This window comes from Odocoileus virginianus, chromosome 18 (assembly GCF_023699985.2).
Source record: "Odocoileus virginianus isolate 20LAN1187 ecotype Illinois chromosome 18, Ovbor_1.2, whole genome shotgun sequence".
Lineage (NCBI taxonomy): Eukaryota > Metazoa > Chordata > Mammalia > Artiodactyla > Cervidae > Odocoileus > Odocoileus virginianus.
The window spans coordinates 1,736,207-1,878,744 of NC_069691.1; the positions used below are offsets into that span (position 1 = coordinate 1,736,207).

The 142,538-nt window shown below is 46.5% G+C and overlaps 3 protein-coding genes, 2 long non-coding RNA genes and 1 other non-coding gene across 17 annotated transcripts; 3 read left to right on the forward strand and 3 right to left on the reverse strand.

Moving 5' to 3' along the window:
• Positions 1 to 7,272: 7,272 nt before the first annotated feature.
• POLR1E (RNA polymerase I subunit E) lies at positions 7,273 to 22,758 on the reverse strand. Its single transcript, XM_020884815.2, has 12 exons — positions 22,572 to 22,758; positions 21,882 to 21,985; positions 20,398 to 20,474; positions 19,016 to 19,101; positions 16,722 to 16,780; positions 15,762 to 15,906; positions 14,515 to 14,622; positions 13,799 to 13,895; positions 11,720 to 11,853; positions 9,760 to 9,841; positions 8,883 to 9,014; positions 7,273 to 7,746 (listed from the first exon to the last, which is right to left on the reverse strand). The coding sequence occupies exons 1-12, from the start codon at positions 22,645 to 22,647 to the stop codon at positions 7,587 to 7,589; spliced, it is 1,260 nt and encodes a 419-aa protein (XP_020740474.1). The 5' UTR covers positions 22,648 to 22,758; the 3' UTR covers positions 7,273 to 7,586.
• A 14,251-nt stretch (positions 22,759 to 37,009) lies between these two features.
• Positions 37,010 to 70,600, forward strand: ZBTB5 (zinc finger and BTB domain containing 5). 9 transcript variants are annotated; one of them, XR_011492732.1, is made up of 4 exons: positions 37,010 to 37,239; positions 66,191 to 68,350; positions 68,795 to 68,859; positions 69,137 to 70,600. XR_011492732.1 is itself a non-coding variant. In XM_020884799.2 (2 exons), the coding sequence occupies exon 2, from the start codon at positions 66,195 to 66,197 to the stop codon at positions 68,223 to 68,225; it is 2,031 nt and encodes a 676-aa protein (XP_020740458.1). In that variant the 5' UTR covers positions 37,010 to 37,239; positions 66,191 to 66,194; the 3' UTR covers positions 68,226 to 68,540. The 9 variants fall into 9 exon arrangements, 3 of the variants coding, with proteins under 3 accessions (XP_020740458.1, XP_070336348.1, XP_020740457.1); XR_011492734.1 differs by having other exon boundaries at positions 66,191 to 68,320; XR_011492730.1 differs by having other exon boundaries at positions 68,795 to 70,600.
• On the reverse strand, positions 50,881 to 50,984 carry LOC139039563 (U6 spliceosomal RNA). Its single transcript, XR_011492904.1, has one exon. It is a non-coding gene; the product is annotated as a U6 spliceosomal RNA (small nuclear RNA).
• An 801-nt stretch (positions 70,601 to 71,401) lies between the features above and the next one.
• On the reverse strand, positions 71,402 to 80,368 carry GRHPR (glyoxylate and hydroxypyruvate reductase). 3 transcript variants are annotated; one of them, XM_020884807.2, is made up of 9 exons: positions 80,243 to 80,363; positions 78,235 to 78,365; positions 77,801 to 77,873; positions 77,136 to 77,252; positions 75,941 to 76,029; positions 74,819 to 74,923; positions 73,896 to 74,031; positions 73,243 to 73,373; positions 71,402 to 71,755 (listed from the first exon to the last, which is right to left on the reverse strand). In XM_020884807.2, the coding sequence occupies exons 1-9, from the start codon at positions 80,323 to 80,325 to the stop codon at positions 71,634 to 71,636; spliced, it is 987 nt and encodes a 328-aa protein (XP_020740466.2). In that variant the 5' UTR covers positions 80,326 to 80,363; the 3' UTR covers positions 71,402 to 71,633. The 3 variants fall into 3 exon arrangements, with proteins under 3 accessions (XP_020740466.2, XP_020740468.2, XP_020740469.2); XM_020884810.2 differs by lacking the exon at positions 71,402 to 71,755 and adding an exon at positions 73,662 to 73,771 and having other exon boundaries at positions 73,286 to 73,373; positions 80,243 to 80,368; XM_020884809.2 differs by lacking the exon at positions 71,402 to 71,755 and having other exon boundaries at positions 73,280 to 73,771; positions 80,243 to 80,368.
• A 63-nt stretch (positions 80,369 to 80,431) lies between these two features.
• Positions 80,432 to 84,851, forward strand: LOC139039471 (uncharacterized). Its single transcript, XR_011492736.1, has 3 exons — positions 80,432 to 80,573; positions 80,905 to 82,146; positions 82,260 to 84,851. It is a non-coding gene; the product is annotated as an uncharacterized lncRNA (long non-coding RNA).
• Positions 84,852 to 91,913: 7,062 nt separating this feature from the next.
• Positions 91,914 to 101,638, forward strand: LOC139039472 (uncharacterized). 2 transcript variants are annotated; one of them, XR_011492737.1, is made up of 2 exons: positions 91,914 to 92,151; positions 93,614 to 101,638. It is a non-coding gene; the product is annotated as an uncharacterized lncRNA (long non-coding RNA). The 2 variants fall into 2 exon arrangements; XR_011492738.1 differs by having other exon boundaries at positions 95,646 to 101,638.
• The last annotated feature ends 40,900 nt before the right edge of the window (positions 101,639 to 142,538 follow it).

Below are 142,538 nucleotides of genomic sequence, written 5' to 3' on the forward strand. Positions count from 1 at the left end.
AGGATAGTTTTAGAATTTTTCTCTTAAATATGTTTTTATTTTTTTATTTCTTAAATATTTTTAACTGAGGTATAGTGGATGTATGTTTCAGGTGTACAACATAGTGGTTCATAATTTTTAAAGGTTATACTTCACTTATAGAATTATCAGCTGTATTCCCTGTGCTCTACACGATCCTGTAGTTTATCCTCCTTGCAGCTTATTAACAGTAGTTGGCACCTCTTAAACTCCTACCCTTTACCTCTCCCACTTGTTCAGTCGCTCAGTCATGTCAGACTCTTTGTGACCCCATGGACTGCGGCACACCAGGCTTCCTTGTCCTTCACCACCTCCCACTGGTAACCCACCAATTTATTCTCTAGATCTAAGAGTATGTTTGCTGTTATACTCACTAGTTTACTTTTTAGGTTCCACATATAAGTGCTATCATACCTTTGTCTTTCTCTGACTTATTTCATTAATCATGGTATCCTCCAAATTCATCCTTGTTACAAATGGCAAAATTTCATTTTTTATGGCTGAGTTTATGTCCACGAGTCTGTTTCTGTTTTGTAGGTGGCTTCGGTTTCTCATAAGGTGCTTCCCTGGTGGCTCAGAGGGTAAAGAATCCACCTGCGATGCAGGAGACCCAGGTTCAGTCCCTGGGTCGGGAAGATCCCCTGGAGAAGGGAATGTCTAACCACTCCATTACTCTTGTCTGGAGAATTCCATGGACCCAGGAACCTGGTGGGCTACAGCCCGTGGGGTTGAAAAGAGTTGGATAAAACTGAGGGACCTACAGCCTTCGTTTGTCATATTTTAAATCCCACGTGTAAGTGATGTCTTAGGGTATTTGTCATTCTCTGACTTCACTTTATAATCTCAAGGTCCATTCATGTTGCTGCAAATGGCATCGTTTTGTTCTCTTTGATGGCTGAATAGTATTCCATTGTATATATGCACATCTTTACCCACTCATCTGTCACTGGACATTCAGGCTGTTTGCATGTCTTGGCTATCGTGAATCGTGCTGCTGTGAACAAAGGGGTGCGTGTATCTTTTTGGATTAGTTTTGTCTGGATATTTGCCCAGGAATGGGACTGCTGGGTCATATGGTAATTGTTTTTAAGTTTTATGAGGAATAGAATACTGACCAGTGTGAGGTAGTACCTCATAGCTTTAATCTATTTCCCTAGTAATTAGCAATGTTGAGCATCTTTTCACATGCCTATTGGCCATTTCTTCTTTGGAGAAATGTCTCCTGGAGCCCAGAAGGGCCAAAGTCAGCAGCTAGAGATGACTCCTGCATCCAAGGGGGCAGCAGCTTTCAAAGTTTGTGACAGATCCTGTTTTAGATGGTATCTTGCTGCCTGAGAGTTGATGCAGTGATAAAGGCTGTAACAGTGGGTTTCGCCCCTCCCCTCACGCACTGCCCACACAATGGTGCCTGCCCTCGAAGGTGGCCCAGGCGTCCTCCGAGTACGCCCTCAGGTGCAGTGCCACCAGACCCCAACCCCTTCAGGCCGTTTCCACGAAGTTCACCTCAGTCCTCTCGTGGAGTCTGATCTCCGAAGCCCAAGCTTCTGCACCCAGCCCCTGGGCTGTGGACATGCACGCCAGTGGACACCTGTCAGGCTGGGGGGTGCACAGCCATGGCACTGTCTGTCTGTACGGGTCTGTCGGTTCCAGCAGCTGCTGACTTATGGCTGTGGTCTCCTCCGAGGCCCTGAAGCTCCCTTATATCCTGGCTGATCTCTGCTGATGAAGGGCCTTCAGGGTGCGGGAACCTTTCCTCTCTCACAGCTTCCTTCCAAGAGCGCAGGTCCCATCTGGATTCCTTCCCCTCCCCCTTTTTTTCTTTCATCCTACCCAGTTATGTGGAGATTTTCTCACTCTTTCAGGGGTCTGAGGTCTTCTGCCAGGGCTCAATAGATGTTTGGTGAGAACCATCCCACATGTGGATATACTGTGATGTATTTGTGGGAGGAGGTGAGCTTCCCATCGTACTACTTCACCATCTTGATTGCTCTCCCCGGAGGGAACTGTGTTCTGAGTGGTGATGCCTGTTAAGGCTCAGTAGGTTCCCTACTTCCCTACCAAGTGTTAAGAGGCTGTATGCAGAAGAGGTGTGAGGAAGGCTGTTAACCTAGGGCTTCCATAACAGGAACAACCAGGACACACACACAGACAACGCCCATGTTCTGCCAAGTCATCTGGAGGCATAAGCGGAACACTGGCCACCCATCCTATCTTGGCTCTTCCGTGGCTGGGGAAGCGTCTGGAAGGAGACTGCTCCGAGTAGCTAGCATTGGTTAAGGGCATGGCTTGCTCTCCCACACAGGCCAGACCTGCCCGAGAACCCATTCTATCTGGGTATTTTTCCTTATATAAGCCAAAATCTATCACCCTGGCTAAATCCTACCCACACCCTTACTTCATCATCATTCCCTGACCCCTTCAAATGCTAGTTACACGCCTGATCTCCTAGTTACCTGCCCCTCCTCCAGGCTCTCCTACCCGCCCACGTTATCCCCATGGTAACACTGAATCCTCTGCATTCAAAGACTCTGCGGATATGTATGATTCCCCCTCTCAAGCTGTGTGGTCATGCCCTGCAACCCAACTCCAAGCAAACTCCCTAAGCGCTGGACACATAGATAGATGGACAAGGAAACAAGCCCGACCCCATTCCCAGTATCTTTACTTTTACCTTCTGGAGCACCCAAAGGGATCTCTCTTCCCTCTGTGGCGACTCTCGAGAGGTTTATGGACAGCATGTTTATCCCCCTCAGGTCCACTTTATCCTGCCCTCAGTTCATGCATGCCAGTTTGCAGGCTGTCTCCTCACCATCTGGTCATTTTTCTAGATCCACTCCAGTGGCCTGGGCGGGTCTTGGAAAGCTCAAGGAAGACACAGAGTTTAGCAGTCCTGTCTTTCACCTCAGGAGGTATGTCCCAGCTCTTATGTGCAGAAATCATGGGTCAGAAGGTAGGGCTCTCTAAGCAAGCTGAGCTTTCCTGGGGGTGCTTGCTTCTCTGCAGCAGCTAAGCCCCCTCCCGAGGGTGCCTTGCCACAGGTGAAGGTTAACCCTTGTGTGGACCTCACAGGTCTTGGCTGTTCCCCACCCAAGCAGCTTACACTGCGGCCTCCCTAGCCTTCCCTGCTGGCCAGTCAGGCCGAATACTGATGCCTGCTGATGGGAGTGTATAAGCACAAAAAAGACCAATATGGGGGGAGGGGGGAAATGAGGAATTTTGGAATAACAGATACACACTATGGCATATAAAATAAACAACAGGACCTACTGAACAGCACAGGAAACAGTATTCAATATCTTGAATAGCCTATAACAGAAGAATCAGAAAAACAGATAGCTAGATTTAGATATCTATGTATAACTCAATCACTCTGCTGTACACCTAAAACCCTGTAGATCAACTATACTTTAGAAAACCCAATACAGCTTCATCACCGAGGCCTCCCAGTCCTGTTGAGGCCACTGCCCCCTGTAGCCAGAGGCGGGCCTGGCTGTAGTGAATGGTGGGCATGCTGTGGCCAGACCAGACAAGAGCCAGAGTTGGGTCTTGGAGCAGCACATGAGCGGACACCTGTCCGGCAACATGCCCGGGCCCACCTTCTTCCCTCTCCTTCCTTCTCTTCCCTGGACAGTCCTCATGGTGGACTCACCTGGGGCCTGCTGGGCTTATTCCAAGCCTGAGTAGTCTCCCAGTAGGAACATCTTCATTCCGCTAGTTCTTTCTCCCGTCCTGTCCAGAACTTCACAGGGTGCAGTTATGGCCACTGCGCTGGGCCCATTCACTGTGATCACCCTTTTAAATGGAGTCGAGCCTAACATGACCTTCCAGTGCAGTCTGAGTGACTCACACCTGTCACCCCTGCTTAGAAACCAGTTCCTGCCTGGCTTCGGCCAGAGATGCTGTCTGTCTTGATTGTCAGAACAGTATTTCACTTCTTGGTCTGGGCCCATCAGTCACGTCATCCACCCAGGCTCCTTGGATAAAAGGCTGACTCCAGGGCCAGAGCAGGAAAGTACAAGGCGGCTAGAGTATCTTGTGCCAGAAATTAAGGAAGCATCCTTAAAAAGACAGGGATACAGGAGCTAGCTTGAAGGAACTCAGATTGGCCAAATGTGGTACAATCTGAGTATCAAAATAACTGATAACTATTCACAGGATAAGAATCTATGCATCCATACTAAATGAACAAAACATTTTAATGTAAGAGAAAAGAAAGCTCCTTAACAACAGAATGCCAACAGTAAATGTGTAGGAAGCTATCAGAGTGAGAAAATCACTCACCATTTCGTAGCCATCACAGTAATTGATTCAGCAAAAATGGTCAATCCAGGCTAAAACTCATGAGTAATAATTATACGGGGAATAGGATATTTTAGAGACTTAAAGTATTTCTCCAAAAATTAACTACAAAAATAAAAGTAGTAACTCCAAAGTGGAGAGATTATAACCTTAAAGACAAACCAGCATCACATGCTGCGACTGTGATGTGTATGGGGCAGAGCAACACTTCTGTGAATTCCCTGCCAAAAATGTGTATCCTGAATCTAATCATAAAGGAGATGCCAGACAAACCCAAGTTGAGGGATACTCTGCAAGATAGCTAATTTATTCTTCAAAATGTCAAGTTTAGGAAAAGCAAAGACTGAGGAATTGTTTCAGATGAAGTAAGACCAGTGAAGTGTGATGTACAAAATGTGAATATGAGCTGTGGGCCAGATCCTAGTATCACTGCTCTAGTTCCTGCTTTATAATGCGCTTATGGAAGAGAAAGTTCTCATTATTCTTAGGATATGCACACTGAAGTACTTAAGATAAAAAGGGTGCTTTTCTCAAATTGTCCCAAATGGTTCAAAAAGAAATATATGTGTATAAAGCAAGTAATAAATAGGATAATACATAAACCATTGGAGCACCTGGGTAAAGGATACACTACTATTCTTATTCTTGCAACTATTTTCTAAGTATGACATTATATCAAAATGAAGTTCTTAAAAGAAGATGCTTTAAAAAATTTTACCTAATTAGCTATTTCCAGGTTGAGTCCTCTGCAAGGATGTTAAATATTCCTTCTTTGATCTCATTACTGTTAACAGTGTCAGCAGGTCAGGGCCACAGAGACTTCCCTCCAGGGAACGGACTTCATTCTGTTAACATTCTATAAGTTATTCCACAAACAGCAAATCTTACTAAGGGTATAAGCCTCTAGCCCACACAGTCTGTTTTTCTTCAAAGAGATCATCAAGCGACATCATGACAAATAACTTGGTGAGATCAAGGATCCTCTGTGAACACACTAGTAAATAAATGGGGTTTTAGAGCCAGAAAAAACCTAGTACAATCCCGTTATTCTACAATAATGTGTGGACCGCCGGACAGATCTACCAAGGAAAGAAGGTACCACTCGTGGCCTCTGGCTCGCTCCAGACACTGCTGCTTACATACTGGGCACTGCTAGGCGCCCTCTCTCGAGACTTGTTGGAAAGGGCCCTCTTTTGAGCCTTCTGATCCACAAACCCCTTGATGTACAAAAACTTGCATCGCCTACACTTAGTAAAGTACACCTGTTGTCACCCAAGTATACAGCTGACCCCTGAACAATGCAACAGGTAGGGGCACCGACCCTCCACACAGCTGCAAAATCCACATGATTCAGGCCAGCCCCCTGTATCTGTGGTTCTGCATCTGTAGGTTCAACCGACCACTCATGTGGTGCTGCAGTGTTTACTACTGAGACAAGTCCATGTCTAAGTGGACCCAGGCAGTTCAAATCCATGTTTCCAAAGGTCAGCGGTATACTTACCATTCGAGGCCTTTCCCCATCCACACCGCCCCTCAGTGTGAGTGACGGAAGTGACTCCCACAGTGACTGCTTCCCCATGAGGACAGAGGCTGTTCAGAGGCCAGGTCACATGCCGTGATCTAATCACTGCTGGAAATTAAGCTTCAAGGTGTCAAAACCATTAGAGTCTAAAAGTATTCATGATGACACCCGCAAACACACTAGGGATTCTTTTCCCAGAGTCAGATCAGTATTATTATTTTTTCTGATGCAAAGTCACATACCTGATTTTTGCAACAGCTTAGATAAAGAAAAACAACAGGCATTTAGATTTCCTGCTCACACCTCTGCTGGAGGGAAGTGCCCGCTTCCCAGGATCAGACACAAACGGGGACAAACCAGACAAGGACATGGAAAATGGGCACTTCAGGCCTGGCCGTGCATTAGAAGTGGCTCTGACAACCGCACCCCGGTACTCGAAGAAATACAAGGATTACATGCCCTGGACGAATCATCCGAGGCCCATTTCTACCATGTCTTCCCTAACAGATGGCCTGGCTTCCTTTCTCATTTCCAGAGAGAGCTGGGCTCTCTCTTCCTTCTTCCACTGTCCCCGGCCCCCAGCACGAGCCCCACACACTGCACTGCTCCCGCTGCCTCAGGAGATCCTTGAAGGGCTGAGTCTGAGCATCAGCCATATACCCGAGTCTCTGCATCACAGTCCCGTTCCTCACAGCAACCCTCTGGACACCACTTCTCCAGTCCCCTGGCAGACAAGATGGGTGGCAGGAAGCAGCCCTTCCCATCTGCTTCTGGTATGGCTTCCTGTAACTAGAGGCTGGAGAGCTGAAACCTATTTCTAAGACACCCTCACTGCGAGGATCCCAGATGAAATGAGATCCCTACGTGTGTACTCACAGAGGAAGGAAGCAAGATGGAGGCCAGCCTCTTGATCTTTGGGCTGTCCATGCTAACAAGCCAGGAGGTGGAAGCCTGGATACTGAAAGCATGGGTGGCTGAACCAGCATTCCAGTGTCAAGTTACCAGCTTCATGAAATCAGGAAGCAGCTGAATTCAAGAAGCTTCTTCATGCCTGGCTGGCCACCCAAGCTGTGTTCTTGAACTCAGCAGTTCTAGCAGCAACTTCCTGATACCAGCTCCTGCAACTTTTTAATAATTTTGTACCATTAAACACCTTTCTCCTTAAGAACATCTGGACCATTTGTTTTCTGTACTGAGCTCTGACCAATTCACCGGCTTTCAGAGCTCACCCCTGCCCTGTGTCAAGCTGAACAACTGATTTAATCACTTCCTCTGACTTGGCTCTGCTCTGTTTCAGCAGCCCAGAACTAAATTAGCCTGTTTGGGCAACCCCATCACACTGGTGACCTGAAGCCTCCTCTCCCAGCCCTGCTGGGCTTTGTCCTCACCACGGACGCCACCAGCCCTCCTAGACCTAAGCACAGCATTTCACATTTCTCTTAATGTTAGCCTTTATCCATTAGATGCGGCCCACGGTTCAGCCTGTATGATCTTTTGCCTCCGACCCTCCCACATCCCACACATGAACCATCTGCCATTTATAGTCATGGTGACACCAAAGCAGAGAGGTGGAATCCAACAGGGTGTTGCTTTATGCTTCTGCTTCAGACCAGCACAACTGAGGGGCTGGCGTCTGGCTTCATACCCATGCCAAAGCAAGGCTTCTTCTTTAATCCTCTTTCTTTAAAAATAAAAATGCAAATGAATAGAAGGAATGGCCAAATTGTTGTGTCTGGAAAGCACACCTCTAGGTGATTTTCCTTCGCTTTGACTGACGGTCCAAGGTCTGGGCTGGAGGCAACGGGATGGACAGAGTGCCCAGTCTGTGCTCCTCCTCCCCGCCTGCTGCCAGGGAAACCTTTCTTTTGGAGATCTTCAGCCTCATGGCTTTAGCTATCTCCATCATCCTAAGGAACAAACACACAAAACAAGGGAGAGTCTCCTCAATGCGATGCTCCAGGAAGCTTGGCAGGCAGGAGCGGGAGCACATTTGTGCTCCATGCCTCAAAGACAGAATCCCAGAGGTGGACACAGGAGCAAAGCTCCCAGCAGAGGCCGACAAGATCGCTGAGAGCCATCAGACTCCCGTGTCAATGTGTAGCGGTTAGAAAATGCGTATACATGTGATAGAAAACCAGGTTATCTGGCTCCTATTGATAAACTGTTTACTTCCTATAACAAGGATCAAGCACTTAACAGAATTTTACAGGCTCCAAGAATCTATTTCTCTTGTATGGTCAACCTCACCATCCGTGAGAAGGCCATGTGTGGACTGCCCTTAGAATAATCCTGCTCCAGACTGCAGGAAGAGTCCAGATGAAGGTGTTTTTCTAGGTGCTCTTGGACCACCACCAGGGTCCTTGGATGTCAGATACTCCTTAATCACTGACAAAGGCCAACACACCCTGCGGTCCAGCACCCTGGAGGTCGTGCTCCCTACTCAGTCTGAATCCCTTCTACCAAGGCTAGAAAGGGCCTGAAAAGGCCGCCACTTCCGCCAACCTTCCCAGTTCGGTCAGAGAAGAGGGAACGTGGCAGCCCTGCCAAACTCCCGCCCTGCCTTGCCTAAGACACCTCCCCTGGCAGCTCCTTCCATCTGACTCTGAGAGTGCTTTCTGCTAAGCTGAAACTGGGGTTCTCTTATGCAACATCCACCCCCAGGTTACCCCATCAGAATCATACAGAATCCCTCTTTCCAGGGACAGCAACTTGGAGACTGGAGGCTGCTTAGTTACAAGGGAATGGAAGGCTCAGGTCTGAAGCCCAACTATTCCCCTTGACTGGGTGACCCTGGGAAAGTCACTGCTTTCTCTGAACCAAAGATTCTTCCACTGATTCTTAAGAGAAATCACTGGGAGATCATGGCAGATTTGACACTGTGCCTAGCATAGTGAAGACACAGTAATGCCTGGCTGCCCCTCCATTCAATCATTCATTCATCTAAAGATTGTCCCTGGGTCCCTTGACAGTGTCTCATGCTTTCTAGCAGTACCAGAAATACATCAAGGCTCCCTAGGAGAGCTTTTTCTTCTGTCCTGCTCACCTTCTCTCACTGAGCTTCAGGTCCCTCTGTAACATCGTCAGGTCAATCTGGAAGCCATTGATGTGCAAGGCCAGTACGATCACATAGGCGGTGACCTTTGCCTTCATAGAGTCTGAAATTAAGTTCCGCAAACTGCAAATCAGTGGTAGAAAAAGAGAGACAAAATTAAACTCCAAGACGATTTCTCCAAAAGGAAAGGAAAAACATCCAAGCCTATTCCCACATGCATTCAACTGTCTTCTCATCTCGGGGAGAGGAAGAGGAACCTGAGCAACATCCCTCGTCCTGTTGCTCTGCCCTAGCCTTCACACACAGTGGGGCCAATCCCAGTGTCCCTCCAGGGAGGACAGAAAGGTGGCATCTCCACCTTCCCCCGGCACAGCTGGAGCCTGCACTGGCACAGACCATCCCCATCCTCCCAGCCTGCTCAGCAGGGCTGCTGGGAAAACAGTCATTCCACACCTGGCTGCCCATGATTCTTCAAGCAGTCCAAGGAGGACACACGCTGCAAGCAAACAGCAGGAAGGAAGCCCAGGTGTGCTGCTTAGGGAGCTTTCCCCAAAGTCATCCCCCTGGCCTGCCCCTGCCTGCATCACCACCTCTCCATACAACACTGGTTCTGGGGACACTGGGAAGGCGTCCCTGGAAGAAGTGTCTGGGGTAGTCTTTCTTGCAGGACTTTCCAGAGCCTTAATGTGAACTTCTCCCAGAGGGACAGTCTGCACTACAGTGCTGCCTAACTCACTCACCCAACACCGCGCCAAGCAGCAGTGCCCACTTCAGCAGTGTCTCTGAACATGGACAGCAACCCAAGCCCCCCTCCCCCGCAATCCTGCTATCCTTTATAGGCAAAAGCCAAGAAGTCAAGCCCCCCGACCTGCCGTTGTTGTAGGTCAAGCAGGTGAATTGCTTTAGTAGTTTGGTGTTGATGATGTGGGGGACTCCAGGTCCCAGGGCACCTACAAGACAAAGTGGAGTTTGATCATTTTCTTTCAAAACTCTCAGGCCATGCCTCACCTATGAGCTGGGAGACAAGGATAACAGTGGGCCCCTAGACTAAACAGAGGCATGCAGGAAGACAAAAAGGGGCCCACGAAACAGAACAGCCACAAATCAACACAGGCTCAGGTGTGTTTCGCCTGCAGACCATGTGTGCGCAAGAGATATTCATGACGGGGCAGTGACAAGTAAGAAAACCAGACTCCAGTGAGGCCTAGAGACACATGATTCAAAGATGTTAGAAAGCGAAACAGACTGTGGAGGAAGCTCAGGGAGAGGGAAAGGAGGGGAGATTGGAATGTGAAACAAGAATTAAGCAGATCCTGAAAAACATGAGAACAGGCACAGCTCAGAGTTACTGCACGTTTGGTTCGAGAACACCACAATCAAGCAAGTCACATGAACTGCCTGGTTTTCCCAATGCCTGTAAGTTAGGTTTACAGTCCACTGGAGTCTCCTAAGTGTGCAGGCGTATCACGTTTTTTTAAAAAGTGTCCAATAATTAATTAAAAATTAAAAACCAATGTCCATACCTCAATTAAAAGATACCTCACTGCTAAAAAATTGCTAGCCATCATCTGAACCTTCAGTGGGTCGTAGCAGTGACATCCAAGATCACTGATCATAGACTATCACAATAAATATAACGTAAAAGTTGAAAATATTCATAGTGAGACATGACACATAGACACAAAGTAAGCAGACTGTTGGAAAAATGGTGCTGACTTGGGTCAACCCAGGGTTGCTGCAAACCTTCAATTTGTAAAGACTGTGGTATCTGTGAAGCACGAGGTGTTCCTGTATAGACCCCAGGTGCCCAGTCACAGTAACACGACTGGACACACTTTAGGCCTCAAATCACAGGTGTCTCTCTCTGGATTTCCAACTCTGGGTGGCTCTGAGTGTGCAGCAGACACCCAGGCCCCAGTGACAGGTGACATGGGTTACCAGCAGAAACTGACTTCCTTCCGAGCCAGAAGGAGCTGACCCAACAGCGTGGACAGGCCTTCACAAGCAAGGCCAACTTTTCTCCCCATACAACTATTTCTAACCATCCCCTGGAACATTCATTTGATCGGACTGGATGTTAGACTTTACCTAACACAGAACAGAAGCAGTGAATGTTAACTCTGAGCAATCGTATAATCCAACTCGACCCTACTTTCAGAGGAAAGAGCTTGGCGAGTTCCCTCAGCATATCAGCAGTACCCCACTGTTACAGTTATAAATGAAGGCCTGGAAAGATGTCCATTTCTTCTCTCATTAGCGCTAGTCTAATAATTACTGACAGATAATTGTAGCCCTACTTACAACAGCCAAGACACAGAGGCAACCTAAATGTCCATCAGCAGATGAATGGATAAAGATGTAGTATATATATTTCTCTGGAATATTACTCAGCCATGAAAAAGTATGAAATGATGCCCTTTGCAGCAACATGGATGGACCTAGAGATTATTATAATGAGTAAAGCCAGACAGAGAGAGACAAATATAACATCACTTTTATGTGGACTCTAAAGAAAATGATACAAATCAGACTCGACATAGAAAATAAACGTATGGTTACCAAAGGGGAAAAGCAAGGGAGGGAGAAATAAATTAGGAGTTTGGGACTAACAGATACACACTGCTATATATAAAATAACAAGGACCTACAGTATAGCACAAAGAATTATATACAGTATCCTGTAATAGTCTATAATGGAAAAAAATCTGGAAAAGAATATATTTATGTGTAAATACACATGTAACTGAATCACTTTGCTGCATACTTGAAACATACATATTGTAAAACGACTGTATTTCAATTAAAAAAACCGTCTATCACGGACTTACTTTTCCGCTTAATCACCTTCTGCGCTCGAAATCTGATGAGGGTGTCCAGGTACCAAACGCACCGTGCCTGGCGGTCTCGGCTCTCCTCATTTGAGGGCAGAGACTTCAGTGCTTCTATGACAGAGGGGCAGTGACTACAAGGAGACGAAAGGGGAGATGTGTCAGAGCAGCCAGCAGGCACCCCCACACCTGCTACACAGTCAACAGCTGCGGAAGGGCCATCCCGCCAGCCCCTTATAGTAGGAGGAGCATGAACTGAGTGCAGGGCTGTAAAGGTCTAGACAGCAAGTACGCATTCGTGAGCGGACGGTCACTGGCACTGCAGAGCAAAGGCAGCCGCTGATTAACACGTAAATGAATGACTGAAGCTAGGTTCCAATAAAACTTTATCCACAGGCAGCGTCCAAGACTCAGCACTCTGGCCACAGCTGCCCAATCCCGGGGTGGTGGTCTGGGGCACGGGCTCCCAACTGCCTGGGTCTGAGTCCCCTCTCTGCCATGCAGTGGCTTGGGGAAGCTTCTGAACATCTCCTCTAAAGTTTCTTTACCTCTAAATTAAGTACCCTCACCCTGTGGATTTTTGTGGAGTAAATGAGACAATACAATTAAAGTGGCGCCTGGTACAGGGAAGAGTCCCATCAGCGCTGGCTGTTATTTTTACATACTGTTGTTCTACCACTATCATGAGCATGGAATCGCAGCTATAAAAAGCTCTTCAAGGTCATCTCATGGCAGCCTCCTTGTACAGATGGGAAAACTAAGGCTCAGAGAGGGAAAGACCACATAGTCCATCAGGCAGATGGGGACTCAGTTCTCCAGACTCCCAGCCCAGAGTTCATTCCAGTACCTGGCCCTGAGCCACAATCACATTAAGATAACAAACAACCAGCAAAGAAGCTTTTTTTGGAAATGGATCTTTAGAGAGAGGGGGGAAAAATATATATTTTCTAAGACTCTGGATTTCACTGACCAGTAAAATTTCCAAACAAATATCTAGGGAATCAACCTAGGGTTGACAACATTTTTTCAAGAAAAAATTATTAAAAGAAAAACTCAAAAGCAAAAAAATTCCCCACTACCATCATAAAAGAAAAGCTGTTTTAAAAGCCAAAAAAAGGGGGAGGGGACTAGAGGCAATCACCTCTGAATTATTTAAAATACATTATATTTAAAGAACATAATTCAGGGCTTCCCTGATTGTCCACTGGTTAAGAATCCATCTTGCAGGACTTCCCTGGTGGTCCAGTGGCTAAGACTCCCTAATGCAGGGAGCTCAGGTTCAATCCCTGGTCAGGGAATGAGACCCCACATGCCATAGTGAAGACCCGGTGCAACAAAAAAATAAATAATTAAAAAAAAAAAAAAAGAGCAGGAAGAAATGGAAAAAAAAAAAATGCATCTTGCTATACAAGGGACACTGGTTTGATCCCTGGTCTGGGAAGATCCCCCATGCCCCGGGGCAACTAAGCCCGTGCATCACAGCTACCATGCAGCAACTTCTGAAGCCTGGGCGCCCTAGAGCCCTGCTCTGCACCAAGAGAAGTCACCGCAATTAGAAACCCGAGCACCGCAACTAGGTGAGCCCCTGCTCACCACGTCCAGAGAAAGCCTGCGCAGCAACGAAGAGCCAGCACAGCCAAAAATATAGACATTAAAAACCAGTAAATAAATAATGTATATAATTCAACTTTAGAAAAGCTCACTCAACACATCACCACAGATAAACTATCACTTCGGCAGGCACCTACTCCCAGGCCAGCCCCTGGACCTGGTGTAACGTTGTGGGGGGAATACAGGTCAGCCCCAGTGCTCAGCCCCAGCCTACAAGGCCTCACCACCCTCTGCCCAGCCACACGACCCCTGCACTCGGAGGCCAACGCTCTCCCTTGAATGCCACCCACAGCCTTGGGGCAATAGGCCTAGGAGCCCGAACACTGGAGGAAACACGAGCTCATTCATGTCCAAATGCTAAAGAGACATATGTCCTCACTGACACCCGAGGTCTCCTTCATGTCTGAGTACATGAAGTGTGTGTCCCAACACCACAACCCAGACTCTCCGTCCGCCCAAGCGGGGTACCTGTTCTCTTCAATCATCTTCAGTATTTCTTCTGAGGTGACATTCCTGAAAGCTTCAGATGGGCTCTGCAGAGCATCATACTCCACAGGGGAAAGAACTAGTTACAGGTCAAGAAAAGCCCAACCAAAGTGGAAACATCAACTAGCTAGATCATGTTGTAACAGCCTCATCTTAGAAACAGGAAAACAGGCTGAGAGGGGGTGATAACACAGTCTGCTTGGGCAGAGCTTTTGGGACTCAGTTCTCCCGACTCCCAGCCCAGAGCTCATGGTCTGCCTGGACTTTTCTGTCTTATCACAAAGCTGCTGCAGGCATCTTCCATCTGAGTAGAATCACAAGCATGGAAACTCTACATTCTAACCTTTCCTTTTACAAAATCAGCATGCCCTAGACTTTGGGCACTGGCCAACTTAAAAGTCATATTTTGCCTCTTTGTGGAGAGTAAGCCCCACCCACTGAGCCGAGCTGTGGGCACTTTGCTGAGGGATGGGTTTGATTCACAGGTGCTGAGAGGCCGGGGGTGCCGTATGTCCTCAGCTACTGGGGAAGCCTCGCTGACTTCCCAGCAACAGTGCTGGGGCAACAGCAAGCGTCTGGGGCGAGCTTTTGTGAGCATCACAGGACCACCAACATCCTCAGAGAGCCTGGCCATGGCACTGCTGTGCGCACATCCCTACTTGGGAAATGAAGTGGCGTTTCTGCTGCAAGAAGGATACGGTCTTCAAACTTATACACGTCTTCAGGCTTGGCTGCATCGGTGTGGCAGGGAGGAAGATAGATAGAGTCATCCTGCAAGTCATCGTGGAGGGCGTCACTGACCAGGGCTTTTCAATAAAGGAAGAGTAAGCGTCAGTGTCACCCTGCTCAGCTTTGGGTTCCCCAACGCTCTCTGCAACCTGGGCACTCGAGATTATCATCGGCCCAGAACCCCCTCATCTGAACCTCATGTGTTGTGAGTGAAAGAGAAAGGTCAAATCGTAAAACTGTAACTATCATAGAGGAACAACCACATCTGAATTAAGGATGCACACAGACAAGAAGAGAGAGGAAAACAGGAAAACTGTAACAGCTGGGCTTGAAGAACGATAGGAAAATGGGTGAATTTTTTTTCTTTTTAAATGTCTTCAGCTATTAAGTTTACTGTTAATAGCTGAGAATAAGCTGAATTAAAAAATTGGAAAATTTACTTAAGACATTAAACTGTATCTTTGACCATATGGAGACATATTTCTATGTTTCTAAATGGGAAAACATAGTATTATAAAGATGCTGATTTTCCCCATATTAATCCCAAATGGATTTTGAGGGAATTTGACAAAATAATTCTTAAGATCATCTGGAAGAAAAAGTATGCTACAACAGCATACATTTGTGAATAATAAGGATGAAGTTGCCCCATCAGACAATAAACTGGATGGTGAAGCTACTGGAATTAGAAGGACCGTTATGCTGCTACACGAATAGCCAGTCAGAATGCTGAAACAGAACCCAATTAAGAATGTGGTAAAATGATAAAGAAGACTTTTTAAATCATTTTTTACACAAGGAAAGGATGAAGTTGAGGACAACTCGCTAATCATTTGGAAAAGATAAAATGAGGTTTGTACCATAGACCCCAAAAAAAAGATCATTAAAATGTAAATGTAAAAAGTAAAACTGTGAAAGCAGTGAAAGAAAATATACGAAAATATTTATATAATCATAGGGTATGGAAAGGTTTTCTAAAATTTCCTAAAATTCCATTTTAATAGAAAAACTACTCGACTGAGCTCACAGAGGGCAGGCATTGTCAGCTGTTTCTCACAATTCCCAGAGTCTATTCCGAAGAACGCCTTCAGGGAGAAGCAGGAAGGAATACAGCCCTAACTCCCATCATGTTCATCTGTGAGGCAGGTAAAGGATCCCAAGAGAAGGGACAGCTGTCTCAAGGAGCAGCCTCTAACTCCAAGTTTCAGCTGCTTACCAGTCACACCCTTTGTATCAATTATATTCTCTGCGGCTTTAGACACTGCACGATTCAAAGATTCGCTGCCAACTTTGTTCATTCTCCTGGAGTTCAGAGCTCGCTTCTGTTTGGTGGTACCAAAGGCTTCAATGCAAGAGTCCATCTGTGCCAAAGACAAATCTGGTCACCGGAGACAGGCTGAGCACTGCTACTCCTACCTGTGTGACTACAGGGAAACTCTCAGCTTCTCTGAGCCCATCAATATCACACCTGTAAACTGGGCTGACTCATACCTAATTACCTCATAGGCTTGTTGTAAGAACCAAAAGATATTAAGAGATCTGAAGTGCTTGTTTTATAAACTATAATGAGCCATTTATAAATCAACAGTGTTTCCATCTGTAAAATGAAAAGACTTGACTAGAATTAGGGTCAGTAAATCTGGGGCACACGGCTCACCGTTTTTCAATCCTACAGCCACAGCAGACACTGCTAACAGATCACTCATTCCCCCTCTGAGCCTGCAGACAGCCTCACACCCTTCTCAATACAGTGCTGCAGGCAGTCCTGAAGATCTATCAGCCTGCATCCTAGGATGAGATGAGCCTGTAGGAAGTTACTACACTGACAATCCTAAAGTTTACTTTGTCTTGATGTGAAGTTTCCAGGCTACAACCAGTCTTTTCTGAAACTTGGATTAAATCCTGAGAATAAGTGCTACGCCACACCTGCAGTGACCGCCCAGCAGAGAACCAGTCCCAGAGGCTGGCACAGAGCCATGCACAGCTGCCCCAGATAGGGCATCTGCTCTCTGTGAGGCCACAGAGGCCCCTGCAGGTAGGAGTTGTCCAGAGAGCCACAGACTGAACGAACTGGGAGCACCCAGGGAGAACCGTGCGTTTTTATATTACTGGTGGAGAAATTCAAGGCCTGGAAGGAACTCACCTTAGCCTCACATCTTAGCTCCGTCACACTTACCTTTTCTCTGAACGATTTGGCTTGACTCTCCAGTGTTGATTCACTCTCAACTGATTCATCTACAAAACATAAAACAAAGAGAAAAAGCAAATTGTTAAGTTTGCCTGCAGACAGTAAGAGTGTTTAATATTTGGTTAACAGTTAATCTAAGAAAACCAGATTTCTCTATTACAGGACTTCCCAGAGCTTAACATGCATGTGTACTGTGAACATTCAATATTTCAGTATACAGATAAGAGGATCTGGAGAATAAACTATGGAATCAAGTGAAGGGATCCAAGGAAATATGAGGCCTCCAGGTGAAATGACTTGCCCGAGGCAATGCAGAGACGGGACTGGAAACAGTCCCGTGCTCTTTCCAGTATATAGTTTTGCCCTTCCTGTAAAAGAGATAAGGAGGAGGAATCAGGAAGGCCGAGGAGGAGGACAGGGGGCTCACCTCCTGCTGACAAATACATCAAAAATACATCTATATGTGGAACAGTTCTCATGGAAAACTAACTAGAAACTGGCAGAAGAACGATTTCCAGGTAACCAGGTAATAGGGTTGGGACCCCCACCACTGCCCCCCCACAAAGGGATGTGAAAGGAAAGGAAGGTTTGCATGGGCTCTCCACACCACAGCCTGGCACATGATCTGAGCCAACCAGCCCCCGGATGTGGGGGAGGTACAAATTAGGAGTACGGGATTAATAGATATAAACTCCTATACATAAAATAGGTAAGCAACATTTACTGGATAGCACAGAGAATTGTACCCAATAGCTTGTAATAATCTATATTGGAATGTCATCTGCCAAAAAAAAAAAAAAAATCATATGCCATACACCTGAAACTAACAAAATACTAGAAATCAACTATGCTTCAATAAAAAAAATTTTTTTAAATTTTAAGACCTAAAACCAGGCATAAACATGAGGTATGTATTATTTTACATGAAGCTCTCTGATCTCCCAGATTATTCACATAAGGATCAATAATCTATTGGATAGGAGCATAAGCTCTGAAGTGACCTTGCTTGCATTTAAATCCCAAGTCTCTTACATATAACAGCAGTATGTTCCTGCCAAAGTCATTTAACTTCTATCCCAGGTTCATCATTGATTTAAAAAAAAAAAAGTGAAGTAAGCGATATAATGCATTGAAAGTGCTTAGAACAGTGTCCAGAGCATAGTAAGGAGACCCAATAAATGTGTGTGTATTTTTGATATATACTGGTTGGAATTAATCAATATTTACAAATGTGTTTAAATAACAAATTAATGAACAATTTTCTTTGTTCATTGGAAGTTAGAAGAGCATTTGAAGGATAATTTATATGTTGTTTTATTTCTTTGCAAAGCAGGGAATTCTTTACCTAGAGACTATGGACCCCTAAGAAATTCACAGATGACCTTTGGGATGCAAGAGCCCTTTAAAATTACATGCAAAATCTCATATTTTTTGTATATTATGTATGTTTCTCAGAAGTACTTCTGGTTCTGTACAAGATTCTCAGAAAGGCTGAGATCACTGCTTTGCCAGAATGAAGTTATCAGAACTAATGCCTCTGAAGGTATCAAGCAGATTCACAATGATCCTAATAATCCTTATTTAATTCCCTCCCCAACCATGGTTCTCAGTATTTAAGACTTAGAAACAGGAGCCCCTTGAGTTTGACCATCTTATCTATCATTTTTAAAGATCCTACTCTAGCCCAATACATTCTAAAATGCCAGAGGAGAGAGGTACTGCAACTTCTCCCAGTGGGTTAGAGGAAAAATAGATCTCTTCCCAAATTACAAAGTGTAGGGAAAAAAAATTTTTTTTTAATTTAAAAATTCAAAAAAAAAAAAAAAGCATAGAGACTTTGCATCAACCTGAATGTTACTGTCCAACCTATAAGCAACTTCTCCAACCTACCAGAGATTCTAAAACCTCTACCCCAACTAGAACCATTAAGAATTAAGAAAGGCCCTCGATGAAAAAGAGTATCAGACATGCCCTCCATTACTCTGCTCTGATCATTGTTCAACTTGCTTAAACTAAGATTAGATTTTGATCTTCAGTCTGTAAACATTGTAGGGGCAGAATCTGTGTCTGTTTTGCTATATTCACAGCCCCTAACTTGTGCTTTGGGCACAGTAGGTCATCAATAAATATTTGCTGAGTAAAATCACTTTTAAAACTTTGTCAAATGAAAAAAAAAACACCTTTAAAAAACAGCTACAAAATGTAGTTTACAAGTCAAACTGATATATCCAGCAAACCTAAAATATTCAGCCTTTCCTTGAGCCTTCATAACTAGAACCTACCTGAAAATAGTGGCTGCATGTTGAACAACTCAGCATCATATACTTCCATCTGGCCAGAAGTCTTGTTCAAAATTCCCACAAAGTGCCTGAATAAAGAAGGAATATCAGTGACAATGGATCATTCAAAAGGTATTGTTTATACAATCTCCTTGTTTCTGCCTAAAAGGCACCACTTACTCATCAGTAACAATAATCCCCCACAGCAGATATTCTCTGCAAGCAGAGGGAAATGAGGGGAGAAAGGGGGAGGGTGGCAGCGAAGTCACCAGGTGATTCTTACAGCCAATCACATTTGGGGTCACTGATGTAGTGGTAAAACCTTTTGGGATATAACAATCTAGAACTACACTAGAATTTACCCCATGTGTAAATTCTATGGAGGCAAAGACAAAACTTTGATAATCACGAAAAGACCAGTTTAAACCAGAAAATCTTTGTAAAGAGATGATAAAAGTTTCAAGCACAGTCATTGGAGCTCTATCAGCTGCTGGGGCGGGGGACGGGGGAGATGACTCTGAAAGGGCCTTGGTTGTGGTTCATGGATGAATATCTTCACAGGGACACTGCATTATGCAACTCCTGACCGTGAGACTGTTTAGGCTAAACAATCTTCATTGTACCAAGAGGTAAACCAGAGGTCAGTAAACAGCGGAGTTACCCAAAGTCAGTAATCTTTCCAGAACTAGATAGAAATTCTGGAGCCCTGGACACTACCAAACCCTTTTCTTGTAGTTACTTCCAAGGCAGACTCCTGGAAAACTTTGGTGTGTTGATCACACATTCCAAAATAATGGTGACAGCTGCCTTTTAGGAACAAGATTATTATAAATAGAGAATATTTCAAGTTAATGATGTGGTCAAAACTAACGAAGGTCAAAAGGCACAAACTTCCAGTTATAAAATAAAGTAAGTCCTGGAGGTATAATGTTCAGCACAGTGACTATAATACTGCATTGTATATTTGAAAGATGTTAAGAAAGTAAGCCTCTAAAGTTCTCATCCCAGGAAAAAATATTTTAACTGTATGGATGTTAACCAGACACTGTTGTGACCATTTTGCAGCGTTACATACACTGAATCATTTTATCATACATCTGAAACTAATGCTATATGTCAATTACATCTCAACTTTTAAAAAAATTTAAAAATTACAAATGAATGAAGTTTTAGGAAATTAAATAAATGTAAGTCACTCTTCAATTTCAAGAATGACTACATGCTGATGTGAAGGTCCCTGAGTCTTGGAACACAGAAACCTGGTAAGCCTCTCTAGATTTCCCCCGCTGCAGCTAAAATAAAGTCAGAGAAGAGCAGTGCCAGGGCCGCTGCCGCCGCCGCCACCACCATCCCCACTTCCCACAATCACTGTCCCCTATCCCTACCTGCATAGAGTATTGCATTTGAGAGCTCCAGTACCAAAATTGTTTCCCACGTAGGAAAGTCTGTCTGTTTCAGCTGCCTGAAATGTAGAAGAAGGAAGGGCTCCATTACAACCAACGATGAAAGATAGTAAACATCTTGACGCCCTTTTCTGAGTTTGCAGAAGCTTTAGAATCCAAACTGCAGTGGATGAGACAAGAGAGCCTCTTTGAGATGATCCAGTTCCACTATCTCTAAGTGAGTCTGGGGTGTCCTGGTGGAAAGGCAAGAGGACTTTTGAAAAGTTCCAGGTAGTACTGGCTTCTAGCTAGTCTGAAAAGTTCTTGGTGGAGCTGTGCCTCAGGACTTGGGAGATGGGCCCTGGGCTTCCACAGTTTACAGGCATGCAACAAAATTATCCTGCAGGCAACACTAAAGCCCAAGCCTTTCTTGAACCTCTCTGCCCACCTCTATCACGACTGCTCCTTATTTGCTCTCAGGATCACTGCTACTGTTGTTTAGTCAGTAAGCTGTATCCGACTCTTCTGCAACCCCATGGACTGTAGCCCACTAGGCTCATCTGTCCATGGAATTTTCCAGGCAAGAATACTGGATTGGGTTGCCATTTCCTTCTCCAGATCTCCCTGACCCAGGGACTGAACCCAGGTCTCCAGCACTGGCAGGTGGGCTCTCTACCACTGCGCCAGTCACCGAGTAAACCCCTCAGGGCCATGGAGGTGGTGAGCTCAGCCCTCCATCAAGTCTCCCTGCCCTCTCCCCATGTTTGTCCCCTTCACCTGTAGTGCTAGCTTGAGCTGTTAAACCCTCCTCCATGCTTCAGGGTTCAGCTCCCATACACCCTCCCCCCAGAGGACATTCTGGCAAGCAGAGCCTGCACTGACTCAGCCCACTCTGCCCGCTGTGTACTCACTCCCCCTGGGGCCCTGAGCGTTGTTTACTTATGCATGGGCTCCTCACATCCAGTTCTCACCTCTCGAGAGCAGGGAATGCAGATACCTGAGAATTTCTGACATTCTGTTGGCCACAACTAGGAAGCGCTACTAGTGGGCAGAAGGCAGGGAAGCTATTAAATATCCAGTGATGCACAAGACAGCCCCCACAACAAAGAATGACATATCTGGGTCAGAATGTCAATAGTGCCGAGGCTGAGAAACACTGCTCTATGGTATGAGCTACCTCAGAGTGGGGCCAGGTCTGACTTAGCTACTTCCCTAGCAGCTTACAGTCCAGGGCCACACTGGGGACTCAGTAAATGCTTGTTGATTGAACAAATTAAAAAAAGCCATCACTTCACCACAAGTGTGCACTGACTGGGGCCTGTCTCCACACCCCAGCCTGCTGGGGTGCAACGTCAGGTGCAACGTTCTTCAAAGGTTCATCTGCTATTCCCCCTCTTTTCTCTTCTCACTCCTTCCTACATCAACACACACCCAAAAGGCCTCCTGAGGTCTGCAGAGTGGCGGTGACTGGCCACAGCAGCACTTACCAGGATCCGCTGATTCCTCTTTCTGGGGTTTGTGGAGTCGTTGCTTTTGTACAAGGTAAAGCGCATGTTGCCTGGATTCTGCAGCCTCCCATTGGAGAACTGGACTGTAAGATTACAGCATAAGAATGAGATGAGAGCAGAAAAATCCAGAGAGTACGGTGGGGAGGAAATGAATGTCAATGGGAGGAAATGACCGACCTCGGGAATGGGGATAGCAAGGAAGCCCGGGTCCTAACCCAAAGCTGTCCTGGTCCAGGTGGGAAGAGGGGCTGGGGAAGGGTTGGAGCCGTGACGGGCCTCCACGGGAAGGAATAACTAGGGGAGAGGGGCTGACTAAGGAGACCTCGGCCAAACCTAGAAAGGCTGAGGGAATTCCTGGCCAGCGGAGAGAAGGAAATGGAGCAGGTGTGAGACCTGGTGGGTGAGGGGTTGACGGGGTCCTCGATACATACAGCGCCAGCACTGGGGAGGACGTAACTGGCATGTCCTCATCCACCTGGGAGGTAGTAACAGACAGACAGGATGACAGGAGAGCCCTGGCCGAGCCCCAAGGAGTAATGGAGCCTATAAGGGGCCCTGGCCCAGCTGGGAATGCGGCTGGTCGGACGTTGGAAGTGGAGGGCTGTAGCGGTACCGGGACGGAAGGGGAGGAAGTTACAGGAACACCTGCTTCAGCTTCGCAGGATTTACCCAGCAGAGCGCTCTGGCTGTCGTCGGGCTCCCCACAGTACTGCCACCTCGCACTTGGAAACACCTCCGCCGCCATCTGACCTCGCCAGTCCCGAATCCCCGGAGTTGAAACAGCTGCAGCCAGCAGTTCCTTTAAGGCACACGCGGAGGAACCGCGGCGGGCCGGAAGAGGCGTGGTCTCTCCGGGCACCGCCCCGCGCACGCGAAGACGCGTGGCTCCGCCCCACAGGACGTCGCTCCCTAAGGGCCCTTTTCCTGAGCTCTTAGGCGCGCCTGCCCCGCCCACCCTCGCCCCACCCCCAAGGGGCGTGGCCTCCGTCCTCCCTTTGCCCTGCCGGCTTCTCCAAGACGCAGTACCTGACTGGCCCAGCACTCAGCAAGCGCGTTACATCTTGCGTGCTGGTAGGGGGCTCGCGTCTACAAGCCTTGCTTTGTGTGGGATGTCTTCCTCTGCACAATCTAGGTAGGGTATTGTCTATCTCTACTACTGTGTAAATATGTCTTATTAATACTAAGATCTGAAAGCCCGAGTTCAAATTTAGAATTCACTAATAGGCAATCCTTGAGCTCCAGCTAAATGTGGTGACTTGCGGAGAGTAGCATTTCTCCAAGTCCTCCATCCACACACCTGGACATCAGTCCTTAACCCCCTATGCTTGGTCCACAAGCCTGTAAACAGCTATGATCAGTTCTTGGGCCTAGGCGTGCATACACCTGTGGCTCAATCAACCCAGCAAGGATGGACCAGGGGAGAAGCCCAGAAAGCTCAAGGATTCTGGGGTGGACTGAAAGAAGGAAGCCAATCTTATGGGCATGTCCCTTTGTTCTTATGGATTCACCTCTCCCTCCATCCCTTATTTGGAGTTATTAGACCAAAATGAGAGTCAAAGTATGGCCTATGGAGCTTTAAGCATGACCCGGGCCAAGGCCCCTTTTGCCCAAAGGGAAATACTGTTGAAGGGAAAGAACCAGATTGTCTCTGTTCTCCAAATTGCCTTCTTCCCAGACTCATCCTCTTTTCCCCCGACACATACCTCCAAGATGATCCAAATCGCCTTTTAACACCCTAGCTTCCCTTTGCCTGAGCACATGTCACTCTTCTAATTACCCAATCACACTTTCTGAAGCACTACAGGCATAGTGCAAAGAATCTTATTTTTGCCCTGAGCTTTTCAGACTAAGTTATCAACCTGATGTCCATCACCCTGAAGACCATGTAATAGTTTCTATAGACCACAACAATCCCTAAGTAGCTACAATTGTTTAGTTGCTAAGTTACGTCTGACTCTTGCAACCCTTGCGGACTGTAGCCCAACAGCCTCCTCTGTTCACAGGATTTCCAAGGCAAGAATACTAGAACGGGTTGCCATTTCCTTTTCCAGGGGATCTTCCCAACCTAGGGACCAAACCCACATCACCTGCATGGGCAGGCAGGTTCTGAGTCACCAGAAATAACTACAACCCAGATGTCAAAATCAGGAAATTAACATTATTGCATTACTACCATATAATCATCATGCCCCATTTAAGTTCATTTACTGTCCCAGTAATGTTTTTATAGCAAAAGTTCTTACCCAGAACCACATGTTGCATTTAGCTATCATAGCTCTGTAGTTTCCTTCAGCCCAGAACAGTTCTTCACTCTTATTTTGACTTTGAATTTTAAATTTAAAAAGCCAGTTATAGGGCACTTATTTTGTAGACTGTCTCTCAGTCTGGGTTTGTCTAATGTTTCCAACTTATGAGTCTAAGTTTGTGCATCTTTGGCAGGAATATTACAGATATGATGCTATTCTCATTATATCATGTTAGCTGGTACATGACTTCAATTTATTCCATTACTGCTGATAGTAACTTTGATCACTTAACTGAAGTGGTATCAGTCAGGCTTCTCCACAATATTGTTTTCCATTGTAATTAATAGGTATTTTGCGGGCAGGTACATATAGACTAAGTAAATATCCTGTTTATCACACTTCCTATTTATTTAGTTACATCAGTGTGGACTTGTGGATTTGTATTTTATTCAATAGATTAGAATCTGATACTATCATCATTTAGTTTTTCTTTCAAATATTCCCAGATTTGAAAATGAACAGACTTGTTTGTTTTATTCACTGCTGAATCTTTAGCTTCTGGAGCAGTGCCTGGAACATAGCAGACCCTCAGTAAAGGTTGAATGAAATGAGTGACAAGCCAAGGAATAAGTCTGAATCATCACAAACCTAGGAGCCTAGCATAGGGACTGGAGCTTAAAAACACTAAAGTTGCTTAAATTTAACTGACATTCGGTGTACAGACAGCAGATTCTCTGTAAATGTGGGATGGTTGAATAAAACATAAAGACTTAAATCATAGTTAATGAGTAACAAAGACAGCAGTGGGTACAAGGAATCAATTATATTTCTTGAGAGAAGTGTCTTGCCCCTCCTCATATAGGGACATATTATATGACCTTGCTACTCAAAGTGTGTGATCTTTGGGCCAAGAGCATCAACACAACCTGGGAACTTGAATCTGCACTTTAACAGGATCACTAGGTAACTCATTTGCCCTTCGTTTGTGGAGCACTGTTGTACAAGAGTATTTTCCTTGTCTCTCCCACCCCCCCCCCCCCCAACTGCAAGGCATGTGGAATTTCCCCAACCAGGGATCCAGGGATCAAACCCATGACCCTCTGCAGTGGAAGTTGGGAGTCTTAACCATTGGACCACCAGGAAAGTCCAAGACTTTCCCTTTTAAGGTACATCTTTACCAGTCAAAGTCTGTGAAAGCCCTACGAATTGGCTGCTTTATAGCTGAGTGGAAGAGTGAAGAATATGCCACATTGATTGAGAACAGAGACTCACAGAATTCCCACAGGCAAGAGTTCAAAGTGACAGAGATTCTATCAAAAGGAAAATATTAATGGGAAGGGGACTGTAGTATACACCTATATTGTTTAATTATTTAACAATGATTCTAAACACACAGATCCTATATATATATATATATATATATATATATATATATATATATATATATACACACACACACATACATACACATGCATATGGAACCAGAATGGGGCAAGATGACCTACTCAGTTCAGTTCAGATGCTCAGTCATGTCCAACTCTTTGAGACCCATGGACTGCAGCACGCCAGTCCTCCCTGTCCATCATCAACTCCTGGAGCTTGTTCAAACTCATGTCCATCGAGTCAGTGATGCCATCCAACCATCTCATCCTCTGTCGTCCCCTTCTCCCACCTTCAATCTTTCCCAGCATCAGAGCCTTTTCAAATGAGTCATTTCTTCACATCAGGTGGCCAAAATATTGGAGTTTCAGCTTCAGCATCAGTCCTTCTGATGAATATTCAGGATTGATTTCCTTTAGGATGAACTGGTTGGATCTTCTTGCAGTCCAAGGGACTCTCAAGAGTCTTCTCCAACACCACAGTTCAAAAGCATCAATTCTTCAGTGCTCAACTTTCTTTACAGTCCAACTCTCACATCCATACATGACTACTGGAAAAACCATAGCTTTGACTAGACAGACCTTTGTTGGCAAAGTAATGTCTCTGCTTTTTAATATGCTGTCTAGGTTGGTCATAACTCTTCTTCCAAGGAGCAAACGTCTTTTAATTTCATGGCTGCAGTCACCATCTGCAGTGATTTTGGAGCCCCAAAGAATAAAGTCTGTCACTGTTTCCACTGTTTCTCCATCTATTTGCCATGAGGTGATGGAACCAGATGCCATGATCTTAGTTTTCTGAATGTTGAGTTTTCAGCCAACTTTTTTACTCTCCTCTTTTTCACCGACCTACTCAGTCAGTGACCAAAATGTCAAAAGCTATAGTGACCTCTTCTAAATTAGAGTCAGGGGAAATCACAGTCAGGATTTGCCACAAAATGTTTGTTTATAAATTTAGTTTGGAAATTCAGAGACTTCTGGGATTCTCTTAGCATTATTTTTCAGAAAAGGAAAAGCTGCTTCTTTCCAAGTAAGGAATTGGAGGATTGAGGGAGGAAGCAGGCAGAGACCTCCTTTCCTGGGGTAATATCTCCATCTGCTGGCGATTCAGGATATCACTAGCAAGATGTGAACGAGGCAGGTCAGATCATTTGTTGCAACTTGCGTTGAGCTCTCAAAACTGTATCTTCTGCCTCTCTGCCTTCCTTTTTGTGTTTGTATTCCTTTGTATTCTTTGTTTCATTTCCTTAATATTCCTGTTGCAGACTACTTGTATACCTACAGACATAGACGACTCATTTCTTATAAAGAAGACTCATCTGGGACAGATTTTTCCTTACGCAGAGCTGAATCTTCTGTAGCTTCTCCTGTAGTTCCAGTTTCTGCTCTCCAGGGCCACACAGAACATCACCAACTCCTCTGCCCTGAACTCTCCCAAAGCCTGAATACCCTGATCATGCTTTCTGCTTGTCTGTGCCTCTTCTTGTTGTTGCTGTTGTTCAGTTGCCCAGTTGCGTCCAACTCTTGTGACCCTGTGGACTGCAGCAAACCAGGCCTCCCTGTCCCTCACCATCCCTTGGAGTTTGCCCAAATTCATGTTCATTGCATCAGTGATGCCACTCTACTTCTCAGCAACTCCTTCCAGCCGCTCAGCCATTTCCCATACCAGAGTTTCTCTTCTCATCCTGGTCACCACTGCCTGACACACCAATATCTCGGTATCGATCACACTGTGGGGCCCCACACAGATGAATTCTTTAGCTCTGGGCTGGGTAACACTGAACAGAAAGGACCCATCACTTCCTTTGTGCTACTTACCATGCCTCTCCTAATGAAATCAATATGTGTTTTTCTTCAAAGCATCTGTACTATTCAGTTAACTTATGTAGGGTTAACAATAAACAAAAATTCTGGACTTTGCTTCTGCTAAGTCACATCATCCCTGCGATTATTTAAAAACAAAGATTCAGACCTTGAATGAAGGACTGTTAAATTTAATTGTGTTAAGATTCAGTCTGTTCATATATTTTTGTTGTTTAGTCACTAAGTCGTGTCCAACTCCTTGCCACCCCATGGACTGTAGCCCACCAGGCTCTGTCCATGGAATTTCCCAGGCAAGAATACTGCAGTGAGTTGCCATTTCTTTCTCCAGGGGACCTTCTTGACCCAGCGATTGAGCCTACATGTGCTTAGAAGGTGGATTCTTCACCACTGAGCCAGCCACCTGGGAAGTAATTTTCCCCAATAACATTTGTGAGATTTTAAAAAAATTATCAAACCAATACATATTTGATGTCCAGTGTTGAGGAAAACACAAAAAAATATAAAGAATACAATTATAGTGACCCCTGGTCCCTTGCCCACCTAGGGCAATATTGTTAGCTTTGTTTTATTTTTTTCTACATTTTCTCTGTGCATATATACATATATATTTATATAACTGATATAATATTGTATCCAATTTTGTATCCTCCTTTTAGAAAATGTAACATTATCTTGTAAGCATTTTCTCAAATCTTTCATGATACTACACTGAATGCTCTCACAGAGTTTATATATACAATCCTCTAGGTGAACACTTGGGCTGTTCCCAATTTTTCACTTTTTTAAAAAAAAACCTTGTTGGTCTTTGTTTGGCTACACTGGCTCCTCATTGCTGCGTGTGGGCTTTCTCTCGTTGCAGCGAGTGGGGGCTCCTTCTCCTTGCAGTGGGAGGGCCTCTCATTGCAGTGGCTTCTCTTGTTGCAGAGCCCAGGCTCTAGGCACAAAGGCTTCAGAAGTTGCGGCTATTAAGCTTTAGAGCACAGATTCAGTAGTTGTGGTGCATGGGCTTAGCTGCCCTTCAGCATGTGGGATCTTCCTGGAGCAGGGATCAAACCCATGTCCCCTGCACTGGCAGGTGGCTTTTTAACTGCTGGACCCCCAGGGAACCACCCCCCTCCCCTGTTTTTCACTCTTATGTAGAACATTTCAGGGAATTTTAAAGCATAAAACTCCTCTTTTGGATGGATTCCTTTGGATAGAGTTTTCAGACTTGCATTAATGACCGAAAGAACATGAACATTTAGAAAAAGATTTCTTGGGTTCAAAGCCAATTTGGAGACCCAGACATTCAGCTTACTGCTTAATTCAACATTAAATTCTATGATTGTTTTGCCCTATAAAAAATAAATAAAAAAGATTGTTAATACACAAATTTTTCTCTAAAAGATTTTTAGGTGTTTTAAAAATCCTGTCTCTTGAAACTGGAGCCCATTATACAGAGCGAAGTAAGCCAGAAAGATAAAGACCAATACAGTATACTAACACATATATATGGACTTTAGAAAGATGGTAACGATAACCCTATATGCAAAACAGAAAAAGAGACTCAGATGTATGGAACAGACTTGTGGACTCTGGGAGAAGGCGAGGGTGGGATGTTTCAGGAGAACAGCATTGAAACATGTATATTATCTAGGGTGAAACGGATAACCAGCTCAGGTTGGGTACATGAGACAAGTGCTCGGGCCTGGTGCACTGGGAAGACCCAGAGGGATTGGGTGGAGAGGGAGGTGGGAGGGGGGACTGGGATGGGGAATACATGTAAATCCATGGCTAATTCATTTCAATGTATAACAAAAACTACTGTAATGATGTAAAGTAATTAGCCTCCAACTAATAAAAATTAAAAAAAAATAAATAAAAAAAAAAAATAAAAATCCTGTCTCTGTCGTCTGACCCTACCCAAGGCACTTTGGAAGATGTAAGAATGAAAATATGCTATACCAGAATTTAACCTATCCTAGAAATTAACTTCCTAGAAGGAACACAAAAATGTAAAAAAGCAATCAAGGGTACTGTTAAGTCTCTAGAGTTTCTCTTTTCCCTTTGTCAGTTTGCTTCTCTTTCTTTTGAAGGTTTGTTACTAGGATCATGCTATTCAGGGTTGTCATCTCTTCTTGATGGATTAACTCTTTTATCATTAGAATTGTCCTCTATCTGTTATAATAGAACTTGTCGTGAAGCCCACCTTAGCTGATAGTCACTCTGGCTTTCTACTGGTTGGTGTTTGCATGATACATCCTTCTCTATTTATTATTGTTGTTCATTTGCTCAGTCGTGTCCAGCTCTTTGCGACCCGATGGACTTAGCACACAAGGCTCCCCTGTCCTTCACTATCTTCTGCAGTTTGCTCAAACTCATGTCCATTGAGTTGGTGATGCTATCCAACCATCTCATCCTCTGTCATCCCTTCTCTTCCACCTTCAATCTTTTCCAGCACCAGGGTCTTTTCCGAATGAGTCAGCTCTTTGAGTCAGGTAGCCAAAATATTGGAGCTACAGCTTCAGCATCAGGCCTTTCAGTGAATATTCAGGGTTGATTTCCTTTAGGATTAACTGGTTTGACTCCTTGCAGTCAAGGGACTCTCAAGAGTCTTCTCCAACACCACAGTTCGAAAGCATCAATTCTTCAGTGCTCAGTCTACTTTATGATCCAACTCTCACATCAATACATGACTACTAAAAAAAAAACATAGCTTTGACTATACAGACCGTTGTTGGCAAAGTGATGTCTCTGGCTTTTAATATGCTATTTAGGTTTGTCGCAGCTTTCCTTCCAAGAAGCATTTCACTCTTAACCTATTTGTGTCTTTATACTTAAATAGGTTTCTAATGGAGAGCCTGTCCTATGTTTTCTGCTTTTATAGTTTAGTTTTTAAAATATGTTATTTGATTTATTTTATAATACATTTGTGGTAAGAAGTTGGAAAGGTATTCAACATAATATTTTTCCCAAAAGACTTCCTAGTTTCACCATCTCTTAAAAAAAAAAAATTCTATTTCTTTCATTGATTTTAAATGACAGCTTCTTCATACTTTATAAATTCTCTTTTCTATTTAGGTCTATTCTGGACCCTCTTGTTTTGAACCACTGATTGGTCTGTCATTCAGTACCAAATAATTTTTTTTTATCATGGTAAAATACACATTATATAAAAATTTATCATTTAAACTGTTTTTAAGTGTACAGGTTCAGTGGCATTAAATACATTCACAATGTTGCGCAACCATCCCCACCATCCATCTCCGTAGTCCTTTTCATCTTATAAAACTGACACTCTGTACCCGTTAAATAATAACTCCACTCACACCTCACCCAAGCCTCGGCAACCACCATTCTGTTTTCTGTCTCAGATGAATTTGACCACTCTAAGCACCTCATACAGGTGGAATTATACAGTATTTGTCTTCTTGTGACTGGCTGATTTCACTTAGTATAATGTTTTTGAGGTTCATCCATGTTGTAACATATGTCAGAATTACCTTCCTTTTAAAGGCTGAATGATATTTCATTGTGCATATAACCACATTTTACTTAGCCATTCATCCACTGATAGACACTTGGGTCAATCATGTTTCAGCCATTATGCACAATGCTGCTATTGTTCATTGTACAAATCTCTCTTTGAGACACCACTTCAATCATTTTAGTATATATCCAGATGTGGACTTGCTGGATCATATGGTAATTCCATTTTTAATTTTTTCCAGAACCACTGTACTGTTTTTTCCATAGCAGCTGTACCATATTATATTACTACCAACAGTGTGCAAGCGTTTCAATTTCTCCATTTCTTGCCAACACTTGTTATGTTTAATTTTATTGACAAAAGCCATCCTAATGGGTGTGAAGTGGTATCTCAAAGTTTTGCTTTGCATTTTCCTAATGATCAGAGGTTTTGAGCATCTTTTTGGCAATTTGTATATCATCTTTGGAGGAATATTCATTCAGGTTCTTTGCCCACTGTTGAGTTATGTCTTTTGGTTTTTTGATTGTTGAGTTTTAGTTCTCTATATATTTTAGATATTAATCTTTTATCAGATATATGATTTGCAAATGTTTTCTCCCATCCTATGGGTTGACTTTTCACTCAGTTGATTTTGTCTTTAAAATTTTCAAGTCCAATTTGTCTATTTTTTCTTTTGCTATCTCTGCCTTTGGTGTCATAGCCAAAAAATAATTGCCAATTGTTACAAAGCTTTTGTCCTATGTTTTCTTCTAAAGTTTTATAGTTTTAGATCTCATATTCAAGTATTTGATCCATTTTGAGTTAATTTTTGTATGAGATGTTATATAAGGGTCCAGTTTCATTATTTTGCTTGTGGAAATCCAGTTTTCCCAGCACCAATTGTTGAATAGACTGTTCTTTTCCCATTGAATGGTCTTGGCACCCTTTTCAAAACTCATTGTATATGCAAAGGACCATGTATATACAAAGGTTTCTTTCTGGGCTCCCTGTTTCATCTCACTGGTCTATATGTTTATAGTACCAGTACTGTGGTACTAGTACCACAGTTTTGATTACTGTGGCTTTCTAGTAAATTTTGAAATCAGGCAATGTGAGTCCTGTAGCTTTGTTCTTTTTCAAGATAGTTTTGTCTGTTTGCGAAAGATTTCATATAAACTTGAGGACAGGTTTTTCTATTTTGGCAAAACACCATTGAGATTCTTCATAGTGATTGCATTTAATCTATAGATTGCTTTGGATAGCATTGACATCCTAATAAAATTAAGTCTTCCAATCCATGAACATGGAATATGCTTCCATGAATTCTTTCTTTCAGTAATATTTTATAATTTTCTTTGTATAAGTCTTTCACTTTTGGTTAATCCCAAAGTATTTTATTCTTTTAGATGCCACTGTAAATGGAATTTTCATAATTTCCTTTTGAGATTGTTTGCTGTTGGTATATAGAAATGTAACTGATTTTTGTGTGTGGACATACTTGTTCAGAATATTCTTGTGATTATTTTTATTTCTACAGAACTAGTAGTCCTCATTTTCATTTCTGATTTTAGTAATTTGCATCTTCTGGTTTTTTTCTTAGTCCATCTAGCTGATGGATGGTCAATTTTGTTTATCTTTTCAAAAAGCCAACTTTCAGTTTCATTAACTTTATTGTTTCTCTATTCTCTATTTTACCTGTATCTGCTCTTTTACTATTTTTTTCCTTCTGCAGCTTTGAGTCTAATTTGGTTTTTCCCTAGTATTTAAATTGTAAAGTTAGTCTGTTGATTTGAGATCTTTCTTATTTTTTAAGTAAGCATTTATAACTATAAATTTCCCCCGTATAACTGCTTTGCTGTGTCCCATAAATTTTGGTCTGCTGTGTTTTCATTTTCAATAATCTCTAAGTATTCTCTGATTTCCTCTGTAACTTGTAACTTGATCTGTTGGTGTTTTAAGGGCCTATTGTTTAATTTATACAACTTTGTGAATTTTCCACTTTTGTTTCTGTTACTGCTTTTTAACTTGTACAATATCTTTTAAAATCTGTTGAGACTTAATTTGTGGCCTAAGGTGTGGTCTGTCCTGGAAAATGTACCAGGTACACTTAAAAGTATATGCATACTGTTTTTATTTGATAGAGTGTTTTGTATATGTCTCTTAGGTCTAGTTGGTTGTGTTAAGTCCTCTATTTCCTTACTTTTCTTCTGTCTGGTTGTTCTAACCATTATTGAGAATGCAATATTGAAACCTCCAACTATGATTATAGAATTCTCTACTTCTTGCTTCATTTCTGTCAGTTTTTGCTTGAAAATCCCCAAAAGTCACTTCAGGTGGTGATGATGAGGGGAGTTTGAAACAATGGTGGATAAGGTGGATAATAGATGTCTACCTCTTCATCTGTACCTCTAAGATCAAAAGCAGCAATCAGTGAACCCTCATATTTGGAGGATGGGGTCCGTTTTGCCCATCCTGGCTCTATAAGCTGGTGCAGGTTCCTCCAGGCACCTGTGCACAGCTGCCTGCCAAACTACTGAGAGGCAGGGGATCAGCATCTCCTACTGAATGGAGAGCTGACTTGGCCAAAATCAACTGCAATTTGCCATCTAAGCCTTCCCCTCAAAGTCACAAACCTTCAATAGACTTCAGAGCTCCAAAATAGTTAAACCAAACAGATTCTGCCAGTGTAGTTATTATCTGGGTAGAAGGACAGATTCTTGGTGCTTTCTACTCTCCCGTCTTCCCAGAATCTCCACCTCCCATCTTTAAAAAAAATACATAATAAAGAATTATGAAATACACTTGTAACTGTGGGAATACCAGACCACCTTACCTGTCCCCTGAGAAACTTGTATGCAGGTCAAGAAGCAACTGTTAGAACCAGACATGGAACAACCAACTGGTTCAAAATTGGGAAAGGAGTATATTAAGGCTGTATATTGTCACCCTGTTTATTTAACTTATATGTAAACTACATCATGTGAAATGCTGGGCTTGATGAATCACAAGCTGGAATCAAGAGCTGGAATCAAGGTTGCTGGGAGAAATACCAACAACCTCAGATATGCTGATGATATACCACTTTAATGGCAGAAAGTGAAGAGGAACTAAAAAGCCTCTTGATGAGGGTGAAAAGGGAGAGTGAAAAAGCTGACTTAAAGCTCAACATTCAAAGAACTAAGATCATGACATCCAGTCCCATCACTTCATGGCAAATAGATGAGGCAAAACTGGAAAGAGTGGCATGCCTTATTTTTTGGACTCCAAAATCACTGTGGACAGTGACTGCAGCCACAAAATTAAAAGATACTTGCTCCTTGGAAGAAAAGCTACAACAAACCTAGATAGCTTATTAAAAAGCAGAGACATCACTTTGCTGACCACGGTCCGTATAGTCATAACTATGGTTTTTCCAGTAGTCATGTATGTATGTTAAAGTTAGACCATAAAGGCTGAGTGCCAAAGAATTAATGCTTCCGAACTGTGGTGCTGGAGAAGACTTCCAAAAGTCCGCTGGATAGCAAAGAGATCAAACCGGTCAATCCTAAAGGAAACCAACCCTGACTATTTATTGGAAAGATTGATGCTGAAGCTCCAATCCTTTGGCCACCTGATTCAACGAGCTGACTCATTGGAAAAGACCCTGATGCTGGGAAAGATTGAGGGCAGGAGAAGGGGAGACAGCAGGGGAGACAGAGAAGAAGGGGGAGACGGTGGTTGGATGGCATCACTGACTCAATGGACACGAGTTTGAGGAAACTCCGGGAGATAGTGAAGGACAGGGAAGCCTGGTGTGCTGCAGTCCATGGGGTTTCCATGAGTTGGACAGACTAAAGGACTAAACAACAACAATGGCTGCCTTGTTAATTTCCCCCAGATTTTTTTTTTGGCTATTCTTGTAGTATTAGCATCTCTTATGAATTTAGAATCAATGTCTAGCTTCCAAAAGTATCTTAATTATAATTTTCTTGGGAAATTTATAGCTTAATTTAGGAGTAATTTTGTCAATGAGTTGAAAACTCAATCTTAAATTCCTGGTTTTTGTAAGTACTATTAAAATAATAAAGGTCATTTAAAAATTAAATTGATACAGATGTATGCAAAGGCAAAAAATTAATAAGGCCTTCTTAAAATATTTCCTTATCACGTTCCCAACTTCATTTCATTACCTTGAGGTAATTTTTATGAACAGTTTGATGGTATTCTTTCATACTCATCCATACATTTACCAGCTTTTATGTGTACATCCACACACAGGTTTTTACTGGTTTTGTTTTGTATGTATATGAGGTCATTAGTGATAAAGGAGTCAGTTTACATATACAGTGCATATCCATGTATTATAATCCTCTATAGATGCACATTCACGTTTTCTTGTGTCTGCCACTAATAAAGCTGTGCTCAACAATCTCGTACATACTTTTCCACATTTGTTTATTTAAGGAGAATTTCTAGAAAGGAATTGCCAGCTAGAAGGGAGTGAACATACAATTTAAAATTTGAAGATAACATGTTATCTTCAGGAAGGAGCAATGATACTCCCAACTGCAATATAGGATGGGACTTTTTTGTCACACTCCTCTTAAAATTGAACATACAAATCTTTTAAATTTTTTGCCAGTCTGTAAGTTTGAAACAACATCTAGCTGATATGTCTCTAAGGATCACACATGTGAAAGGACTGCCTTATTGTCAGCATGCCCCTCCCCCCCTTTTCCCTGAAGCTGCCCAATCTGGCAGTAAAATACACGCAAGGGCTATAAAATGTCAGAGAATCTTAACGAATACAATTTACCATCAGATTTCATTTGAGGCCTCAAAAGAAACACACACACACACACACACACACACACACACACACACACACACACACACACCAAAAGCAACATTAAAAACGCATATGGTCTGAAGGGATGGATCAGATGTAATGATAACTGGATGTTAAGTGCTGAAGTGGAACGTTCCCTTTTAAAAATAATACACCCCCACTCTCCCCCCCACCCCCCACCCCCCCAAAAAAAAGAACGTTGTTCCCCAGCCTGCCTTTGTCTCGGGAGACACGGCGCGCTCCCGCGGAGGAAGAGTATTCTTCCTGCCCCAGGGCCCCGCACCTTCGGAAGCGCCCGGGCCCTCCATCAAGCCGCCCGGAGCTAGCTCTTTTCTGACAAAATCCCAGCGAAGTCCGCAACCCTTCCCCGTTTCCAATTCTGTTGTCCGGAGGCTTGGTTCTGGAGCCCGCAGGCTTATTTGACCTGCACAGTAAAGAATCTGCCTGTAATGCAGGAGACCCGGGTTCGATCCCTGGGTCGGGAAGATCCCCTTGAGAAGGAAATGGCAACCCACTCCAGTATTCTTGCCTTGAGAATCCCATGGACAGAGGAGCCTGGCAGGCTACAGTCCATGGGGTCGCAGAGTCAGACACGACTGAGCGACACACACAACACACGGAATGCGGCGCAAAGTGCCAGACTACTTAAGGCGCCAGCGCTTCGCGACGTCGCCACCGGGATTGCCTGTGGGACTGTGTCGGACTCAACTGCGGTCAGATGGATCCATCCCATTTTCAGTTCAACGTCTTTAGCCTGGATTTTGGCTTATTCAACCTAAACAGCTTCTTGGAACTTATTTTATTCCAAAATCTACGAGGTGGGATCTCAACCTCGGACCCGGTGACTGTGTGAGCCCCGCGAAGGGAATTCGCAGCAGAGAGGGAGCCCGGGATCACCAAAAAAGGAGCCGGGGGCCGTGAGGATGGAGGAATCCTTCGGGTCCAGGCAGCGGTGGGGGACCCACTACCTCGCGGGCTCTGCTCACACCTGGCTCAGATATCAGGCAGTAGTGGCTGTGATTGGTGGGATTCGGCGGAAAACCTGCTGGCCTCCACCACAACGGTTCTCGATTGGCTTCAGGCACACAGTCGCTTTTCTGTAGTCCAAACCTAGAGCCGCTTGGTGATAAATACCGCCTTAAAAGGCGTTTGATAACAGTTCTACGTGTTGTAAGGCAAACGGTTACTGGTCGCAGGGCTCACGGATTCGGTCTGTAGTAAACACAGCGAGGCTCCTGGGACCCGGGATTGGTCAGCGTTCCAGAGTAAATTCCTCCGGATTCGGAGCATCGACTGGCTGCACATCGGCCGCTGCCCCGCCCTCTCCCCTTCTGATTGGTTGCAGCTCGGGAGGAGAGGAGGAGGAAAGCCGCGGAGTAAGCGAGTCGTGTTGCGTCACTTCCGTTTGCTGTGGGCAGCCGCCGCGGCATTCTCAGAGTGCGGTGGCGAACGGGCAGAAGGAGCTGAGGGACTAGAGGCGGGGTGGGCGGAAAAGGGAGGAATCCCATCACGGAGGCGCCAGCCTGGACGTTTCCACCTCCTCCGACACTGTCGGGAGGGATCGGAGAAGGGTCACCGCCTCCTCCTTCGAGAAGGGGGGCGGAGCCCGGCTCAGGTGAGGCGACCCTGTCAACGCGAGCTGTGGTGGCGCGCGTGGGCGCGCTCACGTGGAGACGGTTGATCTCTAGGGCTGCTGGGTGGGCGGTGCGAGCGGGGTCTCGTCCAGGCGTCCAGACGCGCGCAGACGCGTACTGGTTGCCCTCCACACCCCACCCCCGCCCACCCTGTCTGTCTTTCTGAGGGAGTATTGTTAACCCTCGGAACGGAGGGGCCAGGCTAGTGGGAGGCGTGTTCTGCGCAGGCGTCCCCCGTGTCCCGACGCCAGGCTGTCTGTCCGCAGGGTGGGGCGGGGGTTCTTGCCCACTTGCATCTGCCGGCGGGCGACGTTGGTTACTGGGCTCGGGTGGGAACGGCTTGCGACCAACAGCCTGGCGAGGTGAATAGATCTGCGGGATGGGGTCGGGTGGCTCCCTTGCCCCCATCCTGGGTCTGTTTGAGCGACGAGGTTTCATTTCATCAGAGCAAGGCCAAGGCGGTCTGGAATCGGGAACCGGAGGCTGACCCTGCACGGGTGGAGTTAGTGTTTTGGAATGCCCCAACTTATCAGAGGACTAAAGTGTTTATAGGCATTTATTGGACGGCCTCTGCTTCCAGGCTTCGTGCTGGGAGTTGTGGGGAATTCAGTGGGAAGAACAGCCTTGCCCCCTCCTCCCCTCGTTTGGAGGACATAAAGATTTATACTACTTAGAGACTAACATTAGGCAGTAAATTAAAGGGTGGTCGAAGGTTAGGTTTTTTTCCTTCGAGAGAAAGTCCTTTGTCATTAAGTCAGTCTGCCTTCTGGCATCGTGGAGGGTACTGTGGAAGCTAGTTTCTGAATAGTACCCAAATTCTAAATAATTTGGAGGAAAAAAAAATATAGGTAAAGGCGCAGCAAAGTCTTGAGTACTAAGTAGTATGCTTGAGTTCTGGTTAATTTTAATGAATGGAAGTAAGAAACCCCTCACCTTCAAGAATTGAAGCAAAAATATTTCCAAAATATGTTCATATACCTTTCAGTTGTAGTAGGTAGAAGATATTACATACATTGGGATCTTTCTTTAGAGATTGAAGAGAATGCTGTGCCTTACACATCACTGATGATTTGTTATCCTTGTACTGTCTGTTGTGATTTAGATTAATTTAAAGAAGGTGGGTTAGGTGTCTCATTGTTTTCTGGAGAAACTGCATTCTGTTTTTGTGATTTCCGTGGTGAGCTTGGTAAGCTAAAAGATTAGCAGAGAGAGAGAGAGACCAGGTGGGGAGAGGAGAGAGAGAGGATTTTAGAAAAAAGCCCCTAAACCAAGGGAAGGTCGCCTCCTACTGCTTTAGTCTGGTTTGGAAATCCCAGGAAATTTGGGAAGACTGGCTTTGCCACCACTGTTGGCTTGGTGACCTGCCAGGTAAGACTTAACTGGTTGAGGGCTTGTTCTGGGCTCTTGTGTTTTGCTAAATAAAATGAACCAGGACTTTTAGAGTCCTGAAATCAACATGTTTTCTTGCTTTCCTTTTTCACTTCTAAAATTTGTGTCAAAACATGGTTAGCTGGGGATACTGGCAAGCTGTATTCTGGCTATTTAAGGTGTCTAACAAAATTCTGAAAGTGATCAGATTTGGAAGAAAAGCATTTTAGAGTGGGGTGTTTTGCTAAACTTAGGGGATCAGTGCTCTCAAAAGAGGCTTTGTCTTAAGACTACCAGGAGAACTTGGAGTCATTAAAAAAAATACTTGGGTACAGAATGCATGTTTAGTATTTAAAGTACTTAGCATGAATTATGTTGAATTGGAGTTCTTTAGTATGGGCAAGACTTTAAAATATCTTATGTACAGTGAGAAATGACAAAATTTGCTCTAGTGCTGTACAGAATCTTGAATCTGCCTCAAATTCTCTTTGGAATGGGGAAAGAAAAGCCCAAGGTATTGATTCCATGTTAGTCTTCAGGCTTTGTTTTTTTAAATATAAATCTAGTGTAAACAAATACTTTTCCTGTCTGTCAGTTTTAAGAACATGAGTTCCTTTTTTTTTTTTTTTTTTTTACTGTATTTAACATTTCTCAAATATGGATGCTGTCCAGTAGAGCCAGATTTTATGAGTGTAGCAGGTGGGATGGAATGTAACTCTACAAGGCACCTTTTGTCTAAATATAAAGTGAACTCAGGCTAAAAGACCAGCTGTTTCTGAGTTCACTATTGCTGTTATAGTTGTTTTCATCATTTCCAGCACTGAATAGTGGCTTTTAATCTCCAGATTCCAATTTTAGGAGGTGCCTTGCATTTGACTAATTATACACCTATTAAAAGCTTTGAGTTACCTTTCTGACAGCTCAAATGGATTAGGAATTGTGTTAGAATACTGACATTTTATTGTAATGTAGATAGATTACTGTTTTAGCATCTAAGATTATTTTATCTGTAGATAATTTTCCTTGTGATATTCTAACATATCTGAATGATATGTTTAAGGTCCCAGTATTTTCTTGATTCTAAACCGCATTCTGTTCACATTTTAATATTGATGACCCAGGGGGTGGGGGTGGGGTGCATAAGTGAGCATTATATGCCATAGTTTAATTGGCAGCCCCCCCCCCCCCCCCAATGTTACATGAAATAGTGTTGCCCTTTATAAGCACTGGCATCCTAGATTTAATGAAACATGGTACTATTAAAAGACTTTTGTATCCAATTAATTCCATGTTAATTGTAACCAATTAATTTTCCAAATCTGCCTTAGCACTTAGAAGAAAGTTTGTTACTGAAAAGAATCCCATTGGAAGTAATATTTTTCCTTATATAGATGGAAATGAGCAAACTGATTGTTTCTTAGACACATTTTAAAGGATGATTGAGTGCTGGGTCTGCTCTTTGGAGACTATGCTTGGTGCTTTGTTACTTTGTGTACTTGATAACAGTTTACAATTGCTCTATTTCCTGCTTAAAAGTTTAAAATAATCAGGGTGAATTGCTCCCCCTTCTGTACAAGACGTTGTTAACTTGGTGTAATTGATTTTTCAATACATCTTAATTAGTGAGTTATAATTTAAAATCCACTCAGCTGTCTTTCTTTAAAAATGCAAGACCTTCAATTTTGTAGTCCTTCCATTTTCGTCTCTACTGCAGAGAGGATCTGCATAAGGAGTACGGGAGAAGAAAACGCACTGTTTGGGGTTCAGTTTTGAGAAGAATCACAGATAATACAAAAATCTAAGCACATTTAGTAACATACGTATTTTATTTTGAATAGAATGTTAAAAGCAGCTCAGCAGGTGAAGTATCAGTTGCTTGCTGAATACTCTTGATTTGATAAATAATTCAGAAGTGAAGGGATATACTGCTTTGAAAGTAAACTTGGTATAAGAAATGAATTAAATCCATTTTTCATCTTCTTCCTGAAAAGGCACCATCAATAATAGTGTCTCCAGTGCTTCAGAATGGCTTTCTTCTTGATAAAAAGTTTGGTTTTTTTTCCTTAAGAAATATGTATCTTGATCTGTCAGGGGTAAAAGGCAATAAAGGCTGTTTTTAAAAATTGCTGAAAAGGTTGTGTGTGGCAAGGGCAACTCAAATGGGCGTCAGGCAACATTTTCTCAATAATAGAAAGTAGGTTCAGACTTCTTAAAAATGTTAAAATATAGTCTCAAATATACACGCAGCTGCAAGAAGCCACTGATGAACGGTCTCTCTAGATTTTTGCCTACCTTTGTGAAGCTTGTACCTTCACTCGAGTGTTAAGTGGCTACGGATGTTCTTTTATCTGGATAATCAGTTGGCTGCCTAGTCATTGTAAGTTTTAGGAAAATGTAGCACCTGAGAAAGGAACATTTCTGGGACAATACAGTGCAGGTGTAAAGTTCTGAACAGGATAAAGCAGCGAAGTTTGTTGTAAATTATTTTGAAGTTGAAGTGCAGTACTATCAGACTCTGTCCTGTCTTGGGCATGCCCGTCTTTCAGACAGCATCAAGCTGGTGGGCCACCATCTTGGCTGACCATCTCCTTGACAGGTTTAGGCAAATCAAGATCTTCCCCTTTTAGCAGGTGTTCCTGCCATGAGGAATGCATTCTGTCACTCAGCCCCGCTTCTCCCCAAAGCTAATGCTCTTTGATTCTTGTTTGGCACCAGCCTCTTGGAGGGCAGGGTTGGGAGGAGCCAGAGGCAAGGAGCAGTGGAAGGAGAAGAAAAAGCTTATCTTGCATCCCGCTGACCTTCCAGACAAGGGTCTGTTGGCAGTGGCGAAGGCTTGGCACTGTGGTCTTTGGTGCTGGCAGTGTGTAGTATTGGCAGTAAAGGAGGATTTGAGAAAGAGAAGAGCGGCCCAGGCTCCCAGCTCTTTCAGAACCCTTACTCTAATTTTCACTCCTTAGCTGTTACTTTACACACCTTTCTTTTCACTCAGCTTCCAATTCTTGACTCTGACCTTGCTTTTCAGTTTCATCCCTCCAATCTCCTAATCCTTATTCCTAACCTTTGCTCATAGTCAGTTCAGTTCATTTCAGTTGCTCAGTTGCGTCCAACTCTTTGCGACCCCATGAACTGCAGCATGCTAGACCTCCCTGTCCATCACCAACTCTCAGAGTCTACTCAAACTCGTGTCCATTTAGTCGGTGATGCCATCCAACCATCTCATCCTCTGTTCCCTTCTCCTCCAACCTTCAATCTTTCCCAGCATCAGAGTCTTTTCAAATAAGTCAGTTCTCCGAATCAGGTGGCCAAGGTATTGGAGTTTCAGCTGCAACATCAGTCCTTCCAGTGAACACCCAGTACTGATTTCCTTTAGGATGGACTGGTTGGATCTCTTTGCAGTCTAAGGGACTCTCAAGAGTCTTCTCCAACACTGCAATTCAAAAGCATTAATTCTTCAGCACTTAGCTTTCTTTACAATCCAACTCTCGCATCCATACATGACTACTGGAAAAACCATAACCTTGACTAGATGGACCTTTGTTGGCAAAGTAATGTCTCTGCTTTTTAGTATGCTATCTAGGTTGGTCATAACTTTTCTTCCAAGGAGCAAGCATCTTTTCATTTCATGGCTGCAGTCACCATCTACAGTGATTTTGGAGCCCCAAAAAATAAAGTCTGTCACTGTTCCACTATTTCCCCATCTATTTGCAATGAAGTGATGGGACCAGATGCTGTGATCTTAGTTTTGTGAACACTGAGCTTTAAGCCAACTTTTTCACTCTCCTCTTTCACTTTCATCAAGAGGCTCTTTAGTTCTTCTTCGCTTTCTGCTGAAAGGGTGGTGTCATCTGAGTATCTGAGGTTATTGATATTTCTCCTGGCAGTCTTGGTTCCAGCTTGTGCTTTATCCAGCCCAGCATTTCTCATGGTGTACTCTGCATACAAGTTAAATAAGCGGGGTGACAATATACAGCCTTGATGTACTCCTTTTCCTATTTGGAACCAGTCTGTTGTTCCATGTCCAGTTCTAACTGTTGCTTCCTGACCTGCATACAGGTTTCTCAAGAGGCAGCTCAGATGGTCTGGTATTCCCATCTCTTTCAGAATTTTCCACAGTTTGTGGTGATCCAGGCAGTCAAAGGATTTAGCATAGTCAATAAAGCAGAAATAGATGTTTTTCTGGAACTCTCTTGCTTTTTTGATGATTCAGCAGATGTTGGCAATTTGATCTCTGGTTCCTCTGCCTTTTTTTGTGGACTCTGTGGGAGAAGGCGAGGGTGGGATGTTTCAAGAGAACAGCATTGAAACATGTATATTACCTAGGGTGAAACAGATCACCAGCCCAGGTTGGTTGCATGAGACAAGTGCTCGGGCCTGGTGCACTGGGAAGACCCAGAGGGATCCGGTGGAGAGGGAGGTGGGAGGGGGGACCGGGATGGGGAATACATGTAAATCCATGGCTAATTCATTTCAATGTATGACAAAAACCACTGCAATGTTGTAAAGTAATTAGCCTCCAACTAATAAAAATAAAGGGAAAAAAAAAAGAAAAAAAAAAAAACCACCTTGAACATCTGGAAGTTCACATTCACGTGCTGTTGAAGCCTGGCTTGGAGAACTTTGAGCCTGACTTTACTAGTGTGTCACACTAGTATTAATAATTGTGTAGTCTCTCTCCTCTGGATATTCTCTTATCAGCCACTGGGCCCATGTCTTCCTGGGGGCTGACGTTTTGTGGTTGGACCGAGGTTCATACCTCTTTTCCTTCACTTACTGTACTAGTCAGGTGATGTTGGCCCTAGACATGGGGATGACAGTCACAGCTTGACCACCCATTCATAAGAGAATATATGTAAAGTACCTACAGGACCTGGCTCTTAGTAGGCATTCTACCCTTTCATCCAACTAATTGAAGTATAGTGGTAAGTGTAGTGCAGTGTTACTTAATTTGCACAGGTGCTTTGACTGTTTGCTACCATTGTAACAGATTAAAAGGCATACGTCATGAGTGATCTTGGAAGGTAATATTGCTGAGAAAATGCTAAGTGATTTATTTTGTAAATTTGAGTAGCACAATGTATGTATAAATTGAAGGCTACCTTTACACTAAAGTTCCATTTATCCTATTTTTTAAAGTGAGATTCCACATACATTTTCCATATATGTGAAACTTAACCTTTTTCAGTGATATTTCAAACTTTTTGAATTCCTTAGAATTCCTCTATGTGTTTAAAAAGTGTTGATGACTCCAAAGAGTTTGTGAGTTATAGCTATGATATTTAACATAGTAGAAATTAATATTGAGGGAAAAATTTAAATATTCATTAAAAATAATAAACCCATTACATGTTAACATAAATAACATATTTTTATGAAGACTGTTTTCCAAAACAAATATCTCGTGAAAAGAGTGGCATTTAAAAAAAAATAAATTTTATTTTTTAGAACAGTTTTTGATGTATAGAATGTGAAGATAGTGCAGAGTCCCCATAAATATAAACCCACACCCTGTTTCCCTATTATTAACATCTGACGTTAGTATGGTACATTGGTTATAATTAATGAACCACTATCAATACATTATTGTTAATTAAAGTCCATTCTTCATTCAAGCTTTCTTAGTTGTTTATCTCCTGTCAATTTTCTGTTGCAAGATCTCATTACTAAATAGAATGACATTACATTTCGTCATTTTGTCACCTTAAGGTTCTGGCTGGGACAGTTTCTCAATCTTTCTTTGTTTTCAGTGACTCTAATAGTTTTGAGGAGTACCAGTCAGATACTTTGTAGGATAGCCCTCAGTTGGGATTTGTCTGATTTTTCTCACAATTAGACGGAGGTTATGGGTGTCTTCGGGGAAGACCATCCTCATCACAGGAACATATGGTACATACCAAGATGCAGACTCTCAGCATGATTTATCACCGTTGATGTTGCCTTTGGTCACCTGGCTGAGACAGTGTTGGTCAGATTTCTCCACTGTTAACGTTACTCCCTTCCCCTCCCATCCCTTCCCATCCCTTACCCTGGGAGGAAGTCACTATGACCTGCTCACACTAAGGAGTGGAGAGTTATGTTTCAGCCTGTTTAAGGGCAGAGTAGCTACATAAATTATTTGTAATTTGTCTGCACAGCAGATTTGTCTCTTCTCTCTCATTTGTTTAATCATTTATATCAATATTGACCTATGGATATTTATATTTTGAGTTATAATCCAGTACTATTTATCTTTTTGTTCAATTGTTCCAGCTTTGGTCTTTGAGAGCTCTTACTCCTACTGGGTAAGAGCTTTCACCTACTTCCATTATCATGTTTGTTTGTTTGAAGCACTTTCTTACACTAGTACTGTGAGATGCTGCAGGCCTGTTTTATGTATTTCCTGCCCCAGTCCTAGAACTATCCACTTATTCAAGGAGCCCTGGTTTCTTTTTTTAGAGAATTGTATTTGAAACCAAGTTGTAGGCACCAAGAATGCTTGGAATGGCAGTGTTTTACATTTTTTGCAAATCTCTTTACTGTCTAATAGAAGACAGGTGGATTCTCATACTTGCTTCTAATATTCTATTTGTTATGATATATTCTTTTTTATTTTTATTTTTGGCTGCACTGTGCGGCATGCAGGATCTTAGTTCCCCAGTCAGGGATCAAACTTGTGCCCCCTGCCTTGGGAGTGCAGAGTCTTCACCACTGGACTGTCAAGGAAGTCCCTTGTGTTATACTCTTGATTAAAGCCTAAAAGAAAAATTCAGCATCTCACAAATGTGTAGTTGGAAGGAAGAGTATTTTAGTAGCTTTTTCAGATAAATTTGGATGTTCTCTTATGATACTGTAGCAAACTTGACAGATGTAATTTTCTTAAGTGGTTAGTTGCTGTGGGATGTGAAGCCATATCATATTGTTGCATTAAAATATATTAGTTTATATCTTGCCCTTTGAATTTTTTACCCATATGTTATTTTGTAGTATGATTATAACATTGAATGTTTGGAAAATATTGTTTCACTGAGTTATGCAGATCTTTCAAATGTTGACACACTTATTATACAGTATTTTATTTTATTTTATTTTTTATACAGTATTTTAAAAATCACATGACATTAACATTACCAATGGTCTTGTCAGAAGACTTTGAGTTTTGGGATGCTTTGAAGCCTATGGTGGCAAACACAAATTTTCCGAAAGGTTTGTATTCACCTGAAAGCTCAAATTTTATCATAGGCAGCAAATACTGTAGATGGTTTTAGTTGAAATGACAGGCTCATTTCATTTTCAAGAAAATGTCTGGCAGATACTCAAGCCTGAATAACCATAGTTTGTTTGTTGTTTGTTCTTCCAAGTAAAAACGGTGTTTGATGAAAATAGTTCAGCTTATGACTCAAAAATTACACAAGTAGTTTTCCTTGAGACAGCATATTTCAGTATGCAGTACAATTACTTAAAGTGCACTTCACATTTCATCTCATGTATTCTTAAAAAAAACCTGTTCAAGAATAAAAATTAGTGATAACGAAGAGAAAGGGAGATCAGATACCCTGTAGAGTCAGCTTCCTTGCACTAGTGGCTTCTCCAGCACAGACAGAAACTGCGTTCTGGCCAGATGGTTCCTGCTGCCCAGTTCAAGCTTAGATGCCCAGCCTTCTCATCAGTTCTGTGAGCAAACCAGTAACCTCTCAGCAACTTACCCTTATGCTGCAACCCAGAACCCTGACATACTGTGAACAGTACATAAAAAAAAAAATTAGTTAAGTGCTTTTTACAAAAGTTATCTGAAAAAAATAATAGTCTTCAGTTCAAAATTGTATGACTCTCATGGTTCGCTTTTCTGATGACTCACGTAATCATTAATATCAGTTATGAGCATTCACTCTCCAGTACCTATCTTTCTAGCCTTACCTAGCTTCCAGCCAGAGTGAATACATTGCTTCCCCCACCTCAGACCTTTCCCTGCCTTTACCTCTGTCTAGAATGTACTTTACGTCTACAGTTTATCCAAATCCAAACCAATAATTCCTAGCTCTGTTTTCAGTATCACCATGAAGCTGAAAATACCCTTTGCCTTCTCTGAGCTACTGAGCACCATCATCTCTTAGGTGGCACTTAATGCTTTTCTCTTTGAGCTATGGTTATCTGTGTATGTATTGTCGCCAGTAAGCCCCTGTGACAGTAAAGACTGACTATGCCGTAGAAATTGTCTGTTCCACAGCGCTTAATCTTAAAGTAGGAGCTTTAAAATGTTAGATGAATGAATTTGTAAATCAGATTCACAAGCACCTTCCTTGGCTTTTAAGATCTTCAGGTTTGACAGCCCCTCCAGTACCTGCTGCAGGGCCCCTTTCCCCCTTAGTGGGGCAGCTGTCCCTTTTTGCAGCTGTCAGTGTGCAGCCGCCTCTGCTCCTCATTCTAGAATTGCTTGTGCCCGTCTTCAGTTAGTTAGAAAACTAGAAAAACTTGAATTTTGTTTGTTTGAAACAAAAGACTGTTGAGGGGCTTCAAGGACTTTCCTATGAGGAAATCTTTCATATATGTGTAGGCTTGATCTTTGTTTTGGATTTCTGAGATTTCTTCTTTCTGACTTCTGGCTGATTTTAGGGATAGTTGTGATTCTCAGGAAAATGACTTGTTGGGTAATATGGTGTTATATTTCATCTATATACAAAATTCCAGTGGTTAAAATGCCTTGCGTCCAATGCCGGGGGCACATGTTTGATCCCTAGTCGGGAAAGTAAGATCCCACATGCTGCACTAGTGGCCAATAAAATATCTAAAATTACTTTACAAATACTTCCTTGAGTTTATATCAGGTACTTTGGGAGAGAGAGAGGAAATATAGTCCCTGGCCTCAACAGGAGGTTTTAGTAGAACCATTTTGACTTTGCACTGGAGTATAAGTAGGGCGCTAATAACTTATTCAGACTCAATTATAAAGTTCTAGGTCAGCTAGTCCCTAGGGATTTTTCACTGGAAAACAAGGTGGTGAGGTGGGAGCAGTGAGGAGTAGGGTGAGATGGTCAGGGCTTCTGGCATTAGCTTGACATCCCCAGTCATGCTCATGTTCAGTCATTGATGGACTTCCATCTTAATAGACTTAATCTGTCCAATTTCGGCTTCCCAGGTGGTGCTAGTGGTAGAGAATCCACCTGCCAGTGCAGGGGACATAAGAGATGCAGGTTCGGGTTGGAAAGATACCCTGTTGAGGGCATGGCAACCCATTCCAATATTCTTCCCTAGAGTATCCCATGGACAGAGGAGCCTGGCAGGCTACAATCCATAGGGTCACAGAGTCAGACATGACTGAAAAGTCTTAGCACACAAGTCCAATTTCTGAATGAGCCCTGACACAACAGAACCAGAGATACTGTGAAATTAGTCATATCCAGTGGTTAGGAGCCAGCCTGCTAATGCAGGAGACATGGGTTTGATCCCTGATCCAGGGAGGTCCCACATGCCGTGGCGCAGTTGAGCCCTTGGAACATGACTGCCGAGCCAACATGCTGGGCCGCACGCCTGAAGCCTGCATGCAGGCTCGGGAATCCTGCACGCCTAGAGCTCGCGCTCTCCAGCAAGAGAAGACACCACAGTGAGAAATTTGATCGCTGCAACTAGAGGAAACCCATGCCCAGCAACAAAGACCCAGCACAGCCAAAAAGAAAGAAAGAAGGCTGATGGATGTGGTGTCTGAAGCTAACCCTGGGCACCTGCATGCCTAGCTAGTCTCACTTAGTTGGTCAGATCAGAATATGGATGAATTTTAGGATTCCAGGACTTGGAACCCCATCAAAATCCTAGCCTGCTTGACTGGGACCTTGCCTAGTTTTGTACTCATATATTTGTTTTCACTTTTGTCATCTCTACAAGTAGAGGGAAAGTTCTCTTTGTATTTCTGTATTTATCTAGATTAGAGATATTGAACATGAGTTCTTAGAATGTTAAGATGCCTCTTAGTGGTATAGCCTTGCAGGTCCTCCCTGGCAGATGGGCAGCAGATCGCTTGCTATGTGGTAGATGATGTTTGAGTATGGGTTTACTTTTCTTTACCAAGTATATTGTTGAAAAGCATGTGGGTAGGTCAGTATATATCAGTTTAAAATGAAATGTGCTATTAACTGGCTTGTTCTCCTAGAACACAAATGAACTTTTTTTATTAGTCTAGTTAAAGCACTATTAGAAAAGTGAATCTATTGAGAAAACAGTTAGCTCTTGATCATGTTAATGTAATAAGCAGAGGTATAAGTGTATTTTCTTAATTATATTTAGTTTGGAGGTTACTAACAGTCTGTTCCTACAGATAAATATTGTAGTGTACACTTGCTTCAGGTCAAACACAGTTCAGTTCAGTCGCTCTGTTGTGTCCGACTCTTTGTGACCCCATGGACTGCAGCACGCCAGATTTCCCTGTCCATCACCAACTCCTGGGGTTTACTCAAACTCATGTCCATTGAGTCGGTGATGTCATCCAACCATCCCATCCTCTGTTGTCCCCTTCTCCTCCCTCCTTCAATCTTAGAAATTGGTAAATTATTTGCAGTATCTCCTGCCATATAGTCACATTTTGAAATCTTTTAAAAAGACATGAAGCTTTTTTGCTTGGTTTGAAGGCTTCAGACAGGCAGCTTTTCATAGAACACTTATCTTCTTAGCATGAGCTCTTTAATAGCTTTTAGACTGGATCTCTGAGTTTGCTAGAGATGCTTGTGAGTTTTGAATAAGCATGATCTTGATTCATGACTCCCTTCCATCACATTTCATACCTCCCAAAGTGACTGAAGTTTTAAAATACTCTTTTTAGATCCAAAAATGTTTCAAGATAGCCATGTTATTTATATTTTTTATTAAGATTATGATTTGAGCTTTACTGTGTGACAGAGATCCAGCGTGAACCTGGTGAAGGTAAAAGGGGAGTTTGTTGGCTCATGAAACAGAAAGTTCCGGTTCATGCCGACAAGTCTCGGCTGGTCCCAGGGTCTCGGTGTCCTCAGCACGTTGCCTTTGCAACTGTTTCCTCCTGTGTGGGCTTCACTCTCAACAGGCAAAACTCGACACCCTCAGTGTCAGACCTACATCTCCCTCACAGCTTGCAATCTGAGTGAAGAGAAGATCTCTTTCTTTTCCTCTCTCTTTCTCACTTTTTTTTTTTTTTTTTTACATAGTCCTTCCTTTTTCTCTTCTCTAACATTGGTTCCAAACAGGAAAAGGAATACGTCAAGGCTGTATATTGTCACCCTGCTTATTTAACTTATGTGCAGAGTACATCATGAGAAACGCTGGGCTGGAGGAAGCACAAGCTGGAATCAAGGTTGCTGGGAGAAATATAAATAACCTCAGATATGCAGAAGACACCACTCTTATGCCAGAAAGTGAAGAGGAACTAAAAAGCCTTTTGATGAAAGTGAAAGAGGACAGTGAAAAAGTTGGCTTAAAGCTTAACATTCAGAAAACTAACATCATGGCATCTGGTCCCATCACTTCATGGGAAATAGATGGGGAAACAGTGGAAACAGTGTCAGACTTTATTTTCTTGGGCTCCAAAATCACTGCAGATGGTGACTGCAGCCATGAAATTAAAAGACGCTTACTCCTTGGAAGGAAAGTTTTGACCAACCTAGATAGCATATTAAAAAGCAGAAACATTACGTTGCCAACAAAGGTCTGTCTAGTCAAGGCTATGGTTTTTCCAGTGGTCATGTATGGATGTGAGAGTTGGACTATAAAGAAAGCTGAGTGCCGAAGAATTGATGCTTTTGAACTGTGGTGTTGGAGAAGACTCTTGAGAGTCCCTTGGACTGCAAGGAGATCCAACCAGTCCATCCTAAAGGAGATCAGTCCTGGATGTTCATTGGAAGGACTGATGCTGAAGCTGAAACTCCAATTACTTTGGTCATCTCATGTGAAGAGTTGACTCATTGGAGAAGACCCTGATGCTGGGAGGGATTGGGGGCAGGAGGAGAAGGGGACGACAGAGGATGAGATGGCTGGATGGCATCACTGACTCGATGGACATGAGTCTGAATGAACTCTGGGAGTTGGTGATGAACAGGGAGGCCTGGCGTGCTGCGATTCATGGGGTCGCAAAGAGTCGGACACGACTGAGCGACTGAACTGAACATTGGCATTGGTAAGGGTCTCAGTGAGGGACTTCCCCGGAGATCCAGTGGTTAACCCACTTGAGAGCAGGGAGTGTGGGTTTGACCCCTTGTTTGAGAACTAAGATCCTGAATGCCGTGTGGCACAGCCCCCCCAAAAAAGGATCCCAGTGAGTGAAAGATATGAAACGCTTCATGAATCTGTGTGTCATCCTTGCACAGGGCCCATGCTAATCTCTGTATGGTTGCAATTTTAGTATGTGTGCTGCCAAAGCAAGCACAAGAATATCTCTTTTTTAATGGTACCAGCAGAAGTGCCCAGGGCAGACTCTAATTCTGGTATGGCTTGGGTCACATATCCATCTCCGAAACAATCACTGTAATCAAGGGAAGTGGTTACCAAATTAGCCAGGCCTCCCTGGATCATCTGGAACTCAGAGGTTTGGGGGCATTCATCTGTTCCATGTGGACTAAGAATGGTTTAAAAGTGATTTTCCCCAAAGATATTAATAGACACCCCCCCAAATATTAATAAAAAATAAAAGTATCCCTTGGGGATTGTATTTGAATATTGATTTGTTGGGAGAGGCAAAGTTTCACATTGTTTCAATTATTTATTACTGTGTAACAAAGACCATCCCAAGAAAAAGAAATGCAAAAAGGCAAAATGGCTGTCCGAGGCCTTACAAAAATAGCTGTGAAAAGAAGAGAAGTGAAAAGCAAAGGAGAAAAGGGAAGATATACCCATTTGAATGCAGAGTTCCAAAGAATAGCCAGGATCACTAGAAAGCCTTCCTCAGCTATCAATGCAAAGACATAGAGGTAAAAATAGAATGGGAAAGACTAGAGATCTCTTCAAGAAAGTTAGACCAAGGGAACATTTCATGCAATGATGGGCTCAGTAAAGGACAGAAATGGTATGGACCTGACAGAAGCAGAAGATACAAAGAAGAGGTGGCAAGAATACACAGAACTGTACAAAAAAGATCTTCACAACGGCGACCCAGATAATCACAACGGTGTGATCACTCACCTAGAGCCAGACATCCTGGAATGTGAAGTCCAGTGGGCCTTAGGAAGCATCACTATGAACAAAGCTAGTGGAGGTGATGGAATTCCAGTTGAGCTGTTTCGGATCCTAAAAGAGGATGCTGTGAAAGTGCTGCACTTAGTATGCCAGCAAATTTGGAAAACTCAGCAGTGGCCACAGGGCTGGAAAAGGTCAGTTTTCATTCCAATCCCAAAGAAAAGTAATGCCAAAGAATGCTCAACCTACCACACAATTGCACTCATCTCACACGCTAGTAAAGTAATGCTCAAATTCTCCAAGCCAGGCTTCAGCAATATGTGAACTGTGAACTTCCAGATGTTCAAGCTGGTTTTAAAAAAGGCAAAGGAACAAGAGATCAAATTGCCAACATCCGCTGGATCATCAAAAAAGCAAGAGAGTTCCAGAAAAACATCTGCTTTATTGACTGTGCCAAAGCCTTCAACTGTGTGAATCACAATAAACTGTGGAAAATTCTGGAAGAGATGGGAATAACAGACCACCTGAGCTGCCTCTTGAGAAACCTGTATGCAGGTCAGGAAGGAACAGTTAGAACTGGCCATGAAACAACTGACTGGTTCCAAATAGGAAAAGGAATGCATCAAGGCTGTATATTGTCATCCTGCTTATTTAACTTGTATGCAGAGTGCATCATGAGAAATGCTGGGCTGGATGAGGCACAAGCTGGAATCAAGATTGCCAGGAGAAATATCAATAACCTCAGATATGCAGATGACACCACCCTTATGGCAGAGAGTGAAGAGGAACTGAAAAGCCTCTTGATGAAAGTGAAAGGGGAGAGTGAAAAAGTTGGCTTAAAGCTCAACATTCAGAAAACGAAGATCATGGCATCCAGACCCATTACTTCATGGCAAATAAGTGGGGAAAGAGTGGAAACAGTGACAGACTTTATTTTGGGGGGGCTCTAAAATCACTGCAGATGGTGACTGCAGCCATGAAATTAAAAAATGCTCCTTGGAAGGAAAGTTATGACCAACCTAGATAGCATATTAAAAAGCAGAGACATTACTTTGCCAAGAAAAGTCCGTCTAGTCAAGGCTATGGTTTTTCCAGGCTATGGTCATGTATGGATGTGAGAGTTGGACTGTAAAGAAAGCTGAGCACTGAAGAATTGATGCTTTTGAACGTGGTTTTGGAGAAGGCTCTTGAGAGTCCGTTGGACTGCAAGGAGATCCAACCAGTCCATCCTAAAGGAGATCAGTCCTGGGTGTTCATTGAAAGGACTGACGTTGAAGCTGAAACTCCAATACTTTGGCCACCTGATGCGAAGAGCTGACTCATTGAAAAGACCCTGATGCTGGGAGGGGTTGGGGGCAGGAGGAGAAGGGGATGACAGAGGATGAGATGGTTGGATGGCCACACTGACTCAATGGACATGAGTTTGGATAAACTCCGTGAGTTGGTGATGGACAGGGAGGCCTGGTGTGCTGCGGTTCATGGGGTCGCAGAGAGTCAGACACGACTGAGTGAACTGAACTGAACTGAACAAATCACTTGAAAGCTTAATAGCTTAAAACAACAACAACAAGAACATCTCTGAGTTCTCGGGTTTGACTAGGCCTCAGCTCATTCTCTCTTGGAGTCTGTTACAGGGTTGTGGTTGGGTTATAACTGAGGCTGAAGTCATACTCATGTCTGGAAGCAGGTATTGACTGTCAACTAGATTTCAGCTGTGCTTTGTCACAGGATGGTTGTTGGGTTCTAAGAGCAAACCAAAAAGACCAGGTGAAAGCTGTGTCACCTTTTATAACCTAGCTCACAGGTAGTCACATGGTGTAATGGTTGCCATGATCATAGACTTGCCTGGCTCCAAGGAGGGTAGGCATATTGTTGATGTCAGATTGTAAGAAAGCATGCAGAAAATGAGAAATCTTTATGTGGCGAGCCAGCTGGGAAAATGCAATCTACTATTCATATTGTCTTTTATAAAGAACATGTAATATAAAGTAGGCTGTACCAGCTCTTGGATTGTTTGGATTGTCTTTAGGTTGACCAGTTTCTTTGTGGCCTAGTATATCATACAGTATCATTAAAAAGCTCACCAGCATTCTCTCTCCCTTCCTAATAGCACTTGGAATTCCTAGTTGTGAATTATCTCTGTCAGCTTCACGTGTAATCTTGTTAGCTGGATAAATCAGCAGCCAGCTTTCTGTTACAGAAGGAAAACTAGAAAGATCTTCCTCTCTGCTTCCCCCAGCACAGTCACTGTTGGGATGGGTGGGTCCCTACGCTCAGCTGTGTGGAACTTTGAATCTTGAGCCTGTGATGGTCCATACTGAGGGAACTGTTGGGAGTCCATTTATTGCAGGGGCAGCAGCCCAAGGCCACTCTTTCTCCTGTACCAGTGTGACTGTGGATTTTGCTTCTTGGCCTTTCCAGGCTCACTCTCTGGTTCTTCAGACTCCCAAGGCTTCGAGCTCTCAGATGGCTTCCATCAATAAACCAGCATTGGGTCCTGTTGGTTATATATGGGGCCTTACACCTGATAGGCCATCAGAACTACAGTTAGCTGTGGTTTTTTGTTTTTGTTTTTTTGCCTCTGTGTGGCATGTGGGATCTTAGTTCCCTGACCAGGGTTTGAACCTGTGTCCCCTGTGATGAAAGGGCAGATTCTTAACCAGTAGACCACGAGGTAAGTCCTAGTTTTGTTTTAATACTCAAATTAATTAAATTTTTTTAGTTGTCCTGAAAAGCTCAGTTGAGAAAGTACAAATGATAAATTATTTTGTTAATGATTTTTGTTAAAACAGTGATTACTAACTTTTACTACAGTAGGTTCTCCTAATGCTGAGTGGCCTCTTAGAATCAAAGAAAGGAATTGGGATTTCTCGTTTACTTAATAATAGTTTGGGGACAGCTCTGGGGGATTGAGAATAAAACATATTAAGTATATTTACAATAATATCCTTTTACTAACAGATCGTATGATCTGTTTATCCATATGGTTTCACATCACTTTAGTATCATCATCAGGTGTAACTTATATGCTGTCTGTGCTCTGATCAGATCATCTTGATCCGTGTTACCAATCCTGTGCACCAGTTATGCAGCTTTGAGTGAAGCTTTGCTTCTTAATGGCTTGTGTCTGTGACTCTTTTGAGGAACATCTTTGAATGACTGGCTTCACTCTGTGCATAGGCCTGGAGAACCTGAAGTGCCTGGCTGTTTCTTTCTCCCTAAAGAAGCTCTTAGCTGTTGACTGACTAATGAGGGGCTATGAGGGACCAGTTTCCTTGCCTTGAGATGGCTCAAACTCAGTTACTTATACTCCAGAGTTCCTCTGCTGGACTAAGCATATTGTTTCCTTCCTTGGCTGCTGCTGCTTCTCTTTATTGCTTCCCATTCCCATTTCTTTTGGGAGCACTTCCTTGGTAAGTCACTTGCATTGGAATCCTTCTCTTAGGGTCTACCTGTGGGAAACCCTACCTGAGACAGTAAGACTGTAAGTCTTCTTCATACTCATAGTCTTTGGAATCACTTTGGGGCATCATAGTAATGCCCTGCTCTTTCCAGCTCTTTCTTGGAATACTGACTGGTGGCACTTTGGAATGGCCAGAACATATACTAACAATGACATTAGTGAGCCAGCTGTAGTTCTCATTTTGTTTTAACTCATGGCTCCATTTGTACCTTAATTGAGTTATACATGTGTTACTGGATATTAAATAACTTAAAGTCAGTACACTCACAGTGGTAGGTTACCCTTCACTATATGTAGCTCATCCTCACCAATCCATTCAGAAAGATTGGTCAGTATTTACTATATTTAATTGCATTGCCTGGCATGTGATACATTAGCTGTTTAATTTATAATTGCATCATAGGAAGCTTTCTGTCCTAAAACAGTTTAAATAATGTAGGAATTATCTTTTCCATAGCATTCAATAGATAGTTCCTATAAAATTACTTGGTGATAATACTTTTTTAGGGGGAAGTAATTTTTTTGCATTTCTTTTTTTGGGGGATAGTCTTGATCACTGCCCCCTGTACAATGTCATGAACCATCCCCAAGAAAAAGAAATGCAGAAAGGAAAAATGGTTGTCTGAGGAGGCCTTACAAATAGCTGAGAAAAGAAGAGAAGCAAAAGGCAAAGGAGAAAAGGAAAGATACACCCATTTGAATGCAGATGATTCTAATCCAAAGAATAGCAATGAGAGATAAGAAGGCATTCCTCAGTGGTCAGTGCAAAGAAATAGAGGAAAACAATAGAATGGGAAAAACTATAGAGATCTCTTCAAGAAAATTTGAGATACGAAGGGAACACTTTATGCAGAGATGGGCACAATAAAGGTGTCCATAAATAAAGGACAGAAATGGTATGGACCTAAACAGAAGCAGAAGGTATTAAGAGGTGGCAAGAATACACAGAAGAGCTATACAAAAAAGATCTTCATGTTCCAGATAATCATGATGGTGTGATCACTCACTAGAGCCAGACATCCTGGAATGTGAAGTCAAATGGGCCTTAGGAAGCATCACTACAAACAAAGCTAGTGGAGGTGATGGAATTCCAGTTCAGCTATTTCAAATCCTAAAAGATGATGCTGTGAAAGTGCTGTGCTCAGTATGCCAGCAAATTTGGAAAACTCAGCAGTGGCCACAGGGCTGGAAAAGGTCAGTTTTCATTCCAGTCCCAAAGAAAGCTCTAATTACTGCACAATTGCACTCATCTCATTTTGAGTAATGCCCAAAATTCTCCAAGCCAGGCTTCAACAGTACGTGAACCATGAATTTCCAGATGTTCAAGCTGGATTTAGAAAAGGCAGAGGAACCAGAGATCAAATTGCCAACATCCGCTGGATCATCAAAAAAGCAAGAGAGTTCCAGAAAAACATCTACTACTGCTTTATTGACTACGCCAAAGCCTTTGTGTGGATCACAACAAATCGTGGAAAATTCTGAAAGAGATGGGAATACCATACCACCTGACCTGACTCCTGAGAAATCTGTGTGCAGGTCAGGAAACAGCGAAAGTTAGCACTGGACATGGAACAACAGACTGGTTCCAGATCAGTAAAGGAGTATGTCAAGGCTGTATCTTGTCACCCTGCTTATTTAACTTATATGCAGAGTTCGTCATGAGAAACGCTGGGCTGGAGGAAGCACAAGCTTCTCCTGAGACAAATCAGTAACCTCAGATATGCAGATGATACCACCCTTATGGCAGAAATCGAAGAACTAAAGAGCCTCTTGATGAAAGTGAAAGAGAAGAACAAAAAAGTTGGCTTAAAACTCAACATTCAGGAAACTAAGATGATGGCATCTGGTCCCATCACTTCATGGCAAATAGATGGGGAAACAATGGAAACAGTGAGAGACTATTTTTGGGAGCTCCAAAATCACTGCAGATGGTGATTGCAGCCATGAAATTAAAAGATGCTTGCTCCTTGGAAGAAAAGTTATGACCAACATAGACAGCAATTTAAAAAGCAGAGACATTACTTTGCCAACAAAGGTTCGTCTAGTCAAAGCTATGGTTTTTCCAGTAGTCATGTATGGATGTGAGAGTTGGACTGTAAAGAAAGCTGAGTGCCGAAGAATTGGTGCTCATGCACTGTGATGTTGGAGAAGACTAGAGAGTCCGTTGGGACTGCAAGGAGATCCAACCAGTCCATCCTAAAGGAGATCAGTCCTGGGTGTTCATTGGAAGGACTGATGCTGAAGCTGAAACTCCAATAGTTAGGCCACCTGATGGGAAGAAATGACTCATTTGAAAAGACCCTGATGCTGGGAAAGATTGAAGGCAGGAGGCGAAGGGGACAACAGGGGATGAGATGGTTAGATGGTATCACTGACTCAATGAACATGAGTTTGAGTAAGCTCCAGGAGTTGGTGATGGACAGGGAGTCCTGGCGTGCTGCAGTCCACGGGGTCACAAAGAGTTGAACTTGACTGAGTAACTGAACTGAATTCTTTTGCAACTTTTTCTAATTGTGTGTGTTAGGGTGGGGGTGATTATGGTCTCTTCAGGCTCTTTTTATAGTTTTAAAAATAAATTTTACCATAGATACATAAATGTCTCAGTAATTTGCTAAGTACACACACTTAAGAAGTCAAATAACCCAACAAGATTTGTTAAGGAAAGCCCCGGCTGCCCTGCTCCCATTCCCTCTTCCCCAAGACCCCCACTTTCAACTGTTGGTTAATTCTTTTGATATCTACATACATGTATGAAAGCTCTGCTTGGAGCTGCTTAATTTTTCAGTTTAAACATAGTCTATTGACTTCCCCTTGTTAGAGATAGGAATTTTTTATGAGTCTGTTCATTTCTCCTTATAATTCTACTAGTTTTGCCCTGTGCATTTCAGTGCTCACTCCCCATTCCTCCATCCCCCAATACACTTAGAATTTTCATTAGATCAGCAGTTCTCAAAGTTTAGTCCAAGGACCAATAGGGGCCCCTGAGAGTTTTTCAAGGAGCCTGTGAGGTTAAAACTATTTTCATAATGATACAAAAACTTTTTTCACTGTCATTCTTTCATGAGTGTATACTTGTGTGTGATACTGCAAAAGCCTGATTGGAGAAGCAATATGAGAATCCAGCTGTCTTCAGTTAATGCAAAAATGTAAAACAATGACTCTCATCATTATTATTTAATTTACTAGGTATTTTATCTTTTAAAACTTTATATTTGGTATTGGGGTATAGCTGACAACAATATTGTGATAGTTTCAGGTGAACAGCGAAGGAACTCAGCCATACATATACTTGTATCCATTCTCCCCAAACCCTCCTCTCATCCAGGCTGCAATATAACATCTTTCATGAGTGTACACTTGTGTGTGATATTGCAAAAGCCTGAATGCAAATGCAAATATGAGAATCCATCCAGCTGTTTTCTGTTAATGCAAAAATGTAAACCAATTCCTCTCATTTTTTTGGTGGGAGATACTATTTTTCATAAATTAGTATGAATTATATACTGTTAATTTAAAATTAATTTAGAAATACGTGTTTTTAAGTGGCCTCAGTTTTTAAATTCCCTAGAGCTTTATTTCCTTATCATGGCCTATGGAATGGCTCAGGAAATGCTGGTTGGACTACCCTGGTGGCCCAGTGTTTGGGTCTCTGTGCTCCCAGGGGGTTTGACCCCTAGCTGGGGATCTAGATCCCGAATGCTGCAACTAATACCCAGGGCAGCAAAAAATATAAAAAGATAATGCTAGTTAAAGATGTCTGCACTGTCTGTGCATGAGTGCTGTGACACCAGCTCTTTGACTTTCTGTTACTTTTCTTCTCTCTCGTTTTCAGGCTGACCCCTCTCGCCCCATTGCATGTACAGCAATGTATTACAAAGTCATCTGCATGTGACACACAGGGATAGGGGCTCAAATTGTCAGAGGAATGATACAGTAGCTGTTTGTCAGTCGCAGCTGTCCAGAGTCTTTTGAACACCCCAACCTTTACATCTGGATAGACTGTAAATTGTGAGCACCATTTTTCGAGGTAGAAGAATAGTTACAGTGCAGATAGGAGAACTAGGTTCCCTTGGTCACAGGTACTTGAGTGGGGTCTGGATGCAGATGTGAGCCATATGGAATAATTTGAGCATTTAGAATTACTCTGGCCAATCTAGTAGGCATTTGATTAGTTAAATAAAATTAAAAGCTCATTTCCTCAGTCACACTAGCCAGATTTCAAGCGCTCTGTAGCTGCCAGTGACTAGTGGACAGCACAGCGACTGTGCTGGTGGTCTCCATCCCTGTAGAAAGTTCTGTTGGGTAGTGCTAGTCTAGACGGTGCAGTGACAGCTACTCTTCTGAGCGTCTAACCCAGAGCAGGGCCCATGCAAAGTTCCAGTGGCCGTGGCAGTGATGATTTCCATAATGTGGCTGGACGCTCTGCTGCATTCCAGTATCGCTTTTGCACCCTCCTGGAGATTTTGTGAGCTTCCCGACATCCTTTAGTCATAAATCCCCTTCTCCTTAAATCAGCTGAATGAACTTCTTGTATTCAGTTAAGAGCTCTGAGTTATCCTGAAGTGCTTTCTGACACTCTAGATATTGGAAAGAACAGTTGAATAATTAGCCAGTTTTATGGCTAAAATTAGCTTTTATTGCAGTGGATTTGATTTCTATTGCTAATCTAAATGATCATAAATTGACTGATTACATGATATTGAGATAAAAGAATATTATCAGTAAGGAGAAATTAGTTTGGAGTTATCTCTAAATGGGTAATTCAACACAGTTATTAATTTATAGAGAATAAGTGTTTCTCCAGGTTTTGATCATCTCTAATGTCACAATTTAGTTGCACAACTTCTAGAGCCCCTTAAGAAGATAGGAGTCCTGGGACTTCCCTGGTGGTCTGGTGGTTAAGACTCTGCCTTCCAATGCAGGAGTTGCAGGTTCGATCCTTGGTTGGGGAGCTAAGATTCCACATGCCTCTTGACCAAAAAATGAAACAGAAGCAATATTGTAACAAATTCAATAAAGACTTTAAAAATGATTCACATAAAAAAAAAAAAAAAATCTTAATTTAAAGAAGAGGAGGAGGAAGAAAGGAATCCTGTACTGCCCTGACAGTAAGGCACAGCAGAACATTATAGTTCTGTCCCTAAGGTGCTTCGAGAAGAGCCTGGAGTACTCAAGTTCATTTCAAGGACTGTTTGTTGGGGCATCTAGTGTAGGGCTGACAATCTCTAAGTGATATCAAGTTATATGGACTGTTGACCTATTTTCCAACATTATTTAAATCTCTTGATTTTTTTCCACAGCATGTTTAGCTACTTCAGTAGTCTGTTCTCATAGGCTTCTGAGCCCTGGGAATTTCCTCAGAATGGTACTTTTGAGACTACAGTTTCCTTCCTACTTATGCCATTTCTATAGAAATGGGGTTGAACATTAAGTGTTTGACATTTTAGTGAATGACCTTTTGTGGAAAAGAGTGGTGGTTTCTTCTTATACTCAAGATAACTGACATTTCAAAAAATAAGGAGGCTATTTTTCCTCAGATAGTCATATTTCTGCTGCTTGTTGAAAAGAAAGGCATTGAACAGAATATCATTATTATTTCAAACTGATATGTTGTTTCTAAATACCACTTACTTGGGGAATTAGTCTTTTATGTTCCGTTCATCTGTTAAGTCAGATTAATAAGCTGTACCTGGCAGGGTGGTTCTGAAGATTAGAGATAAAAAGTGAAAAGTACTTAAGATGGCACTTAAACAGTTGCTCCAGCATTGGCTCTGGTCTCCACATTAGGAGAGAAAGCAATAAGCTCAGTGTCTGGTGCTGCCTGCTCTCACCTAACAGGCCCCAGTCGACATGGTCTCTCAGTTCTCAGAGTGACTCTGAGGCCAGTACAGCTTCCTGAGAAAACTCCCTGTTTTATTTCTTTTGAATAAACTTGAACCAGAATGTTTCTTCCCTGTTACTTCTATAAAATCATCACCTCCTTGGAACTTGACACTCACATGTGTTTACTTTCCAAGTCGGGGGGCTGTCGACTTGTGAGCGGTGATTGCTTTTTGTCTAACTAATCTCCCCAAAGCCTTGAGCTCTTTGGTCCTGATTGATTGAGTAGGGATCCAGGCACGTGTGCTGCTGCTTGCCACTGTTGACCCTTCACTCAACAATGAATATGGCCAACACATGGCCACTGCTTTGAGGCATTTTACCACCTGCAACTTTCAAGGAACAGCAAAGGCCTGTGGCTTAACACCCTCATGGCACTGTAGACGCTTGGTTTTGCTGGATTTAGCGTTTGTCGTTTTTGTTACTTCCCAGGATCTGAAGGTGTGTGTTCTCTGTTACTGGTCATTTCGCTCGGTCAAGGCTTGGCCTGCTCTGGGGTGCTGGGCCACGAGAGCAGGTGGGCAAGTCTGGTGTGCAGCATGGCATCCATGCTGCCTTCTGCTTGCCGTAATCCTTGGGAAGTGCCATAGCGGTATCTGTGAATTTGGAGATACGCAAAGATCTCAGGGTGTGTGCCTTTAGAATGTCAAGGATCTACCATGTTTTTTAAAATTTCATTTTATATTGGGAATTCCTGGGTGGTCCAGTAGACAGGACTCCACACTTTTGCTGCCAAGGGCCCAGCTTCAATCCTTGGTTGGCCAAAAAAAAAAAAAGAATACATTTTGTAAAAGTTAGTGTGTGTGTGTGTTTATATTTTAAAAGGCACATAGTTCCATAAAGTTTAGAGCTAAAAATAGCAGTCTTCCATCCCTTCCTTTTCCCCTCCAAATTCCCCCTCCTCAGAGGCAACCACTTTCACTTGTTTTAGTTTGTTTTTCCACTACTGACTTACTTATTTCCAGATAACATTCTCATATTACTGTTTCTTGAGGTAGTATTTCAGGTATTATCTCTTGACTGACAGGGAAGGTGGCAGTTTAACGTTCTCACGCCTCTCCTCTGCCCTGCCCCACAGTGCACCCTGGCCTCCTCTCGTGCTTCCAGAATCTCACATGTGGCTCTGTGTTCACATCGTTATGTCTCTGTAAACAGACTACAGAGGACATTGCAACTAGACAACCATTAAGGTTTTAAATTGTCACATTTGAAATTCTTGTTTTACATCATGCGCTCACCTTTTCCAGAACTGTTCGCTTGTCAGCGCCCTCAGCCATGTGACGTGGTCTGCCTGTTCCCTCTTCCCTCGCGGGGCACTCTGTGGAGTCGGGCCCGCAGCTCCGTGCTCCAGTCTGCTCCCCTGCCCTGCTGCCTAGCTGTCCCCTTGGGCTTCAGCAGCATCTTTAAAAATTCTCTTTGCCTGTTTTCTAGGATAGGTCTCAACTTTCTGTATTGTCTTCCTTTTCTTGGCTTATTCTCAGCTTCCTTAAGCACAACCTTTAATAGCTTCCGGAGAAAAGGTATGTGGGAGGTAAACTTTTTTGGGTTCCTGTTTGTCTGAATATGCCTTAGCCTACCTTCATGATTGATTGATAGTTTGACTCGGTATGGTCTAAGTTGGAAATAATTTTCTTGGAGAACTTTAATGGAACTGTCACGTTTTACCTTCCAATATTGCTTCTGAAAAGCCTAATGCCACTTTTATTCCTTATTCTTTGTTAACTCCCCCACTCCAGACTTTCCAGATCTTTATCCCAAGTGTTTTAAAATGTCACTGTGATGCAGCAAACGTGGGGATTTGTCCATTGTGCTCATATTGCTGAGTACCTGGTGGAACTTTCTAGTTTGAATAAGTAACTTACTCAGTTCTGGGAATTATTCTTTATTGTTTATCATTCTCCTCACTTTGTCTTTTCTCTTTTTGTATTCAGACATTGGACTTCATTAATTCTTTTTTTTCCCTTGTTCGTTCACTTTTATTTCTTCTTTGCCTTGTCTGCCATGTTTCTTCAGCCATATAATCTTCCAGCCCTTCTAGTAACAACAAAAAAAAATTTTTTTGCAACTTTAAATTTCCAATAATTTTGTTTCTGGAATATTTATTTTAAAAAAATTTAAAACAGGGGCTTCCCTGGTGGTCCAATGGCTAGGACTCCATATTCCCAATGAAGGGGGCCGGTTTGATCCCTGGTCAGGAAACTAGATCCCACATGCCACAATCGAAGATCCCACAACTAAGACCCAGCACAGCTAAATAAATGTTTTTTAAAAAATTAAAAACTTTCTCTTCTCGTTTTGTGGATATGGTATCTTAGCTCTCTGAGGATGTTAATTATAGGTGCTTTTCTTTCTTAGTTCTGTTTCTTCCAAATGCATTTGTTATTTGTTTAGAACTTTGTTGTTCATGTTAGAAGTTTTCCCCCTCCAGTTTGTGGTGTTCTTGAGTAACTGGAAGCTGAGTTAATAGGCCTTGAGGACTGGGGGCTTCACTGTGGAGAAGTTTGATGGGGGCCCAAGTGTTCTTCTGTTGGAGGGACTTCCCGGGCATATGAACCCAGCTGCTAGTCTTCTGTTGGTGGGGAGTGGAGTGAGGGGAAGCGCCTTGCCTTCTGATGCCGACTTTAACTTCACGCTCCACTTGTGGATGTACCAGCTCGTCCCAGCCACGCAGGCACATGTTGTCCTGAGTACAGTTTCTGTGGTTCAGCCACCCAAGCCCAGCAGGAGTCTGAAGGCTTCTTCCCTGCCGGTGCCTTCCCACACCCCCTATCAGAGGCAGCGGCCTCTTCATCCTTTCTACCTTGGCACTTGCAGTGCTTTATTGTATTTGAATGTTGATTAGTCTGTTAGTACCAGGCACACTAGATTCTGCTTCACCCCCTCCCAGAAGACCAGAGGGTCCTTCTTTGGAGAGGATGAAACAGGGTTTTTTTTTTTTTTTTTTTTTTTTTTCATTTATTTTTATTCGTTGGAGGCTAATTACTTTACAATATTGTAGTGGTTTCTGCCATACACTGACATGAATCAGCCATGGATTTACATGTGTTCCCCATCCCGATCCCCCCTCCCACCTCCCTCCCCATCCCATCCCTCTGGGTCTTCCCAGTGCACCAGCCCTGAGCACTTGTCTCATGCATCCAACCTGGGCTGGTGATCTGTTTCACCCTTGGTAGTATACTTGTGAAACAGGGTTTTAAACTTTGTGGCTCCTTCAGCTCCTACAGAGTCTGTGGGCAGAGGGCACAGAGCCGCGCCACTTTGGGGATACTGACCCTGTTTTCTAACCACACGAGTGTGTGTCCTGAGCACTAGTCAGGGACATAGACTTTGAATCAGCAGACACGTAGTTCCTGGGAAGTATAGCAGTTTCTTAGGAGAGGAAGCAGATTCTTGTTTCTAATGAGTCCAGGAGATGAAAATGTCCAGATATTTAATGATTCCAAACTCAGCTCTGGAAATTTTTCTACTTAGTGATGTGATCTCTTTTTTCCCTTTTTTAACATTTATGAAAAGTTTCCAGTGTACGAAAAATAAACTTTGAAACAAATGCCAGACATCATGTCATTTCATCTGTAAATATTCTGGTGTTTTCATTTTAAAAATTGTTCCTTCGGGGGGAAAAATCAGAATGCCATTATCACACGTAAGGGGTAAAAAAAAACAACAAACACTGGGTTTTTACAATTTTCTGGGTGTAATTCCATACTATTATCAAAGATATATGTGATGTTCTAAGCAGTCTGTTTGGTTTTATTTTCCTCTTTTTAAAATATATATATACATTTATTTGGCTGCACTGGGTCTTAGTTGTGGAGTGTGGGATCTAGTTCCCTGACCTGAGGGTGGACCCAGGCCTCCTGTGTTGGGAGCACAGACCACCTGGACCACCGAGGAAGCCCCTGGTTGGTTTTATAGAAGCCCTAGAGTTCAAGATGTAGTCTGAAACGGTGGTTTTAGAATTTGCTCATCTCCTGTTTCCCCCCCTCCTTTTTTTTGAAGTTTAATTAATTGAGTTTTACTGTGGTATAATGTACATACCATAAAATTCCTCATTTTAAGTGTACAGATTAAGTATTTTTAGAAAATTTAATGAGTAATCATCATATTAGAACATTTCCATCATGTCCCTGAAAGTCCCTTATTGCAGTCTTGCCCTGAGCCCAGCCCCAGAGAGCCAGCAATCTATTCTCTGTCTCTATAGGTTTACCTTTTCTGTGTCACAAGTGTGGAACCTCTGGTTTTTTGTTTGTTTGTTTGTTTGAGTAGACTTCCAGCCAGTCCTTTTGTCTTGGCATCATCTTTGCTTCTCTTCCTCTGGCACCCTGGCAGCCAGTTATGAGCCTCTGGGTGGATGGGGACTTATATGTAAGTCAGATTGTTTTAACCACTGCCAGTTTTATTTGTTGTTGTCTAGTCTCTAAGTCATGTCCGACTCCAGGGACTGTAACTTGGGGTTCAGTTTTCTGGGTGCACTAAGTCAGCACACATTTGTTTACCTGCTCACCAGTTTCCAAAATGCCGTTGATACCTCTTTCCCATTCTTTTTTCCCTTGTGGGTTTTTACCTTTAAAACAACAAACCAAGAAACACACTGGTGTCTTTTTAATGGGGTTTCGGGAGTGTGTATGGGGTGGAGCGGGCAAATGCATGTGTGCAGTCTACTATCATCTAGAACTGGACATCTTCCCAATAATGTCGATTTGCATTTTTCATCATTTAAGGTTGCCAAAAGTCTCAGTTTAGAGTTTCTTGGAGTTTGTTGTTCTCAGGAATGCAGAACTCTTGACTTCTCAGGTATAGATGTTGCATCACCCACATGTTGGTCTTTTCTAACAATGGCCCCAAGTGTTAAAAGTGGGTCATTTAAGAGTGAAGGGAAGCCTGTAAACAGCCAGTTGCTGATCTGTGTGTGTCCATGTAGATTTCCGAGGCTGTTAGCTGAGTCACCGTTTGTTCCTTATTGGACAGGTGTTTCATCTGTGTGCCCCCCATCAGAAACACAAGCTTTGAAAGGTCCAGGCTTGGCCATTCCTGCCTCTCGGGTCAGTGCCCGCTCTGTGCTCTGACTTTGAGTTAAGCCGTTCTGCATGTTAATTCATTCTTTCTTTGTATTGTAGGATCATGGATTTTCCTGGTCACTTTGAACAGATCTTCCAGCAGCTGAACTATCAGAGACTTCACGGCCAGCTCTGTGACTGTGTCATTGTAGTGGGGAACAGACATTTCAAAGCCCACCGCTCGGTACTAGCAGCGTGCAGCACGCACTTCCGAGCCCTGTTCTCAGTGGCAGAGGGGGATCAGACCATGAACATGATCCAGCTGGACAGCGAGGTGGTGACGGCAGAGGCCTTCGCCGCGCTGATTGACATGATGTACACCTCCACGCTCATGCTGGGGGAGAGCAATGTCATGGATGTCTTACTGGCAGCCTCTCACCTGCACCTGAACTCTGTTGTTAAGGCATGTAAACATTACCTGACGACACGGACGCTGCCCATGTCTCCCCCCAGCGAGCGTGTTCAGGAGCAGAGCGCCCGCATGCAGCGCTCCTTTATGCTGCAGCAGCTGGGACTGAGCATCGTGAGCTCCGCCCTCAGCTCCAGCCAGAGCGGCGAGGAGCAGCCAGCCCCCATGAGCTCCTCGATGCGCGGTAACCTGGACCAGCGGACGCCCTTCCCCATGCGCCGCCTGCATAAGCGCAAGCAGTCTGCGGAGGAGCGGGCCAGACAGCGCCTCCGACCCACCCTGGATGAGTCTGCCATTTCCGACGTGACGCCAGAGAATGGGCCGGGGGTTCATTCCCGGGAGGAGTTCTTTTCTCCAGATTCTCTGAAAATCGTGGACAACCCTAAGGCCGATGGGATGGCCGACAACCCGGACGACAGCACCATCATGTTTGACCAGTCTTTCGGCACTCAGGAAGATGCCCAGGTGCCCAGCCAGTCTGACAACAGCGCCGGCAACATGGCCCAGCTCTCCATGGCCTCCCGTGCCACTCAGGTGGAGACTGGCTTTGAGCAGGAAGCCACAACCGAGAAGAGTGGCTTCCAGTGTGAAAACGCGGAGGTGGGCCTCGGTGAGAAGGAGCACATGAGAGTTGTGGTGAAATCTGAGCCCCTGAGCTCCCCGGAGCCGCAGGACGAAGTCAGTGACGTGACCTCCCAGGCGGAAGGCAGCGAGTCGGTGGAGGTGGAGGGGGTGGTGGTCAGTGCCGAGAAGATAGACCTCAGCCCAGAGAGCAGTGACCGGAGTTTTTCAGATCCCCAGTCTAGCACTGATCGGGTAGGGGACATCCACATTTTGGAAGTCACCAATAACCTCGAACATAAATCCACCTTTAGTATTTCAAATTTTCTGAACAAGAGCAGAGGAAGTAACTTTAGTACCAATCAGAACAATGACGATAATCTCCCAAACACAACTAGTGACTGCAGGCTGGAGGGGGAGGCCCCTTATTTGTTGAGTCCGGAGGCCGGGCCTGCGAGCGGGCCCTCCTCGGCCCCTGGTGCTCATGTGGAGAACCCATTCAGCGAGCCTGCAGACCCCCACTTTGTCAGGCCCATGCAGGACGTGATGGGCCTCCCGTGTGTGCAGACCTCAGGCTACCAAGGAGGAGAACAGTTTGGGATGGATTTTTCCAGGTCCAGTTTGGGGTTGCACTCCTCCTTCTCCAGGGTAATGATGGGTTCCCCTCGAGGAGGAGCCAGTAACTTTCCATACTACCGCCGCATAGCTCCCAAAATGCCAGTGGTAACTTCCGTCAGGAGCTCACAGATCCCAGAGAATTCTGCCAGTTCCCAGCTGATGATGAACGCGGCCACATCGTCATTTGAAAACGGCCACCCTTCGCAGCCCGGTCCCCCACAGCTGACGAGGGCATCTGCTGATGTCTTGTCAAAGTGCAAGAAGGCCTTATCAGAGCACAACGTCTTGGTTGTAGAGGGGGCTCGCAAGTACGCCTGCAAAATCTGCTGCAAGACTTTCTTGACCTTGACAGATTGCAAGAAGCACATTCGTGTTCACACAGGTGAAAAGCCGTATGCCTGCCTTAAGTGCGGCAAGAGGTTCAGTCAGTCCAGCCACCTGTACAAACACTCGAAGACCACCTGCCTGCGCTGGCAGAGCAGCAGCCTCCCCAGCACCTTGCTCTAGCCTGACCCCGAGATAATGCCGATGCCAGAATAGGACCGGAACTAAAGTCTCTGGCTGGTTGGTGGTTAATACCATGGGGTTTAAGACTTCAGGCTGTGAGTGGCTCATGCAAATTTCGAAGACTAGTAAGTGGAGAGTTAACAGGTGTGGCGCTTGTGCTGCCGCGTTTCTGACTACAAGGGACACATTTCAGAGAAGGGATCCAGTCCCTGAAACCACGCTCTTCCTTAGGGTTGAGTAACGCAGTTGGAAAGTAGTCTCTAATTGATGTTAGAAGTGGCACATTGAACAATTAAAAATTGAAGTGCAAAACCATTTTTTAGCAATTTTTGTAAAACTGAAGCATTTAATTAAATTTCCTATATACCTTCTGATGAGAATATTATATACTTGTATACAGTGATGCAAAACGCACTTATGTGTAACCAGTGGCAACTTTGTGCCTGTCTAAAAGGAACACCCTTGAGGACACGCCTGTCTGCCAGAAATGCTTTAAAGTTTATCATGAGCTAGTTCTAGGCTTCAGAAAGTACTGTATTTTTTTTTTTTTTTTTTTGTCTGATTTGCAGTCACAGATGCTGCACTTTGATGGTGCTGACACTGGGTCCAGAGCGAGCATTCTCTGGACTAACAGGTGTGTATATACTTTTGAAAACATCATCGTTAGATAGGCGTTTTAACAATTTTTCCCAGTTTTAAAGACAAAGTTGTAAAAGGAGTTATGTACTTATTAATAGGGAGCGACAAGTAAGGTATTGTTTCTGTATGTGCTGTTTTAGCGGTATTTTAACCAACTTGTATCAACGTTACAGTTTGGAAGTCAGAAGAGCTAGTGTTCGTCTTTGTTCTGATGATGTGGAGTCCTGTTTAGTGGGATCTTTTACGGCGCATTTACCCTTTGTTCCGTGCAGATTTCGGGGGCCGGTCCAGCCTGACACATCTCACCCAACGACAAGCCCGTTCTCTGCTTCGCTTCTTCACACACTCATGCCACTTACAGCATCTTTCCTGGGCCTAGATTACTATTTTCAGGTAAAAAAAACTAACCAAAAGTGAAGTCAACCCCCCTCCATCGTGGGCTTTATTACTGTTCTGTTCTATGGTTTTAAAGTACAGACCCTGAGCTTCGGTTGTTGCCCCAACCCAATACTTAAGGTTTAAAATCCAGACACAGCAGTGGTCATGGGTAAATTTTCCCATCTCTGTAAGAGGATTGGGCAGCCCAGAACATAGAAGCCACCAGGCAGCATCTGAGACAGTCTGAGGAGACCTCTGGGTGACTGAACCTGGCCTTCTCTGGGCCGCCCCTGTGGCCTTCCAACCCTTTGGGCAGCATCTGTTAGGCCGAGCCCTGGCTTGAGAACTTCCAGGGGAGCAGCACAGGTATTTGTCTCTGTAGAGCTCATGAAGTCAGTTTAATTCGTACATGAGTTCATTTTTTGTGCAGCTTATTTGAGACACCCCAAACCATTGTGCATAACTGAGCAAAATCCTTCAGTTCTTGTGTATAGAAAAGTAGTCAGCATGCGTCTTCTCTTAATCTAGCATATGCAGTTTACATGTCTGTCTGTGGATAAACTCATAATGCTGTCAGATTTATCATCTCCTATGAACTGATTCCCAGGGAGGAAAGGGAAGGCTTCCTTCCCAAAAGGGAAGCCTCTGGTCCCTCTCCTGACAGGGGAGGGGAGAGGTGGGGAGGCAGGCGGAGGCCATGGGATCACCTGTGAAGCTTGGTGTGTGTGTGGAAGATTGTTAGTCGTCATGCTCTGATGATGTGATGAGGCTCTACATCCACCCCTCTGGGGAACCAGCGACTTGTGAGGTCAACCCTGGGAGGCAGGCGGGTCAGCGTGGAGGGAGGGAGGCCCTGCCTGGCCTGGGAAGAGGAGTCGGCGGCACAGAACAGCAGTCGCCCTCCTCCCCTTCCACCTTGAGGAAGAGGTGCCGGGAGGTGGCCCCCCCACCTGAGCTCAGGCTTCAGTGGGCTTGCCTCGGGGACTGACAGTGGCTGAAGCCCTGCCTCTCCACTGCCCGGTGGAGTCTGGAATCTCTCATCTACCTCTTAGTCAATCAGTTTCTATGTGTGAGAAGCAAGGCTGTGGGCCGGTGTCCTTGTACATGCTGTAGCACTTAAATAATTCAGAGGTTCCCTGGAAGACCAGTCCCAGGGTTCTTACAACTGGTAGTTTCTACCTGAATTTTAAGTGGTATTGGGTACCTGGATTTTGATTGGTTAGCCTTAATTATAGCTTGGCATAATCATTTCTGGTGACCAAATCATAAAGTTCTATCAGGGCACCTGTGTCAGTGGTGCTATGCTGGTCAAAATTTGAGACTTTCAAATAAAAGCTTTGTCATATTAATGCCTCTAACTAATTATGTGTTCTTTTTCTTCACCTTAGGTTATTAAGGTTGAAACAAAAGAGTGAAGTAGTATTGCTTTTTCTGCTAACCCTGCTGTTACCAGCACTTTGCTTTAAAGCAGGCATCTTAGAAAACAGTACTCATGCTGCCGGTACCAAGCACTGGTCGTTAGGTCCTTGCGCTTTTCGCCTCTGCACTGTGGACGGGGGTGCGGCCGTGTCCTCCTAGAGGGCCTGCCAACTGGTGTACTTCCTGCTGCTCCCTCCCGGCCTCCTAGGGGAGAAACCCCTTTCTTCAGTCTGGCTCGGCTGCGGCGAAAAGCCGGAGCCGAGTCCCTTAGCAGGCGGGGGCCTTCGGCAGCGCCGGCAGCCAGGCCTTAGGAGTGAGGAGGTGCTTAGTAAAGGGCCTCCACCTGGGACGGGAGTGGAGGAGGAGAGGGACACGAGGAACAACGTGTGAAGGTGCTGAAGCCAATTTTAAAATAAAAATGAAAGAAACCTACCTACCCTGATTATTCTTCACCAAAAAGTGAGTGTTGTGACCTCACCTAGTTCACTTCGCCACATGTATTTAATTTGCCTGACGGTCTAGGTAGCAGGTCCCATTGCTGTGGTCATCACTAGGCTGTGATTGTCCTGTCCTCAGTGAGGGAAACTTGGAGGCCTTTTGGCTGAGGCTAAGGTGGCTTGGACAGGTCCTAGGAATTCAAATGCTCGGGGGTGGGGACAGGGGTTGGAAGCAGAACCTGGAGTCACTAGAGGCCCTGGCTTGGGAAGGCCAAAGCAGACACTCTCGTTGGTTTCTCCCTGTTACATGTCCAGACATCTCTCCGAGAATTATTTAATAGAATTACACACTCGGGGCTTGGAGGCTTTCAACCACAAAAGTGCAGCCCATGTGTTAGCACCAGTCTTCCCTCTGCAGAGAGGGTACAGATCAGACTTCCTCCTCTGGCTCCCAGCCTGTGGGTCCAGCCAGCCAGGGCGCGTCTGACAGAATCCCAGGGCCACTTGCTTCCTGGCCCGCAGAGTCCCCGTGAGGCTACAGCTTGAGCTCACTGGGCATCGGCTCCCCTCGCAGGCCAGCCAGCAGGTTGTCAGCCGCCAACACAGACATGATGTTTCGGGTTCTGTAGGTGGCACTGCCGATGTGCGGCAGGATCACTGGAGAGGAGAGGAAGGACGGGAAATGAGAAGGGTGGTTCCAGAGCCTTACATCGGGCTGGGGTCTGCCAGGAAAAAGAACAAGGAGGACCCCCCTCACTTCTATTTGCCTTCCCTCCTGTCTCAAAGCACTCCTCTCCCCGGGCCACCAAACCCAGATGCAAGGGTGACAGATATGCATCTTGAACAGGAGTGTCAGGGTCAGAAGGGGTCCCAGAGCCTCTCCAGACCCGCCCTTCAAATACCAGTGACACCAGGTGCCACTTTACCTGCTCGTCCACACCGTGGGCCCCTCCCTGAAGGCCCCAGGCCTCTGATCTCCCGAAACAAGCAGATGAGAGGCTGGGCAGCACAGTGCCCTCTGACCCCACTGCAGAGCAAGTGGGGTCAATGGTCCCCAGAGAGTGCCTTTTGAAAGCAGTCCCCAGGGCACGGCGCTGACTGCCCGGCCTCAGGAATGGGAGTTTTCCCAGCTCTGGGCAACAGCCTGGCCGACACAGCCAGCGCTCCCTTCACCCAGGCACAGGGTGGGGACGGTAGTGCCTCCAAGGGCTGTCATGACAGGAGCAGTCAAGGAGGGGAGGCAGCCACAGGCCTTCTCTTTGGTTTTCCATTCCAGAGGGTGAGCAAGGACAGGACTGGCCCAGACGGCCCGCGGCCCTAACGGTTATGTATTAGTCTGGAGACCGAAACCAGACCAGCTACCTGAATAGAGAGAACGTAATATAAAGAACTGTCAACTCAGCACAGAACTGTTAACAGTAACTGAGGAAGCTAAAGAGGAACTGTAAGTACGTGGTTCTCACAGTGCTCCCGGGCCGAGTAGCAGCCACGTGCGAGATGTCAGACACATCGTCAGGCCCCACCCGGGACCTACTGAGGCAGATGCCCGTGGGGGCCCGGAACCATGTATTTGGTCAGTCCCTCCAGGTGCACTAAGGTATCACCACGCTGGTGATACCAAACCTCCCCTGGGGCTAGGGAATGGGGGAGAGGAGTGAAGTGAAAGTCACTCAGTCGTGTCCGACTCTCTTTGACCCCATGGACTATACAGTCCATGGAATTCTCCAGGCCAGAATACTGGAGTGGGTACCCTTTAACTTCTCCGGAGGATCTTCCCAACCCAGGTCTCCCGCATTGCAGGAGGATTCTTCACTAGCTGAGCCGAAAGGGAAGCCCCACAATATTGGAGTGGGTAGCCTATCCCTTTCTCCAGTGGATCTTCCCGACCCAGGCATCGAACCGGGGTCTCCTGCATTGCAGGCGGATTCTTTACCAACTGAACTAGAGAGGGTGGGGTGGTTAGAACTTAGAAGACTGAGGGGGGCCTTCGGAGCAGTGCCTCTGCCTCTGATGACTGTGGCTTGTGGCTCTGAGGGGCACGGTGCCTAACCTGAGTGTTTGGGAGAACTGTCACTGGCTTCATCAGCTGCGGTGGGAAAGAACCACCCCTGGGAGAAGTGTTGCTGGCCAAGGGCGGTTCTTACCACAGTTCTTCAGGGTCAGGAGAGGGTGGTTAGTAGGCAGTGGTTCCGGGGTCGTCACATCCAGTCCGGCAGCTGCGATCTGGCCGCTGGCCAGGGCCTGGTAGAGGTCGTCCTGGTCTACCACTTCTCCCCTGGGGATGACGGTGGGTGTCCTGAGGCACTGTTAATATCTAGGAAGGGACTGGAGTGGCTGAGAGGGGAGGTCTGCCCCCGTTAACACACACAGTGGACTAGAGGCACCCTGCGCACATTTTGAGGACCCAAGACAACCTGGGGTTTGGGTCTGTCTTTCCAGAAGTGTGTGAGTCCAAGCTCACTGACTCACTGACAAACTCAGGCCCAGGGCCATGAAGGCTGGCCTCTAACAGGCTGTAAGGTCTGTCAAGTCCAACCGTTCGGGGTTTGAGGAACAAAGTTACCTGATTTGCTGCTATGGTGCCTTCACTTCCTGAGCAAGGTCAAGGTACTGCTGGGAGCCAGACCAGGCCCTGCTCTAGCTGGGACGTGCTCTGGGGCGCTTACTGTCCTCCTGAGGTGAGTGGTTGGTTGGTTTATGGAGAGCAGTAGACTCCGCCTGAGTCTCATCGACAGCCCATGGGGATCACAAGAGCAGGGGCAGCCCCTCTGCAGGCTCGCCTGGTGACCCAGGGTACCTGCTGATGTTGATGAACACGGCCGTTTTCTTCATGCACTGGAAGAAGTGCTTGTTGCAGAGCCCCCTGGTGGCCAGCGTTAAGGAGCAGGCCACGACGACGAAATCAGACGCGGCGGCCAGCTCGGGGGCGGACACTGCGGGAGCGCGGGGCCCCATCAGATGCTGTGTCCCGGGTAAGGACAGCGAGAGGCTGGGAAACCTGACCCCTCCCTCCCTTCTCCCACAGTGCAAACTCCCAAGATGCTTCCTGACGGCGGCATCTCCACCTGGACAACTCTGATAGCTATGCAGTCAATGGCCACTCACGGGATCCCAATGTGTCACATCCTTCAGGCAGCCCCCTGCTCGAACGGCGGGGAAACTGAGGCCAGAGGAGCAGAAGCTTACTCAGGGTCACACAGCGGGGATCCAGGCCACACTGCTTTCACCTCTTTCAAGGCCCAATGTGCCCACAGGGTGTAGTGGCTGGAATCTGGCTTGCCTTCTGCTCACCCCGCTGTGCGCCTGCCAGGGGGCTGGATTCACCCAGATGCAAGGCTGAGGGTCAGCGCTCACCAGTTTGTTACGGAAACCATGAGCGAAGGTTGCCAGCAGTTCCTTACATGTATCATACATGTGCCAATTCGTTAGACGGTGTCACCATCCCTACCGCTCTAGGCACGTGGACCACAGTGAGGAGGGACCTGGCAGGACAGGAGACCCGGGGTCTCTGACACGAGGGGACTCGGTGTGGCCAGGCTGAGTCCTTGCACTCCCCAAACGGGCCTCTGCATGCAGGGCAGGGAAGTCAGACAAAGCCTACGGGCCATCACAGGCCTTGTAGAGCGCCTGCACTCTGCCCCAAAGCACTGCCATCACAGCAAACATGGAGAACCGCCTGGCCAAGCGCAAGGGCCCTGCGGAAATCCAGGTTTTACTTACCAAACTCTGCCTGGAATTCCGCTGCTTCCTGAGGCCTGGGCTGGCGCCCTGTGTAGAGAAATCTCTGGACACCGAATGGCTTCAGACGCCGAGCTATGGCCTGACCTGGTGGCAAGGAGTCCAAAGTCAGCGCTTGTTCCCAAGCCCTCACAGGGCGAGCACCCAGTGGCTCCAGGGAGGGGAGCCCCTGGGGGAGGGCTGGGGGGGCAAGGCCCGTTAGCTAATCCTGCCACAGGGCACCAGCCTCACCACCCCACACTGCCCTCAGCCCAGGGTTCCATCCTCCAGTGACCACAGCTCCTATGTAGCTATGACTGGCCTGTGCTGTGGTCTGGCCATCTTGAGGGCCACTTCTAACCTTCCCTGAGCACTGGACGGACCTGGCAGCCCAAGAGAGGTCTGACCACACGGCCCCCTGCCTCCTCTGGACCCTCTGCTTCTGTTAATGCAGCCACAGGCCCCAGATGACTATTTGATGGCACTGCCAACTCGCCCCACCTCTTAACACCTTTCCACATACGCTGCTGCCAAGACGGGCTTGGGCAGCTGGATTTTCTGACTCAGAACATGCCCTAAAGCTGCTGGGTTCCTCCAAGCAACTCCCTAGTGTGGGAGGCAGGGCTGCCAGCTAGCCAGGCGAGTTATGCCCACTTCCCACCCTCACCCTCGCCTCTGCTCCAGGCAGGATGCCAGACTTCTCCAATGTTGGGGCCGCTGGAAGAAAAATAGCTCTGCCCTGCCTCAGAATCACAGGTAAGCTCTGTCCACTGGACCCTCTGGTTTCTGTGTTAAGGCTTCAGGAGTCAGATGCCTTCTAGAAACCAGGCCTCGGGGAGCAGGGCTCGCCAAGCCCTCAGCCATCACTGCTTCATCCGCTCTGTGCGGAGCTATAATCATAAAGAACCCTGGCAGTAACAGCTCACACCTGTCACCTAGTGACTTCTTAAGGACTCATTTTAGTTTTTGGCCTATCTTTTACGATGCTGTGTCTTCTCGCTGAAGATATCCCTACTGCACACAGGTATCCTTCCCAAAGAAGGATTGTCAACATCCAGACACGGTGCTGGAGATTCTAACCAAGACATGTGAGCCAGGAAGCCAAACGGGTAGACGGAGCCTCACCTATGCGCCCCAGGCCAACGATGCCGACGGTGCTCTGTGAGAGGCCATGGCCACACATCCACAGGGGTTTCCATGAGGTCCAGCCGCCGCTGCAGGGAGGGGGGAGGGGGGCAGGTGAGAGGCCCTGGCTTTGGGCAAAGATGAGGGCTGCTTCACAGACCCCACATTCCCAGGCAGGGGCTGTGGTCCAAGGGACAGGCCCCACCCTTCAGTTAAGGATGGAGGGGACCACAAGTTACACCTACAGCCACTCGGCACTGCGGATAAGCAGTGGGAATGACTCTTCTTTTAAAGCCACTGGGGACACAGAATCTGAGGGCTGGAAAGCTGCTTAGGGGTTCTCCTCCCTTTCTGCAGACAGGGAAGCTGAGATCAGAAAGGGCGACTTGTGTGAGGTCACACAGCCAGGGCAGAGCAGCAGGTTGCAAACCTGGAATGTGGGATTCCCAAACCAATGTTCTCAGTGCTCCAGGGAAAACACAGGCCCACCCCGCCGCCCTGGACTGACGGGGGAACACAGCCTATCTTGAGTCACCTCTGATGAAGGGGCCAACTACCTAGGCAGGGGGGTGGGAGGGACACTCAGCACTGTGTCTACTCAGCCCCACGCAGCCTCGGCCCTGCCACACCCCCACCACGAAGCCCCTCTCCCGGTCCACATTCTCTGAGCGCCGGCACCCGCACACCTCCTGGCCTTGGCTCGGGTCAGTGCCCCCCATCTTGGGTGCTTTCCCCGATTCTAGATGTACAGCCCACATCTCGATCTGAAACTCGCAGGTCAAATTTTTTTAATTTTCAGATTTTAGAAAAGGGGTCAAGTATATATGCTGTATTCTACATAACACACTCGACAACATCTGGGGTGGCACCTGTATCAAACCCGTCAGTGTATCTGCAGCAACATGAACAACCTCCAGTCTTCAGAGCCTTTTGGATCCACGTAACGGCAGACAGGGCCCTTTGAGGATGCCCACCGGCTACTTCTGCAAAGCCTTCCCTGAGCCACACTGCACCCCTACAATTTCCCTTCATGCCCTGTTTCAGCTCCGCTGTGCACTTTAGTATCTTGCCTGGATCTGTCTCCCTCATTAGCTGGGGCACAGCTGGGGGTGGGATCAGCTCTGGGCCAGGGGTGGCTCTGAGTGCTCAAGTGCTGAGCTGAGCCAACGTCCCCCCCCCCCCGGCGTTCACTCACTTCTTCACCTCCTCGATGGCCTCCGGCAGCCGGCGACAAGTGGTAAGCAGCAGGGAGACGGCGAGCTCGGCCGTGGCGTCGGTCAGGACACCCGGAGTGTAGCCCACACGGATCCCACTGTGAAGCAAAGAGCTGGTGGTAACAATGGCTTCAAGCACCTTCCCAATTTCTACTGCTGGGACACTGCTGGGATGCGGCTTTGCGCCTCCTGCGCTGCCTGCTGGGAAGCTCAGAGCTGTAAGCGGGCCCCCAGAAACAGCCAGCCCTCAATCCCCTCTTGACCATCTCCCGTTTTGAGAAGGATATAAGATGGAAGATCAGGCTCCAATGTGTGGAGCTCCAGTAACTGTAATTACTTAATCTTTATGAATTTCCTCATCTCAAGAGGGAAATAATAATACTTGCCTTTTCTACTTGAAGGGGTTGATGTGAGGGTCAAAAAAAAAAAAAAAGAGTGAATGAGAAAGGATATTACCTGGACATTGTTACCCACTGATTCTGACTGCTTGGACTTAACTGACCTGTGCACACATGGGCAGATTTTATCATTGGTTACCTTACACTTTCACCAAATGGTCAAGGGATATGAAGACAAATAGATACTCAGCTCCTCTTCTTCCCTCTCTGGTAGTCACCCTTCACTCCAGAGCCCAAGCTGCACTTACCGCTTCTTGATTTCATCCAAAGCCAAGTGGTCGACACCCACAGACATTGTGCTAATGACTTTGAGATTAGCTCCTGTTGGGCAGAAAAAGCCTTATCTGTATCTCTCGTCATGGGATTCAAGGCCTTCCCATATATATAGACGGGTCCAGAAGAGGGAGGGCCCTGCTAAAGGTCATAAACCAAGCCTGAACAGAGCTGGACAAGGGCCCAGGGCCCTGGCTCTCCTCCACACCATGGTCTTTGTTCTCTTAAGGCCACCCTCTGGGAACTCAGCCAGCAGAGAGGGGCAAAGTGCGTGCCCCGTGGAACTGTGGTCTAGGACCACAGTGAACGCCCTCAGAGCTCGCGGAGCCCGCTGAAGACCTGCTTGGGAGCCAGCAGCAGCAGCCCAAGGCACCCGGGGACCCTCCCCAGGCCTGCACGGCGCACGCACCTGCAGCGTCCAGCAGCTTCTTGTCTATGCGGTCCGAGAGGAGGCAGAGCAGGCCATGGGCCCCGGCCACTCCCTGTTCCAGGTCCTCTCTGGGGATGGGCTCATCAGAATCCCACTGCTCCACCTCACAGCTGAAGACAAAGGAAAGAGCACTCAGAAGTGGGGGGGCCCCACAGGTGCCCACAGGCCCCCAAAGCCCTCAGACCACACCCACAGGCCCTGTCAGTGGGAAACACTGTTTTCTGCTTGCCCTGGCCTCAAGCTGCCTGGGGAGTCAAGGTCGGGTGTGGGCGGCCTCAGAACTGTCGCGAGAGGGTGGCTGAAGGGTGAAGGCGGTCACGGTGCAGAGCTCTCCAACAAGGACTGAAAAGGGCCTAAGCTGAAAGGAGAAAGTCACGGGGACCATTCTCAGCTCAACACAAGAAGAGCTTTCTTACCCCCACAGGAGGCCTCACAGGCAGCGAGCTCCCAGGCCAGGCTGCCTACTGGGAAGGCCAAGTGGGGGGTCCTGGCAGCGCTGGGCTTGGAGTCCTTGTCCAGTTGTACATCCTCTCCTCTGAGTCATGAAAGGCGCAACTATTGTTTGTGACTTTGTACACGTGCTGCACTCTGCTTAGTCACTCAGTCGTGTCTGACTCTTTGCGACCCCAGGGACTGTAGCCCACCAGGCTTTTCTGTCTGTGGGGATTCTCCACACAAGAATACTGGAGTGGGTTGCCATGCCCTCCTCCAGGGGATCTTCCCAACCCAGGGATCGAACCCAGGTCTCCCGCACTGCAGGTGGATTCTTTCCCATCTGAGCCATGGAGGAGACCAAAGCAGTTCAACATGGAGGAGTTTCAGGGGGCGCTTCCGAAGGGGCAGGTGGGCCCCAGGCATGTTTCCCAGCAGTGCTGCCCAGCCTCCGGCCCTTGACATTTAATTCAGTGCAGCCAAAACGTCTGGGAAATCTACATGCGCAGGACACAGAGCTGCTGGCACTTTCCAAAACTCCCTGCCCAGGCACCGGCCTCCTCTCAGCCTCCTTTCCTGACAGAGGCCCAGCGCTGCGGCAGTGTGAGCGCCGCTCCTAGAGTTCTTGTCTTTGCCCTCCCCTCTCCCCCTCGATGCCTAGTACAATGCAAGTCTTCAGCAAAAGTTTTATTGCACTGAACAAAAGAAACAAATCTCATTTCCCCCTGGCACTTGTTTCTGAGGCTGGGTCCACCTTCTCCTCGCCTGATCTGGGAAGTGAAAACCTGCATACTGCAGTGCTCAGACTGCCGCAGAGCAGATTTCTAATCCCAGCTGTGCCACCAATAGAGGCTGGCGAAGGTACCTGACCTCTCCCAGTTTCTCTGTAAAGTGGGAATCACAGCACTGATTTCACAGTGTTGAAGGATTAAGAGTTTACTCTTAAGAAGCACTTGGCAAGGTGCATAGTTCAGTTTAAGAGGTGCTCCCAGAGGCCCACTGCTAACCGTCCAAAGGGGCCAGATCAGTGGCTGCCAAGGCCCCTGACCCGTCCAAGTGACCTCAGAGGGTAAAGGATTAACAGCCTGGGCCTTGAGACATGGGCAGTCTCCCTTCTCGCCACGCCCATGACTGGGGAAGCCTCCAGCCTTCACCCCACCCCCACTGCAAGTGCCGCGGGCACTGCGGGTCCCAGCGGCACAGCAACGGGCCTGGAGAAGGCTTGGCCCCCGAGGACTTTCTCTAAGGTTCCCCAGACTCCAAGGCCGTTCCAGCCAGGCACGGGTTCGAAAGTTCGGCGAAGGCCCAAGAGCAGGATCCCAGTTCTCTCTGGCCCCACGGACCGCCGTGTCCGCCCCGCCAAAAAGAAGTGGGTGGCGGGAGGCCGCCCCCCGGCCCGCCCGGAGACGCTGAGTCACCCCGCGTGCAGGCTGCCCGAGGTCTCGGAGCGGTGCCCCGGGCTCCGCAACCCCTTCCCGCGACGCCACCCGCGGAACGCGCGCCCGGAGGGAGGGGACTCGGCGCGCGGAGCGGTCCGGGGGCGCCGGGCTCTTACTCTGCGGCCCGGGAGAGCGCGGCGCTGCCCTCGGGGGGAATCCTGCGCGTGACGAACACCTTCATGACTCTCACTGGCCTCATGGACCCCGCAGCCGCCGGATATTGGGCCCAGACGGGGCGGGCCGGAAAGGGGGCGGGCCCCGGGAGGGGCGGAGCCGGAGCAGCAGGGGCGAGGGTGTGGATTGGCTCCGGAGCCGGGGCGACTCCGGCTCCGGGTGTGCGCCTTGTGCATTTCTGTTCGTGTGATCAAACCGTAATGAAACAGACTGGCTCTGGAGCTGGCGGCAGGCTCGTGCCCTTGGCTCCCAGGGCCTACCTGAGAGCGTCCGGTCGGTCTTCGGGGTGGGGATGGGTAAAGCGCAGCCACGGGAGAGTCCTGTGTGAATGTGTGTGGGTGCCCGTGAAGGTGCCGACCGCTGTGCGGATGCTGCCTGCGCCGGGGGAGAAGGGTGCGGTCAGGGGTCATCCCCGTTCCCAGGGTCTGCTGCGCCTGGACCATCTTCTCTAGGTCTGTTCCATCATGGTCACGGTGTTCCAGGCAGCGGTCTTTGGCCACACAGACTGGACTCTGAGCCCGGCCTGTTGTGCAAACAGGCGCCTGGACGAGGGCAGTCTGAATCCCAGAGTGACCTCCTTAATACTTGGTGTAATTTCCCATAGGAAGCCCACAGTTGAAAGCCACCCAGCTTGCCGGACACCTGCTGACTGGCCGGAAGCAGGTCAGGCATAGGGCCAGGGCCAAGATGCTGGGGTCATGAGGTCACGGGGTTATGGGCAGAGACTGGGGTCCCAGTCAGGTGGACAGGGTCTGACTCCCAGCTCTGTCACTTACCAGCACTGTAGTCTTGGTCGGTTCACATCCTCTTCCTAAGGCTGTTTCTTCAGCTTCAAGATGGGGTGATGAGCACCTACCTGAGTGTCATTGTGATTATTAAGCAGGCAGCACTTGCCTGGGCCCTGAGCCATGTTTGATAGTCACCAAGCACCGAGGCCATGAGAGAGGTGAGGAGTTCAGGCTCCGGAGCCAGATTGCCTGGGTTTAAATCGCAGCTCTGTGACCCACTAAGGACAAGTCTTAACCTTCTACGTGCCTCAGTTTCCTCATCTGTAAAATAGGTGTGATAGCACTTATCTCCCTCATGGCTTGTTGAGAGGCCAACTGTGTACAGTAGTTACAAGCAGCAGGTATGTTGGGCTGCACCCCTCAGGCCTACAAGCCTTGTAGTTGTCCAGCTTCGAAACTGAAGAAAGAGCCTGCAGACAGAGATATCAGTGGTCTATTTGACAGGGGATCATACACAGAGGGTCCTGGAGCCACACCTTGCCAAACAGATGCTGGCAGGACATTGCAACAGTCTTGACCACCCGAGGGAGAAGGCTACCGTTTCCAGGAGGGAAGTGGCATCAGGTGGGCTCACCAGTCACCAGGGACTAATTAAGCCCTCTAATGAAGAGCTTGGATAGTCATGTGAGTGAAGCAGGGACCAGTCAAGCAGCAGATATACAGAGAACAAGAGAGTAGCCACCGTGAATGGCCTAGCCACACAAGGTAACACATGTCACGGGTGCTTAATAAATAGTAACACATTCAAGGAACCCCACACCCCGGCGATAGCTGCTGGCCAGAGGTGCAGATGCGAGTAAACAAGTGAGCGGGGCCCAGACCTGTCCCTCAGCTCTGCCGGCTTCATCTCTACCACAGGCTGTTCACGGACTTGCTCCCAGGCTTGGGATGTTAACCTGAATCCAATCTGCCTCCTCACGGCCCACACAGGAAGGAGAGACAGGCCCAGAGAGGTGACATCTCCAGCCTGAGTTCACACAGAAGCCGCTGAAGGGGCCAGAGCTGGATGCTGGGTCACCTGGGTCCCTGGACTGTGCTCTGTCCTGCCATCTCCCCCTGTACGTAACATATCAATGTCTTACCCACAGACTGCGATCTGCGGTGCTAGACCACTTCGAGACAATTTGTGAAATACCTCAAACATTGAAACACGGTGTTTTTCTTTCCTCAGGCCAGGGCTTCTAGCCCTGTGGCTCCATCATCCGTTAATCAGTGGTGATACCCGGGTCCAGCTCCTCCCTCACACCGGGACAGGCAAGGACACTGGGCAAGTCTGGCCACCAGAGGCAGGAGGGGCTGTGACATGTCAGTGGGCCCCTCCTCCAAGGCAAAGCACCCAGCGGGTGCTCAGTAAGGGTTACCGGATGGTGGCTAGGGAGCCAGGGGATGGGGCCAACTGAGGGCCCAGGAGATGAAGCAATTGGGAGAGGATGGATGCGAACTGGAGGGGGATCCGGGCTTACCTGAGCTTCCTGGGTTGCTGTTCTTGTTTAGTCCCTCAGTCGTGTCCAACTCTTTTCTGACCCCATGGACCACAGCTCACCAGGCTCCCCCGTCCATGGGATCTCCCAGGCAGGAACACTGGAGTGGGTTGCCATTTCCTTCTCCAGGGGATCTTCCCCACCCAGGACTGAACCCAGGTCTCCTGCACTGGCAAGTGGATTCTTTACACTGAGCCACCGGGGAAGCCCCTGGGGACCATGGAGGTGGTGAACTCACTCCTCAGAGTCAAGTTTCCCTGCACCCCTGTTTGTTCTCTTCACCTAGTGTACTAACTCAGCTGTTAGCCCCTCCTCCATCCTTCGGGTTCAGGAAGGCATTCCGGCAAGCAGAGCCTTCACTGACTGAGCTCACTCTGCACTGCTCTGTCTCTCCCAGGCTTCAAGGGTGAAACAAACTAACAGGCAGCTAAGATTCATGGAGCCCTTAGTCAGTTCCAGCAGCCTGGGAGATACCTGGGTGGGGTACCAGGGCCTGAGGGTACTGAGGGTCTGGGGGTCAGGGCCACAACTCCAGCAGGAGGATGGAAATTTGGGACATGCAAAAATTCAAAATGACAGAAAGGAAGTTTTTGTAGAGCTTTTATAAATTCACTTTTGCATTTGAATCTTGAATACATTTGGAGTATTTTGTGTTTACAGTTTGACGGGGGTTCTCCTTAATGTTTTTCCAAAGGATCAGCCAATTATTCAAGTACTATTTTTAAATGAGTATTTTTCTTTAGTTTTGGAATAGGGAATACTGGTTGACCAAAAATTTCGTTTGGGTTTTTCCATAACATCTTACAGGAAAACCCAAACAAACATTTTGGCCAACCCAATAAATGCAAGCTACAAATCCCCAAAGGTATACAGGGTATCACGTGAAAACTGCCTATTCCTGGCCTGCCCCCACCACTCAGATCATCTCCAGAGAGGCAGTCACACCTTTCCAGAGATGTTTAATGCATACAGGAATATGCATATAGTTTTCAGGTAAATGGTAGCAAATACCCTCTGCCTCACCCCGTTTGTTTTCACTGAGCAGCATATCCTAGAGAGTGTTGCGGATCCGGACACATAGAGGCACTTCATTCATTTTATGGGTGTGGACTGTTTCACCGTAGGGTGAACAGCCATGAACAGTCCTCTCCTAATGGACATTTAGGGCGCTTTCCATCTTTACTGTTACAGTGCCACCACAAGGAGCCTTTCACAAATGTCGTTTTGCGGGTGGGTAAACACATCTGTAAGATAAATTCCTAGAAGGAGAAGTGCTGGGTCAAAAAACGTGTGCTGTAAATTCTGATAGATACTGATAACATGCTTGTCAGAGAAGTTGTTCAGTTTACACTCCTATCAGTAACATATGAAAGCACCTATTTCTTCAGCGTATTATTATTTTTAATGGTATCTTCTTGTAATTTTAATTTACAGTTCTCTTTTGAGCCAGGTTGAGCACTTTCATACATTTAAGACCCATTTCCTTTTCCATAAACTATCTATGGGTAGTCTCTGCCTACTCAGGTGAGCTGGGCATCTTTGCCTTCGTGATTTGTAGGTACTATGTGTACATTAGGAAATTAGCCCTTTGTCTATAATGAACTGCAAATATGGTCTTTCCCCCAGTTGTTTTTTTGTCATATGATTTTGTTCATTATTTTTAATGAAGACATTTTTATTCTTGTGGCTTCTAGGTTTTGTCACACACTGTGTACCACAGTGTATCTATTGTATCTATTTGAGATAAATTATCTCAAAACATAGTGGCCTAAAGCAACAACAGTCATTCTCTTATTATCTCTGATCGTTTTGGAGGTTGGCTGGGCTCGGTAAGAGAGTCCGGTTCAGGCTCCTTTTTGCTGAGAAGTCGGACGGTGGCTGGGCCGCAGGCAGCTGAAGGCTTCCTCACTCAAGTGTCTGGCTGCCGAGGCTGGCCATCAGCTTGGGCCTCTGCAAGGCCCCCGGCCTGGGGCCTGCGCGTTCTCACAGCCTGGAGCCCGGGCCGGTCCTGGAGACAGAACGGCGAGCTCTCAGGCACTTAGGGCCCGCGCCTGGAAACGGCACTGCCTCGCTTCTGCCATGTTCTCTCGGCCGCACGGCCGCTGAGCCAGGAATCAGGAGGTGACAGAGACCCCACCTCTTGATGGGAAGAGTATGGAAGACTCGGGGGGCTATGTTTTAAAGTTGCCTTTTCACAAAAAAATCTTTTTCACATGAGGTTTTATTTATATATATGTGTGTGTATATATATATATATATATACACACGTGTGTGTGTGTGTGTGTGTGTGTAATGCTTTCTAGGCTTGGTACCTTTGCAGTTTAATTTTTTACTGAAATTTTGATTTTTTTTTCAGATAGCTAGCAAATTGTTCAACACCTTTTATGAAATAAACCATCTTTTCTATCATATACTAAAAGTGGGTCTTTTAGGATCTATTTCTAAGTCGGATCTCCTGCTCTGGAACTTTCTATCTAGTTGTATGTGACTGGTCATCTGTGAGACAGTCAAGGGGTGTTGCTCTGGAAAGCACCAGGTTTGTGGCCATGTCACGAGCCTCGTACCCAAGGGTGGGAGAGGACAGCCCCTGAGGGCCTCGAAGCAGAGAGCCAGGCCTGGGTGTGAGGCTCTGTGAGAACAAGGCTGGCTCATGAGGCCTGCCTTGGCTGCACACTGGCCAGGTGGCAGCAGGCAAAGCGCTTCTGTCTGATCCTTGGTTTCCAAACCACAGAATGGGTCAGTCACTCCCTGTCATGGTGGTTGGTATGTGCCAGGGCCTCGGAGGTGCGCAGGAAATGCTGACAAATTGGGCCAAAGTTCATCCTCGCTCCTCGGCCAGCGGGAGAAAATGGGCCCCAGCCACGTTTATGCCCACTGTCTGCCTCCCTGTCCTCAGCGGCTCCACTCCCCGCAGCTGGGGCACGCGCCCCCTGCAGCCCCTTCTCCTGCTCCAGCCCTGGACCCCTCCTAGCCTTGGTCAGGGGATGCAGAGAGCTCAGGTCAGCCTGGCCGAGGGGTCTACTCGGCCCTTGGGCCTCTGTTCTGGTCATCTGGCTTCTGCCCAATTTCTGAGGCTGCTCCCTATTCCTGCCTTCTGAAACCTGGAACTTTAAGGGCCTGAGCCAACCCAGTAGCCCTCCTGAGCCCTGCCCAGCTGACCTGGGGGCGTGCCTCCCTTTGTCCTCCACTGTTCCTCCCAGCCATGGTCAGAGTCCAGCCTTGGTCCTCTGGGCTGGAGTCCCATTGTGGCACCCCAGGGCTGACCTTGTGAACTAGCCCTCCCACACCCACTCCAGGCACAGAATAACACAGCCCAGCACGCATCCCAGAGACGCCTGAATATCAAACAGCGCGGGGACAGCTGCGGCCTGGGAGGCAGGGAGCGCGTGGCTGCCTCGGAGGCCACAGCGAAGGCTGCAAGAGGCGCCACGTAGAAAAGTGCCCACCAGTACAGGTGTCCATGGGTGCTGATCAGATCTCTGATTCAGAATTGACGCCACTCAGCTGTTTATTCAACAAACAACTAGTAATATTCCAACATGCTATGAGAGCTGACATTTACTGAGTGCTAGCTGCGTGTCCACGGCTGTCCTTTACATGTGTTATCTCATTTCATCTTCACAGCAACCCTCTGTGGTGCAAAATTCACATTTTGCAGATGAGGAAACAGTTTCAGAAATGTTAAGAAACTTGCCCAAGCATTCACAACTAATAAGTGGATGAGATGATGTTTAAATCTAAGTATGGATGACTTTGTGCTCTTATTCCCTCTGTTCCCCAACCAGCAGCTGAGAAGAGATAGAGCAGTGGTGTTCCTAATTTTGAGAAAGGTTCAAGGTGCTGAAGGAGGCAGAGAGACTAACTTGGGAGAAACCAGAAAGTCTTTTTTAGGAGCAGACGTTGAGCAGGGCCCTGAATCACGGGGAGGATTTGGAGAGGCAGCTGGGACAGAGGGAGGCCACTGCGGTCACTGGCCGGCTCTAGCAGGAGCAAAGGTCCTGACGGGGAAAGCACGGGCCCCAGAGGGGAGCTGCGAGCTGCTCTGGGCAGCTGGTCAAGCAGGGAGGGGCTGTGGCAGGCTGAGCTTTGCCCTCAAGCACAAGGACAGAGTCGGGGAGAGCTGCTTCCTTTCCCAGAGTCCAGACCTGGACCACGGTCCTCTCTGCTGTGCCCTATTGGTACCCACACCCTTGCAAGGCCCCTAAACTCCTACTGGAGATGCAGCAGGCAAGTACTTGGTGACTTAAGTCTCAACTGCTGGCCCGTCCCAAAGCCTGAGAGCACCCCACAGGGCCAGGACCCCTCACTCTGCGGGTGGGTCACGGCCAGGAAAGTCTCCCTCCAGCTCCCCATGCTGGCCTCTGAAGCCCTCTCCTTTTCTCAAGATCCCAGGGTTGCCGCCCTTCTCAGCAAAAGGCTCCTATCAGCCATGCACACTCTACTAATAAGAACCCACTTTCCATGCGTACCCGCATCTCATTCTGGGCTCCAAACCAGCTTCCTCTGAAATGGAAATTTCATTGAAATGTCTTTATTATATCATAAATCAATCATGAACCTTTTCCATTGAGGTTATCACTCCAAATCCAGAAAAGACAAAGGCAATTCAACTGCCCAAACAGAGGCTATGCAAACAAGACCTTACATGAGATATGGAAATATAAACTGGGTTCCTATGAGCTCTGACAAGATACTGCCCCTCTCTGGGCCCTGATTCTTCAAGGAGATGAACTAGAGCAGAGATTGGCAAAATTTTTCTGCAAAGGGCCCACTTGTAAATATTTTAGACTCTGTGGGCCATATATTACTGTTGCATTACCCAGCTGTGGCCATCATAGCCTGAAAGCCACCACAGACAACACGTCAGCAAATGGGCATGGCTGTGTGCTAATACAACTTTACGTATGAACATTGAAATTTGAAATATTCTACATATAATTTTCTTGTGTCGTAAAATTCCTAGATTTCTTCTTTTTAAGCAAGACTCATTCTTGCCTGGGCATCGTACAAAAATACGTGGCCAGATTTGGCCCATGGCTGCAGGTCACCCCCTGACCTCTGGCTGGAGCAGAGCTTCTCACTGTAATGTGCACATGAATTACCTGGGGATCTTGTTAAAGTGCAGATTCTGATTCAGTAGATGTAGGGTTGACCTAGGAAGCTGCATTTCCTGTAAGTGATGCTGCTGGTTCACAACACACTGTGGGCAAGGGGGTGGGGATGTTCCAGCTCAGCCTCTCGGGGACCATGAGTGATGCTTTGATTACGGATCCCGCTGTTCACCGAAGAAGCGCTCATTCAGAAGTCTGGCCACGGGGGTCCCAGTGTTTTTCGTACAGCCTTCCCCCGTGTCCTGGTTTCTCTGGCTTACTTCCTTATTTTTTGTGTTTCTTCTCTCTCACCTCCTGTCACAAGAACATAAGATCCTTGAGAGCAAGGACTTCGTTGCTTCCCACAGGCTTGCGCGTGGCAGATGTTCAGAAGTACTGGCTGAAGAAATGAGTGAATGATCCTGGACCTTGTTGGCCTCCCTTCTGGCGCATCTCCGCGGCGACCTTGTCGCTCTATCTCCACCTAGTGGACACTTCGGTGTACTGCGGGGCAGGGGAGAACAACGCTCCACGTGTGTGACTGAACCCAAGCAGGAGGTACCCGAAGCAACGGCAGGCCGAGATCTGTCCCTTCTGATGCCGCTGCATCTGCGTTCTTGTCTGCTGGAACGGGGCTCCTCGGAGGAGAGCCTTCTTGGAGGAGGCAGCATGTGAACTGAACAACGAAAGCAATAAGATTGAGAACGGTGGGAGTGAGAGGGAGGAAAGGCGTTCCTGGTAGGAGGAACAACATGAGCAGGGGCCTAGAGGCTGGAAAGCCTGGGCGTGTGCCAAGGGGACGAGGCGCACAAGCAGCTGGGATGGGAAGTGGAAGGTGAGCAAATAACGACACAGGAGGAGGGGAAGAGGCCCCAGGGAACGGCCCCACTTGGTGTCTGACCCATGCCAGGCAGGCCATCTAGTCTCTGCAGAGTCCAGGGAGGCAGAGTGTAGCCCCCCCACTTTACATACGAAGAAACTCAGGCCCAGATGGGTGAAGTGACTTTTCCAAGGTCACACAGCTGATAAAGGGCAGAACTGAACTGAGATCATCTGATCCTTTCCTCCCTGAGGGGAGTGCCTACCCTGATTCGTGCTTGAAGTGGGTGTGTGGTGCTGGGGCATATGCAGGAAGCTAGGAGCTGGGGTTCCAGACACCCAGAGGCCTGGGCACTTAGCTCCTCCACGTGACCTCAAGGCCTGGCAGCTTCATCACCTGGGAGCCTCCCTCTGCTCACGCTCACGGTCCTAGAGCCCTGGCCTGGGGGCAGGATGCCCGGGCTCTAGTCTGGGCTCCCTTCACCTCTCTGGGCCAGAGGGTACAATGGCTCTAAGGACTGGTGAAAGGATCTCAGAGATCTCTTACTTGCCCATTATACAGATATGGAAACTGAGGCCCAGAGATGGACAAGAAGGCCCCTGATGATGCATACCAAGCTAGGCTCAGTGTGGCTTCCACCTTGGCCTCTGCATGGGTTTGCATCTGATTGCTGGAAGCTAATATGGCCATATGGACCTGAGCCCTGGGCAGAGAGGAAGCAAAGGGCCCATTTGGGCCCCCTTGACCAGCCTAGGCCGTTGGATAATGTGTTTGAGTTTCAGCTCCCAGTGAGGTGTGTCTGGGGGATGAGGTGAGCGTGTGGAGCCGTAGGCTGGCGGAAAGGGAGGGAGGCTTAGCAGGACCTGCCCACACGCTTTGCAGGGACTGGACTCACCAGAGCACAGAGGGATGGGGGTGACCCAGCTCTCTCAGCAAACCTCGATCGCCCCTAGACTTTCAGCCCTGCTGTAGCTCTGCTCCCGGCAGAGGAATCCTCCTGCCCCTTTCTCAGCCCCTCAGCCTGCTCCTCTGGGGAGCAGAGCCCTTTCTCAGCCCCTCAGCCTGCTCCTCTGGGGAGCAGGGGACCCCAGCCTGGGGGACTCTCTTCCATCCATGCTGAGCTCAGCTCTGAGTCAGACGCGAGACAATGTAAACTGCACCACCACACGGGCCTGACAGCGGCACTGTTAGGGTTCCTCCAGAAAACTGAGGCTCAGAGAGGCAGAAGGACTCGCCCAAGGCCATAAGGTATCCTCAAACCCAAGACAGAGTGACACCACAGCATTAGACCACAACACCCACGACTCCTCTGACCCAAGCCAGCAGCCAGCCCCTCCATGTGCTAACTTGACTCCGACCAACACACGCCACTTTCCCTCTGACCCGCATCGTCCTCCTTCCCTGCCCATTGTCCCCACAAACCAGGGGGAACACCAGGGCAAGGACAGGGGAGGATCCAAGGCTTTTGTGAGACCTCAGGACCCGGCCGGGGGGGACACTCCACAGACATCTTCCCCATGAATGAGGGAACCCCTGCAAGGGTGGACACCATCCCCATTTTTCAAACTGAGGGCCAGTAGGGGGCGGTGACCTGCTTGGGCCACCAGCAGGCTCCAAGCAGAGCGCTGACCAGCCTGGGCCTCCTGCTGCCCAGACTCAGGTTCCCACCATGGGACAATGTGGCTTGAAGCCCCCCAGCAGCTGTACAAAGTCCTGTGTGTGTGTGTGTGTGTGTGTGTGTTAGACGCTCAGTCATGTCTGGCTCTTTGCGACCCCATGGACCCCAGAGCCCGCCAGGCTCCTCTGTCCATGGCATTCTTCAGGCAAGAATACTGGAGTGGGTTGCCATTCCCTTCTCCAGGGGATCTTCCCAACCCAGGGATCGAACCCAGGTCTCCTGCATTGCAGGTGGATTCTTTGTCATCTGAACCATCAAGGAAGACCACAAAGTCCTGCATGTGGACCCAAAAGTGGGCAGCATCCCTCAGATGCTGTGAGCCCACTGACTCGCAAACACTTGAATCTGCTTGGGTGGAGATGAGCAGGGGAATGACCACAGTCAGATTTGCAGGGCTCCTGCAGCAGGAGCAGGTTATTTCTGCTGGGGATTTCTACCAGAGCCGTTTCTGCAATCTTTCTCAGGGCATGGCTGGGGTTTAGTAATGAGCTGTAACCACCTGAATACTGGGTGCTGTGAGCTGAGAACTGTTCATTCTTACATGAGGAGGACTCCTCTTTCCTTGATGACTGAGTTCAGTTGTGACAAGGGGTGGGGGAGGTTGGGAGGCAGGGATCCAGGACCAGAAGAACAGCAGTGCTCACACCGGGCTGGAGCCCGGCTCCACCTTTCTACAGATGGAGCCGTGGAGGCCCAGGGCAGCTGCAAGGCTGGGGGCAGCAGAACTCCACATGCAGACAGGACTGTGGGTGTGGCGGGGCTGCGCATGGGGTTCCCCAGAAGCAGGCTCTTAGCTGAGGATTCCAATGCAAGTGATTTATCCAGGGAAGTGCTCCCAGAATGAGCCTGGAAAGGGCTGGGATCCAGGAGGGGTGGAGGTGGGGAGGAGGGAGAAGATCAGTTCAGCCCAGTTGCTCAGTCGTGTCAGACTCTGCCACCGCATGGACTGCAGCACGCCAGGCTTCCCTGTCCATCAAACATGGTGCTATTTCTGGTCGCCTCCTGCAGAAGGAAACTTCAGTCTGATCCAAGGGGGCCTGGAGTGTAAGTTACATGTCAGGGTTCTCAAAAGCCCACGCAAGGGAGCTGGGCTCCGCTGGTCCCTGCACCATGAGTTTGCACCCTCCCAGGAGACCTGAGAGCAGCTTCCTGGAGGAGGGGTGCGGCCTTGCCCTGTGATGTGCAGCAGGATGTGCAGTTCTGGCCTGGGCAGGTCACTGTCCCCTACTGACCCTCAAGATTCCCGTTTGAGAAATGGGGATGGTGTCCACCCAGCAGGGGTTCCCTCGCTGAGAAGATGTTTATTGAGTCTCTCCTCGGCTGGGTCCTGAGGTCTCACAAAAGGCTGGGATCCTAGCCTGCCCTTGCGCAGGTGTTCCTCCTGCTGAGGAAAAGGGCTTGACAGGGACGCCAGAGAGGAGCTCAGGCATGCTGCCAGAAGGCCAGGGCGGCCACCGCCGGAAGGCCAGGGCGGCCACCGCGAGGACAGGCCGAGGGAGAGCGCGAACTCCATCCCTGGTGCCTCAGCTGGTAAAGAATCCACCTGCCATGCGGGAGACCTGGGTTCAGTCCCTGGGTTGGGAAGATGCCCTGGAGAAGGGAATGGCAACCCATGCCAGTATTCTTGCCTGGAGAATCCCATGCACAGAGGAGGCTGGTGGGCTGCAGTTATAGTCCATGGGGTCACAAAGACTCAGACACGACTAAGCGATTAAAACACAGGAAAGAGCGTGGAGCCGGAGGGATGGCTCACCTCCCTGCAGGCTGCAGGTGAAGTACATCAACTATTTCAGCAGAAGTCCCATAAACCACCTCCGGAAATCCCTCTCTCATTTGCCACTGTTTGCGGCCAAAACCCTGAACTGTGACGAGGAGGGACAAAAAGCTTAGGTGAGAGGTAGAACTGTCTTATTCAGCCAAAACCGTTCGGAAATGAGTCACTGGCCATGATCCAGGCCCCAAGAGGCTCTGCCAACAAGACCTCCAGGCCCCAGGTGAGGTGGGCATCAGGCCTGGACCCAGAGGGCGGAGCCATGTTGATGAGGGGAAGCCCAGGGAGGGCGGTGTGTTATTAGTGGGAACTCCCGTCTCTTTACATGACCCCACTTCCCCTCTCTCCATCCACCTGACCTCCGGGCCGCCAGCCTCCCCTCCTCCAAGCCAGTCTCCTGGAGTTGCTAGAGGTTCTCTCTAAATAGCATATCTGGTCCCGTCTCCTCCCTGCCTGCCACCTTCCCTGGCTCCCCACTGCCCTCAGGAGAAAGACCAAAGCCCCATGTTCTCCTAGGACCTCTTCCCGTGAGGATATGAATGCTTAGCCCACAGGGACTGACAGCAAACTTCCGGCAGAGATCGGGAGTTCCAGCATCTTCCTGGAGCCCGCAGGCAGGGCAGCGCTGGCCGCAGCCTGGCTCTCCAGGAAGAGGGAAGAGCCGCCCCGGGACCCGCTCCCCAGGTCTCCCTTCCCGACTTTGCCTCTGTAATTAATTTATGGAAAGCATCTAAATTGGGAGTCAACACAGTCCTGCAAATCTCATCTAATCCCTGCCTCCACCGGAGGGAGCAGCGCCTTGGGGGTGGAACTTTTCTAACAGTGCTTACATTTGGTTTTATTTCTGGAAAAAAGCACGAAAACGAAGCATTTAAGGTCTAATTTCCCCAAAAACTTTTGGAAGGAGGAGGCTTCCCGGTGGTGTTCGGCGAGGTGGTCTCAGGGAGCCCTTCAGTCCTGCAGCCTCAGGAGGGCTTTGGGGGAGGGGGGATAGACTCGAGCTCATCGAAAGTCCCCCTTTGGCTCCACCGTTAAGCTCAGCAGCATCCGACCTCTTCCCTTCCTCTGCTGCGTCCACCCCACCTAAGCCACGGTCACCTCTGCCTGCTTCCCTGGCCATCTCCCTATTTCCACCTCGCCCCGCTCCAGTCTCGGCTCACAAGCAACCAGAGCCAAGCCACGGCTCCTCAGAAGCTCTCCAAGGGCTCCCTGCCGCCCCTGGGGGGAGCTCAGCCCACTAAGGGCCACATGACGCCCTCCATCCTCACTCCCTCCCTCCTCCTGCCTCCCTGGAATCCCTTGACGATGCACACTCTGCCTGCCAGCACTCCTGCAGGCTGTTTCCCCGGCATGGAATGTTCTTCCTACTGATCTTATTCAAAAATTGGTCCTTTGCAGTTTCCCTGATCACACCTGTGCCCCATTCATTCTCTATTCTCCTCACGCCTTACTACTCAACACCAGCCTGAAATATCCTTTTTTTTTTTTTTTTACTTATTGTTTAGCTTCCCTCTATTCTTCATCAGAATGTCAGCTCTAAGAGCAAGGGATTTGTTTTAATAATAAAAGTTTTGTATTTAGAATTAGCCAGCTGGACTCAGTTTAGATGATCCCAATTTTGTTGGCAATGTCCAAAGCATCACAGTCAGGAGCCAGTCGAACATTCGCCTTCTTCCCTCCATCAGGCCTGATCGGGGTGCTGACTTGGCCACGTCAGTGCCACAGAGCTCCTTCACAGCCTGTTTAATCTGATGCTTATTCTTGACCTTCACGATGAACACAAGTGTGCTGTTGCCTGTTTTCTTCATGGCTGACCCTGTGGTGAGGGGAAACTTGATGATGTCAGTGTGGTCAAGCTTGTTTCTCCTGGGGCGCTCCTCCGAGAACATTTGGGCTGCCTCCTAAGCCATAGTGTTCTGGGCCAACGGAAGGTGGGTGACCTCCAGATCTTCTTACTGTGGCTGTGGACACCTTTCAACACCGCTTTCTCAGTCTTCATGGGCTTTACTTTGCCTTTGGGAGGGGCAGAGGCTTCCTCTTTATCTTCAGTACCAATTTCGTGAAAAGGAGCAAGGGATTTGTTTTGTTCACTGACATATCTCCAGTACAGAGAGCAGTGCCTGGCACATGATACTCAATAAATATTAATCAAATGAATGAATGAACTGCGCGGTGAGACAGCGGGTAGCAGAGACCCTGAGATGTTGGGGGGCTGTCCTCTCTGGGTGGGGGGGATCAGTCTGACCTTACCTCCTACAGGAGGTCTTCTGTCCGGCTTCTAAATGGAAGTCCTGGCTGCAGGGGGCATCTCTGATCATTCAGTAGGACTGATTTTTCCTTTGGTGCAAACACCACCTCTTCCAGGGAGCCCTCTGAGAGGCCTTCCCAAGCCTCAGGGAAAGTGTGTCCCACCCCCTCCTGGCCTGACACTTTCTCCCCTGTGGTCTCTTTGGGGTGTTGGTGTCAGGCTGAGGTCCCTGGCGGGCACCTGAGTCATATCCAGAGAACACCTGGAGGACCCGCTTCAGTTCACGCTTTTCAGGGCCTCTCATGAGGCCAAAGTCACACCTTCTCCTCACTCAGGCCTCTCAACAACCCTCTGAGGCAGACATTCTCAGCCCCATCTTACAGGGGAGGAAGCTGCGGTCAGCGGCCACAGACATGACTTACCCAGTCCCACAGCTGTGAAACAGTGGAGTGGAGCCGGCTCCCCGGCCCCAAGGCCGGCTCCACGGCCGTCAGCAAGGTGCTCCAGAGGTGCCTGGGGAGTGACAAGCCTGAGTTCTGGGGCTCCTGAGTGAGATGAGGACGCTGTGAATACAGCGTGCACCAGCCGTCTGCTGGTCTGGTCTGTGTGGCCCGTCCTTGCTCAGCTGAGCGTTCAGAAGGAGACTGTCCTGGTGCTCTGTGCAGGTAAAGAAAAGACAGTGATTCTCCCTTCCAGGGCCCCATAGTGGGCAGGAGGATGGGAAGAGGTTGTACCATGCCCATCCCTGGTCCTTAGCCTCACCCTGGTGGCAAAGACAGGCCCGGGAGAGTTGAGCGATGAGCCAGAAATTAGGGACAGAACTGGGAGCAATGACTCTTGACATCAGTTCTATCTTGCTCTCTGAGTCTACCTGCTATGTCTGTAGTGCTCGTATCCCTAGGATCCAGACCTCGGTTTCCTCTTTTGTAAAGTGGGAAAACTCTACCTATTTAATAGTATCAAAGATTAAGTGAGGTAACACAGGCAAGAGGCTGGCACAGTGCCCGGCGGAGAATAAACTGTTAATAATCGGAGCATATAGCTATCAGCTGGTTCCAAGAGAGGACCCTATGTTGCATTGTCTCCTCCTTCCCTGCCTTACAGGTGGTTCTCGCAGGCTTGCAGCTGCAAACTTGGCAGTAGTTAGAAGAAGACCTATTTCTTTAGGGGAAATAAATAACAATTAAAATAATAGTGCCCCATGGTGGAAATGGTGTGACAAAGCTAGCACAGCATGGCAGTATTTTGTGAGTATCTTAAATCTGCAAGGTAAGTATTTTATGAATGTTACATATTAATAAAGTCTCATTTTGTCTGAATTCTCCCACCTTTTAAAATGTATGTCAAGAAACAAGCAACTTCGAAGCTGTGCAGTTAAGTGAGCTGCCAACTGGATTTACAATATGCTACGTAGGGCATTTTCTAAAACAGGTAAACAAATATAAACATCTTCCTTCATCTTTTGTCAGGATTAGTCTCGAATTCAGTGAATTTTGAACCATGCCCCAGCAGGACTAGACCCCTCCTGGAGTACAAGGGCCAACCCTTTGGAAGGAGCACTTTGATAGAAGCCGTCAAAGATGCAAGCCGTTCTTGAGCTCTGAAGGGAGCTGCAAGAGCCATTCACATACTCTGACCACTTACTGAGTCTGGACTTTATCCTAGTGAAGTGATTCCAAAAGAGCAAAGCGAAATGCAAGCACGTGAAGATGCTCATTGTAGCGTTGCTTACAGCTGAGGGGAGAGATCCTGTGAACTATGCTGGGGCCCTCGATGGCTCTTTGGCCAATAAGAACTCTCATTTTGAAGATCATGTGGGACTTCTCTTGTGGTCCAGTGGTTAAGACTCTGCGCTTCCACTGCAGGGGGCACAGGTTCGATCCCTGGTTGGAGAACTAAGATCCTACATGCCTCTCTGTGTGGCCAAAAAGTTGAAAAGAAGAAGATTGTGTAACAACGTGGATGATGTTTACATCAAGTGTTTCACATCGAAGGAGAAAGTGCAAAGCTGCCCTGGGACTCTGCTCTCTGACTCTGTCAGGGCGACTTTCCTTCCTCGCTGTCCGGTCCTCCCAGCAGCCCTCTGAGGCACACAGAACAGGTCATTAGTTATTCTCTCATAATCCAGGCGAGGCAAGAGAGACCCAGAGACTCAGCTTCTGAACCAGGGCCGCTGCTAACAGAACCCAGTGCTGCCTCAGAGGAGCATGCCCCTGACTGGGGGCCCCGCAGCAAGCCCCCAGCTCCCGAGTGAGGACCGCGTCAGACAAACCCGTTCTCATAGACCCTCCCATCTCATCCAGGAGGGGTGTCCCCTGGGCAACTGTTTCTGCCTCCTCAGGCTGGGATTTCCCCTCTTGGGCAATTTGGAAGAACCCCAGTGCCAGGCCCCATCTTGCTCTGAGCTGGTCTTATAGGAAGCCCCCTCTCTGCACACTTGACCCATGAGATCATGTGGAAAAACCCTTAGAAACTTAATACTTACCGCAGGTGCAATTGTTCCTATTACTTAAAACAAGCTGTAATGCGAACGTTTTCCACCATGCAAACGTTGCTGGTAATAACATGACAAATGCTCCCCCTCCACGGCCGCCTTAGGAAATAAAACCTTACGGGGGCACTTGGAGGCTCCTGGGTGCACTGATCCTCCGTCTCTGTCACACAGGTAACCCAAACCACAAAGGGTGTCGATCTGTAGTGTTAAGCAGTACTGTTTTGCACGCCTTTCAACTTTCAATATGTGGCTTCATGCTGTCTCGCATTCATTCAGCAAATTCACTCAGCAAATATTTATTGGGTGCTTACTGTATATGAGGTACCCTTTCAAACTGTGTCTCTACTCTTGTGTACATTCCCATGGGGTGAGCCAGACAATAAGCAAAACTTATGAATTATAGATAAATTATATGTTAGAATGTGAGAGTTGCAAAGGAGAAAAATAAAGTCAGATAGGTGGGGGTGCGGGGTGGAAAGCTGCAATTTTAAGTAGGATCATATCCTTCTATTTCCTGTTTATTTACTCCATATTATTTTCTTCTTTTTTATGAATGCACCATCTTTATTTGTTTTCTTGGCAATGAACATATAAGATTTTTTTTGTCATTATAAACAGTATTGCCATAAGCATTCTTATAAATGTCTCTTTGGATACACGCAGAAGAGATTTGGTGGGGGGCATATATCCCATTATAAATTTGCTGAGCCTAGGGCATCTTTGACGTGACTTAGATGGTACCACTGACCCCCACAAGCAGTGTGTGAGGGGTCCAGTTATTCTGCCTCTTCTCCAACACTTGATGGTATCAGATTTTTAAAAACTACCTGCCAGTCTGACAAGTATAAAATACCATCTTTGGTTAAACTGAATTTCCCCGATAACTACAAAGGTTGAGCATATTTTCATAAATTTATTCATTATCTGTGTTTTCTTCTTTAATGACTAGGAATTTCATTGACTATTGTCTATTGATTTTATATCCAGTAATCTTGCAAAGTAATAATTGGCCTGTAGACTTTTTTGGGTTTTCTAAATAATCATATCATCTGCAAATACCGACAGTTTCTCTGTCTTTTCAAATGTATGTCATTCATTTATTTTCTTCTTTATTAATTTATTTATAAACTTCTACTACTAAATGTAATTATTTAAGAAAAACAAATTTGTAACTACAAAGCTGAACAAAAAATGTTAGAGTGGGCATCCTTATCTTTTCCTGATTTTAAAGGAAAGGTTTCTATTGTTCACACAAATAATACTTCCTTTGGATGTTTTTCTAGATATCCTTTATCAGGTTAAGGAACTTTCCTTTTATTTCCAATTTGCTTAAAAGTTTATCATTGGTCAGTATATACTTTTATCAAATACCTTCTTCTGTGTCTACTTAGATTATATGCTTTTTTCTCTCTAATCTATTAATGCAGTAAATTACCTATATAGATTTTCTAATATTAAGCCACCTTTGCATTCTTGGAACAAACTCAACTTGGTTACTTTACATTATCTTTTTTATATATAATTGAATTATTTTGATAATGTTACTTAGGATTATTACATCTAAATGTATGAGTGAAATAGACCTGTAATTTTCTTTTTTTATGCTATACTTGTTTAATTTTTGTATTACGATTACACTGGCCTCAAAAAATGAATTTGGGAATATTCATTATTTTTATATTTCCTAGAAGAATTCATGTAAAATTGGGATTGTCTATTCTTGAAATGTTGGTATAGTTTACCTATAAGACCATCTGGGCCTTAAATTTTCTTTATGGGAATATTTTCAATTATTGCTTCAAATTCTTTAATCATTTTAAACGATTTAAGGCTATCCATAACATCTATTTCTTTTCAGTTTTGGTAGGAATTTATTCTACTAAGACCAAATTTGTTGGCATAAAGTTGTTGATAGCATTCTCTTATTACATTTTTTTCTCAGTAATCTTTTATTGCAAACACAGCCACATGGAAAGATAAAAATCTCCCAATATTTGTCTATCTTTGTCTTATTATCTTTTAAACCTGTTTTAACTATAGTTATGTTACTCTTTTCATATATAATATCATTTATTTGTATATTTTCTTTTTTTTCTTTGATCAATCTTCCCAGAGAGTCAACTCTTAGTTTCATTGGTCTTCACCTTCCATTTTTTAAATTCTATTTCATTGATTACCATTTTGTTTTTTTAAATCTCTTTCCTTATATTGTTTTGGGGTTTACTGTAATTTTCTCAAACTCCTTACACTTGACACTGAGGTCATTAATTTGTGCTGAGGGCATTTGCCCAGCCAGCCGAACTGAGCTAAGCAGCAGCTGTTTTGGGAGGACTGTGGGAGGAGGGAGTCAGAAGTGGAGAGCCAGGTCCCAGGGGGGTGCTGGGGAGGAGTCCAGTCGAGACTCTCCGCTGGGAAGCAGGACTCCTTCCGTACCTAACCTTGGTACCATACTGCTTTCTCTCCAAACTGTCAATATAGCAAATTGACTAAAACAGAACAACCCACACAGAGGAGGATAATAGAGGAGTCATCAGCAACTGCATTTTGGTAGTGGGAAAGTAGATGGACTTAAACAGACCCAAGAAAGCCGTATCCCAGAGATGAAGAAGCAGCCTGATTTATACCACAGAACCATGAAGAGGTCTCAAACCAAGCTCATCAAGTATCTCAGGATTGGGGTTAATATGGGATGATGTGGACAGAGAAAAGATTCTACATGTTTGCAGAGAAAAAGAAGGTATATACAAAGGACTACGACTCAGAATGGCATTGGATTTTTAAAAAACAGCATCAGTGGAAGCCAGAACACAATGGAGTAACAAGTTCAAAGTTCTGAAAGAGGGTTTGTGGTTAAACTGATGATAAAAATGAGCAAGCTAAGCCAATGATTAAAACAAGTCAGTTATTACTCCAGGGAAAACAAAATGCTGTGCAGAAAAAGAAAATAACAACATTTTACGCAGCTCATTTGACAATAGATTTACAGCCAGAAAGGGCTTCTCAGGTGGCACAGTGGTAAAGAACCTGCCTGCCAATACAGGAGGTTCAAGAGAGGCAGGTTCGATCACTGGGTCGGGAAGATCCTGTGGAGTAGGAAATGGCAAGCTGTTCCAGTGTTCTTGCCTGGAAGACTACATGGACAGAGGAGCCGGATGGGCTACAGACCCTGGGGTCACAAAGAGTTGGACACAACCGAGAGAATGAGCACACACACATTGCAGTAGGAATGAGGCAAATAATGAATATTGATCTAATCAGAGTGACAGCCATACTGAGAGGCTGATGACCGGGAGGCGTATGTGGGTGTGTGGCTGGCTGAGTACAGGTACATTTTGTAGCGGCTGTGTTTAGGGGCAGGGGTTGGTGAGAGGGTTAAATCCTCTCTTCATGATGAGAAATCATTAGATAATGCCCAAACCTGCAAATTCAAGAAGTAGCAATATAAGCATGTTCTTTGTGGAAAATATGGTAAATATCAGAAAGATGGAAATCTGTATCTCTACAACTGAGAAAGACGGGTAGGGTGGTGATAGGCTAAGGGGTTGAGGGTAAGGGGGCTTCAGGGAATTGCTGATTTTCATAAGAAACCACACAGAAATTTTCAACTTTTAAAATTACATGCATGTTTAACTTTGATAAAAATAAAAACTAAATTTTAAAAATTCCAGAAGTGGGATGGCTGGGTTAACAGGTATGCATATTTTAAGATCTTACTCACAGAGCTAAGTAGTGCACCTATTTTACCCTCTTTCAGAAGTGAATTAGTCTCTAATTTCTAGTCCTTGCAAGTACCATTATCGATTTTCAGATCTCTGCCAGTTTGATTAAAAAAAAAAAGATATCCTATTGTGGTTTTAATTTGCATTTCTTTGACTTCCAAATAGTTTTACATAGTTAACATATTTAACCATTTTTAGTTATTTTTTGATTCATTTCCTGTTACAGTTCTGTCCATTTTTATCTCGGAGTCTTCATGTTTTTCACCATTGGCTTATAAGGGTTTTTAAAATAGTAAGCCTACTAATTCTTGATCTATCACACGTTACAAATATTTCCACCCCCCATGGGTCCTTGTGCTTGTAATTTTTTCTTTTTTTTTGGCCACAGGGGGCTCAGACAGTAAAGAGTCTAACTGAAATGAAGTAGACTCAGTTTCAACCCCTGGGTAGGGAAGATACCCTGGAGAATGGCATGGCAACCCACTCCAGTGTTCTAGCCTGGAGGATTCCATAGCATGGGGTTACTAAGAGTCGGACATGCCTAAATGACTAACACTCTCCCTTTCATGTGAGATCTCAGTTCCCCTGACCCCAGGATATTGAACCAGAGCCCCTTGCATTGGAAGCATGGAGTCTTAACAACTGGACTGCCACGGAAGTCCTTAATTTTCTTTTTTTGATGTGAGGGATTTTTAATTTTTATATAGTTCAGTCTGTCTTTTATGCTTTTTGCCTCGGGATCATGCCTGGAAAACCCTTGCTCGTTTATGGGTTTTTACAAATAGAGTATTTCTTATTTTGTCTTGTATTCATAAGTGGTATTTCATCGAGTCGAAGTTTTCACATTTTAAATCTCTGAAATTGGGATGTGCTTACAATCACCAGTGCTGAGGTGGCAGTCATGGCCTGCGTGCCCCACATCAAAATGTGCAGAAAGTGACCTAACAGTGGAGCAGACTTGAAGGAATGCTGCATCACCACGTTTCCTTTTTCTCCAGAGTTCTAGCCTTTAGGTGGGGGGTGGAAATGACATAGGGGCTTTCCTGCTTGGCCCATAAAACCTCCCATACCACCCTCTCCTCTCTCTCTGCTGTTGGAAGATCTAGCAGTGGTTCTCGGTGATGGCAGAACCAGAGGCAGAGGTGTTTAGGTCCATGAAAAGCCTAATGGGAGATGCTTGCTGACCAGGCAGGGGTCCTCATTGTTATTTGTGTATAAGAAATAAACTGTTACTGTGTTAACCTCTTGAGATTTGTGATTTTGTTTGTTATAGCTGCTAACATTGCTGATACCCAACTGATATCCTTGTCTTAATTCTGACTCAAATGTGAATCCCTATAGATTAGAGTTGAGTGTTTTATCACTGAGTATATGTTGGCTCCTGATTTTAGATAAATGTACTTTATCTGATGCTTTTAAAAAAATATATCACATCTTGGTATTGGAGTTACTCTAAGTATATAAAATTAATTGGAAAATTTTAAACATTCTTAAATTCTGGAAAAAGTTAAATAGCATAGGAGTTAATTATTATGTGAAACTTTGACAAGATTCATCCTGAGAACTGCCTATAGCAAGAGTAGAACTTGAATATGCTTTACTTTCTTTTTCTTTTTCAAAATAACTTTTTAAAATTATTTTTTAAAAGCTGTTTTAGATTTACAACAAAATTGGGAGGAAGGTATAGAGATTTCCCACATACCCCCTGCCCCTCCACATCCATTAGCAACATCTGCGCTCTAGTATGGTACAGTTTTAACCAAGGATGAAACCTATATTAACATATTTTTATCACCCAAAGTCCATAGTTAACCTTAGGGTTCATCTTAGTATTATACATTACATGGGTTTGGACAAATATACAATGATATTTATCCATCATTATAATAACACACATCCTAAAAACACTCAGTGTCCCACCTACTTATCTTTCTGTCACTCTCCCACCAACCACTGAAAACCACTGATCTTTTTCCTGTCATCATAGTTTTGCCTTTCCTAGAATGTCTTATCATTGGAATCATATAGTATATAAACTTTTCAGATTGGCTTCTTTCCCCTAGTAATATGCATTTAAGATTCTTGATTCTTTCACGTTCTTGACACCATAAAATTCGTAGTAGTGAACACAGGCAAAACATCCTCTGACATAAACTGCACCAATATTTTCTTAGGTCAGTCTCTCTCCTCCACTTTTAAGCTCTATTACCTTTCACTAGACAGAACCACTTATGGGGGTTTTTATCCAGTTCCTTCCACCATCTACCTGTTTTTCAAGGTCCTGCTAAAATGCAGCTCCTCCAAGGAAACTTCCAGCTTCCTAAGTCAGAATCAATTTCGCCCTAGACTTCCCTGGTGGTCCAGTGGTTAGGAATCTGCCTGCCAATCAGGGGACAGAGGTTTGATCCCTGGTCCGGGAAAATTCCACATGCCTCAGGGTACTAAACCCATGCTCAGCAGCTACTGAAGCCTGTGTGCCACGGCCACTGAGCCCGCAGCCCTGGAGCCCATGATCTGCAGCAGAAGAAGCCACACAGAAACCAGAGGAGCCCCCGCTCGCTGTAGCTTGAGAAAGCCCACATACAGCAACAAAGACTCAGAGCAGCCAAAAAAAGAAAAAAAAGAATTGGTTTCCCCTCTCTCTGACCCCATACACTCTTTCTGTAGCAGGTGGTTTGTCCCTGTCCACACTGCATTTAAACGCCGGTAGAGGCAGTATAAGGTAGTAGAATGTAGACAGAGCTAGGCGTGAGTCTGAGCCTTACCACTTCCCAGCTGGGACCTTGGACCCCCTTACCCTCATGTAACCTCTCTGAGCATCAGTAGTCTCATCTGTAAAATGGGATAATTGTCGTACCTGGGAGATCATACCTCCTAGATCCCAGGTGCCTATTATCCTGTTTGATATGTGAATGTGTCCCCTGCCAGCTCCCAAGGGCAGACTGTAGAGTGAGGGTCTTGGAAATCCTAAGAAACATTGACTCGAAATCCCGAGAGGAAGCCCTGAGAGGCCACCTGCTAGGTTCTGTGCAAATCCCCCTTCTCTGGAGAAGCCCTAGGCTGCTTTCTCACACTCGTGTGTTGCCTGGCTTGGCCTCCAGCCTGAGGAGTGGAAGAAGGCCAGAACAGGGATAAGTGAAAGTTGCTTCTGCTCAAAAAATTAAAAATAGAATCACTATCTGACCCAGCAATCCTATTTCTTGCATGTATACCCAAAAGAGTTGAAAGCAGAGACTTGAGATATTTCTGTTCATCAGCAGTATTTACAATAGCCAAAATGTGGAAGCAATCCAAAGATCCCTCAGTCAGACCTGCCTGGTGGTTCAGTGGTAAAGAATCTGCCTGCCAATGCAGCAGACGCGGGTTTGATCCCTGGTCCGGGAAGATCCCACACGCCACAGGACAACTGTGGTCTGCGACGAGAAGCCGTCACAAGGAGAAGCCCACGCGCCGCAACGAGACAGTAGCCCCCGCTTGCCACAGCTAGAGAAAGGCCACGTGCAGCAAGGAAGATCCAGCACAGCCAAAAATAGACAAATAAATTAACCAATTAAAAAGAGCCCTCAGAGGATCCATCCTCTGGATGGATAAAGAAAATCCGGTCTATATTAATACGTACAAGATATTACTTACCCTTAAAAAGAAAGGAAATCCTGACACATACTATTAATATAACATGGAGGACCCTTGAGGACATGATTTCAAGTGAAATAAGCCGGTCACAAAAAGGCAAATACTATATGCTTCCATTTACCTGAAGAACCTGGAATAGTCAGATTCATAGAGAAAGAAAGTAGAGTGGTGGTTGCCAGGGCCTGGGGAGAGGGGGCGGTGGGGAGTTATTGTTTAGCTGAACAGTTTTAGCTTGGCCAGATGAAAAGAGTTCTGGAGATGGACGGTGGTGATGGTTGTGTGACAACATGAATGGTGAATGTGCTTCATGCCACCGAACCGCAGTTAAAAATGGTTAAGATGGTAAGTTTTATGCTACGTGTCTTTTACTACAATTTGAAACATGTTTTGGGGTTCTGCAGTGGCCCAGCCTGGGGATGTGCAAGGCCCCACCTAGAGAACAGTGCCCAGGGGTGGCACACAGCCCTCACCCCCAATCCTCAGCAGACGTTGCCCACTGCCTTCTCCACACGGCAGAGGCCAGGCAGGAGATGGGAGCTCCTGATGTCCCTCCTGCTTCTGATGAGCTGAGAATTGGAGAGGATGGAAACCTGGGCTTTTAAAAGTAGATAGAGAATTAAAAATACAATTGAAAATCCCGCTCAGTTATTCCAAGATTAAAAGCATTCTTTAGAAACTGGGCTTTATGAGAGGGTATGCGTCCTGCTTTGTGCGGGAGGGAGGGAGCCGGGTCACCCGTGCTCTTCGTAGGGGGCAAGCAGGTGAAATGATTATGAAATATGTCAAATAAATGGTCCTTTTTTCTCCCCAGGAGATAAGGAAAGGTAATTTGGTCTGTCAGTCGCGCACACAGAAGACGTCATGGTCAACTGCATTAATACTGAATACTTTGTCCAGAGTCACAGAGCTAAAAGAAATTACAGAGTCTTTCTCCTGTGAATTCTGGCATGACTCTCAGCAGACCTTTCCCCACCTGAATTCACAAAAGAGATGAATAATAAAAGGCAGGGTCTACGGTGGGACCCAGAGCTTGCCAGGCTGTGCCAGGCGAAGTGGTCGGAGTCACGCTTCCCTCGCACAACTGTGACCCAGCATCCGAGCCGCTCCTGGGTCCTGTTTCAGCCCAAATCCCAGCTGTTTCCAGGGGACCCCTGTGCCTTCCTGCCTGGGGCTGCTGCTCCTGTTCCTGTCTCCTGTGCTGTTGAAGCCCACCCAGCCTTCCACCTGGACCCCGGCACCCTCCCCTCCTCTGACTGCACCTCCTCTGTCTGCAGCTGTCCTGGGAATGTGGCATTTGCATCCTCTTTCCCTAACACCCCAGACCCAGGATCAGCCAGGCAGCCTCCCTGCCAGTGTCCAGTCTGGGGACTGGCACCGACCGTGGAAGGGAGGAGTTCCTAAGGCCTCTGCAAGTTTTCTCCTTTATAATAGAACAAAAGGATGTGAGCAGCGGTTTGGTTTTTTCTTTTCTTCCTTGGAATCAGTGGTGATGAAAGCATGCTGTCAAGGCTGGGGTGGGCATTGGCCTGCTTTTGAAATCCACTGTCAAGTTGCTGAGTTGTAAGAGGCAGTCTTTACCTCCACCCCCTCCAGGAGGGGCGTCAGGGAGCCCCACACGGGAACCCTCATCCAGTGTCTGGACAAAGCCTCTTCCCTTCGCTGCTTTTGGGGACATTTTCGGTCTCTGGAACAGTTAGACTTCTTTGCAACGCAGTTATAGTCCCTCAGGTAATGAGTACTCCATTATTTTTAGGCTGTTTTACCCAATTAATTTTATCATCAGTTAATTACAAATTAACAGTTTAAGAAAATGAATATTTGTTCAGTTTCTTAAACTAAATCATTATATATGTATTTATTCCTTTTTAAAGATGCACATCCATTATCTCCTGCAGATGGAGAAGACCGGTCTGGGGCCACCTGGGCCTCTCAAACAGACCTTTCCACAATATGGGCTGGGCTCACGGGGCTGGGGGGACCCGATACGAGAGGCCCACAGCACGTGGCAGAGAGCAGGCGTCGCGGGTGACAGGGGAAGGCCTCCGCCAGCCCGCCGCTGCTTGGCGGAATCTGGGGCGAGGCGAGGCGGGTGCAGCCGAGAGCCAAGTGCGTGAGGGCATGTGAAGATGAAAGCAGCAGCTGGGGGGCTGCGGCTACAGGAACGAGGTCCTCCGGCCACTGCTGGGTGGTTTGGGGAACGCCTCTCGGGTCACAGCACACCTGGTCCCCTGGGACCCAGACTCACCAAGGTGTGTGAGCTGGGGCCCGTCGGGAGACTTAAGGTCTCAGCTCCTGGGTCTGTATGTAGTAGGTACAGCCGTGCAGTCCTCTTATTCCGACAGGCCGCGAGCCCGTGGATCACCGGAAGTTGCCCCAATCTCTGATTCACGTAGCGAGGGCAGGCGAAGGCCACGGCTGCCGTTCCAGCTCCAAGACCCAGAGTCAGGGGGGAGATGCAGCTTCCTTCCTGTGACCCCTGTGGATGGGGGCGCCCAGCAACCGTCTACACCAGGAGTCAGCAAACTGAGGCCTGTGGGCCAGATCCTGCCAGGTTGCTATTTCTGTACGACTTGAGAGCGAAGAATGACTTTTACATTGTGAAGCAGTTTGGAAAACTCAAAAGAAGAATAATGTTGTGTGACATGGAAGTTATGTGAAATTACAGTGTCTGTGAACAATGTTTTATTGGAGTGCCGCCAGGCTTATCGCAGTGCCTTTATGCTACAACAGGAGGATTGACAGTCATGACACAGATGGTGTGGACTGCCAAGCCTGAAATATTTGCTATCTGCTTCTTTACAGAAAAAGTCTGTTGATTCCCGATCTACCTGCGGCAACTACAAGGGGAATTTTCTTTACAACAAACTAGATGGGACATTCCAGTTGTTTGTTGTCATGAGATGGGACGATAATTCACTTAATAAACACCTAAGCAAGTTCTCAGTTGGGTCACTGAGGAAAAAGAGATAAATCAGATCTAGTCCATACAAGGGAGGTGCCAGTCTGTGGGAGACAGGCAGGTGTGTGTGTATGTAAATTGCAATACAGAGGGATTAGCTCCACAGTGCATTTTTTCACAGAACTCCTGGAAGCATTGAGGAGGGCATCAAAGAGGGCTTCTGAGAGGGGGTGATGCCTGAGCAGCATACTACTTTCAGCTGAGCAGAATGTGTATTACGTTGTATAAGTCTAGGATGCCACCTGTGGTTCCATGGTGCATACCGGCACAATTGTACAGGGCAGCTGTGTTGAATGGACCTGGAAGGGCTCTTGGTTACAAGTGAGAGGTACCTAACTCACTAGAACCTAGACAATGAAGGAATTCATCGGTTCCTGAAAGGAATTCTGGGCACCCAGGCACGGTTTATGTGGAGGCTCAGGCAGTCAGAGCCTTGCCCCTCTCTGTCCATCTCTTGGCTCTGTTCGGCTTTCCTCTTTCCATGAGTTAGGAAAGATGGTGGTGGGCAGCCCAGATACAGAACCTCCCAGCAAAACAAGGCTATCTAGAGAAGGCTCTCTTTTTCCCAAGGATCACACAACAGTACCTGAAAAGGATTCTGATTGACTGTTTGAGTCAGATGCCCATTTCTGAATCAACCACTGTAATGATGGGCAGGGTGAAGTGGTCCTTAAGATTATCTGCTTCAGAGAGTCAGGGTTGGAGGGTGAAGCCATCATAATTGATAGCCTCATGAAGTTGAGGACTGGTTTCCCCAAGGGAACTTGCAAACAAAACCATATATCCCTGGTGGTCCAGTGGTTAGGACTCTGAGCTCCCAATGCAGGGGGCCCAGGGTTTGATCCCTGGTCAGGGAATTAGATCCCACCAGCCGCAACTAAGACCCAGCACAGCCAAGTAGATAAATAAAAATAAAATAGTAAAAAAAGCAGATCCACCACAAAGAGTCAGAAAGACCCCTTCCGGCAGACTAGGTAGAAAAAGTCTATAAACAGAACATTGCCAGTTCTATCCTGAGTCTCCATCATGCCTAAAGCCATCATGAGTAGTGACCCTTAAGAAGTACCACTGGAAAATAAATGACCTGTGCAAGTTCGATACATGAAGCCGCCCACCCAAAGCCGGTGCTCTGGGACAACCCAGGGAGGTAGGGTGGGAAGGGAGGTGGGACGGGGGTTCAGGATAGGGGGGACACGTGTATACCTGTGGCCAATTCAAGTCGATGTATAGCAAAAGCCATCACAATACTGTAAAGTAATTATCCTCCAATTAGAATAAATTAATTAATTTAAAAAAAGAAGTACCACTGGGCAGCCCTGCCCATTCCCGTCTGTGAGGACTGCTGACCTCTGAACCCAGCTGGGGAAGAAAAAGCAAGCATCCCCCTCCCCACCTCTTCTCAAGGCTGCCAGAGCTCAGAGCATGGTTGGAATTCACTTATTTGATCTGTGGAGCTCTTTAAAATAACAAGATCACCCACTGACTGGGAGACAGTATTTACCAAAGACGTATCTGGTAAAGGACTGCTATCCAAAATATACAGATAACTCTTCTGTTCTTGTTGTTTTTGGCCGTACTGCATAGCACGTGGGGCCTTAGGTGCCCTCATGGGACCAAATTTGTACCCAATGCAGTGGAAGTGCAGTCTTAACCACTGGACCGCCAGGGAAGTCCCACAAAGAACTCCTAAAACTCAACAACAAGAAAACAAACTACCCGGTTTAAAAATGGGCCAAAGACCTCAATAGACACCTCATCTATTGAAGATAAACAGAAGACTAATAAGCATATTAAGTGATGCTCCACATCATACTCCATCAGGGAAATGCAAGTTAAACAACAAGGGTCATCCCTGGTGGTCCGGTGGTTAAGAATGCACCTCCCAATGCCGGGGACGTGGACTCAATCCCTGGTCAGAAAACTAACATCCCCCAGGCCGCAGAGCAACTCCTGAGCCTGCAGGCCTCAACTAGAGAGAGGCCTGCACACCACGGTGAAAGATGCCGCATCTAAGACCCAATGCAGCCAAAGGCAAATAAATATTTAATTTAAAAAAGCAACAATAAGCTACAACTACATGCCAATTAGAATGACCAAAATCCCAAACACTGACAACATCAAATGCTGCTGAGGAGGGGGAGCTACAGAAACCCTCCATCATTGCTGGTGGGAATGCATACCCGTCACTTTGGAAGAGCTTGTCCATTTCTTACAAAGTCAAACAAGCTGTTACTGAGGATCCAGCAATCACGCTCCTTGGTATTGACCCAAAGGAAATGAAACTTCTGCCCATGTGAAAACCTACACAGGGATGTTCATAATAGCCTTATTCATAACTGCCAAAACTTAGAAACAGCCAAGTTGTCCTTGAGTAGGTGAATGAATAAACAAACAGTGGTACTTCCAGGCCGTGGGATACTATTTAGAACTAAAAAGAAACGAGCTCTAAAGCTATAAGACTAGGAGGAATCTTAAAGGTATGTTACTAAATGAATGAATACAATCTGAAAAAGCTACGTACTGTATGATTCCAACTAGAAGACATTCTGGAAAAGTCAAAGCTATGGAAACAGTAAAAGATATGTGGCTGTGGGGGTGGAGGTGGGCAGGAGGAGTGAACGGGCAGAGAACAGAGGATTTTTAAGGCTGTGAAGATATTCTGTATGATACTAAAGTGATGGATACATGTCACTTAGCATAGAAGACAGAACACCAAGAGTGAACTCTGAGGTTAACTGCGGACTCTGAGCGGTCATGGTATGTCAGTGTAGGTTTGCGGCTGCTGCTGAGTCACTTCAGTCGTGTCTGACTCTGTGAGACCTTAAGGACTGAAGCCCTCCAGGCTCCTCCGTCCATGGGATTCTCCAGGCAAGAGTACTGGAGTGGGTTGCCATGCCCTCCTCCAGGGGATCTTCCCGACTCAGGGATCGAACCTGGGTCTCCTGCATTGCACGTAGACTCTTTAACGCTGCCACCAGGGAAGTCCCCGGTGGAGGTTCACCCTTGGTTAAAAGTGTACCACTTTGCTACATGACGATGATCGTGAGCGAAACTGTGCCTGTGTGCAGGAGTGGGTATATGAGAAGTTTCTGTACCTTCCTTTCACTTGTGCTGTGAATCTGGAACTACTTTAAAAAAATTAAGTCTTAAAAAAAATGATAAGAGTTCCTGAGTTGAAAGGATACACCTTTATTTTAAAAGCTCCTTCACTCAGCCACCAACCACGGGAATTAAATTTTGTAGTGCATTTAATAGACAATGGACACTGAGCAAGGTCACAAATACACGCTGAGATTACAAGACAGGACACTGGGCAGAAACCAGCAATCACAGGCAGGCTTCTGATGGCTGCCTGGCCTGGAGACACACATCTCACATCAGCCTGGCGCGCGCCAGCCAGCATCTCGCTCACCGCCTCCTCTGCTCTATAAGCAGCATCGTTTCTTAAAGGTGTGTCACTGCAGGGCAGGAAGCATGACACTCATGTGCCTTGTGCATTTCTGATGTATTTAAAAATACATAGAAGGGAAATTCCCTGGAGATCCAGTGGTTAAAACTCTATACTTCCACTATAGGGGGCATGGGTTCAATCCCTGGTTGGGGAACGAAGATCCCACATGCTGAGTGGCATGGCCAAAATTTTTAATTAAAAAAATAAAAATACATGTGATATGGAGATAAGATGTATAGCAGTAGCCCATGCACACCCACGCTTACGGAAAATACTGGATGGAAACACACCCAACATCTCAGAGATGATATTAATGGATGCCCAGGGTAATTTTGCTTTTCCCCCTTTCCAAATTTTCTATGATGGTCTTATGTAACATTTACAAAAATGCCTTTTTATGAAATAAAGTGCAGGTTGGTCTCAACTTGGGACTTTTCTGCTGGAGGTGGCAACAGACCCAAGAACTTCTTTGGAGGACTCCTAATCATCCATGCTGTCACCAGAACAAGACCCTCTTGTGGCCAGAGACAAGCTACTGTCATAGGCAAAAAAAAAATCCTTTGTTCAGACTTTGACCCCACAAATGAGCAAACCTCCAAACCCTTTTTTCCCTGCTCCACAGTACTGGGACACCAAAAAATTTTCTCACGTGCCCCTCCTTCTGGACCACCTGCTGGCCTGGCCGAGTCTCCCACCCATCCTCCTCTATGATGCTTCCCCCCACCGCCCCACGTCCACCTCAGCGTATGCACATTCCCAAATACTGTAGGTGCAGCTCCAGTCCTGCTCCTCCAGGAAGCAGCTCTGGTCTCGCCACTGCAGACTCTTCACTTGGAGGAGCTTCTAGAACACCTCCCTGGACCACACTCAAGTCTCCCTCCCACCGAGCGGAGCTCACGCTCGTATTTCAGTTCTGTGTCCACACTTCGGGCTCAGTGAGGACAGAGTCACCCTGGGCATCCTGGCTTCATCCAGCCCCACCTCAGGGACTGCAACAAGGGCAGGAACAAAGGAGAAATCACAGAGAGAGAGAAGTTTGGAGGTGATCCATTCTAATCCTTTCGGTTCATAAACGCGAGGGTCACGGTGTGCCTGCCCCATATTTGGTGGCAGAGACAGCGCTGGGACTCGTAGGTCGTGCGCTGCATCCAGTGTTCTTCCCACCAGTCGCCCCGCCTCCGCAAGGCTGGGGATCGGGCTGGGCCAGGGGGAGGCAGGCCTGTGTGAGATTCCCTCCCGGGCTGCCTGCACTTCCCGGCCAGCAGGGTAAGGGCCTGCGCTGGCCCCGCCGCCACCCCGCCCCTGCGGGCCTGGCCTGCTGTAGGTTCCTCCGCGGTGTCGTGTGATGCGGCGCCGCCCTGGATCTGGGCTGGCTTCACCCCTCGGCAGCAGAAGCGCCACCATGACACCTCCCCGCAGACATTGAAAGGGCCCTGAGCAAAAACTCACGCAGCTCAATGTCCAGAGCAGCTGCCTAGAGAGGTTTCAGTACAGACGGAGGAGCTGCGGTCACCACCCATTTCCCCGCTGAAGGGGGATTCGGTTTATTTGTTGCCGTTGTTTTATTGTGTTTCGGTTGTACCATGTGGTATTCAGGATCTTCCCCATCTGGGGATTGAACCCACGCCCACTGCACCGGGAGTGTGCAGTCTTAACCACTGGGCCACCAGGGAAGTCCTGTTGGTGGTGATGACATAACTCCTCTCTCCACACACGCAACACAAGCACCATCTCCCACTGGGTGGACTTCATATAGGCCCAGGACGGGGAAATGGAAACATGTCTCAACACGGAGAAATCAGGAGCCTTCAGGAATGGAGGGTGAAGAGATAGTCTTCATCCCTTCAGAAATTGAGCTTAGATATTTTAAAGCCTTATGACTATCAAAGAGCTTTCAGTCTTATCTGGGAAAGAGAGTAAAATTTCAATTTTAAATCTATGTTACCTCTTTAAATGTATAAAATGCCTTCAGAATTTCCCAGGTTACATTTATAATTCTGTAGAGATTTTTGTTTTGTTAGTGGGGTTAATGAACTTAGGAGACTCAGAAAAGCAGGTAGAGGCTGGAGGGATGGTTGAGGCCAGGTACCCAGGTCACTGCTGATGAGAGTGAGACCCCGGGGCAGGGGCCTTGCCTCAGGTCCCCGACTCCCCAGCCAGGAGGAGAGAGTGGGGAGACAGCGGTTCTGGGCCTTCATGCTTGGCCACTGAGTGTCTCCTCAATGCCGGGCTCCTTCTGGGCGTCAGGACACAGCCAGGGACCAGAGGAGCTGCAGACCCAGGGGCTCACCTGCTGGTAGACAGCAGTGAGTGCAGTGACGGAAGCCAAGCCAGGAAGGGGACAGAAAGGGTGCCAGTGGGGGCCTCCCGCAGAAGCTGACTTCTGAGTTGAAATCTGGGGGGCTCTGAGCCGGGAAGAGGGCAGACGAAAGGCTAATGCGGCTGGAGGGCAGTGAGGGGAAGGAGGGGTGAGGGGCAGAGAACCAGCCGGTGGCGGGGGAAGCTGAGGACACACAGCCCCAGCAGCTCATTCCCAACTCTGAGGCCCCTCTCCCCACACAGGGCGGCCTGGTTGTTCCCAGGCTGGGGCAATTTCTCTAGAGAATGTGCTCTGTACGAAGAGTGGCTGGAGAGGAGCCCTGGGACGCATGTATACCCGGGGAGACCTGCCCAGAGCAGAGAGAGCCCAGCAGGCTCTCAGGCCGCCATCAAGGCCCAGCAAGCAGCTGAGGGACGTGGCCTCCAGGGCAAAGCCAGCGAGGGAAGCCATGGGTTGTGGAGTCCAGTGCATGCAAGACGGTTTTCTCAGTCAGAGCCGCTCAGCAGGTGCGGGTGCTGTGGAAACAGTATGGCGCGTACTCAAACACTTCAGCGTAGAATTACCACAGCAGCCCCCCTCTAGGTATATCCTCCAAAGAATGGAAAGCAAGGACTTGCAGAGGTATTCGCACGCTCCTGTTTGCTGCAGCATTATTCACAATAGCCAAAACTGCAAACAACCCAAGTGGCCATCAACAGATAAATGGATAAATAAAATGCAGGATATACACACAATGGGATATTATTCAGTCACAAAAAGGAATGCAATGCTGACACAGGTTACAACAGGATGAACCTTGAAGCCATTATGCTGAGTGAAATAAGCCAGGCACAAAAGAACAAACACTGCAGGTATGATTCCACTTATATACTATATCCAGAGTGGTCAAATTAACTGAGACAGAAACTAGAAGGATGGCTGCTGGGGGCTGGGAGAGGGGAGATTGGGAGTTAGTGTTCATGGGTCTAGAGAGTCAGTTTGGGAAGATTAAAAAGTTCTGGAGATGGATGGTGGTGATGGTGACACAACATTATGGATATATTAATATTCAATGGCACTAAACTGTGCACTTAAAAATGGGTTAAAATGGTATATTTTATGTTACGTATATATGCCACAACAAACGATAAAAAAAGGTGTTCACAGTGACTTGGGCTGACTCGGGAAGCAGCGATCTGTCTGTCAGTAGAGGTGTGCAAGAGAGGCTGGACGTTTTCTGGATGCTGGGGAAGGAGTACGCGGCCAGGGAGGCGGAGCACGGGTCATCCTGGACTTTGAGTCAGGACAGAGACACGCGAGCCGACAAGTTTTGAGGCCTCACTGCACGCGGGCCTGGGCTTCGGTTCACACACATTCTCCTTCTGCCCTCACTGCACGCGGGCCTGGGCTTCGGTTCACACACATTCTCCTTCTGCCCTGGGGCCACGAGGCAGGGTCGGGATTGCCTTCACTGGCCGTGCGGGATGAGCACAAGACAGCGTCAGGCACAGCCGCCTGCCAAGACCCTCTTCCATGGAGGCCCAAACGCCTGGTCTCAGATCACTTCCAAGTGACTTCCAAGTGACTGCCCAAGGTCACTTCCCTTCCCAGGAAGCCCATTATCTATGACTGACCTATGTGGGGTCACCGAGGCCTGGCCAGCTTGCTCTGTGTAACTCCGAACACCACGGACATTCTGCTTCAGGGGTCTCCCCTCCCTACTGAGCCTGTCTAGCAGCTAGAATCTTCTCTTTGCCCACGGCTGCTTCCTCCCTGTCCTTCCTCAGGTGTTGATCTGGGACCCTCCTCCAAAAACTTCCTGCTTGCTGAACTCAGGGTTCAGTTCAGTTCAGTCGCTCAGTCATGTCCGATTCTTTGCAACCCCATGAATCACAGCACGCCAGGCCTCCCTGTCCATCTCCAACTCCCAGAGTGTACTCAAACTCATGCCCATTGAGTCGGTGATGCCATCCAGCCATCTCATCCTCGGTCGTCCCCTTCTCCTCCTGTCCCCAATCCCTCCCAGCGTCAGGGTCTTTTCCAACAAGTCAACTCTTTGCATGAGGTGGCCAAAGTATTGGAGTTTCAGCTTCAGCATCAGTCCTTCCAATGAACACCCAGGACTGATCTCCTTTAGGATGGACTGGTTGGACCTCCTTGCTGTCCAAGGGACTCTCAAGAGTCTTCTCCAACACCACAGTTCAAAAGCATCAATTTTTCAGCACTCAGCTTTCTTCACAGTCCAACTCTCACATCCATACACGACCACTGGAAAGCCCATAGCCTTGACCAGACAGACCTTTGTTGGCAACATAATGTCTCTGCTTTTTAATATGCTATCTAGGTTGGTCATAACTTTCCTTCCAAGGAGTAAGCATCTTTTAATTTCATGGCTGCAATCACCATCTGCAGTGATTTTGGAGTCCAAAAAAATAAAGTCTGACACTGTTTCCACTGTCTCCCCATCTATTTCCCTTGAGGTGATGGGACCAGATGCCATGATCTTCGTTTTCTCAATGTTAAGCTTTAAGCCAACTTTTTCACTCTCCTCTTTCACTTTCATCAAGAGGCTTTTCAGTTCCTCTTCACTCTCTGCCATAAGGGTGATGTCATCTGCATATCTGAGGTTACTGATATTTCTGCCTGCAGTCTTGATTCCAGCTTGTGCTTCCTCCAGCCCAGCGTTTCTCATGATGCACTCTGCATATAAGTTAAATAAGCAGGGTGACAATATACAGCCTTGATGTACTCCTTTTCCTATTTGCAACCAGTCTGTTGTTCCATGGCCAGTTCTAACTGTTGCTTCCTGACCTGCATACAGGTTTCTCAAGAGGCAGGTCAGGTGGTCTGGTATTCCCATCTTTTTCAGAATTTTCCACAGTTAATTGTGATCCACACAGTCGAAGGCTTTGGCATAGTCAATAAAGCAGAAATAGATGTTTTTTTGGAACTCTCTTGCTTTTTTGATGATCCAGCGGATATTGGCAATTTGATCTCTGGTTCCTCTGCCTTTTTTAAAACCAGCTTGAACATTTGGAAGTTCTCCAGTTCACGTATTGCTGAAGCCTGGCTTGGAGAATTTTGAGCATTACTTTACTCGCATGTGAGATGAGTGCAATTGTGCGGTAATTTGAGCATTCTTTGGGATTGCCTTTCTTAGGGATTGGGATGAAAACTGACCTTTTCCAGTCCTGTGGCCACTGCTGAGTTTTCCAAATTTGCTGGCATGTTGAGTGCAGCATTTTCACAGCATTATCTTTCAGGATTTGAAATAGCTCAACTGGAATTCCATCACATCCACTAACTTTGTTCGTAGTGATGCTTTCTAAGGCCCACTTGACTTCACATTCCAGGATGTCTGGCTCTAGGTGAGTGATCACACCGTTGTGATTATCTGGCGGTGAATATCTTTTTTGTACAGTTCTTCTGTGTGTTCTCTCCACCTCTTCTTAATATCTTCTGCTTCTGTTAGGTCCATACCATTTCTGTCCTTTATTGAGCCCATCTTTGCCTGAAATATTCCCTTGATATCTCTGATTTTCGTGAAGATATCTCTAGTCTTTCCCATTCTGTTGTTTTCCTCTATTTCTTTGCATTGATCGCTGAGGAAGGCTTTCTTATCTCTCCTGGCTATTCTTTGGAACTCTGCATTCAAATGGGAATATCTTTCCTTTTCTCCTTTTCTTTTCACTTCTCTTCTTTTCACAGCTATTTGTAAGGCCTCCTCAGACAGCCATTTTGCCTTTTTGCATTTCTTTTCCATGGGGATGGTCTTGATCCCTGTCTCCTCCACAATGTCACAAACCTCCGTGCATAGTTCATCAGGCTCTCTGTCTATCAGATCTAGTCCCTTAAATCTATTTCTCACTTCCACTGTATAGTCATAAGGGATTTGATTTAGGTCATAGCTGAATGGTCTAGTGGTTTTCCCTACTTTCTTCAGTTTAAGTCTGAATTTGGCAATAAGGAGTTCATGATCTGAGCCACAGTCAGCTCCTGGTCTTGTTTTTGCTGACTGTATAGAGCTTCTCCATCTTTGGCTGCAAAGAATGTAATCAGTCTGATTTCGGTGTTGACCATCTGGGGATGTCCATGTGCAGAGTCTTCTCTTGTGTTGTTGGAAGAGGGTGTTTGCTGTGCCCAGTGCGTCCTCTCAGGAAAGTCCATCAGCAGTGCTTGTCAAGGTCACTCACCTGGGTAGTGGGGAGGGTGGCCGGGGCCAGGGAAGGGTATCCGATGTTCTTGGACAGAGGAAAGCTCCAACCCTCAGGAGAGTGGGTCGGAGCTCCTTGGGTGGCCCTGACCCTCGGCACCCAGCCGCCCGAGGCTAAGGGTGCCTCATGCTTGCGATATCCACAGTGCCCCTCGCGTACCAGCAGAACCACACCGCAAATGACGCTGCTGCAAAGTTCTAATAGACAGCCTGGCCCGTTAATGGCCTCTTATATATTTAAGTTGGGCGTGATCCATTTGGGAATGGTAATTTTATTCGCGGAGATTGCACTATCTAATTTGAATACAGCAAACTGTGCCTAAGAGATATGGTGGCTCCACAGATTCTTCTCTCCCAATTCCTGTCCAGTCTGGTCTGGGGGCCCTGGCACCGTCACTTAGGATCTGTTTGTCTCCACTTAGTTGAGAAGAGAATGTGGGGCTGAAGCCAGCTGAAACTGACAAGAAGTCAGACCATGGTCTGAATTCCACTCTGTGACCTGGACAAACCATGTAACCACTCTGAGCCTCTGTCTCCTCATCTGTCAGCGAGCAGGGTGGTAGGAATATCCTATATCCTGTGAATATACAGGAGACTCCAGGATGGAGCCCTACTGCCATCCCCAATCTGGACCCCCAGTGGCAGGACTGTCTGAGCTCTGGGGAGTACCGGCCAGACCCGGAAAAGCAGAGGGACAGCAGTGCCCGCCGTGGGGCCTGGCAAAGAGCCTGGTACCCGCCGAGGCACACTGGAGGTCTTTGGCTCTCCCGTCGGCTCTCCCGCTGTCCCAGTGGGTATGCCCATCCTAGGCAGGTGTCCAAACCCAGGAGTGCGGCAAGGCTGCAGTCCTCTCTGCTCTCAGATCCCTGGCTCATGAGGGGCTATTATCACCCCCAGCTCCAGGCCAAGTCTCTGAGTGAGGGATCAGGGACTTGGCCCCTTCTCAGAAGCCCTCCAGCATTACATTTTCATGCTTATCCTCCATTCATCTTCCTCCACCAGCCTGGGGGAACTTTAGCTAGTCTTAGGCGAGGATGGAGGAGGGAAAAGCTGGCTTTTCTGATCAGTATTCCTTCGATCTACTGCTGATGGCATGAAGTTGATGTCCAAAGGCCTCCTGAGGTGGGTGGGGTGGGTGGTGAATTTCATAGAGCTAGAGCGCCAATACTTCGGCCACCTGATGTGAAGAGCTGACTCACTGGAAAAGATTCTGATGCTGGGAAAGATTGACGGCAAGAGGAGAAGGGGGTGACAGAGGACAAGATGGCTGGATAGCATCACTAACTCAATGGACATGAGTTTGAGCAAGCTCCAGGAGACAGTGAAGGACAGGGAAGCCTGGAATGCTGCAGCCCATGGGGTTGCAAAGAGTCAGACAGAACTGAGCGGCTGAACAACGAGAGCTTTCAAGGGTTTTTTGTTTTCCTCCTTGGTTTCTTGTATTATCCTTTCCTGAAGCCCCAAATATTGGAAATACTGGACAGAAAAATTCACATCAGCTTTTTGTTTGGATCACCTTAATCCTCATTTCTTTCTATGTAAGTAACAATAGGAGGGTGGGCAGGAAGGCAGTTTTTCTTCTTTCCCCCAATAATGGGGTCATATGTATTGTCAGATTTTCATTTTCATTTCATTTTCACTTAACAATATGTACTCTTTTCATACAAATATTTATAAACATCTTCCCACATAAATAAGTATAGAACAAAGAATTCACATTACTTAGTATATCAACCACCTTGTCCGCCCCCTACCGCGTCCCACACAAACACTGACCTCTCTCCTCAAGGGCATGGCTGGTTGTTTAAAAACAGGCTTGCCCGTGTTGTCGTGGCTCCCTCACAGTTCTCCCAAACTGTTCCTCAGGCCTCCCTGAGGTCCCCCAGGGAGGATGTGGGGTGGGGAGTGGAGGTCAGGAGGCCAGCAGGGGCCACAGGGCTCCACCACCACCTGCCCAGAGCTGGAGCTCTGCTGACCTGCCTCGGTGAGGGGAAAAGGTTTCTGGACTGTGTATTTTGCTGTTCTTGATAAATCTGATCATGTTCAAGTTCAATAAGGAACATATGAACTTAAGAGTCTTTCTCGGTGCATGATTATAACTGCATCTATTTTTGGATTCATAATGAAAATATAGCATTAGGAAGAAGGAAGACATCAGTGGGAGATGTTCTCGGCAGCTGAATCGGTAGAGAGGGGTTTTACCCAGAATCACAACAGCAGAGAAGAACTGAAAGCGGAAGTAAAGAGTTCTAGTTGGAAGCGGGAGTATGAGGTCACCATAAAGTAATGAGGCTTGCAGGCCTACGTGACTCAGTGAAGACCTCTGTAAGATGGACCCAAGAGTGGAGAGCAAGAAAAGCGACTCCAAGTATCTTGCACACACAACATCGGGTATCAGAAGGTGTGGCGAGGGATGCGTCTGGCTGGGTGTGCTGCCTTTATAGCCAAGTGAACGGCATCGCGGCTTCTTCAGACCTGGTATCGAGGCCTGTCTGGGTAGTAGCTGAGGTCAGCGGGGTGACCAGACCACTCAGGAGTGCTCCAAGGCGCATGTGTCCTCGGGAGGCAGGCAGGCCCGCACGGGGACACGTGGCTAGTCTGGAACTCAGGTCTCCGGCCTCTGTTCAGGGCCTTCTCAGCACCGGTTGCTTTTCCAGTACCTGGCAGTTGTCAGGAGGTATTTCCTTCTCAGTTCAAGGCAGAAAAAGGCCGCTGCAGTGCAGGGAACCAGCAGGCAGACCAGGCCACGGGTGCCCCGTGGCCCACGAGGTGAGAGGTGCCCCGCAAGGGACACCCCTGCACCGCATGGAAAACAGGCTGATGGGTCTCCCTGCCACTGCCTCCTTGCTTCTTGGGTGGGATAAACCATTTGGTCTTTGGACAAGATTATTTTTGCACAAAACAGGATTGTTATCACGTAATTGAAAATAATTATCCCATGAAAATTGAGCTCCACTTGTCTCGCTGGAAATAAAGAAGTGAACATTTTGGGCAGTTTCACTGATGCAAAGGCAGGTATTTTAAGAAAATGAAAGTAGTGAGAACAGACTGCATTCTCAGCAGGAAGCCTTGGGAAATCACAGGGCCTCCCTTGAGTGGCTCCCACGGCTGGAAGACTGATTCACCCTCTGTCCAAGTCAGGGCTTGTTCCAATGAGTCTGTAGTGGAGGAGGGGTTCCGACAGAGGCGGAGTATCACTGAGTGTGGTGGCAGGGATGCAGGTGATCCCACTCAGGGGCTTAGCCCCCAAGGGGTTTTCCTCACAGACAGGCCCCGGACTCCTTCAGAAACAAAGACACAGAGTCAGGGCGAGGAGAGAGAGCTGCTGACCTGGGTCTAATGCAGGAGCTCACTTCTGTCCTTCTTCCCCACGCCCTCCAGCACAGGGGCTGCACCTCCAGCCGCCCGGAAACCCCAGCCAATCTCCAGGCGCTCAGAGCTGCTCCATCAGTCTCACCCACACACCCTGTGGACCACCAGTGCCATCTGCTTGCCTGGGCACTCCCTGGCTTGGTTCACATCCTCCCGTCCTCGCTGGATCAGTTATTGCTGCTGCAGCACTGCTGCCTGACAAACAGCCAGGGACCTCTGTGGCCTACAGTAACGGGGAGTTCTTTCTCATGGCTCTGGACCTCCACGGAGCTCAGCTGGACCGACCCGTGAAAGCACAGGCAGGAGGGGTGGATGTGCTGCATGCGTCTCATCCTTCAGGATCACAGGCTGGCTGGGCACATCCTTCTCCTGGGGACGAGCAGGTAGAAACAGGTGAAGTCTCCTGATTAAGGTCAAGTCTCAGAACTGGTATCCAGTCACTCCTGCCCCATTCCATCCGTGGACCAGAATAAGTCACCAGACCAAGCCCACGGGCCAGGACTCTTGGAGTACACTCCTGCCGTGAAGAAGCTGCGGCCAGAGCCTGGGAGAAGGAGGGGAGCCCACCCGTCCAGTTCTCACCTTCCCGCTAGAATCCTCACTTTGGTCTCACCCCCTCTAGTCTATTCTCCACAGAACAGTTGCTCCTTCTACAACGCAAACCTGACTATATCACTTTTCAGCTTCAAATCCTAAAAATCCTTTCTTTTTTTTTTTCTGAGAATAATCAAAATTCAACTGAGAAAGTTCCGTCCTTAAGGCTATCCTAAGGGTCCTGTGAAATATGTCAAAGGCACAGCTGTCACGGAGGCCCTTCAGACTGCGCTTTCCCAGCTCTTCTCTCTCCCAGGGGCAGCCCCGGCTGTGCACGCGTGTGTGCAGGTGACCTGTGTGTACCAGTGCACCCTGCAGGAGCACGACGCGGACTCCCACGAGCGTGGGAGCAGCAGCTTCGGGATGGGGTACCCTTGTGGGTGGCTCCCCAGGAGGGCCGCGACAACTCCGGCGCGGGGGCAGGGAGGTTATTACTCTCCTTCCAAACCCAAGCACGAATCCACCCGAGTGGATTTCCCATAGACTCCACTCATGCTCAATGAAACTGTCTAGACAAGTACTATTCAAGATGTGACCTCAGACCACACTGGTGTGAATTCTTGGTTAAACGTCCAAGAAGGAGTAAGGAATCTGCACCAGAATGTACACCACTGTGACACCAGGCTCACTGTTTAGTTCCGCTGACTTTTCTTCGTAGCAAGACTTTCTCCAGGAAGGAAGCAGTGATTGACTCTCTGATGGAAGCTCCTTATCTAGTGTGGACTGGTAAACTAATAATCTGTGGCCTGGTCACTTTGAGACCTGATAACTTAGTTGTAAAGAATCCACTTGTAATGCAGGAGACCCTGGTTCGATTTCTGCATCAAGAAGATCCACTGGAGATTCTTGGGCTTCCTCTGTGGCTCAGCTGGTAAAGAATCTGCCTACAATGTGGGAGACCTGGGTTCAATCCCTGGGTTGGGAAGATCCCCTAGAGAAGAGAAAGGCTACCCACTCCAGTATCTGGCCTGAAGAATTCCATGGACTGTAGTCCATGGGGTCGCAAAGAGTAGGACACGACTGAGCGACTTTCACTTTCACATCACTTTGAGACGGCCCAGCTCTCCTTGGCTTCCAGAGACATGAATCTGAGGTGCTGAAACATCTTTGAATGGCACCCCAGAGTAAAATGATAAGACACTGGGCAAAAGCTAGTAATTAAAAAATTAATACAGTGCTGTAGTAAAAAAGGGACTCTAATATAACAACAGATGGTTGCCTAAATAAATTATATATGCTCCCTTAATGAAGTCAACGGCACTCATAATAGTTTGGGGAATTTCTAAGAGGATGAAAAAGGCTGAGGATATAACAGTAGTTTTTTTAAAAGCATGACACAAAATGGTGTGAGCAGTCCCCTAGGTAACATGTAGGTTTGGTAAATGTGCACACACTCACATAGCCCGAAGGAAGTGCATGAATACAGAGTGGACATGTTAGTGTGGTGTGAGGATACCCTTTTCTTCTTTTTCGCATTTCTGAAGTATAATTCTGTTACTTTCTAATGAAAAAAATTGTGCACCTGTTGATAACGCATTTCTAAGACCTCTTCAGCCGGTCCCTTCTTTCATTGTCTCTTTGGTTTCTGATATTAACACATTTTTACAAAACCATTAATTCCTTCCTTGGTGACCCAGTCACCCCATTTAGTGTCATGCTTTTAAAAAACCTTACTGAAAAAAAAAAAAACACCTTACTGTTAGATTCTCAGCCTTTTTCATCCTATTAGAAATTCCCCAAACTATTATGAATGCAGTTGACTTCATTAAGGGAGCATATATAATTCATTTAAGCAACCATCTGTAGTTCTGTTGAAGTAGATTCCCTTTTTCACTACAGCACTGTGTTAATTTTTGAATTACTACCTTTGGCCCGGTGTCTTCCTTGGCGGTCTAGTGGCTAAGACCCCATGGCCCCAGCGCAGGAGGCCTGGTTGGGTTCCTGGTCAGGGAGCGGGATTCCACATGCCACAACTGAGAGTTTATCTGCCACAACTAAAGATCCCGATGCTGCCACTAAGACGCAGCACAGCCAAGTAAGTAAATAAAAATACTGAAAAACTCCCTTGATTCAGAAATATAAACTCAGAATTTATGATCACTCGGACTGGATTCTTGTTCATTCGTTCACTCACTCAACAAATATTTCCTGAGGACTCGTGAGTGCCCTTCCAGCACTGTGATGCAATAACATCATGTCCTTGTCTCAAGGGGGGTGCACTCTCCCCTTGCACTCTCCATGATTCGCTTAACAAACACTTGCCCACTTTGCACTGTGCCCTGGCCTGGGCTGGCAGGTCGGGGACAGAGGCAAATTCAGCCAGTGGAAAAGACACATCAAACCCAGGGAACGTCTCCTCTTCAGGAACATTGGTTAAAGGCTTAAAAACCTAATACATGCTCATAATAAATTCAAATAATACTTCATATGAAACCAAACCTACTTCCTAGAAATAAGCAGGATGAATAGTTTAGAAATATATATCCTTCAGATTTCTTTCTATGAATATATAAAGACATATCTCTGGACTTCCCTGGTGGCCCAGTGGTTAAGAATTCACCTGCCAATGCAGGAGACATGGGTTTGATCCCTGGTTGGGGAAGACCCCACATGCCTCAGGGCAACTAAGCTCCTGCGCTACAACTACCGAAGCCTGCATACTCCAGAGCTCATGCTCCACAACAAGATAAGCCACTGCAATGGGAAGCCCGTGTCCCAGAACCAGAGAGTAGCCTTTGATTGCTGCAACTAGAGAAAACTCATGCACAGCAAGACCCAGCACAGCCAAAGATAGATAAATAAAAAATAAATAAAATAATAAAAATAAAGTATATTAAAAAAGACATATCTCTTTATATATGTGCATATATTCCCAAATGTTCTACATTCATGTCTACATAAACAGTAGTTTTATTTTCACTTTTTTCAAAAAATGGATATTAGAATGTGTTCAGTCCTGCAACTTCAGTGCTTATTTTTCTGAAACAAAGCATTGTTGTCGTTTAGTTGCTGAGTCGTGACTGACTCTTTGTGACCTCCTGGCTTGCAGCCTGCCAAGCTCCTCTGTCTGTGAGATTTCCCAGGCAAGAATACTGGAGTGGGTTGTCATTTTCTCCTCCAGGGGATCTTCCCGACCCAGGGACTGAACCCACGTCTCCTTCATTGGCAGAAACAAAGCGTACAAATGTGCAAGTTCTGGGAGATCACAGAGGACGAGCTGATAATGCCGGAGCAAGGGGGCCCTGACGGTGGCTGTGAGCATGAGATCTTCACAGTCATTCTGAGAGGTCTTCCTGCCCTGAAGCCTGAGCTCTCTGCAGCCTGCTTGTCCAGCCAGGCTTCACTGAGCCCGCCCGGGACGTGGTAGGATTTTGCTGGACAGAGAGGTGGGAAGAAGTGGTGCTAGGAGGAAGGACTGGGAGAAGCACAGGCCTAGAGGGAGATGAGGTAGCCCCTCTGCGCTGCGGACCCTCATCTAACGATTGTGAGCATACGCCCAGACCCAGGTAGGTCTTCACTTACGGCACTCTCTCTTTTCTGTCTTCCTTCCAGAGCTCCCAACCCAGCAATCCCAAACTTGCCCCTCCAGTCCCTCCAGCACCAGAAACTAGGGAGGGGCCTTGTTGGGAAAAGAGGGATAGTTTGCATTGGAATAGTGATACTGGGGTCTCAACTCATTATAGGAGCAAATGTACTAAAACATTAAGGAAAGAGTTGCATTTACAAAGTCCATGTTGTTTACATGGTGAGGAGATATTAATTCACGGGAAGATGGAGAGTGGGGTTTGGAGGGGTCTCACTGTCCTCTGTCCACTAAACACTGGCTGGTGGGCAAACCCAGCATGTGCTTACTTCCACTTTGACACCTGGTCTTACCAAATGGGGACCCTTTTATCACAGGAATTCACCTAATGCTAATCTGGATAATTAAAACAAATACAAAAACAAAAAACCCAAGCAAAATACCCAGCAGAAATTCAGAAGGAACTGCTGCTAACTTGTACAGATAGGCCAGGCACATTTCTGCATCGTGTTTGGCTCACGTTCCTGAAATGACTGGCTGGGGGCCTCCCTAGGTGACAGGGGCAGGGCTTCTGAGGTGCTCCTGGTCCAGGCTGCTCTGAAGTGAGCTTGAGTGGGCTTGCTGGCTCCAGGCCAAGGCCAGGACCCCAGCAGGTCACTTACATGCTTGGCTCACATTGCCTAAGCCACCTGCATGCCCCACGCTTGCCAACTCTCTAGTCTTTCCTGGGCCTTAGTGTTGGCCTCTGTAAACTGAGGTAAGGTTGAGGGGACAAAAAGGTCATTACAAAATGAAACGAGGAGGAGGGACTGCTTTGGTGATCCAGTGGTGAAGAATCTGCCTGTCAATGCAGGGGTCATGGGTTTGATCCCTGTCCAGGAAGATGCTACATGCCATGGGGTAACTAGCCTGTGTGCCTTAACTACTGGGCCCACAAGTCACAACTACTGCAACCTGAGCCTGGAGCCCGCGCTCTGCACCGGGAGGAGCCGCCACAGCGAGAAGCCCGTGCACTGCGACAAAGTAGGCCCTGCCCTTTGCAACAAGGAAAAGCCTATGTGTGGCAAGAAGGACCCAGTGCAGCCAAAAATAAATAAACATTAAAAAAGAACCCCAAACAAGGAGAAAACAGATCAGCCAAGAAACTGACCCAGTCTGGGTTCAAGGCCACAACCCAAGACCTTTTCCTGAGATCTTCTCGCCCCATCCCCCTGTTTATCTTCTTTGTTCCCCAAAGTTTAAGTTCCCAATCAGTTCCCTCCTCCCCTCCACACTCACAGACCTACAAAGCCTAGCCCTCCAGCCTGGGCCTGGCCCACTCATTTGTATACCAAAGTACAGTGACTTGGGGGCTCAGCCACATCATCTAGACCCTTTCCTCCACCTCCACATCCCCCCACTCTCCCCTGCACTCCATAGCTGGTACAGCTGCCCAGCACCCGCTCCCCACCCCCGCCGAGATCACTGATAAAGCAGATCACTTGGCCTGCCACACTAGGAGCCTTCCTGGAATCAGCACAACAGACCACTCCCTCTGGTGAGCTGCCACGTCCCTCATCCTCTCCCACCCCCACCTCCCCACCTGAACGCACCCCCACTGGCCTCTGAGCCTGTGAACGAGGATATCTGAGACACTCAATCTCCACCACGCATTCTTTGAGGCTGTAAGTCTTAGCAAGGGAGCCACCTCTCAGCAGAACCTTCCCTGATTCCACACTTCCAACTTAAGAGAAACTAAGCCTCCTGTCCCCGCCCTTCCCAGACCCATAGACTCTGTATCAGTCACCTGTATGCATCTATTCACTTCCAGCATTTTTCCATTTGCATTTCAAAACACTTTTAGAAACTGATGCCTAATTTATATGCAGTAAAGTGCAGTTACAGCTCAATGCATTTCTCCTATGTACACACCTGTGTATGGGTTTGGCATAGCAAGGTACAAGCTTGAAAGCTAGAAGACTCCCCGGGGATCCATGTGTGGTGAGGAGGGGGTGCTACCTGTAGGCAACTTAGGTGCTGGAGGCCAAAGAAAGTAGACACACAGCCAGCATCCTGGGATGGGGTTAAGAGATCTCAGGATGAGATCCTTGATCAAGATTAAGATCAATTAGTTTTCACATAGGTGAGAGATCATGCTGAATATACAACTTTAAAAATCTTGGTAACTTAATAACATCTTGCTCAGTTGAACTGATTGCTATCATTTATTCCTTCATTCACCCACTGTCAAACATTGCCAATAACTACAACTATAAAGAATATTCTATGGCCATCTTAGCCGAGAATTTTTTAAGGTCATTCCTGATTAATGTATAGGGTAGAGTCCCAGAAGCAGAGATACTGGGCCAGAGAATAACCCTTGTAAGACTCTTTACACATATGGCCAAAGAGCCGATGTGGAATGTGTTAGTCTGTTTGAGCTGCCATAATAAAATGCCAGACTGGGTGGCTTAAAACAACAGAAATTCATTTTCTCACAGTTCTGGAGGATGGAAGTCCAAGATCAGGGTGCTGGCAGGGTTGGATTCTTCTGAGGCTTCTTTCCTTGGCTTACAGATGGTGGCTCTCTCGCTGCCTCTTCACAGGGTCATCCCTCCATGCATGTGGCTCTGCTATTTTGCCTGTCCTAATTTCCTCTTTTTATAAGGACCATTCTAGCGGCCTCATTTTAACCTTATTACCTTTTTAAAGGCAGTTAGAGTCACATTCTGAAGTACTGGGAGTAGGGCTTCAGTATCTGGGGGAGCACCGTTCACCCCGTAACAGAAGTCCTCCTGAGAGACTGCAAATGTCCTTTGGCGACGTGTGGCTTGGCTGAGGTTCCTTCGGTTCCTTCCCAAGCTGAGATGTACTTTTGTGTGACGCCCTCTCCTCGGCTCTCAGCCTCACCCGTTCCCCTTTTTTGTCTCTCACCCCATCACTGTCCACAGCTGTCAATCAGCCTGAAGTAGAGTCTCAGCTGCTGATGCACATGGGAATCTGAGAGCTTAAAAACCATTCTGGTGTCTCAGTCCCAACCACCAGATCCCCTGCGTGGGCCGAGGGCACAGCCGAGATACGAGACGTTTTAAAGCTCTCTAGGTGGCTCAGTGTTTCGCCAAAATGAGAACCTCCAGTTGTTGGTCTCTCTGCTTTTGCAAAGCATGAGACAGGGCACAGGGGCTGTTTAATTACCATCTTCCAGAGTTAATTAAAGCTCCACATTCTAAAGCCTGCTTTTAACTTCCCTAAACAAGTTCATTTTAAAGCATGGTGGTAATTTGGCTCTTTTGTTAAAATTAAGTCCTTAGAGCAAAAATTAAAAGACAAAAATGGAAAACCACTGGGCATAGAAAATCCACCCTGAATTTAATAGAGTCTCTGAGGTCGTGGACTGCAGTGAGACTCTGGCTGCTCGGTATGGCTGGGGCCGCTTGCTATACATCGTGGTCCTTGAGGCTTATGTTCTGTGTAAGCTTTCAAAAGAAGAGGATAAAAGCTAATTTTCATGAGAGCCCTGCTTCTGTGGTGGGGTGATTAGAAAACCGTTGTGTTAAGTCTGGGCTCCTTCAAGTTTCACACCCCAATCCTCAGTGTTAGAAACATAAGTTTTTAAAAAGATTCTACCCAGGGGTGAACTTACAGACACAGTGAGCTAAAGAAGCCAGAGATAAGAGAGTCCCCATTGGATGATTCCATTGAGATGAGGTTCAAGTACAGGCGAAACCGATGACAGTGACAGGAATCAGACATGAGGTGCCTCTGATGTGTGTGCTTCTTGGAGGACAGTTGGACACTGAACACTTTTCCAAGGCCTTGGTGACAGACAGATGGGCACATGGCTCAGACAGTTTTGGGGAAGACATCAGAGATACCAGCTCCCTTTCGAATCCTGGCTTTCACAAGTGGATCGGGGCCCATCGTTGGCAGGACAGAGTCGCAGCCGACAGGCCCACCCCGGCGAGGCTGGCTCCTGCTTCCTCGCTCTGCTCCTGCACCCTCAGTCCACCCTCACAGGTCATCAGCTGGGCTCCTTCCCTCCACCACTTTTGTGCATGTGACCTTCCTGCCCAAGATGACCCTCCCGATTCTGTGCACCTAGAATGTGGTCATCACACAGCAGGGAAGTCATTCCTCCGCCTCCAGGGATGGCATTAATCGCACCCTTGACTTGCCGCTAACTGTTTCTGCCATTAGACTAGGTGCTCCTTTGGGGCAGTGCTGCCTCCGTTGGCAACGCTGGGCATGGTGCCAGGCACTAGGAGAAGCTTTAAACAGTGTTTGTCACTGAACTGTGCTAGTTTAAAAGGAGAAGCAGAGAGTTTTAGACAGAAGTCTTTTGTTAAAAGACTTTGTTAAACCCATCTAGTCATAACAATATTTGAAACCAGGTAGAGAAACATGATTCAAATAACTCTGGGAAAGTCAATACCTGGGGCTGGAGATCCGGAGACAGAGGTATGGGCTGCCCCCAGCTCCAGGGTACACGACAGAAAGCTTCTGCAAAACAGAGAGACAAGGATTTGACGCTGGGGTGGGGCACTGCTGGAGAAATGGAGGGAAGAGGTGGGGAAAGATGGTGAAAGCGGGGAGAAGGAACTGCAAGACAGTGGGAACTAGGCCCTCTGTCAAGTGACACCCCCCTGATGCCCTGAAACCCTCACTACGGGTTCGTAAGCAAACTAACGAAATGCTTAATTGAAGTGTATTTGTGAGTGTGGGAATGTGTGCATGTGACACAAGTGTGTGCATATGTGAGCATGTGAATATGTATATATGTGTGAGAGCATGTGTGTGTCAGCTCACATGTGTGGGGTATGCATATCTGAGCATGGGTGGATGTGTGCATGCATGAGGGGGAATACGTGTGTAAGTATACAAGAGAGAAAATGTAGGAGTGTGTACATGTGCTGAGAAGTGCTGTGGGTTTCCTGCCAGGATTTCTTCAGGAGTGAGTGAGGCTGAGGCAACATGAAGACATCCATTCTGCATCTCTCAGCAGTCATGGTAAGCCCAGAGCACGGCCCTGGAGCCAAATATCTAAGGGGCCAGCAGCCCCTAGCTGAGAGATCTGAGTTGAGTATTTAATGAGTCACTAGTTGCCGTCAAGAAAGCTAGTCCTGGTTCCTGGGCGGTTGTTGTTCAGTCACTCGGTCTGGCTGACTCTTTGCAACCCTATGACTGCAGCATGACAGGTTCCCCTGGCCTTCACCATCTCCTGGAGCTTGCTCAAACTCATGTCCATTGAATCAGTGATGCGATCCAACCATCTCATCCTCTGTCATCTCCTTCTCCTCCTACCTTCAATCTTTCCCAGTATCAGGGGCTTTTCTAATGAGTCGGCTTTTCACATCAGGTGGCCAAAGTAGTGGCGCTTCAGCTTCAGCATCAGTCCTTTCAATGACTATTCAAGGTTGATTTCCTTTAGGATTGACTGGTTTGATCTCTTTGCAGTCCAAGGGACTCTCAGGAGTCTTCTGCAACACCACAGTTCAAAAGCATCAGTTCTTCAGCACTCAGCCTTCTTTATAGTGCAACTCTCACATCCATACATGACTACTGGAAAAGCCACAGCTTTGACTAGACAGTCTTTTGTTTGCAGAATAATGTTTCTGCTTTTTAACATGCTGTCTAGGTTGGTCATAGCTTTTCTTCTAGGGAGCAAGTGTCTTTTAATTTCATTTGCATTTTTTCCCCAACTATTTGCCATGAAATGATGGGGCCAGAGGCCATGATCTTAGGTTTTAGAACGCTGAGCTTATGCCAGCTTTTTCACTCTCCTCTTTCATCTTCATCAAGAGGCTCTTTAGTTTCTCTTTGCTTTCTGCCATAAGGGTGGTGTCCTCTGCACATCTGAAGTTATTGATGTTTCTCCCGGCACTCTTGATTCCAACTTGTGCTTCATCCAGCCTGGCATTTCTCATGATGGACTCTGCATATAAGCTAAATAATCAGGGTGACAATATGCAGCCTTGACGTACTCCTTTCCCAATTTGGAATGAGCCCATTGTTCCATGTCTGGTTCTAACTGTTGTTTCTTGACCTGCATACAGGTTTCTCAGGAGGCAGGTAAGGTGGTTTGGTATTCCCATCTCTTGAAGAATTTTCCACAGTGTGTTGTGATCTACACAGTCAAAGGCTTTATTTAGCGTAGTCAATGAAGCAGAAGTAGATGTTTTACTGGAATTCTCTTGCTTTTTCTATGATCCAACGGATGTTGGCAATTTGATCTCTGGTTCCTCTGCCTTTTCTAAATCCAGCTTAAACATGTGGAAATTCTCAGATCACATGCTGTTGAAGCCTAGCTTGGAGAATTTTGAGCATTACTTTGCTAGCATGTGAGATGAGTGCAACTGTGTGGTAGTTTGAGCATTTTTGGCATTGCTTTTCTTGAGTATTAGAATGAAAATTGACCAATTCTAGTCATGTAGGCAGTGCTGAGTTTTCTAAATTTGCTGGCTTATTGAGTACAGCATCATCTTTCAGGATTTGAAATAGCTCAACTGGAATTCCATCACCTCCACTAGCTTTGATCATAGAGGTGCTTCCTAAGGTGCACTTGACTTCGCACTCTAGGATGCCTCGCTCTAGGTGAGTGATCACACCATCATGATTATCTGGGTCATTAAGAGCTCTTTTGTGTAGTTCTTCTGTGTATTCTTGCCACCTCTTTGCAACATCTTCTGCTTCTGTTAGGTCCATACCATTTCTGTCCTTTATTGAGCCGATCTTTGATGAAGTGTTCCCTTGGTAGCTCTAATTTTTTAAAAAAATTCTCTAGTCTTTCTCATTCTATTGTTTTCCTCTATTTCTTTGCATTGATCACTGAGGAAGGTTTTCTTATCTCTCCTTGCTATTCTTTGGAACTCTGCATTCAAATGGGGATATCTTTCCTTTTCTCCTTTGCCTTTTGCTTCTCTTCTTTTTCTCAGCTATTTGTAAGGCCTCCTCAGACAGCCATTTTGCTTTTGGCATTTCCTTTTCTTGGGGATGGTTTTCATCACTGCCTCTTGTACAATGTTATGAACCTCCATTCTTGTGTTTTTCAGGCATTCTGTCTATTAGATCTAATCCCTTGAATCTATTTGTCACTTCTACTGTATAATCATAAGGGATTTGATTTAGGTCATATCTGAATGGCCTAGTGGTTTTCCCTACTTTCTTCAATTTAAGTCTGAATTTGGCAATAAGGAGAGTGAAAAAGCTGGTTTATTTATTTTTTTTTTTTACTTTCTTTTTTTTTCACTTTTTTTTTCTTCTTTTTTTTTTGTAAATTTTTTTTCCATTTATTTTTATTAGTTGGAGGCTAATTACTTTACAACATTGCAGTGGTTTTTATCATACATTGAAATGAATTAGCCATGGATTTACATGTATTCCCCATCCTGGTCCCCCCTCCCACCTCCCTCTCCACCGGATCCCTCTGGGTCTTCCCAGTGCACCAGGCCCGAACACTTGTCTTATGCATCCAACCTGGGCTGGTGATCTGTTTCACCCTAGATATACATGTTTCAATGCTGTTCTCTTGAAACATCCCACCCTCGCCTTCTCCCACAGAGTCCACAAGTCTGTTCTATACATCTGAATCTCTTTTTCTGTTTTGCATATAGGGTTATCGTTACCATCTTTCTAAATTCCATATATATGTGTTAGTATACTGTAATGGTCTTTATCTTTCTGGCTTACTTCGCTCTGTATAATGGGCTCCAGTTTCATCTATCTCATCAGAACTGATTCAAATGAATTCTTTTTAATGGCTGAGTAATATTCCATGGTGTATATGTACCACAGCTTCCTCATCCATTCGTCTGCTGATGGGCATCTAGGTTGCTTCCATGTCCTGGCTATTATAAACAGTGCTGCGATGAACATTGGGGTGCACGTGTCTCTTTCAGATCTGGTTTCCTCAGTGTGTATGCCTAGAAGTGGTATTGCTGGGTCATATGGCAGTTCTATTTCCAGCTGAAAAAGCTGGTTTAAAACTCAACATTCAAAAAACAAAGACAATGGCATCTGGTCCCATCACTCCATGGCAAACAGAAGGAGAAGCAATGGAAACAGTGACAGATTTTATTTTCTTTGGTTCCAAAACCACTGCAGATGGTGACTGCAGCCATGAAATTAAAAGACACTTGCACCTTGAAAAAAAAATTATGACCAACCTAGACAGCATGTTAAAAAGCAGAGACATTACTTTGCCAACAAAGGTGCATCTAGTCAAGGCTATGGTTTTTCCAGTGGTCATGTATGGATGTGAGAGTTTGACTATAAAGAAATATGAGCACCCAAGAATTGATGCTTTTGAACTGTGGTGTTCGAGAAGACCCTTGAGAGTCCCTTGAACAGCAAGGAGATCCAAACAGCCCATCCTAAAGGAAACCAGTCCTGACTATTCATTGGAAGGACTGATGCTGAAGCTGAAGCTCCAATACTTTGGCCACCTGATGTGAAGAACTGACTCATTTGAAAAGACCGGATGCTGGGAAAGATTGAAAGTGGGAGGAGAAGGGGACAACAGAGGATGAGATGGTTGGATGGCATCACTGACTCAATGAACATGAGTTTCAGTAAACTCTGGGAGTTGATGATGGACAGGGAGGCCTGGCATGCTGCAGTCCATGGGGTTTCAAAGAGTCATACATGACAGAATGACTGAACTGAATTTAGCAATAAGGAGTTCATGATCTGAGTCACAGTCAGCTCCCGGTCTTGTTTTTGCTGACTGTATAGAGCTTCAGCATCTTCAGCGGCAAAGAATATAATCAATCTGATTTTGTATTGGCCATCTGGTGATGTTCATGTGTAGAGTCTTCTCGTGTTGCTGGAAGAGGGTGTTTGCAATGACCAGTGTGTTCTCTTGGCAAAACTCTATTAGCCTTTGCTCTGCTTCGTTCTGTACTCCCTGGCCAAATCCGCCTGTTACTCTAGGTATCTCTTGACTTCCTACTTTTGCATTCCAGTCCTCTATAATGAAAAGGACATCTTTTTTTGGGTGTTAGTTCTATAACGTCATGTAGGTCTTCATAGAACTGTTCAACTTCAGCTTCTTTGGCATTAGTGGTTGGGGCATACACTTGGATTACTGTGATATTGAATGGCTTGCCTTGGAAAGAAACAGAGATCAGTATGTCATTTTTGAGACTGCACCCAAGTATTTTGGACTCTTTAGTTGACTAGGAGGGCTACTCCATTTCTTCTAAGGGATTCTTGCCCACAGTAGTAGATATAATGGTCATCTGAATTAAATTCACCCATTCTGGTCCATTTTAGTTCACTGATTCCCTAAGAAGAAATCACAGTAATCCAAGTGTATGCCCTGACCAGTAACGCTGAAGAAGCTGAAGTTGAATGGTTCTATGAAGACCTACAAGACTTTCTAGAACTAACACCCAAAAAAGGTGTCCCTTTCATTATAGGGGACTGGAATGCAAAAGTAAGAAGTCAAGAGACACCTGGAGTAACAGGCAAATTTGGCCAGGGAATACAGAATGAAGCAGAGCAAAGGCTAATAGAGTTCTGCCAAGAGAATGAATTGGTCAGAGCAAACACCCTCTTCCAACAACACAAGAGAAGACTCTACACATGAACATCACCAGATGGTCAATACCAAAACCAGATTGATTATATTCTTTGCAGCCAAAGATGGAGAAGCTCTATACAGTCAGCAAAATCAAGACTGGGAGCTGACTGTGGCTCAGATCATGAACTCCTTATTTCCAAATTCAGACTTAAATTGAAGAAAGTAGGGAAAACCACTAGGCCATTCAGATATAACCTAAATCAAATCCCTTGTGATTATACAGTGAAAATGACAAATAGATTCAAGGGATTAGATCTGATAGAGTACCTGAAGAATTATGGACAGAGGTTCACAACATTGTACAAGAGGCAGTGATGAAAACCATCCCCAAGAAAAAGAAATGCCAAAGGCAAAATGGCTGTCTGAGGAGGCCTTACAAATAGCTGAGAAAAAGAAGAAAAGCAAAAAGCAAAGGAGAAAAGGAAAGATATTCCCATTTGAATGCAGAGTTCCAAAGAATAGCAAGGAGAGATAAGAAAACCTTCCTCAGTGATCAATGCAAAGAAATAGAGGAAAACAATAGAATGCGAAAGACTAGAGATTTTTTTTAAAAAAATTAGAGCTACCAAGGGAACATTTCATGAAAAGATGGGCTCAAAAAAAGACAGAAATGGTATGGACCTAACAGAAGCAGAAGATATTACAAAGAGGTGGAGAGAATACACAGAAGAATTATACAAAAGAGGTCTTCATGACCCAAATAATCATGATGGTGTGATCATTCACCTAAAGCCAGGCATCCTGGAATGTGAAGTCAAGTGGGCCTTAGGAAGCATCACTACAAAACAAAGCTAGTGGAGATGATGGAATTCCAGTTGAGCTATTTCATATTCTAAAAAATGATGTTGTGAAAGTTCTGCACTCCATATGCCAGCAAATTTGGAAAACTCAGCAGTGGCCACAGGACTGGAAAAAGTCAGTTTTCATTGCAATCCCAAGGAAAGGCAATGATAAAGAATGCTCAAACTACCACATAGTTGCGCTTATCTCACATGCTAGCAAAGTGGTGCTCAAAATTCTCCAAGCCAGGCTTCAATAGTATGTGAATTGTGAACTTCCAGATGTTCAAGCTGGATTTAAAAAAGGCAGAGGAACCAGAGATCAAATTGCCAACATCTTCTGGAACTTCAAAAAAGCAAGAGTGTGTTGGTGGTATAGTGGTGAGCATAGCTGCCTTCCAAAAAAGCAAGAGTTCCAGAAAAACATCTACTTCTGCTTTATTGACTACACCAAAGCCTTTGACCATGTGGATCACAACAAACTGTGGAAAATTCTTCAAGAGATGGGGCTACCAGCCCACCTGACCTGCCTCCTAAGAAATCTGTGTGTAGGACAAGAAGCAACAGTTAGAACTGGACATGGAACAACAGATTGGTTCCAGATCGGGAAAGGAGTATGTCAAGGTTGTATATTTTCACCCTGCTTATTTAACCTGTATGCAGAGTACATCATGAGAAAAATGCTGGGCTGGAAGAAGCACAAGCTGGAATCAAGACTGTCGGGAGAAGTATCAATAACCTCAGATATACAGATGATGCCACCCTTATGGCAGAAAACAAAGAAGAACTAAAGAACCTTTTGATGAAAGTGAAAGAGAGCGAAAAATTGGCTTAAAACTCAAGATCCAGAAAACTAAGATCATGGCATCTGGCCCCATCACTTCATGGCAAATAGATGGGGAAACAATGGAAACGGTGACAGACTTTATTTTCTTGGGCTCCAATATCACTGCAGATGGTGCCTGCAGCTATGAAATTAAAAGACGTTTGCTCCTTGGAAGAAAAATTATGACCAACCTAGACAGCATATTAAAAAGCAGAGACATTATTTTGCCAACAAAGGTCTGTCTAGTCAAAGCTATGGATTTTCCAGTAATCATGTATGGATGTGAGAGTTCTACTATAAAGAAGGCTGAGCGATGAAGAATTGATGCTTTTGAACTGTGGTGTTGGAGAAGACTCTTGATAGTCCCGTGGTCTGCAAGGAGATCCCAACAGTCCATCCGAAAAGAAATCAGTCCTGAATGTTCATTGGAAGGACTGATGCTGAAACTGAAACTTCAATACTTCGGCCAGCTGATGCGAAGAACTGACTCACTGGAAAAGATCCTGATGCTGGGAAAGATTGAAGGCGGGAGCAGAAGGGGACGACAGAGGATGAGATGGTTGGATAGTGTCATCAACTCAATGGACATGAGTTTGAGTACACTCTGGGAGTTGGTGATGGACAGGGAGGCCTGGCGTGCTGTAGTCCATGGGACCACAAAGAGTTGGCTACGACTGAATGACTGAACAGAACTGACTCCTAAAATGTCGATGTTCACTCTTGATATCTCCTGTTTGACCACTTCCAATTTACCTTGATTCATGGACCGAACATTCCAGGTTACTATACAATATCGTTCTTCACAGCATCAGACAACACCTGCACCTGCAGACACGCCCACAGCTGGCTGTCCCCACTCTGGGCCGGCCCCTCATTCCTCCCGGAACCTTTCCTCCGCTCCTCTCCAGGAGCATACTGGGCGCCTACCAACCTGGGGAGTTCCTCTTTCAGTGTCGTTTTCATACTATTCGTGCGGTTCTCAAGGCAAGAAAGGTGAAGTGGTTTGGCATTCCCTTCTCGAGTGGACCACGTTTTGGAACCCTATGTGGAAGACTGAAGCCTCTTGAGACTCCAAGGGAAGGCGACCCTGACTGGTTGGCAATGAGCCCTGGCTCTGACTGGGATGGTGGCAGCCTGTACCCTGGCCTCCCATGGCGCCAAGCGAAGGGCTTGGCTTTGGAATACAAAGATGAACCCGACACAGTAACCGTCCTCGTGGGGCTCCCAGTCTTCTGAGGGAGCCTGAAAGAATAAATAGACAACTGAGAGTAGATATGGGCTACATGAGGTTGAGGGGCACGGTTGGGAGACACACTGCTAGCACCTCGAACCAAATGGGAGGTTTCCTTGTGGAATTTCTGACTGGGCTGACAGGATTGGAGAAGGAAAGGAAGGACAGCATTTCCAGCAGGAGATGGAGCCTGAGCAAATTCTCACAAGAATGAAAATGTGGGGGCATCTGGGGGCAGAACATCCGGGGGAGTGACAGGAGGTGAGCAGGGCGGGGAGGCCGGAGCTGAGGGCGGGTGAGGCGGGGCGCCTGGGAATGCTGCCCCTAGGAGCTAGTCCCCGCCAGGTTTGCCTCAGTCAGGCACAAAGGACGCCACGGCGTGGAGCCCGGGCACCCCAGCACACACCCCCCCCCCCCCCCCGACAGGGGCCATCTCTGCTTCCACTGCCCTGGAACAGGACCGTGGGAACCAAACCCATGGATCCTGCTGTTGTATGCGCCATGAGCGGCTGCAGGTGGGGGACAAAAAGCCACAGGCAATTTGCATGGGATAGAGAGCACATCTGCAGTCTCCCTCTCTCACAAACTAAATTTCACTTTCACAGCCCTCTTTCCTCATGACAGCCGCACTGGTTTCTCCTCAGCACCTCAGGAGTCTATTGTCACAGAGATGCCCCAGCTTTTCTGTGTGGTGTTTCCGCCTCACCAGGCTCCAGGGCTCCAGAAAGCTCAGCATTGTCTTTGAGGTCCCCTGCTCTAAGCCTTCTCCAAACCCCGGCCCTGTGGCCCATCCTGGCTCACGGAGACAGTCCCACACGGGGAGGCAGGGAATGGACTCCAGTCCTGGCTCTGCTCCTAACTCAGTGTAGGATAGGAAGCACTCTATGGGTTTCCCCGTATGTACTGCAGAGGGTTCTAGACTTAATAACTTCTGAAGGTCATCCAACTTGTAGAATGGTGACTTTTTGATCTTGACAGTATCCTTGTCACAGAAACCCTGAGATGATCTTTTATAGCAAGTGTCTGGACTTCTGCTGGCCCATGATGGTCTGGGAACTTGAGGCCTTTCCAATGTCTCCCTTGTATTCCCTGGATCTGCTGTTATTTCCCCCTCCTTTCTAATTTTCTTCCTGTCCTTTGGTCTGGTTCCTGTATCCTCATGTTCATTTGTTTCATGGCTCGTGATAATGACTCTGCAGGGAGGGGTTACTTGGGAGACACCCATATTACTGTGCTAAGAGTTCCTGCCTGGGAGGAGGGTCTTTTCTCCCACCCACCCTCTGGCTCCATGCCACAGCCCAGCCCGTGGCCATTCCCAGAGCATCTTGCAAACTGCTGCCGTCTGAGCAGAGGATGCCTGGAGGTTGTTGAGTCTCAAAATTCAAACACTAAACATGTTTTTCGCTCACGCCTCATATGCTGATGTTTTCAGATGCTTTCTGTTTTCTGTTGACATGGTGTGGTACAGAAAGACAGGGAGCGCCGAGGGAAAGGGTCCCAAAGCCTAGGCTCAGCTCCACCTCTGACCTGAGGTGAGACCACGGACAAACTTCTTCCCTGTCTGGTCTCGGAATCCCCATCTGTAAAGTAGGGGTGAAATCGAGTGGGCCAGGGTGGACTAGACAATCTTTAGGCCTTTGAAGCTCTGAGCAGAGCGTCAAGAATCCAGCCCTGTCCAAGACCTCCCCGTCCCTGCGAGATGGTGCTGCACACGAGCCTGGCTTGGTGATGGTAAGGAAAGCCTCCTGAGAACACAGGGACCTCTGGAGCAGACAGGCAGGCCGCAGAGGCCAGGTCTGTGGTGGGCTGGCGGGGGAATCCACGGTGACCGGGAGGCCAGTGTTAACTGAGGCAGTGAAACCAGAAAACTCCCCTGAGCAGCTCGGCACAGAGGGTTGCCATGCAAATCACCAGGAAGAGATGATGAACTGGGTGTAGGCGCAGGAGAGAGGTGGTTGGTGACCCATGACTTGTCCAGGACGAAGGTGGATCCCCTGGGCCCCCTCAGGCTCCACGGGGGATAGGTGTGGAGTATAATGTGGGGTGTGAAAGGAGGCTGAGGCAGGGGCGAATCTGACAAGCTCCCCTCCCAGAAAGATCAACCAGGCGAAGCTGGCTGGGGAGAGGGGGCTGGTGGAGGAAGGGTGAGAAAGACATGCAGATGGTTTCCATTTAGGGGAGGTTCCATGTTTCTGCCCCAGCCTCTGATGCCTCACTTTGGGGTAGGGGAGGGGTATAGAGAGGAGGAAGAAGCAGGGACTTTTCTGAGCAACATTTTTAGAATCTAGAGTTATCAGAATCTGTTGACCCTCCACGGGGGCTTTCTCCCAGCGCCCGGGCCCACTCTCAGAAGATGCTTAAATCTCCTTTGGTTGCTGACCTCGCAAGCCCACTTCATCCCAGGCGGTCTGTCTCACTATTGGAAACTCCAGTCAGGAAGGGTTTCTTGGCACCAAGTCAAAGTCTGTATATCTGGCTGCATCAGCATTTGGCACAATATATTCCATAGACATTCAGCTTGGTTCTGGTACGTGGAAAGTTTTATGCAGGAAGCAGGAGTAAATAATGTAAAATTATTACAAAGGTAGAGAAGTCATCTGGCAGGTCGGGTACCATGTTCTAGGGACTAAGGTTTTACAAGACCACTGAGCTGGTTAATTCTGTATGTCCGCTTAGCTAGGCGATGGGTACCCAGTTATTTGATCAAATACCAGTCTACATGTTGCTGGGAAGGTGATCTATAGATGTAATTAACATCTACAACACATGGACTTTCAGTAAAGGAGATTACCCTCCACAATGTGGGAAGGACTCATCTAATTAGCTAAGATCTTAAGGGCAAAAATTGAGGTTTCCTGAAGAAGGAATTCTGCTTCAAAACTCTAAGACAGAAATCCTGCCTGAGTTTCCAGCCTGCTGGCCTGCCCTATAGATTTTATACTTGCTGGTCCTAACAACTGGGCATACATAAAAAAAATTGGTTTTATTTCTCCAGAAAACCCTGACTGATTCAACCACCCACTACCTTTTTGTGTAAAGTCAGATAAACAATACTTAATTCCATAGAAGAGCAATGCCTGAAAGGACTAACATTATAAAAATGCTAACTTGTGTGGTGCTGTGTAAATCTAAATCCATGTCTGAGGGTACCATCCATTAGATACTTTAATTCTTACAATAGAAAGGGTATTCTCTCCATTTTTATGGGTGAGGAACATGAAACACAGAGGACCACACACTACTTGGCCTGAAACGTGGCGCTTTTAGTGATCTTGATCCAGTTACCTCCCTCAACTCCCTTTCATGTCATCCATGGTCAAGGCAAATGAACGAGACCCTCTGAAGTGTGCTCTGGATTTTCCTACATACCAGCTATTGCCTATACCCAGAATCCTTCTGAAACGTTATTTCCTTTTATCCTACATGCCAAAGTCTTCTCTCTGCTCCAAGGGCCAGTTCTCAGGTCACTTCCTCTGTGAAGCCTTCCTGGGCCCCTACCGTCACGGATCCTGGAAGTGACCCCTTTCTGCACAGCCTCACCTCTGGGCTTCTCTCCAACCTGTTACTGCTGTCTGCTTCAGGGTTTCTCTCTCCTCCAATCAAAACGAAAGCTCTCTGAAGGCAGGAAATCAAGTCTGATGGATCACAACTGAGGACAGTCCTAAAACCCAGGGGATTTCTTTCTGAAACCGGGAACTTTGAGATGCTTCTCTTAGTAGCTGTCTATGTGTTTGTTTTCTGAAAGAGGAGGGCTATTTCTGCTCCAGCATTATGTCAGTGGACTTGAATTTTCTTTGCTCTTCCATTTGAACAAGACCTCACATTGACAGTTTTAGAAGGTTTTGTCCTGTTTGGTCTGCCTGAGGCTTGACAGAGCAATACCAGCCAGCTCAGTAACCCCCAAACCCTACAGTGGGAGCCCCACATTCACCCTCTCTAGCCTTAGGCCACCTTCCCAAAGGAGCCACTGTGGACCTTTCCACCTGGAAGGTCAACACCCCAGTCCAGTGGACTACGGTTTTAGTTGTCCCTGTTCTGGTACTCTCAGGCACAGGATGGCATTGGGGAGCAGTGAGGTACATTCATTTGCTGAAACCTATGTTCTCCTCTCTCAGGGCCCCCTGAGAGAGGAGAAAGAAGACACAGCCCTTATCTCTTTATTCTATCAACATATGTTTGAGCCCCTACTCCACACCAGGAACACTTTGTAGCACTCAACTCCCTCGTACGGAGTCTACCTTCCCTATGAGCTCTGAGCCCCGTGAGGGCATGGATCTTATTTATCTGGCTCATCACTGTGCCATGCCTTCAGAGTAAGTATTCCATCAATACCTGAATGGAGTTTGAATCTGTCTCACCCACTAGAGAAAATGAGAGCTCCTCAAGGGCAGGGTAGCCCTTGATGTCAGCACAGAACCTGGCTCAGGTGAGATGCTCAAGACGTGTTTACTGAGCTGGCTGGGTGACCCAGTGTGGAGGCCCAGTGTGGGCCACGCCTGACCAGGGCACGGGTTGGGGTGTGAATTCTGGGTTCTTCATGGGTTCCCATCAGCCTTGCTATGGGAACTGTGGTCTTACTTTCTTTTGTGACCTCTGCTCCTTACGTGTGGATTTGGGTATTGAACTATTGTGTGAAAGCTAAAAATACAGCCCTGTCTCCATGACACTGCCGTAGAACAGTCAGTTATAAGCACTTAATGCTAGCCGTATGCTCAAAAAGGTGCTGTGAGGGAATACAACCCACGCTGAAACTGCAGGGCTCACAACATGCATTATCAAGGGATTGAGACCCAACTTTTCCTAAAAAGAACTACGAGTGTGGTGTTTAACCAACTATCATGGCACTTACATAGTGGCATGACCAATAAGGGGTTAATATCCAAAATATAAACAGCTCATACAAACCAATATTAAAAAACCAACCCAATTAAAAAATGGGCAGAAGACCTCAATAGGTAGTTTTCCAAAGAAGACCTATAGATAGTTAACACACACAGTAAAAGATGCTCAACATTACTAGTCATCAGAGAAGTAAAAATTTAAAAACTACAATGAGATATCACCTCACACCTGTCAGAATGGCTATCATTAAAAAGATTACAAATAAAAAATGTTGGCAAGGATGTGGAGTTCAGGGAGCCTTTGTACGCTGTTGGTGGGAATGTAAATTTGGGCAGTCATGATGGAAAACACTATGGAAGTTCCTATTAAAAAAAAAAAAGAATTACCACATGATCCAGCAATTCTACTCCAGGAAAATGAAAATGCTAACTCAAAAAGATACATGCACTTCGAAGTTCATAGCAGCATTATTCACAATAGCCAAGATTTGAAAGTAACCTAGATGTCCATCAACAGGTGAATGGATGAAGATGTGGTACAGTACTCAGTCATTAAAAAAGAATGAAATTCTGCCATTTGCAGCATCAAGGATGAACCTGGAGTGCACTAAGTGAAATAAGTCAGAGAGAGACAAATACCAAATGCTATCACTTATACGTGAAATCTAAAAAATACAACAAACTAGTGTATATAACAAAAAAGCAGCAGACTCACAGAGAGAACAAACTAGGGCTGCCAGTGGGGAGAGGGGAGGGGGAGGGGCAAGATAGAGGTAGAGGACTTAAGAGGTATAAACTACTATGTATAAAATAAGTAAGTTACAAGGATATATTGTATAGCACAGGGAATGTAGCCGATGCTTTATAAT

Bases quoted from the DNA above. Each gene is read 5' to 3' on its own strand.
- POLR1E (XM_020884815.2), bottom strand. From the start codon at position 22,647: ATGGCGGCGGAGGTGTTTCCAAGTGCGAGGTGGCAGTACTGTGGGGAG. The intron at 19,102-20,397 runs GTAGGGATAGGG...TTCTTTATTCAG, and splicing joins AAATGCAATACTCTATGCAG to GCACTTTGTGGGAATTTTGA. The intron at 16,781-19,015 runs GTAGGTTCTAGT...TATGTTTTGTAG, and splicing joins CATGCAGCCACTATTTTCAG to ATGAATCAGTTGAGAGTGAA.
- ZBTB5 (XM_020884799.2), top strand. From the start codon at position 66,195: ATGGATTTTCCTGGTCACTTTGAACAGATCTTCCAGCAGCTGAACTAT.
- GRHPR (XM_020884807.2), bottom strand. From the start codon at position 80,325: ATGAGGCCAGTGAGAGTCATGAAGGTGTTCGTCACGCGCAGGATTCCC. The intron at 77,874-78,234 runs GTGCGTGCGCCG...TCTGCCCAACAG, and splicing joins GAAGCTGCTGGACGCTGCAG to GAGCTAATCTCAAAGTCATT. The intron at 74,032-74,818 runs GTAAGTAAAACC...GCGCTCCCGCAG, and splicing joins GGAATTCCAGGCAGAGTTTG to TGTCCGCCCCCGAGCTGGCC.